This window comes from Acomys minous, assembly GCF_964271855.1.
Source record: "Acomys minous genome assembly, chromosome: 15".
Lineage (NCBI taxonomy): Eukaryota > Metazoa > Chordata > Mammalia > Rodentia > Muridae > Acomys > Acomys minous.
Genome location: NC_140497.1, coordinates 33,828,706 through 33,972,884, shown reverse-complemented (window position 1 = coordinate 33,972,884; position 144,179 = coordinate 33,828,706). Strand labels below are relative to the sequence as shown.

Here is a 144,179-nt window from a genome sequence, read left to right as displayed (position 1 = left end):
CCAATTTTTAAGTTGTTGAGCCTCATTTTTAACTCAGTTGAGAGAGAGATTTTTTTTTGCACAAAGATATTTTGATAGGCAAGTCAGAATTCTCTAGATCTCAGGTGTAAATAACAAGATGTCAAAGAATGGATTTGACATGTTGTTCCTTCTGTGTCTTTCCCAGGCACTTGCTTTAGAAGCAAGGCTTCAATCTGTAAGTGGCATAAAGAAAGCCTACTGTTCCAGAAAAGCACAAGCAAGTGTGAACACCTATTTGAGATAAAAGATAAAATGATTTCTTAGATATATAACTGAACAGAAAAGAAAATTATAGAAGGTTCCAAAATAAAGGGAAATAAAAACTCAGTATTCAAACAATAAAAAAATTGCTAGATTTTGATGCTAATACATAAGGAAATAATATTCCCCAGGCAATATATAAAATGTAAAAGTAAATTTCTGTGTAAAAACAACTGTGAAGACTTGTGATGTCTTCCAAAATAGAGTAAAAGGTGTTATCAAGTTCTGCTGCCTGCTGGGGCTACACCTTGTCCCTATATAATTGCACAAGCTCTGATGTGTTGGTGGTTTCCTTTGTTGTATAAACTTTGCTTTTCACAAGTTGGAAGCTCAGTTGGGTGGGGTCCTGCTCTGTGGGAACCACTCCCTTTATTCCACTTAGCATCAGATCTTTTTTTAAACAGTCTCATATCCTTGAGCTTAGGATGTGGCTCCAACTGTTAGTTCACAAGGCGATGCAATAGCCTGCTTCTAGGTTGCCTAGCAACCTCTGATGTCATCACCTGCTTCTACCAGGTGTGTACCAGATACACTTAGCTGTGCACTAGCTATAAAGGAGTGGCCTGCCACTGTACTCTCTCTCCACTCCATGGTTTCTCTCCCTCTCTGTGTGTCTATGGCGGCCCCTTCTGCCTTCTCTCTCCCCGACTTTCCTGCTCTCTCCTGGTTGCTCTCCTAGTGTCTCTGTCTCTGTCTCTGTCTCTCTGTCTGTCTCTCTGTCTCTCTCTGCGTCTCTGTCTCTCTCTCTGTCTCTGTCTCTCTCTCTCTCTCTCTCTCTCTCTCTCCCTCTCTCCCTTTCCCTCTCTCTCTCTCCCACCCTCTTCCTCTCCCCCCCCCCCCCCCGTCTCTCTCCACACTTTGTGTCTCCTTCCTCCCTCTATCTCTCCGCTCTTTTCATCTTTCTTTCATAACTAGGTCCAGTGTGCTGGCCATGTTCTGTCTACGACTTTCTCTACTGTGGACTCTTCCAGATATCTCTGGTTGTTCTCTCTCATGTCTACACTATAAACCTACCCCTTAACCATATCAGGGAGGGTCGTGTCATCAGTTTATACACCTGCCACAGCAAAGAGTTTTTAGTATTTAACTGAAAATTTAGTTGACATCAACGTTAACCACAATAGGTTAGGCACAGGTACGGTTTGTGAATTGACGTAACACTTACACTTGAGATGTGAGCAATTAACATAGAAGCCAGGCTGCTGAGAACTTGAGGGTCTCAGTAAAGTAACCCAGATATCACTGTGCAAGAAGATGCATTGTGAGACATATTATATTCACAGAGAGAAAAATGAACACCAATAAAAATGACTTCACTGTGGTGGTTTGAATAGAAATGGCCCCTATAGGCTCATATATCTGAATGCTTAGTTATCAGGGTGGCACTACTTGAGAAGGATTAAGAGATGTGGCTTTGTTGGAGGTAGTGTGTCACTGGAGGTGGGTTCTGAGGTTTAAAAAGTCCAAGCGAGGCCCAGCTTCTCTCTGTCTCTCCCTTTGCCTATGCATCAGGGTGTAATTCACAGCTACTGCTCCAGCACCGCCTGCTTGCATGCCGCCATGTTCTCCACCATAACGGACTAAACCTCTGAAACCATAAGCCAGATCCCATCTAAATGCTTTCTTTCATAAGAGTTGCCTTGGTCATGATATCTTGGTCATGGTCTTTACAGCAATAGAACCCTAACTAAGACAGCTGCTAAAACACACAAACAACAACAGTAAAACTCCATGGAATTTAAGGGAAGAAATTTATCAGGAAAACAAGAAATGACAACAACAACAAAAAGATAGTTCATACCAAGAACTGAATTTTTTTTAAATCTGAAATAAGCTATAAATGTTTATAATTACTAGAGGCATAACAGAGAAATATATTGAAGGTATGTTATAGTATGAAAAAATTCACATACATTTTTAACAAGAAACAATAGAATTTTGGGAAAAAAGAAATCCATCTTTATTCAGAGGAAACAAAAATAAAATGATGTTTAATAGTTGATTAGACACACGGGAAGTAACATTAGAAAAAGCCACAGCAGGTGGCTCCAGCAGCAATTTCACCAGGTAAGGAGGCTGTAACCGAGTGTAAAACCACACGAAACTTGAGAGAAACCAGGATGCCAATTAAGTTGAGCCTCAGTCCCATCTTCAAGAGGCCTTGTCATTTTGAATGCCATCACAGAATTGTCCTACCTTCAAGCAAACAAGCTAAGGGATTTTATCACCTCATTAACCAGTCATCTCTGGCTAAGTCGTGCAAGAGGGCTGGCATAACCTTTGTTTGCTGGCCAAGTGTTTCCTGTCATTCAAGAGCAATTCACCAGAGAGAAGTCCAGCTGGCAGGGAGCTGTCTGGGGACAGCAGAGGATAGGTGACACTCAGGGGTCCAAAGTGAAAGTCCTTTAAGGATTATTCAAATAACATTTATGACGTTGTATAGTCATAGATATGAGGGATTAGAGATAATTGTGACCTATGGTAATTCTGTTAAAGATATATTATTGATATATGAAGTTCTACTTTCCAAAATGTTATACATCGGCTGTTCTGGAAAATGCATCTAAAATATGAAATCCTTTAAAATATAGGGGAAGAAAACTTTTCATATTTAACTAAGGAACCACCTAATGGGATGTTGAATAGTGTTTTAGTTAGTTTTTTGTTGTTGTTGTTGTTGCTGTACAGAGACACCATGACCATGGCAACTCTTATTAAACAAACAAACAGTGAATTGGGGATGGCTTATAGTTTCAGAGGTTCAGTCCGTCACCATCCTGGTGGGAAGCATGGCAGCAGGCAGGCAGACACGGTGCTGGAGAAGGAGCTGAGAGTTCTACATGCAGATCCAAAGGCAGCAGAGAGGGGATTGTGTGGCACACTGGGCCTACCTTGAGCATCTGAGACCTCAAAGCCCCACGCCCACAATGACACACTTCCTCCAACAAAGTCACGCCTACTCTAACTAGGCAGCTCCTAATAGTGCCACTCCTTATGGGCCTATGGGGGGCCCCTCTTCTTCAAACTACCACAAGCAGAAAATGAAGCAGAGAAGTTTCTGGATTTCTAGATGTCAACAGAGAGTTCTAGAATACGGACACTCACTATGTTTGAAACCAGCCTATCTCTAAAAACTAAGGACATTCTGTAACAGGCAAGGTCAGTACATAATAGGGAATTAGTAAGGTTTTAAAAGTGTTTCAATTTTTGACTTTTAAGTGTCAGAGAAGACACTTTCTTTTTTTTTAGTATCGATACTGAAAAAAGGCTAATATAATTCTTTTTATCACAGCTTGTATTTTCCTAATATCTATGACATCCCAGTGTGAGACAGTAACATTTTTAAATATTAATGAAATTTTAAATATGAGATAAGAAATATGAAATATGCACCACACAACAGATATGATATGGAGAGGTTTATGAGCATGTGGGGAGAAAGGAGGGGGTGCCCCAGAGAGAGAGACAGAGAAACAGAGACAGAGGAAGAGAGGAAGAGAGAAGGTGAGTTTGTCTTTTTATATACTCCTGGGCAGGGTAACACCCAGTGACAAATAGCCAATGATGTCACAGGTTACTAGGCAGACTGGGGCAGTATCCTAACAAACATAACAGCCTGAGACAGATAGTACTCTGGTGTGTCAGAGTCCAGTCCTTTTTAAGTAACAGTTTTCTAATGAAGGCCCTGCTGGATGACTCACCAGACTTAAGCTAATGAAGTAACACTTAAAAGGCAAAGCATTCTTCATTCCCCAACAAGTTAAGATGAAATTAGGCTAACAAGCATGTTTTCAAGTCACTTTGAACTAGGCTGTCTGCTCCGTGTGGTTGTTTCTCCAATAGGGAACATTGGCAAACTAGTATCACAGTATTCTCAAGCACAAGCAAATGCTAGCGGCCAGCTAAGCGATGTTTGATGCATCAGAATTCCTGTGATGGGAACACAAAAGTGATTTAGTGCCTTAATTTCAAACAAAATAAGCAGCTCCTGCCTGCAGCAACCAAAATCTCATCCTGCCTGGAAGATGAGCAAGCCTCAAACTAAAGAATTAGTACCAAGTAATCGCAGATTTCACTGGAATGTTTTCTAAAAGCCATCTGGTCCTCAATCCTGCAGAAAACGAAAAGTGTACTTCAGACATGAGATTGAATTAAAGGGTATGATGTTTCTAGCTATTATTTATCAATATGTTTCCAGATGTGGGAACCAATCTGGTTAAAGTAGCCTGAGATGTAGGTGATAATGGGTTTTCTGTTTGTTTGTTTTGTTTTGTTTTGTTTTTTGCTTTTTTTTTTTTGCTTCAATCTAACTAGTTTTTTAAAATTTTTATTTAATTAATTTACTCAGATTACATCTTAATTGTTATCCCCTCGCTTGTATCCTCCTGTTCCTCCCCCCTCCCTCTTTCACCCTATTCCCCTCCCCTAGGTCTATGAGAGAAGGGGACCTCCTCCTCTACCATATGGTCATAGGCTATCAAGTCTCATCTTGGTAGCCTGCTTATCCTTTCTCTGAGTGCCACCAGGCCTCCCCACCAAGGTGAAGTGGTCAAATATGGGGCACAGAGTCAGTCCCCACTCTCCACACAACTCCACACAACTATGTCCTGTCCATTGGCTAGATCAGAGTATGGATTCAATGTTTACTGCATGTATTGTCCTTGGTTGGTGCAGTAGTTTGAGCAGACCCCCCTGGGTCCAGATCCACCCATCATGATGTTCTTCTTGTGGGTTTCTAGGACCCTCTGGATCCTTCTATTTCCCCATTCTCCCATATTTCTCTCACCTAGAGTCTCAATAGGAAGTCCCTGCATCTCAACCGTGTTCATAGCAGCCTTATTCGTAATAGCCAGAACCTGGAAACAACCTAAATATCCCTCAGTTGAAGAATGGATAAAGAAACTGTGGTAAATTTACACTATGGAACACTACTCAGCTATTAAAAAACAAGGAAACCCTGAAATTTGCGGACGAATGGCTGGAACTAGAAAGGATCATACTGAGTGAGTTAACCCAGACTCAGAAAGACTCACATGGTACATACTCACTCATAATTGGACACTAGCCCAAAAGGGATATCCCACGAAAGTCTTTAATCTAACTAGTTTTATCAGTGGGAACCAATCATGCCTTTCTGAAGCACCAGCAGAAATGGAAAAGACCAGACCAGCACATAAGTCATCATGAAGCGCTTTCAGCTGGACAAGTGAATCACTCTCTTGTTTCTTTTTATTTGTGTATTTTTCTTTTTTTTTTCCAAGCCACAACTCAGCACTCCTGGAGAACGAAATCAGGTCTTTTCCAGCTAGGACATTCATGAAGGGTTCATTAGGCGGTAGGATGAAGCCAAGTCTAACACCACTTCCTCCCACAGTAATGTGATGTCCAATGACAAATTGAGCAAAGTTGAGTTAAACTCAAACTAAATGAATTGGCTGCAAGCTACACTGCTGACTTTTAAAGTAAAACCTCTCCTTTTTTTTTTTCCTGACGCTGTTTGAAACCAGCCGCTCAAAGCTAGCAACACCGTTCTATAATTTCTCCCTGAAGACTACCAATAGTTTTGAAGATCTAATTTGAGATAGGATGCTTCACATTTTTTATGACATGGGATTAGGTAGCTTTCACACCAATCAGCTGAAACCATAAAGAAAAAAAAATACCTCCTTGCACTTTTGGTTAATGCCTGATTTCTCAAGTAGGTTTTTATTATCTGAGAGGGCAAATATCGCATCTGTTTGTTTATCTCTGTCTAAGTTTGATTTAGATAGTTGGATGCAATACAGTTTTAGCAACTACTTGATAAATGGATCAACTCAATAGCAGTAAGTAAAAAAAAAGTAATGTAATCATAATTATGGAATTGCCATTGCACTTGGAAAAAACTTAAAGAAAAATGTTGTTTTTATGTAGAATGTGCATGTGCGTGCGTGCGCGCGTGTGTGCGTGCGTGCGTGTGTGTGTGTGTGTGTGTGTGTGTGTGTATGTGTTTAGGTCAGAGGTTGATGTCAGAGATCTTTCACCATTTTGCTCCATCTTAGATTTTGAGACAAAAATCTCTCTAAACCCGGAGCTCACTGAATTGGCAAGACTTAGCAGGCGCCAAGTCCAGGGATGTCCACCTCCTGGAACTAGCATTCCAGCCACGTGCCATCGCCACGGCCTTTTACATGGGTCCCAGGGGTTGAACTCATATCCACACAGTTGCATAGCAAGCACTCTTCAAACTAAAACATCGCCCTGGCCCGCGTTAGCTCTTAATGCACATGTTGTGAGTTATTTTACAATGAAGAAGCAGAAGCCCAGAGGGCTTATAGATTTTTTTTCTGAATTTACCTGTCAGAGCTGATGTACAGGCAGACATTTTTGCTTCCCTGATGACCAGCAGCCATTTTTTTTTGTTCAGACAGAGAAGGCCATTGCTGGTTATTAAATTCTGATATTGGGGGTGGGGGACGGTGGAGAGACAGCTCTGTGACTAGGATCACATATTGTCCTCGCAGAAGGCCTGAATCAGGTTCCCAGCACCATGTCAGACAGCTCACAACTGTGTGTAACTCTAGCTCCAAGAATCCTACACCATTTTCTTGCCTCTGGAGGCATTTGCACATGTGTCATACACACGTATAGGCACACACATACACACAAAGGAATATATACAAATTAAAACTTTAAAGGTCTGATGCTATCCTGGAAAACAGTAGGATATAAATAGAAACAAAATGTTAAACACATGTTCTTCCCAATAGCCTTTATTGTCTCCTACTATTTTAATTTAGGAGTCTTTAATATAATTTGAGATGTTCTTCATATTAACTATGTGATAGTCCTTAAGGTATTTATTTACTCTGAGCGTGTGTGTGTGTGTGTGTGTGTGTGTGTGTGTGTGTGTATGTGTGTGTGTGTGTGTGTGTGTGTGTGTGTGATACTTTTTAATACGATTGCAATAGATAAATAAAAAGAATCTCTATGCAACTTTGATGCTGGCGTGGTGGCTCACACCTATAATCCCAGTACTTGAGAGGTTGAGGCAAGAAGACTTAAAGTTCAAGGCTAGACTTGTATACATGAGGAAATTGTGTCTTCAGAAGAAAGAAAGAAAGAAAGGAAGGAGGAGGAGGGAGGGAGGCAAGAAGGAAAAGATAGAAGGAGGAAGGAAAGAAAAGATGGGGGAAGGGACAGAGTCTGTTTAGAACAGCCTTAGCTAAGAAGGTAGCACTTGGGTTTATATCCAAAAACCGAGCAAGAGTGGGAACTATGAGTGGCAATCACTACGCGATTCTGAAGAGAAAGAATCCTGAGCGAACAGTTTGGTGCTTATTTTCCAGGACTAGAATACGATATCCATACAGAAAGAAAGGAAAGTGTTTGTTGCTGAAACTGTGCCTTCAAAGGAGATTTCCATACATCTGCGACAAAGGGCTTGCCTCTTCCACACGTCCTTGTTTGCTCCAGCCTAAGGTCAGCACAAATGACAGGCACTAGGCTATGTGTCTGACATTGGGTTGGTGGTCCCTACACATCACTTTACCAGACAGACAGGTGAAGTGGGTTCATCAAGTACTGCGATTGGTTAGGATCAAGACTTAGTGAGTCCCCTGGAACTGGGATGTAAGAACTTGAAATTCCCTCTCATACAGCATTCTTACCTAGCATGTTCCTGCAAGCTTGCAAAGAGCAAGGATGCTTCCATCCTGCCAGGAAATTCACATCTCCGTGGTTAGTCATGAGTCCATGGCACCTGGATGCACCAACATGGGGGAGGCAGAATTCAAGGGATATTAGATCATGTTTGAAATCCTTGATCTGACAAATCTCACTTCCACTCAATTTTCTGCCAGTAGATCTTAGTCAGTGACTGCTGTCAGCTATAAAGGCAGCTCAGAATTGTCCCCAGAAGACCAGTTAAGAGTTGGGTACAATACAATGGCATTTAAAGAAAAAATGGGAATGAATTTGATATAGAACCCCCACGGTTAGCCAGGTCCTTCTATTGTCACCCAAACATAACTACCCCCACCGGCACACACTTCCTCATTCTATCCTGGAAATACCCTAAGAGCCATCTGTACTGGACCCATCTCATAATCTAGGTGCTCTGAATAATGAATTCTTTTGGAAAAACTCACCTTCCAATGTATGAGAAAGAACCAACAAAGGCAGAAGATACCAAGTGGCCAAAGAGAGGGAGATGGTCCCATGATGGCATGAAGTGTTTTGGGCTTGCAGACAGAGCATATGGAGGAAACTCAGGAGGATGACTCTATTCCACAGCAGGAGGGAAGGGTCTATATCCTAATCCAGGCAAAGGTAAACTTGCCACCTACAAACTGAACCATAACTGGCCTTTATAAAAATCCTATTCACTTGTTAAATATCAGTTAAAAACCATTCTGGCACAACATAATCTGACCTACCATTTTAACAACTTTATTTAAGTAGAGCACTTGGTTTATTGGTGAACAAAATGGCAGTTAGGACTAAAATGGCTACCGCCAGGTCAGGCCAAATCTATATCTGGATGCTGTGGTTGATCTGGTCCATTTGTCTATGTGTTTCCCAGCTCATAAGAACACAGTGGTGGAGTGTGAACAGCAGATCTTCAATATAGATCTCAACTGAGAAGATGGAAAGAAAAATAAAATCCCGGAGTGGGACTCATCCAGGCAGGAACTGTGAATGTTCACTGCTTTGACAGAAGTGTTTCTGGACAGGTCACTGCAGCATGACCAGTTCTGCTCTGCAAGGACCTGTCTTGATACCATCCCCCAGGCGCCTGGCTTTGCCTTTTGCAGGAAGCCCATTTTTACTCTGTATTCTAGTTTCATTTCTGTTACTGTGATAAAACATCCCAATCAAAAGCAGCACAAGGTAGGAAAGGGTTTGCTTGGCTTATGATTACAAGTTATTGTCTATCATTTCAGGGAAGAAAGTCAAGGCAGAAACCTAAGCAGACAATCTCTTCACGTTCACAGTCAAGAGCAGGGGAAAGCCAACGCTTTCATGTAGCTCTCTCCTGTCCTATAGAATCCTGGACCTCCTGCCTAGGGAATAGTGTTGCCCACAGTGGCCTAGATCTTCCTGTGTCAGTTTACAATCAAGATATAGACATGCTCTCAGACCAGTCTGATTAAAGAAAAAAATTATTTTATTTTCCTGGACGATGTTAAGTTGTGGCAAGGTGACATTTAACAATAACCATAACACTGAATGCTTCTGTGCTAATATCTGGACTGGATAGAATACATACCACACACACACACACACACACACACACACACACACACACACACACACACCCCTCCACTTCCACTTAAGGTCAGATCATCATGAGCCTTAATGTGATGGATTTGTGATTTCAAGAATGTAGACAGTACTATAATATATTACTTTTCTCTATAAATATTTCCTTTGCCCGCCTTCTTGACTGGCTTCCAGGATATGCCTGCTCTTTTATTTCAAATATTTCTGTTTGGAGGGGATCTGAATCTGCATGCAGAAGTGACACTCTTAACCTAAGCTGGCCTGCTTTAGCTTGCTGCAGGTCTTTGGGAGAGGTTCTTAGAAACAATGACTGTTCACTCACTGATGTTTGCAATATGAAAGCAGAAGATATTCCTAACACCACTGGTTTGATTTCATCTGTGTTGCTGCCCTAAGGAATTCAAGTAACACTTCCCAAAATATAAGAATGCACAAATTCACATTCTTGGCACAGTGGCATTTGCCTTGGTAGGTACATGTGGCTTTTCGAGATTATAAGTGATAATTATTTTATCAAAGCAAAGCTCAGTCTATGTTTAACCTGGCAGATTTCGCACCTCATTTTCCAAAAGCTTGGTTTCCAGGTCCTGCTGCTGGCTTAGTACACAGGCACCAGGCCCTGCTGGGTTACTACACTGGCTCCTGAGACATATTTGATGCTTGCATTGGTTGTAAAGGAACTAAAGCTGCTGATATAAAGCGGTGCCATGGTGCCCTGACTTAGACCATAGTGAACATGCAATTTATTTTGAATGTGACAGAAAATGCCAATTGTAGTTACTCTAAGACAATAGGCATAAGGCAGGACTTTACAAGGATAATCAGAAGCATGTTGAAGCTATTTTTTAAAAATGTAAATTATTCTTACTGCTGTAGAACAGCGCAGGGGTGACTTCTCTGAATTAGTAGCATGGCTCTTTTCTCCATGTGCTACTTTTACCTTTCTTTTCTTCCACTTCTTGAGACTTATTCCTCATGACTCACAGAACATCCATATTCAAGAGAGAGATAGAGATAGAAAGAGATCAACTCTTGCATGTATAGTGTTTAAAGCTGTGATGTCACTGCATCTTCTTTCATTAGGGGAAAACGTGCCGATCAGACTCCGTGCCATCGTGACAAATAACTACAGAGACAACTTGAGGGAAGAAAGGTTGCTTGGGCTCACGTGTTTGGAAGTTTGAGCCCATGGTCAATGGCTTCTATGCTTTTCAGCCTACGGCAAAGAACTAGATCATGGAAGAAGGTGATGGTGTGGGAAATCGTCATTCACGAGTCAGAGACAAGTAATGAGAATCCAGCACCGTGATACAACTTCCACAGACATGTCTCCAGTGGCCATCTTCTTCCAACTCACCCCAGCTGTGGTGGTTTGAATGAAAATAGCCCCCATAGAGAGTGGAAGCTTTAGGAGGTGTGGCTTTGTTGGAGTAGGTGTGGCCTTGATGGAGGAAGTGTGTCACTGGAGGAGAGCTTGGAGGGTTCAGCCACTCAAGCCACACCCCGTGTGTTTCTTTCTTCCTTGCTGCCTACTGAGATATAGAACACCCCCTACCTCTCCCAGTACCATGTCTGCCTGGGTGTCGCCATGCTTCTGCTGTGCAAATAATGGGCTAAATCTCCGAACGTCAAGCTGTCCCCAGTTAAATGCTTTTCTTTATAAGAATTTCTGGGGTCATGGTGTCTCATCATAGCAATAGAAACCCTGACTGAGACACCACCGGTTCACAGTTCTCCCAGCTCTGAAGGATCTACTCAATTTTTGAATCTATCACTAAGTCGAAGTGTTGATTAGGTCAGAACCTCATGATCAAAATCTCTCTGTAAGTCTCCTCATAGACAAGCCCAGAATCTCCTAGGCAACCTTCTACCAGTCAAGATGCCAATCAAGAATAAGCACAAGGAGAACACTGAGAATGTCCTTCATGAGAGACTAGAAGACGTCAGCCTGAATGATCAACAGGAACGTCAGCCTCTTCAGTGCTACAGAATACAGGAAGAGGAATCTGAACCTAGAAGCTTCCACTCTGATAGCAATCTTCCTTACAAGCAGATATTTCTTCCTTTGCCATTTAAGGGTAAAATACTATTGGCAATATTTTGTTGTTGACAATCTTCAGAAGTTCCTCTATGATGGTATCTGTAGTTACTAACTGTAGTTTGGTTCTTAAAGATCCTAGTCTCAGTAGCTTAATTCTAATAAGACTTTGGCGAATATGATCTTTTGTTATTCTTTTTCATGCTTGTGCTTAGTTTTGTAATATTTCAATAATGTGCTGTCTTTGATATAGATGAGCTCTCTTTCGCTGTGCACAAATATTACCCTTCATTATTTACTACAGCAGGCATAACTTCCTCATGTTGAAAACAAAAGGTGAGTTCTTTGTCTTTCTTATTTTTTCTCCTTAAATACTTCCCTTTTTGTGCATAAGGGTTTAAGGACTATTTCAAGAGTAATAAATATCTATGTATCTTCGAAAACCTTTCATTTCTTTTTAAAAATCCCTCAACATTATTTACCAGCAATAAGCATACATGAACACTTCATATGGTGGCTCTCAATCCTTAGCACCCAGGGCGGCTAATGCCTGGTTGGTTCTTCCTTCGCTGGGAATGAGTGTTTCCACCATTTCAAGACTCACATAATTAACTTTTGGGTATAAGGATTTGCTAATTGGAGCCTTGACAGTCTCCTACTGTGAGAGACACTTCATTTGACAAGACTACTCCGGCACTTTATATGGAAGCAGGTGGCTTATTATATCACCATATTAGACAGTACCAAGCCTCAGTCTTTAGTACATTTTTCCCTCAACCTCCCAAACCTGGTTTCTATTTATTACAAAGGAAAGAGCCACCACTGTCCCCTAAAATCTTGACATGAGGAGCCTGGCCAGCACAAAACAATCTTGTACTTCAAGATGCTTTTTCTGCCTTCATTGGTGGCTCTTTCATTCTTTAATTCCAGCACTCGGGAGGCTGAAGCAGGCGGATCTCTATGAGTTTGGGACCAGCCTGGTCTACATAATGAGTTTCAGGTAAGGCTAGCCAAGGCTACATTGTGAATCCCTTTCTTAAAAGAAAAAACAAAAACAAAACAAAAGCTGCTTGGATTTTATTCACAAAGCATACATTATATAGCCTTGCTAGGAACCAGCTCTTACAGAAAGCTAACATTCAGAACCAGAGTGGGCTAGTGCTGCAGCAGTTTCAAAGAGCCATTAGGTTTTATAAGACTCATTGGTTCTGCAAGTAGACAGTTACAGTGAATGTGGCTCAAGGAGATACATTGCCTCATGAGATAAATTTCTTCACATAAAACCTGCCTGCAGGTATAAGTGTCAATTTATTAATGTATTGCCCAAACATGAGCTTATGAAATTACTAAGCGTGAGGTGAACGTTTAATGAACAAGGGTTGAAAGATTTATTTATATTCTGAGATCACAATGATGGTAAAGGTGACATCTAGGAGGACACCTGTTATGCACAGAACATTATCAGAGGCATGATGGTCCTCATTTTTTTTTTCTTCATGGATTTCTCTAATACAGTATCTAAAACTAAAGCTTTTCATGGGAATTGAAATGAAAGAGCCCTTTCAGAGCTCCGAAAATACTACTCAGGCTTTGCCAAGACTAATACTCTCAAAGTTTCCATGAAAGGCATAATTTCTTGAGAGTTATGTCTGTTCAGATGTGCAAAAAAATCACCCGGATGCACTGTTTACGGATTTGCACACCACAGGGAGCTTATTTGGCTTATTCTATTATTGTTACTGCTGTTGGTTTCATTGCTGTAGTTTTTGTCCATATTGAAGGTTTAATCTGGTTTACCATTAAATAACAATAATGTGTTCTGTAAGTCTGTAGCCTTTCCATATTCCTGCAGTGCTTCCACACATCTGAAGGTTGCTAGAGATGATTGTTAGTGTTTTTTCAATTTGTGGCAACCAAGGAGGGAAAGCAACGAGGGGTAAAGCGAAGCTGGACTCACATGCCGGATCAGCTCTCTCCAAGTTCAAGGGGTTCTGTTTGTTTAAATCCACCTCTAAAACACAGCACACTGTAATAAATCTGGATGGCATGGGACGACAGGTTGCATTTAATATAGTCATACTGAGAGACGACGTTGCCCCTCATGTCCTTCTGCCTTAGCGTCCAGGACTGGCACTGGCCGCTTTGCATGGCAGAGAAAAGACAGTTCTTGAAAATGAGGTCAGATCTAGACTTGGAATCTCTGCGTCTGCGCAGAGACCTTGACGAGGAATGGGCGGAGCCGGGGCAGTGAAGGTAACTGTGCTTCCTTTGAGAGATAGCATCGAGGTAACCAACACTTGTACCTCATTAGCACAAGTTCTGCTCCGGCTTTGTGTGAGATTTTTCCATGAGGTCCTTGGTTATTGTCCTTTGCTGGGAAGATCTGCCAAGTGATATTTTGTGACCTCATTCCTTTGAAACCTTGGGCTTGAGCCAGACTTGGAGTTTGCAAAATAGAAATGGCTTGAGGTTAGGGGGAAGGAAAGTGCGGAGTCTGTGCTCATGAGGGAGGCTGTTGGGTTACAAATTAAAAACGCTCTCCCTGGGATTATGCCTGGCTTTCCTTTCTAGGATCAGTTAAAGAGCGGTGTAGTTGCAAGTAGACTAGTCAGAAAAAGAATTTACCAGGCATGGAAGCATTAGATTTGGTGGGCCATAAGCTAAATTAACTTGCAATGAAAACCAATTTTCTTGGAAAGTGGTCATTTATATGTGGCACTAACTAATGCAGAATACATACAGCTTGCATAATATTCTACTTGAGTGTACCAGCAAAAAAAAAAAAAAAATTATTCCCCATGCTTATTTCAAAAGCAGCTCTAGACTACTGACTTAATTAAAAGGTGAGAATCCTGGAAGCCCCAGAGTAAGAGTGTCCTAATTATAAAAAGGATTTTCTGTATATCGTCTCCTATAGAATCAGATCAGAACTGTCAGGTGTAAAGGATTAACCTTTTTGAATAATTGACCTGTGAAAGCCAGACACACAGACATTCACACAAAATGATAAATGAGTATAAGGCATATATGGTTTAAATGGGGAAAGTAGCATAATATCTGTGGCAAGTATTTACTGTAATGTATATCTGCATGCAAAAACTAAGAGCTTGCTCTGCATTAAAGTAACAAGAAGTAGTGCTTTGATACCTTGGTGCGACAAGGTGTGTACATTCAGTAAAAATCCAGCTGCACCTAGGTTCTTAGCTCAGGCATCTGTATCTCTAATATTGCAGGCCAATGTCTTTACCTTCCAGCACCCTGAATGCCCACGTGTGAGCAATGGCGTTGGTAGTGAGGCAAGAAGAGATGTACGTGGCATTTAGTTGCTGACCAACAGTGGCATGTTCTCCTTCCTCCCACATGTGTAATTGGTGTATGCAATGGAGAAAGTTTTGGCATCTGGTGAGAGCCAATTTACTAACCAGGAGTTCCAACCCCTTTCTTCAAATATTAGACTAGGTTTGTGTTTTCTTCTAGTCGATCTATGATTTGGCATTAGGACCATTTCTAGCCTTTCTTTTTCCCAAGATAATTTCTGATTATCTTATACTTATGATAGTGGCATTTTGAATAGCACAACTTTATGGCACAAAATTAAGGAGACAATAGTAACTGCTCATGAAATCTATGTTCCTTATAGGTAACAATGGTTTCTATTAAAATGTTGGTTTGGGCACAGCAAATGAGAGCAGAGCCAGGTATCCTAAATGTTCTTCCAACTGCTTGGAAGACAGAGGCAAAGTGTTGCTGGAACCCAGGAGTTCAAGGTCATCCAGAGAAGTATAACAAATAACCTTCACCTCCAGAAGAAAAGTTACAAGTCAGCCTTGAGCACTTCAATAAATGGTGATGTGCCCTGAGCTAATACACATTACAAGAAGTTTTCAAGATGGCTTTTTACAATTTTCTCCCTTGTGGGGAATAGTGTTTGTTTCTTTGTTTGTTTGCAATGAAGTGACCCTTGGTAAGTCAACCACATACCGGGGCAGGCCCTACTCCCAAGACTGCTTGGGCAACACAAACTTTAGACTGGATGGGGAGAAAAGAAGAACTCTTCGAGTTGTATGGGTAGGAAGTTGAGGAATTGGGGGACAAGTGAGTATGCTCAAAATGCAATGTATGAGATTCTCAAACAGTTACCAAAAGTCCTATTTGAAAAAATAAATCTCAGCTGGGCAGTGATGGTGCACACCTTTAATTTTAGTATTCAGGAGGCAGTGGCAGGAAGACCTCTGTGAGTTCAAGGGCAGCCTGATCTACAGAGTGAGTTCTAGGACAGCCAAGGCTACACAAAGAAACTCTGTCTCAAAAAAAACCAACCAAACAAACAAGCAAACAAAAAGTAAGACAAAACAAAATATTCTCCCTTGTTAGATATGATTTTTTTCCTCATCTTAGATTATTCCCCTACTTCTAGAAAAAATATCTGGTATAGTGTGACTAAGAATGACAGGTGAGAGTTGACACACCACTACATTGATCTTGTTTCCATTCTTTAAAAACTTACCTTTTTAGCTGGTGCATAAAAATTATACATTTTATGAGATGTGGTATATTACATCAATTATGATACTTGTGAAAACAGAAACATCACAGTCTAAGGTAATTTACCTTGCGTGTCAGTGCTATAATCTATGCAATTCACCTCTGAGTGTTGTTAGCACTTTAAGATACATACATACAGCATTCCCCTTTTTACTGTGGTTTCATATTCCATTATTTGTTACTTGTGGTAAGAGATGCCTGAAACTGTTAAATGAAAATTTTCAGAAATAATCAACATGTAAGTTTCAAACTCCATGCCATTCTGAGTCATGTAATGGAACCTCGTACTGTCCTTCTCTGCCCTGCCTACAGCATGACCCCTTGTCCAGTGCGTCCATGTGGTATGTGCTACCTGACTGTTAGTCACTTAGGAACCTTCTCAGGTATCAGATACAGCAGTGTATGTATTCAAATAAGCCTTAGATTACAAAAAATCCCCCCCAAAGCTTGCATAGTTTCCTTGTATGAAAGGGCAAAAGTTCTTGACTTTACAAGAAATGGAGGGGGAAACGTCTATAGGGAGGTTTCTGAGGGAGACCTGAAGGAAGAACAAAACAGAAAGCCACAGCATATGGGGGGCACCCAGCAATGGCCCTGGTTTCACACATCACTGGGACATTCAGATTCTGTCCTCCCAGAGCTAAAGGAGATACTTCTCTAAGTGGGTAGTTTGTTCCCCATTTTTAAAAAATGTATGACAAAAAGTTAATCAGAGTAAAATAAGCATGGGAAGGAACTTAGAGGAGGAGAGGTTGGTTTTGTGGATTTTGTAGTAAAGTCTACCAGAATTGTATTGGTAGCTCTGAGAGGGTACATAGACCTGAGGTTAAAGCATTCTCAACAGTGGGGAGAAGCCTTAATTTGTTGTTTATGAGAATGGTCGGAGCTATACTTTGGAATAGGAAGTATATTTAAATTATTATATGATTTACCTCAATATGAGTTATAAATGGCAAGAAAGCTAATACTGTGAAGTTTTATTTAAACACTGAATTTCTCCATTTCCTTGAATTCGGTGAAGAAAGTGTTCTCTGCTCCGTCTTGCTCAGGATTCCACATTGTTGACTATATCTAAGTTCTGCTTATTTTTTTTTAACTCATGTTCTCTATTTTACATCATATTAGAACACAGAAGAATTTCTTTTAATGACATCATTTTTAAAGACTGTCATTCAAAATTTATGCCTTGGGGCTGGAGAGACGGCTCAGTGGTTAAAAGCGCTGCCTACTCTTCCAGAGGTCCTGAGTGTAATTTCAGCAACCACATGGTGGCTCAAAACCATCTATAATGTGATCTGATGCCCTCTTTGGCAGATAAAACACTCATATACAATAAATAAATAAATCTTTTAAAAAAAGAAAAAAAGAAAACAAAACTTATGCCTTTTTGTTGATTTTTAAATTATGGTGTGTGTGTGTGTGTGTGTGTGTGTGTGTGTGTGTGTGTGTGTGTGTGTGTGTTGAGGGAATAGGGTGGGGGTATATATCTTAGTACACCTGTGGAAGTCACTGGCTAACTTTGATGAGTTGGTTATCTCTTTCCACCATGTTAAATCCTGGAGCTATATCTCTGGTCACTAGGCTTGGTGGCAAATGCCTTTCTTCACCCGTGGAGCTACCATCTCTCCATCTCACAATTTACATCTCAAAACTACTTTAAGTACATAGTCAGGCAGGGAATACAATGCTCAGTGTTTGCAGAGATGTTTAATTTATTCTCTGGGAGCAACATTCTACCCTTCCCCTTCCTCTTCTTGCTCAATATCGAATGCACCTCTGATAATTTCTATCCCTTGAGACCATGTATCACATGCTATTTTTCTGTCCCAATTATTACACTTTTCACTTTTCACAGCATTCTCTGTATTTTAGCTTTTATGTCCTTCTCCCCACTACTTCCGACCTTCAACACGTCCTCTGTGACCTGTGGAAGGTAATGTTTGTACCCACAATCTACAAGGACCTTCTCCTTCATCAGCTAACTGGCACAGTTGATCTAAAGCATAAATATGGGACTTACACATAAGACTAAGGCAGAATTAAATAAAATTAAAGAGAAATAGAGATTTCCCCCAATGCGTCTACAGTGTGGAACTCTGGAAACTTCATAGGTACTGACAAAGCCAGAGGTGAGAATCAACAAAAGAAGAATTGCCAAGGAGAGATTTTTTTTTTTAATCTACTAAGGTGAGATTCGTGACTGTAGAACTGACTAGATTCAGCTGTGTGCTATGGCTCAAAAAGTACTCAGGTCTGTGGGTCCAACAGGCTGTAAACTGAACTACCTGGGAGTTCCCACAAGTGTGCACGTGTGCAATGGGAACACATGTATTTATGTGGATTTTTCTGGAGCTGCAGCTGAGAGTCAAAGACGAAGTGAATGCCTGGTCCTGTTGATCTCCCCAGATGTCTGTTTATTTGATGGGGCCCATGGTAAGAAAAGAAGCATCCAGGTAACGTGAGCTAACAGTGGGCACAGCTTGAAGTTAATTGTGAGAGAAGTGTGAGCCTGTCTGCACCTTGGTTCCTCAGACCTTGTCTCGGGGAAGGGAGAGAAAGCAGGGGAGGTAGAGCGGTGGAGGCTTTACTTCCCAGGAGTGTAAACTTGCCCTCACCTTCCAGAAAAGGCTAACGTGCCTGTGCATCTGTGTCGCTGGCTTCCTCCAGATTGTTTGACTAATTACCTAGGCGATAAGACTATACAGTGTGTGATAACGGCACCTCACCAAACCTTCAACCTGCCTGGCCACATAGGACATAAGCGTCATGCCAAATTCTTTCACAAGCCACTACAAAAGTGTGTGCCGCCATAAGAGTCAGTAGGAATATGTGTGGTGACAGGTGGTATATAGAAAGGAAATGATGGGATGGTTGTCCAGGCAGACACCTGGAGACCAGGTACCTTTTGCTAATACTACAGCATTTCCCTGCAATCCAGGTTCTGCCGCAATGCCGGCCAGCCTTGGTACGCAACAGCTATGTAAAAGTGGGGGAGCACCAAGAGCATACCCTCTCTCTCCCCCTGCCCACCTCTCTCCCTTTCTTGTTCTTTTGGTCTCTGCCTCTGCCTCTGCCTCTGCCTCTGCCTCTGCCTCTGCCTCTGCCTCTGCCTCTGCCTCTGCCTGCCTGCCTGTCTGTCTCTCTGTCTCTGTCTCTGTCTCTGTCTCTGTCTCTGTCTCTGTCTCTGTCTCTGTCTCTGTCTCTGTCTCTGTCTCTGTCTCTCTCTATCTCTCAGTCTCTCTCTCCCTCTGTCTCTCTCTGTCTCTGTCTCTCTCTCTTCTTCCTCCTCGTTCTCCTCCTCCATCTAACTCTATTGAAAACTGAATTTAGGGCTATATTTATGATCTAGCCAAGGAAAATCATTTTTAAAAGATACTTCGCCTTTTAATTAGCCTGTAATGAACTTTCTTGATAGACGATCATCACACGTCCAGGGAAATCTGATGTCGGTTTTCAGATTCCAAGTCTAGCTGCTGCCTTGTAAGTTTGCTCCTAACCACTTTTACATAATTCTGAGACCAAAGAAGATCTACCACCTCCCACAACAAACAAAAATACATGATACCGTCCACAACTCCCATCCAATTAGCTGGGAACATCTCCTCTCCGTGTGCACCGTGTCTGGGTGCCATTATAACTACAGGGGCTTCAGAAATGGGGCCTCATTTTGTAAAGTTCTCATGAGCCAAGAGAGTAGTGGCAACGAGCGTCACTGTTTCACTAGTCACCCAGGGCACCACGGTCAACAGCTCAAGAGGAATACTCCATCTGTCCCTGGGGTTTCCGTTCTGGAAAGAAGCTTACAAAGCAGTGGCTGCCATAAGGCTTTCCCAAATATTCTTTGTGTTAATTATCCCTCCTCTCCCTCCCTCCTCTGCCCTACCCTTCCGTCCTATCTTCACCCCAACCTCCCTCCCCACTATCCCCCCTTCCTCTTCATATCACCTGTGTCTCCTTCCTTTACATCTTTCTTCGCCTTCTCCTCCAGTGGTCCCCTTCCAGTTTCCTGGATTCTGCGGGTACTACAAGTTAAGCACATGGACCTGATGCCTTGATGCTCAGATCCCCACCACGTCGCTCTCCCGGGATCTGGGTTGGCTCACACAGTTTGTTTCCCAGCTTCATTCTTTGCTGAAGTCACACTCTTCACTGGTCACAGGATATGGAGACTTCTACTTTGTACTGACTGGAAGCTTCTTCATTGATGCCGACTGGCAGGAATTTGGGAAGGAACACAGGGCTTGCCAGGTGCCTCAGCAGTTAAACGCACTTGCTTCTCTTGCAGAGCCTGGGTCAGTATCGAGAATCCTCACGGTAGCTCACAACTATCTGAAACATGCCAGTTCTAGGGGATTTGATGTGATCTTCTGACCTCTGTTTAAAACTAAAAATAATTCTTGAAAAGGTCTAAGGAACAGACCAAATGATACTTAGAATCCCTTCAACACTGGTCCATAATTTTGTGTAATGTGCCGTAATCCCTGGCCATAGCAGATGTGCAATCCCAGACCACAATTAAAAATATTAGACAGAATACCCATTTTTTAATCTATGTATCTATAAAACAGATTTTTACAGATTTGTTTTTATTTTGTGTGTACTGTTTTGCCTACATGTATGCTTGTGCGTCACATGTGTGCACTAAAAGAGGACAGAAGAGGGCATCAGATGCCCTGGAGCTGGAGTTAGCAACAGCTGTGAGCTGTCATGTGGGTGCTGGGAATTGAACCCAGGTCCTCTGGAAGAGCAGCTAGAGCTCTTAACCACTGAGCCATCCCTCCAGCTCCCATGGTGAGAATGAAGGACTCAGACAAAATGATTCTCAGTATCGGAAGAGCTCTAAGACTAGTTTGTTCCACACTGGGCCCTTTGGCCACAGATCACCTCCAGGCTGATGCTAGTGAGACTCCAGGGCTGTAACCTAAGTGTCAATCAGTCACACTCAACCCTTCACCATTAAGGAAAGCAGTCTGTTTATGGCATTAAAGTCTGTATGTGTGCTCATGTGTGTGTGTGTGTGTGTGTGTGTGTGTGTGTGTGTGTGTGTGTGTTTGCACATGTGGGCACATGTGCAAGTGTAAGCAGCTATGTGCATGCCACAGTGCACCTGTCAGGGGTCCTCACTTTTTGCATCATTTGAAGTTGGGTCCCTGTTATTTCTGCCAGACTAGCTGGCCTTCCAGATTGCATAGGCATTCTTGTCTCCACCTCCCATCTCTCCTTAGGAGTGCTGGACCTGCAGATGCCCTACCACACGTCCAGTTTCTGTGTGGTATCTGAAGACTCTGACTCCATGCTTGGGATTGTATTGGTGAACCTGTTTTCCCCATGTAGCTATGTCTCTCAGCCCTTAGGTCATTCTTCTTTTATTATGGGATGATTTAAAGGACTCTCTAGTGACTCTACCTTGTATTAATCCAAATATTTGCCTCCAAACTATTTCCCGTTATTTGAAACTTAATTCATCTTATTGATGAGGCCATTGCTAAGCATTTAGTTCTTGGAGGGATCACGGGGGCAAATGGCTAGATGGCTTTCTTCTTCTTCTTCTTCTTCTTCTTCTTCTTCTTCTTCTTCTTCTTCTTCTTCTTCTTCTTCTTTGTTCCTCTTCCTCATCTTCCTCCTCCTCCTGTGTCCCAGTGTGCATTATCACTTGCATACCTAGCATCACACTTGTATCCAACAGAGGTCACCATTGCTACTCCTGAGATTAGCCTTCATTACCTAGGGCTAATGGAGCCACAGACAGGCAGTGTAGGAAACGGAACTATTTGTCTTCTTGGCCCCATCTCATTCTCTCTGCACGCCCTCCCCCCAAGATCAGGTATTTCTATTTTTCTCAATTCTTAATTTGAAGTAGTTCTACTAGTTGGACATTAGAATTCTTTTTTTCTCATAGACATTCATTCTATGTCTATGAAACTCTAATAGCACTTGGTGTGTGTATGCATGTGTGTGTATATATATATATATGTATAAATAGATATTTAAATGTATATATATGTGTATATGCATATATGTATATGGGTGAATCATTTGTGTATATGTGTGTGCATATATGAGTACATGTGTGTGTATGTGCTTCTGTGTGGTGTGTGTGTGTATGAGCATGAGGAGGGCTTTCTATTTTGAGGTATCATCTAATGTGTCACTGGTGTCACTCCAGAGGAGCAGTGATGGAAAGTGGGGAATAGGCTAGGGGGTCACAATTTTCACATTATATGTCCTTAGAGATATTATATTCTAATGCTTGCACTTAACTTAATGAGATAACAACTTTAAAAGGCAAATTGTAAATAATTAGTAATGCAAGATGTACTAATGAAACGATGGCAGGCACTTCCATTATTTACACTATTGGTTTATTGTTTAATAATTAGTTAATAATAATTAGTTAATAATTAATAATATTAATCTCTTTGAATGTCATTTATAACATCTTTAATGACAAACCTTTTTTCTTGTATTAGAGAAATGTGTACGATTGGCAATTTGGAATTCCAGAGAAGAAGGGTAAAGTTTTTCTTGTAGTCATAGGTACCCAGAGCTATCTCTCAGCCCTATTAAGCCAGATTAACAACAGGTAAGACGGAAATGCCGCTTCTGGGACCCTCCCACAGGCCCCCAGTTTGTTACCATATACTTTCCTCTTCATCTTTCCAGTACAGGATACTCACTCATCAATTTTGTCCCAATTCTCCACATTCATATCCCAGACCACAGTATAAAATATTCTGAAAACCAAATGCTAACTTCTTTTCTTCCTCAAAATCTGCAATCATGTATTTTGTCATTGTTTAGGTAGGGTAAGAAGAGGAAAAAAAAAATACACAACTCCCTTTTAAAAGATAATCTTCTCATAGACAGCGAAAGGAGGGAACATGTCCCACATGGGCATCCGTAGGGAGATACTTCGGAAGGCCAGGAGGCGAAGGGACCAAGAGGAACCTGCGGATAAGAGCCCCTGCTGCAGTGCTCATGGGCAGGATATGGTGCGGCAAGGCAAGCAGGCTTGGGTGGGCTAGTTTAGGCCGCTTCACTAGGATCTGCATTGTTCTTTTTTGGTAGTCGATCTTGAAGCCATTAGAGTAGGCAAATAGGGGCTGAATCTGGCAGCCCACACGCAGAATTGAGATTGGCTCATTTGCACTGGGTGTGCCCCTCTTCCATGGGAAGCTCCGTGCTATCTCCAGGACCTTGCTGCTATAGGGTGAGCAGTCCCCGGAAGTCAGCAAAGGCCCCGGGTCTCAAAGCACAAAGACAGAAAATAAAAACACACAGTATCATGCAAACGTTCTTCATTGTCAAACATGTACCAAAATGTTCCTATCAAGTATCCCCCTCTGTAAAATGAAAGGGAAATGTTGGGAATAATTAATATTACAAAGCACCATCCCACTAAGGAACCTGGGCTTCGCGAGTCGCACATTAGTGTAGCTTCTGTGTGGTTCTTACTGAAGCTCTCTGAGCATACTCCTGCATTTATAGACAATGCCCTCAGTTAGATGCTTGGCACCACGGAAGACAATGGCGCAGGACAGATGGATTTGAAATCTTCAACTGACCATCCTTAAGCTAAGCATTCAGGGTCTTCTATGATTCGGTGTCTAAGGGTCTCCATATCAAATAATTCTTAGCTTATTTTGCAGCCCAAGAAAAATCTCATTTTTCTAATTTCTGTAGATTTTTACCAGCTGTTATGTTACTGCAGGGTCATGTGTGACCTTTGCCTTCCATTTTCCTGAACAGCTATGGTTGCTCAAATTAACAAGTATTTCCTTACTGCCCAGGCTTGGGAAAATGCTCTGTTAAATACTTTATGTATTTATTCAACACACATTTATTGGGTGTTGATCACATGTCAGGCACTTCTGTAAGCACTGAGGATGCGGGAGGGTGCAAAATAGACGAAAGCTCCCCCGTGGATCTTATTTCGTAGCAAGGAGCTGGCAATAGGCAAAGTAAAAATACATTGCGTGTCAGACGGTGTGAATGTGGCGGAGTTAAGTGCTACAGAGGCAGCGGCTCCAGCCTTCAGACTGAAATAAACCGTAAGGAAAGGTCTTTGCGGGAGAGACATGTTCGCCAAGACTGGAGGATGTGCTAGAGAAAGGAGGCTTAGAGAACGGGGAAGCTAGCGGAGGCTGCAAGAAAAAAAAAAGTGACAGCTTAGATTTGGGGTACTGGAAATGGAGACCAACCATGGGGTTGGTGCATCATGGTGATGAGAGGGGGGAAAAAAAAAAGCAAAATGAAAGATCGACACCCTGCCTTAAGGGACTTGGTGGTCTCATCTTGGAGAGATCATCCTCACAAGTTTCGTCACATCAGTGAGCAAATTCCTGCATCCGGCCCCTACGAGAGCTCAAGGCCTAGGAAGAGACCTTACTGAGTAGAACAGAGTGCAGAATGAAGAGATATTCTCCCTTCCCCCCCCCCCCGCCCCCCGCCCTCTTTTCCTCCAAACACACCCCACGACTCAGTATGGTAGTGCCTTGATGCCACTTAGATCCTGCATGGGCACGTCCCTAACATTCCAGGTCTACTACTTGTACCCTGCAACGTGGTGGGACATATTCACATCAGGCTTCCTAAGGTTTCCTACTAGGCCGCTTGGCAATACATACAGAGAACAATAGCGCCCTCTTGTGGTCAGCACGCAGAACTGCAGAACTGGAACATTTATTTTAATGTTCCCTCCTGACTGATACCCAGGACTTTATCCAGAGCAACCTGCTGCTTGCCAAAGTGAAGGAAATGATTGACGGAATTCACTGGATAAAATCCAGACCCAAATCGTCCTGGTTTTGTCTAACTTGTCTGGGTGGTTACAGCCCCATAGTCCCACTCACCCTTCAGGGCAGTAAATTACACATTTATTCCATTCATAATTCAGCTTTCTTCTGGTCGAATTCAAGAGGCTTCGATCCCTACTAAACCTTCCAGTGATCTTTCATCTCAGTTAACTCTGCAATCGATTTCTCCTGTCTACCTCACAAAGGAGAGGCCAGTCCCGTTGTGCAAAGTGGAAAAGTGGAAAATTCCAAATAAATGTGTTACTAGTAAAGAAAAAGAGTGCTTTTCTGTTGTCATTTAGAACACTTCCTTGAATTTCTGTCTTAGGATTTGCCCTAGATATTCAATTTTCTGTCTCTTACCCGATATTCATATGTGTGAGTGTCTATTATATTATGTAACATTATACTAAAATTATGTTGCAAAATATGTTATATTGAAATTATATTCTAGGTGAATTAGATTCAAACTATATTGTATGTTATGATAGGTAATTTACATTAACAATATTATATGATACAGGTAAATTATATTAAAATGTATACAATAACTATATAAATTTCTAAAAGCTACATTATATTATATGTAATTGCCTTCATTATAGGCCTACTACTAAACATCTCATTGTAAAGAAAAATATAGATCTTGTGACCTTCAGGGGAAATGCATGCTTTTATTTTCACAACTCTTCAACAACGGTGCAACCCACATTTTCAGAACAAACATGCGGTATAGCTAGCTGCCTTTGCACAATCATTATCACAAAGATGGGTGTGTTCAGCAGGGACAACACTACACAGTGGGGATATTTCAGACCATACACAACAAAGGGGAAACTTCCCTGGAAATCCAACAACCAGTTTGCTTTAAATCACTTCCAAGGCCTCCAAGCTCAGAGGAGGAGACGGGCACAAATGACTACTGAGGTGGTCACTTTTTCACCACAGGAGAATGAGAATTGGGTGATGCCGCTTGGATTTAAACTGTATAATGTGGTGACTGTGTTTTTGCCAGAAAACTATCATCAGTAAAATATCAGAACTGAGAGACCAAACAACAGAAAATACTTTCTATGTGCTGGAAGTACAAGGTATGAAGGAATAGGTCTACCAACTCAGGCATCGTTGTTTTTATAGCCATTTAACCTATAAGGAGATATTGGATATATAACTATACCAAGATATTGAACACCTTGTTTGACAAATATTGACAACTCTTTTAACTTCTTAGTTTTGTGAAAATTCAGAATTAATAGAAAAGTTGATGCTGGAACAACGCAGAAAGAGCTGGCTCTTTAACTAGCATGTGTGATTGACATGCCTCAGGGCTCAGGACAGCCACCTTCGCTCAGGCTGGCCCTTAAATCTTGGGAAATATGGGCTGGAGAGATGGCTCAGAGATTAAGGGCACTGACTGCTCTTCCAGAGGTCATGAGTTCAATTCCCAGCAACCACATGGTGGCTCACAACCATCTCTAATGTGATCTGGTGCCCTCTTCTGGCCTGCAGGTGTACGTGCAAGCAGAGTGCTGTATACATAATAAATAAATTTTAAAAAATATTGGGAAATACATTGGCATATGCACACCAAAGTGTGAGTTTTCTTTCATTCTTCCCATCCCTCCTCCCTCTGCTTCCTCTTTTCTTCCTCCTCCCACTCTCTCTTATTCTTTTCCTCCCATGTTTTTTTTTTCATGTTCTCTTTGCTTTTTTTTTTTTTTTGAGACAGAAAGTGTGCATTTCTGTGTGTACAAGTGTGTGTGTAAAATAATGTATGCTTACACGCATATATACATGCAGTTGCATGGGGGGGGCAGAGGTTGTCCTCAGGCATGTATGTCTCCAACCTGACGCTCATAGTGTGGCTGGCTCGTGAGCCACAGGGAGATGACTGCCCCTCCCCCCCTCCCCTCCCCTCCCCTCCCCTCCCCTCCTCTCCCCTCCCCTCCCCTCCCCTCCCCTCCCTTTGCCAAGCCCAATGACATGACTACATCTGTGCACTGCTGTACCTTGCATTTGACATATATTCTGGGAATCCAGCCTCAGGTCATCACACTTAACACAACCAGCACTTTATTCCTGAGCCAAGCCCCATTTCTTTCTTGGTTGGTTGGTTGACTGTGTGTGGTACTCTGTCACAGCCGTGCTAAGTTGACTAATACACACATGCCCACTGATGCCATCGTCACCACAGCTCTCTGTATGTGGGGTAGCATTTCCTGAGATTCTTTACCTGTGGGCACTGAAGCCTACCATTTAAATAGCTAGGGTGTCCAAGACATTACAACTTGAAGGGAATTGCCATATACCTGAAAAGAAATGCATTCAACGAATATGTCTATTATGAGCCACTCCAAACACAGAGAGGTGGTTATAAAGACAAGTTCTCAATCTTCCCCTTCTTCACTCCTTCAGGAAGATCCCCCTCCTCCTTTTCATAGGGGAAAATGAGCCTAAGGTACGTCAAGTTGGCAAGATTTCTGAGTTGTACAAAAGAGAATGTCAGAAGACAGCATTCTCCAAGGAGATGAGACCAGAAAGAGGAGAAAATGTGGAACGATTTTATTCACTTGCTGTCTACTGCTGGTTTGCCTTTGAAATATGGAGACAGTCGAACACATTAATCACCAGTAGGAGCTTTTCTTCATGCCAGACTGAAGTCTCTTAGCATCCACAGAAGATTTACTGTTCTCAGGGGGTAGGCAGAAGGGAGCCAAGCAAGCGAGTCTGAGTCTCCTTTTTCCCTTCAGCCAGTCTGTCTTGTGATGCCCTACTCTGTTTCCAGGGTCCTGGGGGAGTGTACTTTTCAGACAAGCCCTGCCACCTCAATCCCTGTATGGAGAAGGAAAGAGGCCTGGGGACCTCCCGAGCTCTGTGGTGGGTCACCCTCCAAACTAGGCAGTTGAAAGCACAGAGCACAGAGCACAGAATTCTTCAGCTTCGACCGAGACCAGAGTCCTAACTCTGGGAAGGATTCTTGCTAACCTCCTTTCCTGGCTAAACTCCCTTGCTGGCCTTTATTCAACAACTGCAAATCTCTGGCATCTTTTTAACTGTAGAAAGAAAATATTTTTTAAAATACACCCTAAGACCTTGAGGTTGGTTTTTTTTTTTTCCAGTTGCTAATGATTCAGCTTGAAAGTCGAGCTGGCACAGGTTCTAGGAATTTGTGCAATGCTGACTGGAGACACACCAAGCAGTCTCTGCAGGCTGCCAGGCACTCCCAAACATGGTTCTAGGTGGTATCGTGTACTTTTAGGGTAGTGCATTTCCAGTAACACATAGTCTGCACATACAGAGGCTTCGAGCTTGGGATGTTTAAAATCAGTCTCCCTGTGTTTGTCTCTCTAGGTTTCTCTGTCTCTCTGTGTCTCTTTCTGTCTCTCCCCTCTCTTCCTCTCCTCTCCTTTCTCTCTCTCTCTCTCTCTCTCTCTCTCTCTCTCTCTCTCTCTCCCCCATCCCCCCCCATAAAAAGGTCACCCACATATAACAGCTCTATATACAAAAGCAGCATCACTTACATCCCTCCCCTGCACTTTCCTCCTATGAGTTTCAGAAAGGTGAACATAAACATATCTATTCTGCTGAACTCCTAGAATCAGATCATTTGCTCAACAGCAGTTAGCAAATATGAACTATGTTCTAAACAAGCTTGCAGCAACGATACCCCCAACAAACAAAGTGAGCACAGAGCAAGGACAGGCACACTGAACAAACAAACAAAAAAAATTAACAAGAGAGCACATGAATTTTATTTTGGTAAAATAAACAAAATATGAAATAAACAAAAAAAAACACCACGGACCCAATGTTATGTTTCTAGCTGGAGAGTAGACTGATGGTATTATCAACTGGATTTTCAACTCCAATTTTTAACTCAATTATAGAATCATTTTCTGAACAATAGCTAGAGTTCCTGTTGAACTAGAGCCAACAACAACAATGACAACCACAATCCTATACTTCCTAGACTCCCTTGCAGCTAAGGTCTGATTGCACCCTCCCAGTGGGACTTGGAGACCATGAGCAGCACCAGGTAGAGGCTGGAGGAGCAGAGATAACCTGGCAAACCTAGTGGCAGAGGTGGTCCTCACTCCTCCAGGGTTGTCGGTGCCCAAGAACAGATGGTGGGGATGAGAGTTTGATACATCTATATTGTGTCATTTTCAAAAACCTAGCCAAAGACAAAGCCTGTGGCAGGAATAAGTTTTCATATCTGGATAGTTAAGCATCTTCTCTAAGACAAGCATCGGTCTTTTCTTCTAGAAGCAATCCTTTGCCTGGCATCCATCAGGATGGAAGGTTTCCTGTCTTACCTCAAATATTGCTCCTGAACATATGACAAAAAAAAAACAAAACAAAAACAAACTTGAAAATAATAAGTGGACAAATCCCTCCTCATGCCCCTCCACGTCTCCTTGAGGGTTCTCAGTGTTATAAACGACCTAATGCACTAGCCTGTGCACTGACCCTGAACAGTTGGTTGTTTCCTCCACCCTGTTCTGAAGGCAATTCCATCCCCTCCCCCACATCTTGCATAGGCCCTGCCGCAGGAGACATGGTGTGTGTCAGCCGTTTCTCAGGGATATTACCCCTCTTCAGAGTTGAGGGCACTGGGATGCTTTCTAATGCACTGGAGGGGATGCTGTGATTACAATGTTGCAGATGCCTGGGCTCTTCTTCTTCTTGCTAAGAAGGGAATGATACTTTCTTCAAGCTGTCTTCATCCTAGGCTCAAGTCTGTCTGTTAGATATTCACCATGGGTTGTTGGGAATTTGGTTCACTTCCCCAAAGCCCCAGAAGTGAAATATTTGTTCATTCACCAAACACTGCATAGAATCTGCAATTAGATCCTTACCGATATCCATCATCTAAAGTGATTAGAAATTCAGGTGTTTTTTAAGATTTATGAAATATTTACAGTAACAATGAGTTGTCTTGGGAATGAGACACAGACCCAAACACAAAATCTATTTATGTTTTGTATACACTTTCTCGAATAGCCTGTGATTTCATACAGTGTTTTCAGAATGTCTGTTTTTTTGCTGTGGTTTGTCAGGTGTGGAATTTTTTTTTTCACTCTGGTGTCCTGTCAAAATTCAAAATGCTTTGGACATTGTATATTAGACTCTGACTTTTCAGATTAGGTTGGCCTGCCTGTATTTCCATGTCACTATGTAAAGACCTGAAGAGACAGAGATGAGTGAGGCACAGCCGCTGTTTTGTAGATACTGCTAATCTGAAGGGAATAAAGGCACATAAACAATGTACAAAGTGGTGTGGTAAATGCCACAATAAGATAGAGTGAAGGACACCATGGAAACATGGATCCAAATAAATGGGGCCCAGAAGCAACAATGAGGTATAGTTTTCTGCTGTGTGTCCTAGTTGGCTTTCTGTTGCTGTGATAGCATCATGACTAAAAGTAACTTGGAGAGGAGAGAGTTTATTTCATATTACACTCTACAGCAGTGTTTTGTGTGTTTTGTGACCATTGGAAAACACATATTTCTGATGGTCTTAGGAACCCCCAAGCACAAATTTATTTTTTGCTGCTACTTCACAACTGTAATTTTGCAGCTGAGAGGTATCTGTCTCCGTTCCTAAGACCATCAGAAATATCTGTTTTCTAATGGCCAAGGCCCACAGGTTGAGAGCTGCTGCCCTACAGTCTAGCCTGAAGGGAACTCAGGGCAGGTCCTCAAGCAGGAACCTGGAGACAGGAACTGAAGCAGAGGCCATGGGAGACTGCTAGGTTCTGGCTTGCTCAGACGGCTTTCTTATACAACCTCAGGATCGCCTACCCAGGAGTGGTTCCACCTAAAATGGCCTGAATCTTCTCACATCGTGATTAGTCAAGAAAGCGCCCCAAAAACTTATCTACATGCGGGTATAATGTAGGCAGCTGCTCAATGGAGGGTCTCGTTTCCACAGTATACCAGCTTCCTTCAAGTTGACAAAAAACAGAAACAAAAACAACAACAACAACTATAACAACAACAACAACAACAAACCCAACCAGCACACTCCTGGAATTGTAATAACAATCTTCCTGACTTAATAGATGGTATGTTATTTTCCATCTAGTTCTAGGAAGTCAGGCTGGTCTCAGCCATAGTCTCCTATGAGCCTGGGTTCCCCAGCTGACATTAGCTCCTCCCTAGGACAGCAGCTTCTGGGTCTACAGCAATAACAAGAGACTCTAACCATCTCAGATGCTATGTGTTGCAATTTCCCTGTCTATATTTAGCTTAGCATTGGATGTCCTGTGTTGCACCCCAAGTGTATAGGTATCTTACTTTTAGTTCCTGGGAGTGTGTGTCAGCTTCAGTCTGAAAAGAGCAATGACTATGTGGTCCCAAAGCTCTATTCCGTCTCCTATTTCAGTCTCTTAGGTAGAGTCCAGACAGTACAATATGTCAGTGCCAGCCCGAGAATAGCACAGCCCGAACAGAGGCTTGCTAAAGCCAGATACCCAGAGGATCATGGGACATGGGTCAAAATTTGGTCCTGATGGTCAGAGGTAAATGCACAGCAAACTGAATGTAGACAGCATCTTATCAGAAGATCAGTAGAATAATACAATTTCAAATATTAAACACAAAAAGAGAAATTTTCCTTTTCTTCAACTGCTTACTTTAAAACTGGGTCGATGAAGACAAAAAGATTGGACTATAAGAAGAGAAATGAGAAAAATGCAGAAAGTTTCACAATTGAATCAGGTATGGCAACACACTTAAAATCTCAGCACTTGGGAGGTGCCCTCTGCTTGCTGGTTAGTCATTGGCATGTGGAATAGAGCAGCTATCCCTGTATGTTGTTCCTTTGCCATTGTGGTGCTGAACATCCAAACAAGGGCTCTGTCCACACAGATAAGTACACTGCCACTGAACCACACCCCAGTGCATCAACGTTCCAGCCCTGTAAATATGCTATATGTGTTTCAGGTCACTGATGCACGAGACAATGCTTCAAAGAAATCAACAACAGCAATTTGTTTGCCAGTACTTTCTAACTATACATACATACATACATACATACTACTGATCCTGTTTTGTTTATAATCTTATTTATAACCCTGGGAACTACTCTACCTCATGTTTTATTTGAGGGATGAAGTGAACCTTCATCTGCCACTTCAAAGACAAATATCTCATCTGATCTATATTGATGAGCAGGAGAGGTAATACAAGAAACAAAGTAAAGAACAGTAAGCCATTAAAATGACCCAGAGGGACAAAACCACAGGACAGAACAGACTGCTTGAGAAAATTTGTTATAATGGAACGATTTGAACAAAACCCTTACGTTCAATTAGCAACAAATGACAACTAAATGATAAAAATGACAATTAAATGACAAAAGCAATTAAATACTAAGAGAGAAATATGGAAAAGAAAAAAATTGAAGATTGATGAAGTCAAGGAAACTAATCATTTATTTACCTACTAATTCGTTCCTTGACTGAAAAAGTGAACTTAGAACAGTAGTGTTGAACATCTTGGGGTTGAACGACCCTTTCACAGGGGTCATCTAAGACCATTGGAAAATATAGATATTTATGTTATGACTCATAACAGTACTAAAAATAAGGTTATGAAGTAGCGACAAAACAATTTTATGGTCGGAGGTCATCACAACATGAGAAACTGTATTAAAGGGTCGCAGTATTAGAAGGTTGGGAGTCCCTGGTTTAGAACAAACTTAGAGAGGGTTGTATGAAACGTCAGAGAACAGAAAAAGGAAACTAGGGAATAAGAAATTCTGATTGGAAACTAGAAAGTGTTTTATATTAGGAAAATGATTTTCCAGGTAGAAGTCGATGTGTTTATTATACAAATGAGAGAGATGATTAAAAGTTGGCCTGGGGGGGGGGGCGATGTTATAAGCAAGACTGGAGATTAATGGATGGCAACAGGGCCTAGGATAAACAGATGTGGTCACATTCTTTAATTTGACAGAGTAAGGCGATGAGAAAGAATTCTGAAGGCGGATTGGCCAGAGCCTAAGGCACTAGCCTTCTAGAGACCTCCAAGACAGCAGTTGTACCTCCGATAGCAGACACTGCTGGGTCTCTATAGACAAAGGCAAGTCAGTCCTATTTAACCCTTTATTCTTGGGGGTCGAACCTCCCACACTGTGTGTGACTTACCCCACCCAACGCACCTACCCTTTATAACCCTGCACAGGAGCCGGCTACAGGACCAAGCAAGGAAAATAAGACAACAAAGAAAACAATGAAGAGGATGGGAAGGGGGAAAGCTTAGTTGTCTGTTTTTTTTTATAATTTCTACATGACTTATTTAGGCATTTAACTTAATTTCTTCGCCAGTACAGTACATAACCTTAGGGGACTAAATGAAGGGGGAAAGTGATCTCTCTACGCCATCTAGTGTCGCAACTTTGGAATGACATCCGTCTTGCCAATTCTCACTTCCTGAAAGAGGAACAGGAACAAATCCAAGCTCTCTCTGTGAAACTGTGAGCAGCACTGCAAAGCAAAAGATGGCCACTCCCTGGCTTCCAACGCATCTTCTCCGAGGCCGTTGAGGCAATCCTTAAACGGAAGACAAGGCAGCGACTATGACTACTCGATCATACCTTGGAAGCATGACTGACAGGAGAGGGCTGAGAATACACATGGCTTAGCGCGTGTCCTCCACAAGCCAGGCTCAGCATCAGATGGCTTCACAGTCGCACGTAGTTATACACATCTGCGTGTGACTCTACAAGGTAGGAGCGAAGGACAGATGGAAAAAAGGACGGAAGGAAGAGGAAAGGCGGCACTCACAGAGGAACCCGAGGATAAAGGCATAGAGCATCTGTTAGATCACAGACCCCTAGCTGCCTCGTTCTCCTGCAACTACGGTTTCTACCTTTCCTAAAGAGCTGGTCTCTATCACTTACGGAGGTAACAGGAACTTGTAAGCAAATGTTCTTCCTTAGCTCAGACAACTCTGATATCCACTTAGAAACTGGCTTTGAACTATGCCAGGCTACCCTCGCCCCAGGGAGAGGAAATGTAGAAATAAGGGCTTTCTGCATCTCACTCTGTCTCATACTCTTAAGTTCTCTCTTCCCCAGGATGCCCCGTGCTCTCCATGGCAACCAACTTTGACTCCTTCATTTTAAGCTGTCTCCCCTAATGTTCTCATGACTCCTGCAATTCTCTTACCCCCATCGAGGTCCCATCATTTTGCCTCTGGTTTCGTGTCCTGTCTTCATAATGCTCCCTTACCCGTGGGCCCAGTCATGACCTTTGTGATTTTAAGGCTGTCTCTCCCAAAACACCCATTTTTGAAGGGTAATTGCATCTGTTCCCTTCTGCGTTCTGCCACTCCCGTTTCTAACAAGCCAAATATGAAATATGGATAGGCTAAATAAAACGCGTTGCCGTGAGTCCATTTTATTACAGCAAATGTGATGACACTCCACCAAGCAGGGTAGTGACAATGGCAGCGCCCACTGTTGAATATTTGTTGTATGTCAAAAGTGCCCCCATGCTGTCTTATTTAATCCATACAATTGTCCTCTAGGGAAGATAGTGGCAGAATTGTTTTTCACATGTGAAAAAAAGAAATGAGGCTTCAAGAGCTTAGTGACCTTGCCTCAGGTCACATGGTCATTAAACGGCAAGATTATAATGGGATTTCTCCTTCTCCCCCATCTCTTTATAAAACCCTGCTTTCCTTTAATGGACTCTGTGCCTCTTTCTATCCAAAATGCTTTGAAATCAGGACCAGTCATGATTACATATTTGGGACACAACCTCTTTCCTGTCCTTCTGACTAGAGTGGTGTTATACTAATGCAACAATGGGGCAAAACCCACAGAGTGATTAAAATGGTCATCTAACTATGAATCTCAAGTCATAAAGAAAAACAAAAGTTAACTTTATGTAGCATTTCTAAACCTTCGGATGCAGTGAACATTTGTGGCAGCAGGTTTATCACACAGGGGCAGATAGTGCCTAAGTGTTGACTATGTAAGAAGCTCCCAAGTGGGCTTTTCTGCAGAACTTTACAACAGCATTAATTACATTGTTTAATGAATATATACAGAAGACTGTTGGCCAACATAGTTTTTTTGGTTGGTTGGTTGGGTTTTTCCTTTGTTTGCTTGTTTTGTTGTGTTTCTTTAGGTCTGCAAAAACATCCTAGAATAGTTTGATTTTAGACAAAGAGTATCTTTTATTGCTAAAGTTGTTGAGCTTGACACACTAGATCTGTTACATAGCACAATATTGAAATATTTCATTTACTTCTCAAATGTTATAGTTGATTTTTTTTGTTATAAATTAAGGAGAAAGTCAATAGTAAGAAAAAAGAAAGGTTTATTTAAAGCCCAGTCTGTTATATGAGATATCATTTTAAGAATGTAACTAGATACTGAGTTTGTACATCTAGTAGACAGCACTAGGGATGGGCCTTTGAATGTTAAACTCATCCTTCACCCCTTTCTTTCTGCTTCCTGTTTGCCACCGTGTTAATAAACCATTGTCCACATGTGCCTGTCACCATAGACTGGTGCTTTCTGTCATTCCTTCTCAGCCATGGTGAACTGAAATCCTTTGGAAGCCATGTAAAAAAAAAAATCTCCCTTACTTATGGCAAGTCTTGTGGTCAGTGGGACGCAAGCAGAAGACTATAATACCGTCACTATATCCACCCTACCAGCGTCATGGGGCCATCAGACTTAAGTTTCCTTATCCAATGGTCATGTCACACCCTGAACAGTCTCCCTTCCCCGTCTCGCCTTATTCTCCCCATCACTGCTCATCACTGTCCTGCTCTCAACCTCTAGGAAATCAACGTCTAAAATTTGCTTCTGAAGTGGTCCACGGTTTTTGAGCTAACTACCCAGTTGCTCAGTTTCGTTTCTCGTACAGCAACTGCTGCTGTTGCATCACCCCTACCGTCATTGCACTCACTTCTTTATTAGGAAACTGCACCCAGGCATGACAGGCATGACAGGCATCAGAGCGCACAAGTGGACCCGGGGAAACAGAACCTTCCTTCCACCCGGAGTTTCCTAAGCTGCTTAGAAGTAATTACTGTTCACGGAGTCTTACATGGCTCTCTAGGCTTTTTCTAAGAGTGCTAGAGAATACAGTTCTTCAAACATACATCTTTTTCTTCCTTCCTTTAAAAACACATATCAAGTTATACTGCACATCATTCCGTGACTTGATTAGGTTATTTAATTGCATCAGTTAAAATCATTTTGAAAATAAAAGTATGAATTAATTTCACTTTATAGTATTCTTTTATTAATATTTATATTAATATACTTATTATTTATAATTTATTAATTAATAGGCAGTCACCTATTAATGTAATCAAGGCATTTTAGCATGATTTTCCTCAGTTTCCAGGGTTGCATCTATGAGACAAATTTTCTGAAATGGATTTACCAAATTAAAGGGTTTATTATGGGGTATCCCTCATAAGCGAAAAACAAAACTCACTCTGAACAGATGGATAAAACATGGTTATTTAGCTAGGAGCAGTGGCACATGCCTGTAATCCCAGTACTTGGGGAGGCAGAGGCAGGTGGATCTCTGAGTTTAAGGCCAGCCTTCTCTACAAAGCAAGTATGTATATATGTGTATATATGTGTATATACATACATATATATATATATGTGATTATATGAAATATTTCAGTTTTGTTTGGTTAAACCCAGCACTCAAAATCAACAGGACAATAAACCAGGGAAAATGATGTCTTGTGGTACAAGGATAACTTCCTACTGAGTTGTCATTATAATTCTATCCTCTCCTAGCATTTGTAAGGCCCAGGGTTCAGTTCCTGCTACTGTTAAGGGGAAAATAAAACTTCTATTTCCTATAAGGAGGAAGTACTGAAACAGTAGAAAAGTGGACGGATGATATAAGCAGGCACTCAAGTGAGAAGGAAATGCAAATAACCAAGTATGAAAAAAAAGTGTTCAGTTCATTTGTATAAAACAGGCAAACAGCACTATGCTGCTTCCCAGTTGTTCAGCTATCAAAATGTAATTCTGTTTGATAATATATTGATAATATAAGAATTCCTCTCAAGACATTTCTGAATACATAGCATAGCTTTGAAAGGCAACAGTGTAGGGTGTGAAACAGGTTGGATGGAAATTGAACAATAATAAGAACGTATGAGAGGCAGAAACTTGCTCTGAAATCTCAATTCTTCAAGTGTCTTAAAATCTTGAGTGACATCTCTTCCCACTAATATCTCTGAAAAAAAAACTCCTTTTACACATGCTGAATTTATGTCATGACATGGGCATCCATCTGTAGCGGTACTGGAATGCCAAGCTAAAGCTATGTATTTCCCTAGGTAGTATCTATTGTTACTTTTTGAGAAACACTAAATTGCTAAGGTGGTGGAAAAGGCTTTGTTGTTGTTGTTGGTGGTGTTGGTGGTGGTATGTGTGTGTGTGTGTATGTGTATGTGCACACACATGTGTATGTATGTGATGACGCACATACATATGGAGGTCAGAGGACACTCCTGAATGAGTCCTGGGCATTAAACTCCTGTCATCAAGATTGACCACAAGCATCTTAAGTTTAATAATTTGAATCCCGCAAAATGTGAAGACATTTTTACCAATCACACATCCAGTAGAGGGCTACTCTGCAAAAATACATAAAGAACTAAAGATATATGAAGAACTGGACATCAAGAAAACAAACAACCCAGTTTTAAAAATGGTATACAGATTTAAACAGAGAATTCTTCAAAGAGGAAGTTCAAACGGCTGAGGAATAGTTGCAGAAATGTTCAGTGTTAACCATCAGGGAAGTGCAAATCAAAACGACATTCAGATTTCATCTTATACCAATCAGAATAGCCAAGATCAATAAAACAAATGGCACATATCCAAAAGATGCTTAATTCTACTACAAATCACTCCCTCAAACATGCTCATTGTTGCTCTATTCATAACACCTGACACTGGAAAACCATAATTAACCCAGGCTACTGGAAAGGCTATATGTGGCTTTTGACAAGCTGACCGTAAGACCCTATTACTAAAGACAGCACCTACACAACTCACTAAACATGAAGAAGTCAAGGTGATGTCTATCTGTAATCTTCACCCCTACGGATGAATGTATTCATGGTATTGAAAGATACATTGCATGATAACAAAAGAGAAAGGTGCATCAACCCAGCTACAAAACCTTCAATCTACAAAGGTGACTTGCCTTCAGGGTATGCTGGTGCAATTGTGGCACAGAACCTGTGAGAGTAACCAACCAATGTATGATTCCAGTTAAAACCCACTCCATGAGACAGAACTCAGACCCAGTGCCATGGCTTCTAATGACATTCTGCTATACTCGTAGATCCTTGTCTTGCTCAGTCATCACCAGAGAAGATTCCTCCTGCAGCAGATGGGAACAAATACAGAGACCCACAGACAGACAATATGTAGAAAGTGAGAGACACTGGAACACTCAGCCTTCAAAGGGATGGCTCCATCAAATTCCTTCCCTTGGGGATCAGGGAACTCAGCAAAAGAGGAAGCAGAAAGAGGGTAAGAGCCAGAGGGGATAGAGGCGATCCCCAAGGAAACAAAGCCTTCTGGGTACATCAGAGCTGTTCCCGCATATAAACTCAAAAGGACTCTGGTGGCACAGAAAGGGTCTGCACCAGATGAGGTCTTAGAGCTGAAAGGAGAAGTAGACACAGGCCCCCATCCTGAATCCCAGATGCTGTCTCCAGCTGATAGTCACTAGCAAAAGAAAATCAAAGGAAAATTTAGTTTCCTTCAAGGGAGTCTAACTGGCAAAACAAACACTCTTAAAGGTAGGTGCCATACCCAGCAGTAGACGACCAACACAGAAGGAATTCAACAGCATCTCTGCAGGCTCTTCCTCTCATAATGTTGTCAGCCTTTCCTCTCTTCTCCTCCCCTCTTCTCTCTTCCCCTCCTCTCTCCTTTCTTTCCTCCCCTCTCCTTTCCTCTCCTTCCCTCCCCTCTCCTCTCCTCCCCTCCCCTTCCCTTCCCTTCTTTTTTTCTTTTAACCTTATAAGTCCTTTGCATATATATTATGGCTTCTGGTTTTAGATTTTTATGAGATTCCTGTGTGGGACTGTGAATCCCTGCATCCATATGTATTTCTTATGCTTTTTCTATCTCTTTTTCTTCTTTGGTTATTTTGTCATATCGTGGTTTGTTTTATATTTTATTTCATTTTATTTTAATAATATTCCTTAGATGTCTGTTTGTTTTCTCATGAGAGACAGGGAGGATGTGGATCTGGACAGGAGGGAGGTAGGGAGGAGCTGGAAGGAGGAGGAGGAGAGGAAATCTGCAATCAGAATATATTGCATGGAAAAAAACTATTTTAAATAAAAAATAAAGTTTCTTTTACATATAAATAAAAAGTTTGATCCACTTTGAATTAGATGTTATGTATGAGTATTCAGGGGTTTTTTGTTTGTTTGTTTGGTTGGTTGGTTTTTTTGTAGGTGGATATTCAGTGTTTTGGGAGGGGGTGTTGTCTGTTATGTTTTGTTTTTAGCACAATCTGCAGACAAGCTGCCCTTTCTCCCCAGGCAAATCTTATTATCCTTGTTTACAAGCCATCTGAGCACATACAACAGTGCTTGGTTCTGAGTCTCTATTGCATTATGGGTCTGTGTATGGGTTTTCGTGCCGGTAATTGCCACTGTTTAGTTACTGCCATTTTTTTTGTCATATCCATAAATATGATTCTTCAAGTTGTGGTCCTTCTGAGGATTGATTTAGTTGTTGGAATCCTTGAAAGATCCACAAGAGTTCTTCAATATCGATTTGATTTTTTTCTAAGATGTCACCAGGATTTTGATAGAGATTGCATTAAGTCTGTATATCCTGTAGAATGATATTGCCTCCTTGATAGCTGGGTCTTCCAATCCATGAATATCAAGTGCCTTTCTAATTAGTTTAATTGCTGTAGGCAACATTTTTCTCACTCGGGGGATATAAGTCTTTTACCATGTTGGCTAGTTTTGGTTTTTGTTTTGTTTGTTTGTTTGTTTGTTTGTTTTCAGAGCACTTTATTCTAAACAGAAGTCTGTTTCCTCTTCCCCTTGCTCCCTGGATGTGGTCACACACATAGCTGCTGTGTGTCTACTGACCTTTCTGTCTTGTGGCTTTGCCAAATCTGTTGGTCTACCAGGATTTTGTGGCATTTACACGGTTTCTACATATAAGATCATTTCATGGGCAGCCAGAAATCATTTTAACTTCCGCTTTCCCTATTTGGATTACTTTTATTTCCTTTTTTTTTTTTTTTTTTTTTTTTTCTTGCCGAATCATACTTGCTGTAGCTATGTAAGACAGTTCGGGCTTAACCACAAATTCTGAGTGGCAGACGATGGTTTCTTTTGAGAAAGGAAGTTCCGAGTGCGACCCTGCTCAGCAGCAGGAGTGAGAGCGAGAAGAGGGAACGTGCCATTTCCACTCTCCTTGAAAGCCTCCCTGGGTTGGTGGCTTTGGCTGAGCTGGCTGATGGGTGATGGGTACAAGGGAAGTGACCTTGGTGAGAGGAACTGCTTAGGGAAAGGGCTCAGTTTCAGATAAGGTGAGCAGAAGTTCTTTCTGAAATGTGACTACGGAAGGGGGCCAGTGAGCCACTAGCAAGGACGGTCCAGCTGTGTACCTTCCTGATTAATGACTAAGAAATCATATTAATGGCCATGGCAGTTTTAATGCTGCAAAGATACAGCTCCAATCATGGCGGGGAGGGTGGGGGGGGGGCACATTCTGCTTACTAATCGTAGTCTCTCTTGATTTGACTACTTGTGACAGGCTTAGGAAAGTATAATTATGTGTTTGATGACTGACCTAGAGGTCTGATGCTCCCGTTGCTAATTATCCAGCAATGCCAGCTCCAACCAGTAGTGGACCGAGGGTGGGTGTGGAATGCTTTTCCTGTTGCAGCCTGGGATCTGTGTTAAAGTGTGCCCTTCCTTCTTCCCTGTTATATATAAGCATACTTGTGGCGGGATGTGCACAAGAGCACATAAGGAAGGCTCGTTGTTAGAAAATGCCTCCCAGGAGGCACAGTTAGTTCATCTATCTGCGCATGCCCGCCAGGTGGCTTGTGGGGGGAGGGGGCGGCATAAAGTGTTGCTGCTCACAAGAAGAACTGATCTGGAGAGTGGAATAAAGAGAGGCATCCATCTAAGTCAAAAGTCCCGGATGCTAGCTAGGTATGGCCCAGCTCCCTGTAGGTCCCCGCTTAAGTCTGTTACAGTTGTTTTTAACTTGCCGGCAGATCAATGGTTTGGTTGGTACCAGTCCTGTGTAGTAAGACTGAGGGTCCAAGGTACAGGCAGATATCCTGACCAATTCCTGGCTGGGAGGGATTAAGCAAATTGTGAACCTTATCAAGGGTAGAGAATATAGAAGGGGGATTTCCAGTGCCAGGGCTGCCGGTGGGGACTAGGGCAGGAATCATTTTGGTACCAGATGGGGCCAAACTTTGTGGAAAGAAGCATTGTTGGGCTTGGGTCTTTCTTTTTCTGCGGTATGGGCAGGAGGTCTCTTTTAGGTCTGAGGACCCAGGAAAGTGGCCTCCTCTGGATAATAAATGTATCCCCCCCACCAGGTCTCTTTTGGTAGCATTATAGTCTTATTTCCCAGGTTCGCCCAGTGTCCCATGGAACAAAAGCATCCCTAACTTGTCTCTAATATCTCAGTCTTATGACTATGGAATTGTGGCTCCCGAGTGTGAAGTTTCGGGGAGTGACCTCTCTTTCCATGTATATGTAGTTTTCAGCATGCTTCCAAGAGGCCTCAGTTTCCCAACCCCATTTGGTACAATAGAAACCCCCTCCCATTACCCGGCTCCTGGCAGTGTGGGGGTCTGTTTGCTGGGCATGCTTAGTACTGGATTTCCTGTATTTCTCTCTCAAAAGACAGGTCCCCATAACCATCCTTCTGCAGTTTAACCAACTTCCAAAAGTGGGCATAAAGTATTGCTGCCCAGGGCTACATGGCACTGGGGTTGCAATTCCATAACTGGATTGACTGTCCCTTTCCCTGTGCCTGTGATTCCTAATTCTCAAGTCCAGATATGGGGGCGGGGAGGGTTGTAGGTCTCAAATCCCCCATCAAAAGAAAGGAAAAAATGGTCATAGTGTCTGTCATGGGTTAATGATCTTGAGTCAGTCTTATTTTTAAGGGCTCTGAAGTCCGAGTGAGGGTCCACGTAACATCTTCCTCAGCCACTTTTTTTTTTTTTTTAAATTGGGAGAGATGGATCAAGGGATGAGACCAGCTGCTTTCCCAGCAGTTGGGATGGTGAGGATAACTGGGCAGGGTCTCTTCCAGGCAGTTTCCAGAGTCCAGGTGGGGAATCCTCTTTACCCAAATCAAGGGTAAAGGCTGGGACTGGAAATGGGTTTGGAGGTGGTAGATGGCGGGATTTCCTGTGTGGTTTAGTCAACGGCCTGGCAGGCTTCCTAAAAAGGCTGAAGAACTTGAGAGGGGAGAGATTGCACACCTGCCTGAAGGATAGCTCTGGGTTTTGGAAGGATGGGAAAATGTCTCCCAAATATAACTGCAAAAGGAACACACTAGACCCTGAGCTTTGCAAATGGGAGGAGATACACCCAGTTTTTGCCAGTTTCCAGGACCAGTTTGGTCAGAGTCCCCTTATGACTTCTTTCTCCTTTCTACCTGACTTGAACTCTGTGGCCTATATACACTATGTAATTTTTAATTAATATTGAATAACTTTGTCATATTTTTTGAGACACCGGGAAGGTAGGCCAGTAGCTAAAATGCTGTAACACAAGCATGCTTAAGGACCACAGTTGGGATTCCCAGAACCCAGGTAAATGCTAGGTGGATGTTTTATAATTCTAGGGGGTAGAATACTCAGAGCAGGCTATCCAGCATGGCTAGCAGTAGTAACTAAGTTCTGGCTTCAGCTGTGAGACCATGCCTCGATGAAGAAAGTATAGAAAAATAAGGAAAATACCCCAAATTAATTTCAGGCCCTGATATACATATGTGCACATGTGCATATCCCCCCTCCAATACACAGACACATACACATGCCAAAACATGTAGACTTGAAAAAGAAAAAAAAAATTATTTAAAGCCATTTACTAGTCAACTAATGTTATGGCTAACCCAATATCTGTAAAGAAGTATAAAGCATGAGAGTATAAATTTTAGAGAAGTATATTTTACTTATCCAGTGATATAGGCGCTCAGTGAACGTGTGTGCTCCCCTCACGCAGCTATTGCACAGCCAATCTGGGCTTATTATTGCATAGCAACTCAGCTGCAAAGGAGCCTGAGAGAGACTGGTGTGCAGAAGACCGAGTCTCAAGTACGGAAACACTTCTCAGGCCTTAATAATGCACTCAGAATCAAACTGCTTCCTGCTGACTTCTGCTTGGCCAAAGCTAGTCAGAGAGCCAAGCCCAGAGTCCGTGTAGGAGAGGACCATGCAATGATTCTCTGTAAGGAGACTAGCCCTTCAGAGGCTGGCAAGAGCAATGCTCTACCATGGCAACGGTCACCAGTGAAGTAGAATACAAAGAACTCACAGAGATGAACTCTTGCTAGAACTATTAAAGTGTGGCTGGCGTCCTGTTGGATAAATGCAGAGGGCAGTCATTTACTAAGGACAAGCACTTGTCTACGATGCGGGACTAAAAGGCCGGTAACCACAGGTAGCAACCAACTGGGTCCCGGCAGTGGCAATTTTGCACCACAATGCAAGCTTACTTCTTGCTTTCGAGTTTTATGTCCTTATAAAGGTTCACTTTATGCACTTTCACCTCAGTCCGGGGCTGTGTTATTACTAGTTGACAAAAGGAACCATTTTAGTAACTTGTAGTGAGTACTCGGGCACCAAGGACTAGGTGCTGAAGGTTTCGAAACAAGGAAATCCAGCTGGGCGCTCTTGTATACTTTGTTGTATACTTACTACATAACAGCCTGGCTGTATATTACGGCATTGTGCGTCTGCAACGTAAAGGATGGGTACCGAGTTCCTTCCCACCCCAACTCCCAGTCACATGTTTTAACTAACTGGAATCCTCAAAGCTAATTAAGGAGGAATGAGTTCATCTGAGCTCTTCCCGGAGCAAACTTGTTTGATGCTCACTGATGCCTAATGTGTAATTTGTGGGTTCTGGCAAAAAACTGGGCCTGCTAGAGCAAAAGAGAGCTCTTTGTGACAGCCAGTGCTGGAATGGACTTCCCTCCTCTCCCCTCCCCTCCCCCCCCCACCCCGCTCTCGCGCCGCCGCCCCTCACCCACTCCGGCCTTTTTGTTTTGTTTTGTTTTTTCCCCTCACTGTGTTTGGGAGTCTCCTTATTGCTTTTGAGATGGGACCTCCTCTTGTGCCTGAGTGTGTGTGTGTGTGTGTGTAGGGAAGTAGGGAATGGCTCTCCCGGTTTCCCCCACCCTTTGTCCCTGTTGTACTCTCATCCAACTCCCAGCCCAGACCTGCACTCTCACCCGGAAGTCCCAAGCCTTTGACCACACACTATTCAAATCTGATAAGTTTGTAAGCACCTGCAGCTCACCACAGAGGGCTTGGCTCTGAAGCCAGGAACTTAGCGACTTCCAGAGTTCCGCCCACAGGCCACAGCCGGTTCCCTGTCCACCTTTCTCTCTAAAGTTCACTTTGTGAGCATTTCAGTGAATTCCAGGAGGTCCCTGAAAAGAACCTCCCACCACCAGAGATAACAGTTTAAAAACAGTTTAACTATTTTGCTGAAAATATGCTGTTTCACTAAATACTCTAGCTTTCTCCTTTTTTTTTTTTTTTTTTTTTTAACTTCAGTTTCACTTTCAGGCTTGAAGGAAATGTCTGATTTTTAAAAAGTCTGAAGGAAAACTACGGGGATGAATGAAATCAGAATGCATTTGACCTCTGGCATCAATCCAGCTGTCCACCATCTGGGGCGTAAAACTGAATCATGCAACAAAAGAAGGTAGAAGATGAGACAGGTATGAGGGGGAGAAACGCATCATGTTTCTAAATGCAAAGTTAGCAATCTGACCACTTGAAAAAAACATCGATTTTATGCAGCAATCAACTCCTCTCCCCGCCAAAAAAAAAAAAGACTTCCTCTGTAGAGTTCTTGAAAAAACAGATTAAGAAAGCTTCCAAAGTGATTTTACAAAAGGTTTTAAGAAGGAGTGAGGGTGGCTCTGGCAGGGGTAAACAGGATCAAAATACATGTGTATAGGTAGTATATAGTATAAAATTATGAAATAATAAGTTAAAAGATTATATTAAATATTAATTAAAATGTTTTTAAAATTGCACCTTTGCCTTAAAGAAACAAAATGTCAGGTTAAAAAGTCCTTTATATTTAGTTGGCTGGAGAGGAGGAGCTGACATTCTATAATGTTTTTTAGAAAGACTGTCTTCTCAGATGTTTCTAGGAACCGATGGTTTAGCTTTCTGTTACAAAATAAAAAAGGACGGTGGGAGAGGAAGGTGAGCCAAAAGCAAGGCTGAAAAACTGTGGACTAGTCGGGGGAAAAAAAAATAGTTAACCTTCAACATGTGGAATTTGTAATAAGTTGTTTTCCTGACTTTATAATGTGATTATATGTTGACATGTATCTGCATGTAGGCGCCTGTGTAGTAACTTAGAAAAAGATATTGCAATGTTTAATAAACCAAATTATAAATCGTGGCTAACTCTAGGTATTCTCTCTCTCTCTCTCTCTCTCTCTCTCTCTCTCTCTCTCTCTCTCTCTCTCCATACTTCTTGCCTTAGTCATAAAACAATGCAGTTTCTCCCTCGAATGAAGGAAGAAATATAATTCTATGTATGTTCAAAATGCTTCTTCAAATGCAAGATCTCCTCCCTGCCTCTCATTATGAAGCAGTCAGCAGAAACATTGTTTTCTTCATTCTCATTTTACACTTTAAGGGGAGTTTTGTTTGTTTGATTGAATGTGTCTCTGCATATGTCAAACTGTTTCTTCCTCTTTTCTCAGTTGTTCAGCTGACTGTGGTGTTTGGAGTTTACCATACTTCAGCCTAAATGTTCTGAAAGCTCTCCTTTACTATATCCATGAGCTACCTATTAACTCATGTTTCTGACAAAAAAGTTTTTTTTTTTATTAAGAAATGGAAATAATTGATGATATAGTCTCCTTACAAAATGTTTAGGGTTTTTTTGACCTTCCCCTCCCTCTCACTTTGTGTGTGTGAGTGTGTGTGTGTATGTGTGTGTGTTTACCATTCTGAATTCTGCAATATTCTATCCATGATATATGTGTATATATACACACACACATATACATATAGATGTGTGTGTATATGTGTGTATACACACACACACACACACACACACACACACACACACACACACACACATTGCTCTGTTAGCACTTAGTGGATTTTTTACCCTCTCTCTCAATGAAGTAAATTTTCAGATAGGGAATGTCGTTCGCTTATTCAGGGATACAACTTATGATTGCATTGGTGCTCAGTAATTCTAATTTTTATTTACAGCCTTTCCAGAGGGGTAGATGTTACCTAAAGAAGGAGTAGAATACCTTACAGGGATCGTCCCATACTCTGGTAAGTAGATGTGAGAAAACCAGTACTGGGAGCAAAACTTGCTGGTCGTCTGTCTCTTCCTCTGCAAAGTGACTTGTACTGCAAACTTTATGATAGGTTCATATATACTAAAAGAAACAGTAAATATCATATGATCACATGAACCATATCCTCTGAGGCAATGGGAGGCCATTGTATTGAAACAAATATTACAGGTAAATCTCAAAATTAACACACTGAATAAAGGCAGCTATTTATATCAATGAGAGTGAACAAGACCCCAACCTCTGTGGTTACAAGAACAATCTGTAAAGACAGCAGCAGTTGCTTCTTGGACTAAGGATGGCAATTAATGGGGAAGGGGAAACTTTGGAGTTGGATTAAACAGCTTCAGGCATTTGCCAAAAATCAGAGAATATATACTTAAAGTGCATTTTAATATGTGGAATTGTATGTTGGATGACAAATTCTGTATAAGAAATGCTGAAACTAGAGATGAGAAAGAAATGTATTCATGGAGGAAACTGAAGCTTGGAGCACATGTTTGTGAACTGATGGTGGAGATTTTTGGATAAATTGCTATATGTGTCTGAACACAAGCGTAGTCATTGTGAAACGCTTTGAATATGCTAGATATAGAATATTTAATAGTAACTTTTTTGCTCCCTTTTCCCCCTTGTTTTATTTTGAGACCAGGTCTCACTGTGTGGCCTTAGGTGGCCTGGAAATTGCCATGTAGACTAGTCTGGCCTCGAACTCACAAAGATCCATCTGCCTCTGCCTCCCCAGTGCTGCTGGGATTAAAGATGTGAGCTACCATGTCTGGCCCATCTTAAAAATTTTTCTTCAAATGTGAATAAAAGGTGAATGTGTCCACTATAGGATATCCATACACTGAAGCATTTTACATCAAGAAAAACAGCGAATGAGAAGTAGGTAAATCTTACAAACTTCATATGGAACAGAAAAAATTATGACGGATCACAAAACGATACACACGTTATCCCTCTTAGCCGTGGCGATGTGTTCTAAGACCACAGAGAGTGCTTGAGAGCATCAGGAGTATCCAACCCTACAAACACAGATTTACCTGTACAGACATGCCTGTGATGACATTTAATTAATAAATTAGGCATAGGAAGAGGCTAACGATAATTAATGATAAACTCAATTTTGATGTTATAATCTGGTAAGGATTATATGACTTCTCTCTCTCTCTCTTCTCTCTCTCTCTCTCTCTCTCTCTCTCTCTCTCTCTCTCTCTCTCTCTCTCTCTCTCCCTTTCTCTCTCAAAATGCTCCGATTCCTCATTGCACTGTAGACTGTAGTAACATTTTGTGTCATGGCTGCCACAAGTCACCGAAACCGTAGAATGTGAACTGTGCCAATGAGGGGGCTGCCGTAATGCAAGGTGTCATGAATGCTTACTAAAAACTTAGGTAGATTGCATAGGAATTAGCGGTGTTTGTGTTCAGGAAGAATGAAGACTGGACGGGGTGGTATGAGCGGGGAATTTCTTAAAGCACAGGATTCCTTTACTTCTTGATTTGAGTAGTGAGTCCACTGATACACCCATTTATAAAAATTCAATAAAAACCAATCAGGGTAGGCCTGGTGTGCAAGGCTAAGCTTATATCTAAGAACAGGAAACATAATGATAGAAGAAGGAAAATGCAAAACTTGAGATGGGGACCAGATTATACAGATGGACCAGCGTCCGTCTGCTTGCAAGGGATTCCAGGGGGAGAGTCTAGAAAGGGTAAGGAAGGAGATTATCATAGAAAAGGAGACGTGAAAGTTGAGGAGAGCATGCACGTTCAGACTGAAACAAGTAGGGGAACAAGCAAGAGAGATTTCGAAGGAAAGACATAACTTGAAATATGCTGGCGAAATTTTTGCATTATCACATTTAAAGAAAAGATATTTTAAAAGTATAAAGAGAAACTGTTAAGAAAAAAAAAGGAAGGGAAATGAGATGAGCATCAGACGCATTAGCGACTCTGTAGAGGAGACAAGAGGGTGATGCTTTCATGATTTTGTGTGAAATGTGATTTTTTTTTAATTTGTTTTTATTTTTATGAGTGTTTTCCCTGCACGTGTGTACGTGCACAATGTACACGCCTTAGTGCACATGGAGGCAAGAATAGAATGCAGATTGCCTAGAACTGCAATTATAAGTGATATGAGTCACCACGTGGGTGCTGGGAATCGAACCCTGGTCCTACGAAAGAGGAGAAACTGCTTTTAGTTGCTAACCCTTGCCTCTCGCCCCATGAGGTGAATTTAAAGTTACTATTTCTGTATGATAAAATCATAATGAAGCCCATTCCTTTGTTTAATACACATATGCTAATAGAAATTAATTAAAAAGAAATATGTGTAGTCTGCATTTCAAAAAACCCATGTATCAAAATTATCGAGGACCTAAGCTGAGCAGGGCAACAAGAAGAAACCATGTCTGGAAAAAAACCAAACCAAAAAAAAAAAAAAAAAAAAAGAAAAGAAAAAAAGAATTGAAGAAAATAAGACAAAAGATCAAACTTTGAAAGGCCTCCGGGTTTTGTCAGTAACATTTTATTCTTAAACCAGATACTACTGAAAAATGATCCGAGGGCATTTATGAACCTGGCACTTTTGTTTTTTAAAGTAAAATCAAAAGCAGTTTGAAAGGACACTGGCCTCTGCAGATAATCCTGTCATTGTTCAGCAGCAATGCAGGTTGTCACAATCTGTGAGAGGAACCACCTGCAACTCATGCTCGACCAGTGTGAATGAATGAGCTTCCGACTCTTCCTGGGTACCCATGAAATCCCCTACATTTTAAGTGCTCTACCCTCCTTAGTGTTTTTAAGGCTGCCCTCCTGTCTACTAGTTCACTGTGGGTATCTCATGGTAAAATTGGATTTTTCATTATAAAGTGAAATACTACAAGACAGAACATAGTTGTAACCATGCACTCTTAACTCCTGGTGTTCTCACTCTGGTTGAATAATGGTTTTAACATTGTTTTATGATGAGTGCCATAAGATCAATTCAGTTTACCTACTTTGGTTCTTACAGTTACCTTTGGAGGATTTCGTTTACATCTGAGAAATGAAAATTTGCCCAAAGCTATCACACAGAAGGGCCCTACTCAGAGGCAAGACCCGTTAGTCCAGGGTCTATTCCCTTTACTGTGCTCCACTGATTCTTCCATGAATATTGACTGATACAAACATAAAACAGTGAATGAGATTTCTTAACATTAGGCTTCTCTAATTAACCTAGACATAATGTTTCATGCTTAATCATAGTTACAAGCCCCAAACCCTAACGTTTTTATCAATGTCAACTGATGCTACATTAACAGTTAAGGAAAGTAAGGATGAAAAGACATGGTAAAAAAAAAAAAAACATAGCCAACAAATCTGGGCCCAGAGGGACCCGCAGAGACTGATGCACCAGCCAAGGACCATGCATGGAAAGGATCTAGACCTCCGGCTCAGATGTAGTCAATAGGCAACACAATATCCTCGTGAGTCCCAAAATATGGAAAGCAGGGCTGCCTCTGACATGGGCTCTGTTATCTACTCGTTGGTGACTTCCCTTTGATGGGGCAGCCTTGCCAGGCCACAGAGGAGGATGCAGGCAGTCCAGGTGAGACTTGATAGGCTGGGGTCAGATGATAGATGAGGAGGGCTCCCCCTTTCTGGGGACTAAGGGAGAAGGGAAGGCGAAGAGGGAAGGCAGGTAGGACTGGAAGGAGATGAGGGAGAGAGCCACAATCAGTATGTAAAGTGAATAAATTAAAAGTACATAATTTTTAAAAAAGCGGAAAGAGCACGCATGTATCTACTGTGCTACGTGGTGAGGCATTGAGAAATTCTGTGTAGTTGGTTAATCAAACGATATAGTTTTAGGTACAGCCTTTTAAGTTACAAATGCAACACTACATTAGATGAAGCTAAACATAATTGTAGAAAACTAGTAAGGAAAATGAGAGAACAGCATAGTTAAACTCCCAGCATTTACAGTAGGATGAACTTGCTTTAGATCAGTAAAACGTGGGTGAGCCTGAAGGAGATCGTGATCCGTGAAATACATCAGATAACGAAGCACACAACCCACATGTTCTTGCGTGGAGGATGAACTGCTAGAATTTACAGAGCAGTGGTTACCAAAGGGTCAGGAGAATGCAGAGAGGCAGAGGAGAGAGAAGGCGGCTATCAAATACAAGGGTGCAGCTGAACGCGAGGGATGACTTGGATTACTATGGTTAAAAAAAAAAAGATTAATTGTATATTTCAAAATAGCTAATGAAAAGGATTTTAAAATGTTCTCAACATAAGAAGTTGATAAATCTCTGAAGTGGCAAACATGGACATCGCTCTGGTGCTCTCAATATGTGTTGTATACATATTGAAATTGTCACTGTATTCCAGAAGTCTGTGTAATTATTATGTGTCAGCAAAAAAAAATTTTTTTTTCAAGAGGAGATTTTTACCTGAAGTAGACTGACTTGTAGATAGTTTTTTAAAAAAAGAATAGTAAATATAACAATAGATAAAATAAAATAACCACAGTTGTAAGGAAATGGCTGGACTGGGTTCCTTATGTTTATGGTGTGGTGAAGAGTGAAGGCGTAGTATCTGTAGCGCACTTTGCTTATTGGTGCTACTTGAATTATTTCGGCTTGGTGCATTACCTGGCATGACATAAACTTGTATGATGAAAAACTATTAACAGATCTTGTACAGGTTTGGGTGATACATTTTAAGAAAACACACCAAAGGATATGGAAGCAAAGTGATTACCCATTACTTTTTATATTTCTTTTATAGGGCAGAATCATGAAAGGGGGCTCATCTCATCTAGTGTCCTACTTCGGGGGACTTTTGTCCCTGTGGATCCTTGGTGCATCTTCCAGGAACCAATGCACTATGAGACACGAAGTAGCTGACTGCAGCCATTTGAAGCTAACCCACATACCGGATGACCTTCCCGCTAACATAACAGTGTTGAACCTTACCCACAACCAACTCAGAGCCTTGCCACCCACCAATTTCACAAGATATAGCCAACTTGCTATCTTGGATGCAGGGTTTAACTCCATTTCAAAACTGGAGGCAGAACTGTGCCGAGCACTCCCTTCGTTGAAAGTCTTGAACCTGCAACACAATGAGCTGTCTCAGATTTCCGATAAGACCTTTGTCTTCTGCACAAACCTGGAGGAACTCCACCTCATGTCTAACTCGATACACAAAATTAAAGGCAATCCTTTCAAAAGCCAGAAGGTAAGAGGAGCGTGTTCATTTTGTTCTAAGAAAGGCAAATGTTATCTGAACTTATCTGAAGTTAAGTTTTCAGATTGTTCACTCAACTTATCGAAGTTTTCATTGCTCTCAAGGTAAAAGTTGAAAGTCAGACTTACCTACTTTGTGACTGCTGGGGTACACCTATGTACGCATGGGCACTGTAATGTGAATCTGTTTGAAATTACAGTCTTATGCGAACATTAAGAAGCCTTCCTCATGGCGCATGCCTTTAATCCCAGCACTCGGGAGGCAGACACAGGTGGATCACTGTGAATTCCAGGCCAGCCTGGTCTACAAAGTAAGTCTAGGGCAGCCAGAGCTGTTACACATAGAAACCTTGTCTCGAAAAACAAAAACAAAAAGAAACAAAACAAAGCAAAATATAACAAAAAGATGGCTTCCTCCCTTGCCTTCTCTCATTTGAGACAGGATTAAAAGGGAGACATTGTAATGAGCAGACATGCATCTGACTGACCCATAGGGAACATGGGAGTCATAAGAAATGCAACGAGCCCCATCTCTGACTTCAATAAAAGTAGCGAGTTGATACAATGGTAGAGCAGACTGTGTGAGACTAAAATATTACCTACCCTTTGGCATCTAAGAAATCTTGGAACGTTACCTTTCCAACAGTGTCTGCCTTTTCCCTTTTAACATTTGCTCAAACTTTAAATCTATGAGAAGCATGTGTTATTGGCTAATAATCTCAGCAACTCTTACATGCTTTGCTCAAACCAAAGCCGCTGGAAAATCAACTTATTTTCTTTATTTTGTGGCCTCAAACAACATATGGAGGCTTATTCCTTCTCAGATGCTGAGGGCATAATGTAGAAATTTAAATATGCTTAGAAGCGCTGGTAAAGTTTGTCAGCCTTCCTAATCATAGTGCATAGGAAATACCTTTCAATGCGAAGATCTCAACATCTAACCAGAGAAATTACTAAAGGATCATAATTTTTCTTTTTCAATGCATAAACAAAAGTCTTATTTCTTGACAAGAAATTCCATTTGACTTTTTCTGAACAGGCATCAAGGGGTTTCTTACTTTTCGCCTGACTTTGAAGCTTACAGGCAGACAGCCTGGTACTCAGGCTTTTATAATAATAATCCTGCTCCTCTTCCAAGATGTTCCTGAGACTTAGCTGTAGGGATGTGCTTTCTTAAAAGAATGTTTTCTTTTCTCTGTAACGAGTTTCTGAGGTTGATGCACTACAATTATGTTTACTAAGCCATGGTGCCATCCCTTATAACATAAATGCATGCTTATTATAAATAAGTAAACGATCATTTTTCCTTTTAAGTAATATGCTTAAACTTGGTGAAGTAAGGTGAGTCATAAAGAAACTAAAGGCTTTCAACAATGGTGAAGGTTTTGTTGTTGTTGTTGCTGTTATGTTGTTAATTGAAATAGAATTATATCACTCCCCACACTTTCTGCCCTCAAGCCCTTCCCAGCTACCCTCCTTCAAAGTCCTGCCATGCCTCCCTCATGGATACCCTCTTTTTTTTTTTTTAATTGCAACAGAAAAAATCAGTCATTTTACCTTTTCAATATTGCAAAGATTCACACACTTGAGGGGCTTGCTTCTGGTCTCAAGACCCTAATTTGCATGTATCGTATCTATTTTTCACTCTTAGAATTTAATCAAGTTAGATCTGTCCCATAACGGCTTATCATCCACAAGGTTGGGAACTGAGGTTCAACTGGAAAACCTCCAAGAGCTCCTCTTAGCAAATAATAACATCTTTGCACTAAGAAGTGAAGAACTTGATTTTCTTGGCAATTCCTCTTTACAAAAATTGGACTTGTCATCAAATTCTCTTAAAGAGGTAAGAAGTAAAGGTAAAGGCATTTCCTATTCTATTGCCATGTGTGTGTAATCCCTAACTGTGTTGCACAGATGAAAACTTAAGGTTTCTAGTGAAATAAAACCATAAGCCTCACCATGTCTTTAAGAAATCCTTCAACACTTGCTGTTTGAGGCCACTGACAACTTAATCAAAAGCCAGTTGAGAAACTGTCAGTTTGATGGGGCTAATTCTAATCCTTGTGCCACTGCAGGGCTGTTCTTTTTTTTTTTTTTTAAACACACTGGTTTTAGTTTTCCTAATTATGTAGTGGGAGTCAAACTCTTATCTCTCAGGTCTCTCTAAGGATTAAAGCACTATGGTGGCTAAGAGCTCAGGTTGAGTCCAGCATGGTGGTACCCACCTGTAATCCCAGCACGTGGGAGGCAGAGGCAGGCAGATGGCTGTGAGTTCAAGGCCAGGCTGGTCTACAAATTGAGTCCAGGACAACCAAGGCTACACAGAGTATCAAAAAAATGAAAAAAAAAACAAACAAACAAACAAAAAAAACCAAATGAACAAATGAGCTCAGGCTGGAGCCTTGGGTGGTAGGTTATTCAGGTGACCTGCGCTTTAGCTTTCCCAGTCTGCACTGTTATAACACTACCTCACAGGACTACGAGGCAGAAGAGCCTAGTCATGCATCTGGCATACAGCAGTTCTTAGTACAAAACATTTCCTGTGATGGAATATTCCTCAGTATCTTGCTTTTCTGTGGCCTGTGGTCTTCAGCTGAACTCTTTCTATACATGGCTATCTATGTTTTAGGTATATTTTTATACTCTTTATGAAATATAACACAGCAAAGGGTACCATGGTGGGCCCATGCCAAGGTGTGCCCCTGGGACGTTACACCATACAACAGATCCGGTATAAAGGGGGTTTCCTGGGGGAAGGGAGAGGAGGGAGGACCAGGGAAAGGGTAGAGACAGCGAGTGAGCCATGAGGACGAAGAGAGGGGAGAAAGGGGCGGTCCTAGGACAGAAAGGGGGAGAGAGAATGATGCTAGGACCAGAGAGAGTGCTAGATTGGCAGGTGGTCCTTTCATCAGGCCACACACACTCGTGGCACCTGACACGTGGTGGCGTGGCAGGTCATGATGTAAGCAGTTGCTAGGTCCTTGATGACAGGCCAGCAGAATTGCCTAGATGCTAGTAATACCTATGAGTATTGACAAGTTTAGGGCTGACCACATGGTATTAGATAGCTAATCCATGGGGGAGACTGACTGCCTTCCTTCACTCTTCATCAAGGTGTCCGTGACTCTCAACCTTCCTAATGCTGTGACCTTTTAATATAGTTCCTCATGTTGTGGTGACCCCAACCATAAAATTGTTTTCATTGCTACTTCAGAACTGTAATTTTGCTCCTGTTATAAATCGTAATGTAAATGCTTTTTTTTTTTTTTTTGAGATAGAGGTTTGCCAAAGGAGTCATGACCCACAGGATGAGAACCACTGATCTAGGGTATTATAAGCTGGGAAAATATGGGGTGTTCTTAACTATGATTTTATAAAGCTATTTTGCAGATATAAGAGGCTATAAAGAGAACTGTTCTGAATAATTAAATAATTTATGTATGTTACTTGCTTTATTTTTAAAATACGCTTTCTTTGATTATAACATTTTTGCCATCATTGCATAAAATACATAAACAGTGAGGGTAAATAAAAATAATCACTGAAAAGCCCACCATCACAAACAAACACTGCTAGTATTTGTGCATATGTATTTACAACTCTTCTCCAAAGAATTGTAAGAAAGCCAACAACAGCTGAAGTCAGAACACTTAACCCCTCCCAATACTGTGAAAATTCCACCAGTATATTTTGTCATATCCTCCTCTTAATCAGCTTATTATTTTTACACAGCAGTAAATTAAGACAAAGAAGGACATGTGACGGAGAGCCATTTCTGATATGTCACGTAAGACTATGCTTTCCATAGTAGCACAATACCACCTCTTGAGGGTGACATTCTTAGTATCTGTGCTGCCAAAGAGAGCACATGAGGGTAAAATTAATGTCATATCATTGTACATCCCCACACAATTAATAATTTTAAAAAAACCTTAACTTTTGATGGTACAAACAATGTTACCAGGCAAATGTACCATAGTTTCATAATTGCCTGCTTTGCATTTTTACCCTCTTTATTCCTGGCTCTCCACCCCCACCCCTCCATTAGCCTAAACTTATTACAAGCTACATATGAGAAATCCAAGCCCCTTTGCTCTCACACTGAGTTTGCAAGTGCGCATGTCTGGGTATCACCCTTCCTGGAGACTCAGGGCAGCGGAGGCTTCTGATAATGGAGTGCAAGTCAGTGGGAGGGAGCTGAAAGCACTGTCGTGAAGTAAAGTAAGAAGAAAACCCTTGTAGAAAGAAAGACAAATTGATAGTTCACTTCAGAGTTCTATAAGAGAAAATGCCTGCCACCGTTTCATTACTCCTGGCCACCGAAAGCAGTCACCAACCCACATTCAAGCTTTGCTCCCTTACAGTTTTTACACAGAGTTTATTAAATGCAACTGGATTTAGTATGGTTTAGGCATAACGTTTAGACATTACGTTTCCTGGATGGCCAGGGAAGATTGTGACTGTGGATGTTAACAGCCTCAGGGTGAAGAAGAAAGGAACTAAGGGGAGAGTGTGGGCCACCTTGCCCAAGTCACGTGGTCAAAGTGGAGGGCGACTGAGCAAAGTAGCTTTTAAGAATGTCCTACAGAGCCTGTTACATCCGCAGTTTCCGTTGTTGATGTTGTTTGTTTTGAACTGTCAGTTTTCTCCAGGGTGTTTCCACGCAATTGGCAAGGTCTTTGCCCTTCTTTTGAACAAGGCCCAACTAAACCCCCACCTCACAGAGAAGCTTTGCTGGGAACTTTCAGACACAAGCATCCGGAATCTCTCTCTTGCTAACAATCAGCTGCTGGCGACCAGCAACAGCACTTTCTCTGCACTGAGGCGGACAAACCTCACCTGGCTGGATCTTTCCTACAACAGCCTACGCGACGTCGGTAACGATTCCTTCTCTTGGCTCCCACACCTGAAATACCTGTCCCTAGAGTACAATACTATTCAGGGTTTGTCTCCTCGCTCTTTGTATGGACTTTCCAACCTGAGGCACCTGAGTTTAAAGCGAGCGTTTACTAAGCAAAGTATTTCACTTGCTTCCCACCCCAAGGTTGATGATTTTTCCTTTCAGTGGCTTAAATGTTTGGAGTATCTCAACATGGATGACAATAATATTCCAGGTACAAAAAGCAATATGTTCACGGGATTGGTGAGTCTCAAGTACCTAAGTCTTTCCAAAACGTTCACAGGTTTGCAAACGTTGACAAACGAAACATTTTTGTCACTTGCTCATTCTCCTTTGCTCATGCTCAACTTAACGAAAAATCACATCTCAAAAATAGCAAGCGGTACTTTCTCTTGGTTGGGCCAACTCAGGGTACTTGATCTTGGCCTTAATGAAATTGAGCAAGAACTCAAGGGCCAGGAGTGGAGAGGTCTGGGAAACATATTTGAGATCTACCTATCCTATAACAAATATCTGCAGCTGACCAGCAATTCCTTTGCTTTGGTTCCGAGCCTTCAAAGACTGATGCTCAGGAGGGTGGCCCTTAAAAATGTGGCCATCTCCCCTTCTCCTTTCCGCCCTCTTCGTAACTTGACTATTCTGGACTTAAGCAACAACAACATAGCCAACATCAATGAAGACTTGTTGGAAGGTCTTGAGAATCTAGAAATCCTGGATTTTCAGCATAACAACTTAGCAAGGCTCTGGAAACACGCCAACCCTGGCGGTCCCGTTAATTTCCTGAAGGGTCTGCCTCACCTCCACATCCTGAATTTAGAGTCCAACGGCTTAGATGAAATCCCGCCTGAGGCGTTCAAGGGCTTATTTGAACTAAAGAGCATCAATCTAGGACTAAATAATTTAAATGTCCTTCTGCCATCTATTTTTGATGACCAGACGTCTCTAAGGTCATTGAACCTTCAGAAGAACCTCATCACATCAGTTCAGAAGGATGTTTTTGGGCCAGCTTTTCAGAACCTGAGTAGTTTAGATATGCGCTTTAATCCGTTTGACTGTACTTGTGAAAGCATTGCCTGGTTTGTTAACTGGATCAACCAGACCCATGCTAATATCTCTGAGCTGTCAACTCATTATATATGCAACACTCCACGTCAATATCATGGCTTCCCAGTGAGGCTTTTTGACACCTCCTCCTGTAAAGACAGTGCCCCCTTTGAGCTCCTTTTCATCATTAATACCGCCATTCTTATGATTTTTATATTTATGACGTTGCTCATTCACTTGGAGGGTTGGAGGATATCTTTTTACTGGAATGTGTCTGTGCATCGAATTCTTGGCTTCAAGGAAATAGATGCCCAGTCCGAGCAGTTTGAATACACAGCATATATAATCCACGCCCATAAAGACAGAGACTGGGTCTGGGAACACTTCTCCCCAATGGAGGAACAAGATCAATCTCTCAGATTTTGCCTAGAAGAAAGGGACTTTGAAGCAGGTGTTCTTGGACTTGAAGCAATTGTCAATAGCATCAAAAGAAGCAGAAAAATAATTTTTGTTATAACGCATCACCTGTTAAAAGACCCTCTATGCAAAAGGTAGGTGGATTTTGCAGATGTTTATATCTGTCTGTACTTGTTTTTTTTTTCCAAACGAGCTTTCAAACTTACTGCAATCACAATTCACAAAATTTAAACAAAATTAAGAGGAAATTTTCTAATTTTTAGTGAAAGTACAAATAAATTTCACAAATAATTTTAGATTGTTAAGCTATTATCTTTTTAACAACTGTATATTAATGATCTAACTATTCATTTTAATGTTTTACTTAGATTCAAGGTACACCATGCAGTTCAGCAAGCTATTGAGCAAAATCTGGATTCAATTATATTGATTTTTCTTCAAGATATTCCAGATTATAAACTAAACCATGCACTCTGTTTGCGAAGAGGAATGTTTAAATCTCATTGCATCTTGAACTGGCCAGTTCAGAAAGAACGAATAAATGCCTTTAATCACAAATTGCAAGTTGCACTTGGGTCACGGAATTCAGCACATTAAATTTATTTGGAGATTGATTTGGTAAAGGAATAGATCCCATTTATAAAGGTCCATCATAAATCTGAGTTTTACTTGAAAGTTTTGTATCTGTTTATTTATATGTATAGATGATGATATTGTATTCACAATCGAATCTCAGTTTTGAAATAATTTTGCTCATTTCAGGCTTCTTATCTATAACTGGTTTATCTACATCCAAATCAACATATAGGCAGTTAAAAGCATTCACTATTAATGAATTCCCAATTGATCTCTGAGATGTATCACAGCTCAAAAGGGTTTAAAGATATTCTTTATATAAATAAACTGAAAGTTTTATAGATGCAGTTAAAAGATGGGGTCTTATTGTATAGCTCAGGCTGGCCTGTAAATTAATATGTTAATATGTCTGGTCTTGAGCTTACAAAGATCTACTTGCCTCTGGCTCCAGAACAATGTTTTTAAAGGCATGTAGAATTACACCCAGCTACATGAGACTTTATAATGCTCATTTTCAAGATATTTATAGAATAAAAGATAATTGCTTTTGTTTGCTATACGGCTACTTGAATAGTAACCAGAATAAAATACTTAGAAAGAGGGGTTTTGTTTTTTTCAGTTGAAAAGCTTTGTATTTTATTTTGATGTTGGTTTTGATAGATGTTGAGTAGCTTTTAAATCTGCATATCCAAGGGCAGAATAGCTTCATAATCTTCATAGTGTCACAGGACCCAGACCTAAAAGAAACTCACTCCATAATGGAAGTACCATTTAGCTCATGAAACTCAGCACATAGACAGTACCACTAGCCAAGAGGCAAACAAAGACCTAATTCATTGAAGTCCATAGTTCTGGGAAAGTCTCCAAATGTACTGATCATGCCTTTTGGCTTCTGTAGTTAGTTCCGCTTCTGGCTGTTTTTGTTAATTAAAGTATGTCGATACAAAATATGGGTTTCCTGCAGGTTTATATTTTACATGATGTCACGTGAATAAAATCATTTAACATATAGCTAAAAATGCTGAGCTAATTGATGTATTGAAGCATTGTCCTTTGATGAACTTAAGGAGCAATGTGCTGACACATTCAGGCACTTGGCTGTAAATATTTCAGCACACTCATGGCTGGGTTTACATGACTGCAATAAGCAGTGTAAACGGTACCAGGGCAGGGCAGGCTAGAAACCAGCAACTCCATGGCAACCAAAGGCTAGTGCAACAGAGCTGTATGTACCATGACCCCTGGAAACCACTAAAACCAACATGGTCAACGGAGATGATGGTTGTCCTTTGCTTCTTTATAATCTGGTCTCCAATCATTGGCTAATAATGTAGAACCAGCTGTTCTCATTGTTCACTGGGTTCCATGACACCTCTGAAAACCCTACGTGAGGACAGGAAAGAAGTGTAAATCCTATCCCAGGATTTCTTGCCTTTCTTCAACCTTAGTTCATCTATAATCCTCTCCTGTATTAACCTTGACCATACAGTGTACTGTCCACAAAGCCATCAGGTGTGTGGCTCACTCACTTGTACATTAAGAACGCACTTGTACAATAAGCACATACTTTTGTTCTATAATAAAGCTTCCAACCCCTTCCTTTTGTCTGTCTCTGTAGTCTTTCTCAGACTAGGGGATACTGAGTCACGGTCTCCCTCTTATCCATGACTCCCCAGGTTTCTCTAAGGACACCTTACCTCCTTTAATGTCTTGTCAAGTCCCAGTTCTGAAGGAGTCTATACAGTCCAAGTCTACAGTCATCCAGAGTGCGACTCTTTGGGAAAACAATTTTTATTTTCCTAATATGCACCACCATTGCTTGTTACCACATTATTTCTTCAGCGTTGTAGGCAAAATTTGTTTTTAACTGCAATGTCCTCCTCTATCTGGGCATCATAAAAGGAATCTAATACTTATTAAACCTAGTAAGTCTAACCACTGTCAGTGTGCAGGCCATTCTGCTAGCCTGCCCTCAGGGACCTAGTAACTCTTCTGTTATCACCTGCCACCACCAGGTATATGCTGGATAAAAGGACTCCTGCCCCCCAACACACTTCCTTATACCACATCTGTTGCATGGCATAATTTCTCAGGGGTACACCTTGTCATCAGCCCACTGTGGAACCCCCTCACTGCATCATCATTATAGATCGTAACAACTACTCTTCTTGATACTATTGTGTGTCTATCAATTGCTTTACTCTTCACTTATATATTTTCAAATTGTTTTTTTTTTAATAAATTGATCATTGATTTATGGAAAGCAGGAAACCATATCTGCTTTTTATTTTCTTGCTTATCTGCTTTTAATATGGTTGGCCAAATGGCCAAATTTCAATTGAATTCAAATATAACTTTTTAACTTTTGCTTAATGTTTAATAGATTAAGAAATACAGAGTCAGTTGCTTAAAGAAATACAAGTGGAAATTAAATTTGGAAAGTTTACATGGAAATTCTGACTTGTGTTTGACCCACACAGGAGGCAACATCCTAAACTTCTGTAGACTTCCTTTATAATTGTCCTCAGGAGGAGTCTTTATCCCCTGGGTTTAAGACAAAGGGATTGAAGGAAACCATGTTTGTCTGACTTCCTATTCAATCTCCATAGAGGACTTGTCTTATTTAATGCTCTCAGGTTCTACCATGCAGTCTGTTCATTCCAGCTTCTTTCTGTATGGCACCTTAAAAAACAAACAAACACAGAAAGGAAGAAAGAAAGAAAGAAAGAAAGAAAGAAAGAAAGAAAGAAAGAAAGAAAAAGAAAAAAGAGAGAAGAAATCTTATTGTATTTTAAGAGTGTCACAGTGACCTTTTTGTCTGGACTAAGAATCTATGACGTGATCACGCTGTATTTAATTTTATAATGTAGAGTGAGCTTGCTTAAAGTTGATCTGGACATCTGTTTATGTCCAATAACAGAATAAATAGCCTACCTATGACTCTATGACTATCAAGTTAGCTTCTGATTATCCAGGGCCTTCTTGTAAGACTATCATGTTTATCCTAGCTAATACTTGTTTGCATATGTATCAGAAACTCAAAAGTCATTTAGACCAAAGTAGATGGTGTGTGGTGCATCCCACCTGGAAAAAGGATGGGGCTTAGTGCTCAGAGACGGGTAGACTGCAGAGGAGGTGGTATACAAATTGAACCCCAGTACTTGGGAGGCAGAAGCAGGGAAACTGCTCTTTCTCTCAACAAATAAATTCAGTGAAAAAATTTAGGAAATCTCTTCCTCACATTTTGCCCCATCTTACACTTGCCCATGCATCAGTCTTCATTGCCTTTTCTCCCACCTCTGCATTTGTTTCTTAAAACTACAACAAAACGCGAGCCTGTTGGTAAGTTACTCACGTTACCTACCAGGTCAGTCATGCTTTATCCCTTCACCTCAGACAGTAGGCGAAGATGGCCTTGTCTTTAGGTGAACCAAGGCATGAGGTTATAAAATCCATATATCAGACAAAAAAAAAATCAGTTGGAAATGACAAGCCATGTAGAAAGATAAAGTCAGAGCTTGGGTTTAGGAGGGGTGGGATAACTGAGCTCTCTGACAGAACGCTGGAGTTGGCCCTGTTGACGCAGAACAAAGTCATGTATATTTTGAGCATCTTATGTAAGAGCCATATTTACATAATTTTCATCCCCCTCCTCCCTTCTAACTCTTCTCATGCTGTACTCCTGACTCCTCCATCCATGACCATTTCTTTAATTACCACTGCTGTATGTTTAGCTTAATTTTTCTTAATACGGGCATGCTTTCACCCCAGCTCCAGCCACTCTAGCTTTGGGGTGGAAGTGGGAGGTTTGCAGCCCTCTGCTCTTGCCTTCAGTGCCTTTTCTTTCCTTTACACACAGAGAGAGTCTTTCTCTCGTGAGCATCGCGCCTGCCTTACAGCCACCCTAGGCTGTGTTCACACCAGCAGCCCTACAGAATGATGTGTTTGGGACACTGTACATGCACGGGTTTGTGCTGGTTCCTTGAAATCTGACCACCCAGAACATGGGAGTCCTGCTACAGTACTGTTGGTATTCCTAGAAACTATTGGTAAAATAAATAGTAAATTGAACATTTGACAATTGGCTTATAAAGAAAAAAAAATGTTAGATTTTGTAAAACTGTATTTTTAACTATCATCAAATTTCAGTTTATGGTAGAGAAAACAAACAAAAGAGAACCGTGATGTTCCAGAGATTTCTATGACATCCTCCAGGCTTATAATGGCTACCCAGAGACATTAGGTCTATCTGCAGCAACTGTACAAGTTTCCAGGCTCTAAAATCTTCAGCTTAAATCTCAAGTTTTGCATGATTTCAATTCTCTTTCCTCTCATCGGGCCAGTCTCTCACATGTACATGGCACTGATCCAATGAGTAAAGGACAAACTGAGTGGACTGCCACCACAGAACTACGGATGTCCCCACCCCACAGCCTTGCCCTTTCAAACTCTATCCATTCAGTGTGACCCTGCTTTCACTCCTGCCTTTTCTCCTTCTTGTCTTTGCTTGGTTAGATGTGCATTTCTTTCTTTTTTTTTAGTTAATTTATTCAGATTACAACTCAATTGTTATCCCATCCCTTGTATCCTCCAGTTCCTCCCTCCCTCCCACTTTCACCCTATTCCCCTCCTCTTGGTGGCACTTTCTCAGAAAACTGGGAACAGGACTTCCTCAAGCTATTCTGCTCCTTGGAATATACCTAGAAAATTCACTACCACATAGCAAGGACATTTGCTCAACCATGTTCATAGCAGCCTTATTCATAATAGCCAGAACCTGGAAACAGCCTAAATGTCTCTCAGTTGAAGAATACATAAAGAAACTGTGGTACATTTACACTATGGAATACTACTCAGCTATTAAAAACAAGGAATTCCCGAATTTTGTGGACAAATGGATGGAACTAGAAAGGATCATATTGAGTGAGTTAAGGCAGAAGCAGATAGATGTGCATTTCTAACAGTGAGTTCCAGTGTCCAGGTGCCATTTTCTCCTCCGATCTTTCTGAATCACCCTTGTTCTTTTTGTGTGTGGGAGGGGATCCCTTAGTTACACTTTAACACTGGGAAAGAATGAGAGACACTCTCTTGTGGGGCCATGCCCTACCCTGCCCCTTCTCCCCACCATCCCTCCCCCAAAATAACCATTCTATGCAAGGGGTTTAAAGAGCTGTGCTGCTCTGCCTGTTTTGGTGGAAAATGATCTCAAGAGGGATAAACACTAAGCCAAGTGAGACTGGCCTTCCTTAGAGTAACTGTTTCCTAAGCACTTAACAGTCCCTATAGACTTCACTGATAACAGCTCAACTTGGCCGCTCAGTGACTCTGCAGTTTCTTCTGACATCATCGGTCTCCAGTGGCGTTTATGACATGTAGCCTTGAAGTTTGAGCTCCTCTCTTCTATGCCAGCCTAGGGGCAGAAGTGGAGCCAGCAGGGTGGCCCTGCCCATATTTTCACTTATTAGACATACTGGTGACTTCTCAGCACAGTAGTGGAGTGTATGTAAGACAGCAAATACTCTGCTATGCTTATAGACAGGAGCCTAGCATAACTGCCTTTTGTGAGGCTTCATCCAGCAAGAAACAGATGCAGAGACCCATAGGCAAACAATAGGCCAGACTCAGGGAGTTCTGTGGAAGAGTGGGAGGAAAGATTGAGGAAGTCAGGGGTCAAGGATACCAAGAGAAGAGCTACAGAGTAAACTAACCTGGGACTACTGCGGGCTCACAGAGACTGAGCCATCAACCAAAGAGCATGCAAGGGCTGGACCTAGACCCACTACCCATATGTAACAGATGTGCAGCTTGGTCATCATGTGGGTCCCCTAACAATGGGAGTAGGAGTTGTGTCTGACTCTGTTGCCTGACTCTGGATCTCTTTCCCCTAGCTGGGCTGCCATGTCTGGCCTCAGTGGGAGAGGATGTGCCTAGTCCTGCTGTGATTTGAGGTGCCAGGGTGTGTTGGTACCTCTTGGGTAGCCTCTCCTTTTCTGAGACAGAGAGGAGAGGGTAGGGGAGTGGGAGTCGGGGTGGGACTGGGAAGAGAGGAGGGAGAAGGCTGGGATCAGGCTATAAAGTTATTAGATTAAAAAAGGAAAGAAACGGGGCGTATATAAATGATGGTATTTAAGGGATACTCCAGGACATCAGGTTTCCTGTTGGTCTTGGCACAGTGGATTTGAACATTGTACCTTTGAGTATATCACAGAATGTGTCACAGCACGCACTCCAAACTTCAAGGACAGCATCAGCAGTTCTATATTATGTTGTTCATCATCCTTTTATCCATCTTCCTGCATTTTATTTACCTTCAATCTCTTTTCTCCCCTTTTCTGTTTTCCTGGATTTATTTATGCCCATTTGGAGTCATGCTGCTATGTATTGGGCATAGTTTGTGTGTTGCCAAACAGTCTAAGTATTCAGAAATTTGGGGATAGTGTTAAGAGATGCAGTGACACCTTTAAGAGGTCCTGGCAGAAGGTCCTTGGGTCAGCTTTTCAACAGGTACTAACATGGTTTTTATATGACCCTTTTCTATATGACCAGCTCCTTGTGCTTTCTTTTTTGTGGCCTGAGAAGGGAGCCTTCCTCTGCAGATGTTGCTCCATCCACCGTCTGTAATAGAACCAGCACCTCTACCATAAATATTTTTCTTATAAACTAATACAATCTCAATTAACTAACAGTTGTGAAAATTCTAGAAGGTTAAAAACAAAAACAAAAAACCCTGATCAGCTACACACAGAACTGTTGTTCTTTCATTTAAAGACCCCAATGGATATCCTGTGTATCCTTCAGAAAGGGGATAGTTGACTTTTAGTAGATGTAATGACAGCATTTGAAAGGACTAGGAAATGCTCTGTGTGTAAGTGACACGTGCAGAGAATAACAGAAGCTCTGAATTAGTACTTTTCCTTTTTGTCTGATAATAAGAGATGATCAGCTGCTCACTGTTTAAGAAACAGTTCCTCAAGAGAAGGAGCATCTCACTTGGCTCTGTGTTTATGTTGGAAGAGTTTTCTCTGGTGTGACAGACTGAACGCACCTTGAAGGTGCTTTTGTCTATTGCAGATCTACTTACTTCTTACATAACAAACCTCTCTCTCTCTCTCTCTCTCTCTCTCTCTCTCTCTCTCTCTCTCTCTCTCTCTCGTTCTTAGGCTGTTCAAGTAGCAATGGGAGCAGTAGAATCCTCCACTGATGCTAGGAGATGCATCTGGTCATGTTAATTCTCATCACTGATCTTTAGTTCAGGAAGAGCTTCAAACTATTTTTTGACAGCGACAGTGAGGCCTAAATGTTTAAGAAACTCCTGGAAAGGATTTAGTTCCCCAATAGATAGAGTGAACTAAATGTTCCCCTCACCTTAAACGTAGCTATTTAGGAAATGATGGATGGTGCCATAACTCCCTGACAGTGTGCCAACAAAAAAGGAGAGAAAGGTCTTGGGTCTCTGATGATGTTGATTACTTCAATGATCTCAGAGCCAATAAAGGATGACTTCCTGTTCTGTGAGTAACTTAGGCAGCATGCTGCTCAAGGCTGTGTTGGTTAAGACTCTGGACTCAGACACGGGACTCAATGCACCTGGATTGCTTACTATTAGGTCTTTTCTACTGCATTGTATCTGTTGTGGCACCCACAACACATTGTTAGGATCCACAACTAAGATCTACCCAAATGCAGCTTCTTGATGACCCCAAACTTGTTCTTTTCTTGTTATTTTAATAATTCTCCCTTTAGTAGAACACACTGCCTTTATTCAAATAGTAAGCAAATTATCCCATGGCCTTGTCAAAGTTTACATTTGTTGTGTTCATCATGAAAAACAGATAGACATGGCTATTGAAAACATTCAGGTGTACAACATTGAATGAACTTAGAACTGAAAGGTGCTGTAATTTCCCTACAGTTCTTTTTCTCTGATTAACCAATGTAAGTAACCTGGTGTCACTAAAGAAAAATTAGCTAAATAAAAGTTAGGAGCTTTTTATCATGCTAAGCTATGTTTAATCATTTCTATAAAAAAAAAGCAACTCCCACAAGACACCCCTATTTGAGACAGGCATTTCATAAACAAATTAGTTACTCTTCTTTTTTGTTCTGATGAAACACCAAGTTTCCCAAACATAAAACTTAAGTTTCCTAATACTTTCTCAATGTCATAGCTAAACATCAGAAGAAAAATAAACCAAGCTTTTAACTAACCAAAATAAGATTTTAAAAATAAAACACTTTGACATTCCTAATAGCCTGTCTACAATGAGTACAGTCCCAGTACATAAATGATTTATTTACATTGCATTATTCTTGAAATAATGGCTTCAGCCAGAGCATCGTGATCCATCACCTAAGGCTCACATCATGAAAACTGCATGCTGCTGGTAATTAAGGATTAGCCTGGTAGCATCTCCCATCTACCTGAAAAGCTGTTGATAGATGAACAATGGCAGTAAAAGACTCAGCGTCTTGCTTAGAAGGGTTTACTATGCTTACAATTACAGGCCATTTTCGAAAGTAGTACCTACAAACAAAAGGATCAATCATTCACCGATTGTCCTCTGTTATGAGGCTAGCTTTTCCAAAAGCCACAGCCACTGGTTATCTGTGGTCCTTCCTCCATTATGATCTCTCTTTCAGTTCCTTTCTCTACGGATTAAAAACAATTGTTATCATCACTTGAATTTATAGCCAGCTGTTTAGAGCCCATATATCCACTGAATAGTTTTCTAGGATCACAAGTAAAATATTGTGATGGTGAGAGGCTCCTCTCCAATTAATTAATACCCAACAGTTTCCTAGGATTATCCTTAACAAATTACCACAACTGGTTGGCTAAGCATAGCACGCTTCTGCAGGCTACAAATTCTACACTGGGTGTCTGCAGAGCTGTGATCCCTTGAAGGCCTGCAAGTTAGGATTTTTCTCCCTATTTTCCATCCTGGACATTAGTTTTCAGACTGTGGTATTCCAAACATCTGTCACCACAAGGGTTGGGATATTCTCCTTCTGTGACTCTTCTTAAAACCTTTTCTTCTTCAAGGTACACTACTCTGTTTGATTAAAGTCCATGGAAAGACCTCATCTGAACTTGATTATACTATAGACCCATTACTCAGATTTTTTGTGTGTGTCTTATAGTTTCAGTTGAGGTCAACTGTGATGCAAAAATATTAGTGTAGTATAAATGGGAATTATATGTTTGTGTATATGTCTGTCTGTATTATACATAAAAAAAGAGGAGAAGTAAGAACAAAGGACCAACCATTCACGGAGCATCTACTGCAAACCTGAGGAGTTATGTGAAATAGTTTAACTCTCTGATGTACCTTCCACGCTTTGGGGACCACATGGCAAGTGGCAGCAGCATAGAGGAAGTGACAAGAACACAGGGAGTGGTGGTTGGCCAATGCCAACCTGTCTCTGGTAGCCTTGCATTATTCTACAGTTGGCATAGCTTTTCTAGTCTGGCCCTGGCCCCTCTGTCTCTAGGGTCTACTCCTGCTGCTCTCGCTTTGTCTGCCACTCACTCTTTTTTCCCCTCACCCCCATCCTTACTTACAAGCTCTACATGCTGACAACTGTATACTCTTCCTATTCCCAGAACTGCCCTCTCCCTCTTCTTTCTCTATGCAGATCTTCTGCTTCCTCCCAGCTGAGGATGACTGAAATCACAGTCACATGCTACACTTGCTTCTCAGGGCTTAGACCCCATCACAACACACAGTAGATAAGAAACTGGTTTTTTTTTTTTTTTGCCTTGTTTGTTTGTTTTTCTGTACTTCAAGAAGAATGTACCTCCTTGCCTCTCTTGAAATTCTACAAAGGTGCCTCTGGCATATTTATTAGCATGGCTGGATGCAGTAAAACGATCATAGCCAGTTTCCGATATGATAAGCAGAAAATGAGCTGCCTATAGGAAAATGTAAGGCTTGGCGCTATTGTTGTGTTATAGTTTGACAAGAAATACCCTCACAGGTTCATGGGCTGAAGGTTTGGTCCTCAGCTGATAGTATAAAGGTTGCTTCCTTTAAAGTATTTTTAAAATATTGTCATAGTTAGAACGAATAAAGGAAGTAAAGTTGACTAACAGGCTTAAAGTGACCATGGCTCAGAACCCTGTCACTACAGTACAGAGAGGCCAAAGTTGAACATTTTTCATATCAATGAATAAACTCCACCCATGTCTTCTGCAAAACCGGCACTGAATGTGGACCTCACCCTACTGCAGGAGTTCACAGGCGTATACTCTACCCTTCATGTATATTCTATCAAACTAAGTGAAACATCCCTTGTTCCAGGTCAGAGCTCTTGACATCTTCAGTGATGAGCAGAAAATAATCTCTGGTAAGGGAAGTGAATTCTGTTTCAAGTATATCCCCTCAATGGTTGCTCAGCCTTCCCACATTGGAAAAAACAAAACAAAACAAAACAATTGTGAGCGTAGTACACTTGCCCCTGTCAGACTGGATGAGTTTCAGAACGTTCTGGAACTCATGTCTGTGCTTCCAGGGATTATGTTCACTGTCCTAGCTTCTGGGGAGTCTGCAGCTGTAAGCATGGTGGAGAAATTTGAAACTGTTTCTTTAAGGCAGGAGCCAAGGATGGGGAGCTGGTGTTTCTATTGTGGACACAGCCCAGCTACAGTCTGGAGTCCAATTAGCAGAGAGCTTAGCAGGGGTTTTGTTTAGCTTAGCAACCGCCTATCCTGCCCCAGGGGCCAGCCAAAGAATCTCCAGCGAGCTCAGCCCGTAATCTGTGCACAAAACATTAGCGCTGTTCTTGAGCTCTGTGTCCCTGGTCCCTTGAAGGTCTTTCTACACTGTGGGACAGGAGAGACTACCTTCAGCAATCTGTGGGTCCGCAGGAGAGGGTCTGTTGGACCCCTGAGGAGCTAAACACTGAAACAGCAGGTTCCTGGGCTTGAGAGAGACCTAGAAGCTTCGAGGGCGTGGTGTGCCAGAAACCCAGGACCTCCTGCTCACCCCCAGGGCCATCTGGTCCAGATCACTGCAGGGGGCGGTGGATGGAGCCCTGCAGCCCAGTCCCTGGCATCCTTGACCTCCCGGTGGCGACAGTGACAGTAGCCTCTCCAGGACCAAGACATGAAGGTCGCTGTGTTGGACCTGGGGTCTCTCTTTGCCAAGATCTTCAAGACCTCCACAGCGTCCTCTGCAGTCCCCAGCCACGCTGGAGGCACAGCGACTGCAGGATCAGTGGGCTCCATCGCCAACAAGTCCCCTAGTGAGGCGGCGACCCTGACTCTGTTCCCATTGCTGCCTCCAGACACTACAGCCTCACGGGAGCCTGCTACCCCTCTGCACACCCCACTCCCTGCCTCGCACCCCAGGAGCACGGCAGCCACCGGTAGAGGGGAAGCTGCAGGGTGCCCGGGATCTCTGCCTCGCAGCCCAGGACCATCCAGAGCACTGCCTTTAGTCCCCCACAGCAACTCTGCTGGCTCCGTGGCATCAGTCGCTTTGCCCAGCCCAGGCGCTGTCTGGACGACCCTGCCCTCTGTCACCATCCCTGTGGGCAGCAACAGCAGCACAACCTTGAGTCCACGGAACACTCGCCAGCTGCCAGGTCCGGGAGAGCGAGAGCCCACTCCGTGGATGGCCCCAGGGCCTGCCCCCAAAACTCTGTTTTTCACCCTGCCGGACATTGGCGAGGAATGGGCTTCAGACAGTGACTCCCAGGATGACCCAGAAGGGTGAGTAGCAGTCTGTCAAATTTGACGCCCACCGTCCACCTGTCGCATATCTCTTCCCACCTCCAACCTTCCTCCACTCTCAGACTTTCTGTACTTTCCTAACACAGACTATAAGAAACTTTTCCTTAACATTCTCCGAGTAAACTTGCTAACCAGGGGAGAAGAGGAGGGGAGGGACAAGACTAAAGTGCAGAACGCCACCCTTAGGCCTGCTATAGAGGCTCTGCTGGCTCTGAGGCATCCAGGGGCGACCATTTGAGACAGCTTCTGCCTTGAAACCTGGTTTCACAAGTCCTGAGTCTGGTTTTCACAAGGCTTTTTCAAGTACCTTTCACTGCGACAGACTACACCAGGTGTGCAGATAACCCACTTTACACTATAGCACCAGTGGTTAAGAAATAGTTGAACTCCCTTCCGCGGTTTCTGAGAATCAGCCCGTCTTTCGGATCCCAAGTGGAAAGGCTTTCCTTTCCGTGACATCTAGTTAATTTACGTACTCATCACCTCATCTGCTACAAAGGAGACCTGTGATGTTTAGGATTATGTCCACCCCCGAGGTCTTCAGCTCTGTCTTGGGGCCCTGTGTTACTACAGAAACGTGGACTGACTTTGCCGGAACGGGAATTGGAGGCCACTTTCCTCCACGGGTGTGCGCGCACGCGCATGCGCATACACACACACACACACACACACACACACACACACACACACACACACACACACACACACCTTTTGAAACCAAAAGGTACGATGAACACATTATCCTTACCCCAACATTTTTAAGACTCTAGAACGACAGTAAATTCTATTTTTTTTTAAAGCGAGAGCGTATTGCTAGTTGTTTTTAAGTGTGCAAACTTTTTGAATGCTTTTGTAAGAAAGGTAAAAAAATGATCAAAGGCAGATCCCAGCTGTCCATTTGCAGACAGGTTTCAGCGTGAAGAGTTGGGTTTGAAATAGCTCAGACATTTGCCACCTTCACTGAAGGAGGCTGGCTGGATGACTAATTGTCATTCATTCACAGTATAATAGGTACAGTTTCACAAAAGTGCCTGGCATCCTCATCAATGCTTAAGTGGAGAGTTATGTAATAGCAAGTCAAATTAAGCCGTTTGTCTGAAATGCTACGTTATGAAATTTGTGTGTCGACCAATTACCCCCTCTTAAGGAAAATGAATTGTACTTGGAAAGCTGCTCTAATTACCTAAGGAATTAGGCCTTTGTTATTAGCAACTGGACCTTAACATTTACACAATTAATGTTTGATGAGCAAACAGATCTTCCAAGTGACCTTAAACTCCAGGCTCCTGGGGCTTTTAACATGTAGACACCAGAACAGGCAGAATAGCTAGGAAAGGAAGTGGCATTAACCTCAATTCTTACAATATTAGTTTGTTTTTGTATTTTCCAAAGTCTTTACAATAATTACTTTAAGTAACTGTGCAGCTGGTGTTATTTGCAGAAGCTAGTCTGCATAAGTATATGCACCCAACTTAATTGAAAATGAAGAAATGGAATTTCAGTTGCTTTCAAAAATAAGATGTGTGTTTTTTCACAAATCTTCCTGATGATGCATGCACCTACACTTTATAGCTGAAGACAACGGTATTGACAGAGGCATGAAGCAGGCAATCCTAAGTGTATATATTTTTGCTTCTTTTAGGTGCAAAATTACTTCTATCTTTTCAGCACACTCAATTTTCTTCTTGGTAAAAGATAAAGACAAAGAGGAATGGGCTGAAGTATTATGTATTGTTCCCTTATGCTATTTGTAACATGGACTAGGTAAACGTTATTAGAACACAAATTTAAATTATCTCCTTGCCAGCTCACCTGTCAGTCTGTAGATAGTTGCCACTGTTGGCCTGCCTGATTAATATTAAAACTGAACACTTAAATTTCAAGAACCAATGGATGTAGGAAGAGAGATGTGGTTAGTATGAACATAGAAAGGGGGAGGGGGGAAGAGTGGCTAGAGAGGATGTGAAAACATACAAAGGGAATGGAAACACATCCTTGAGAGACACAGATCCTATTTTTAAAGCATAGCCCTAAGTTACAGGAGAAAATCTGAAGCCACGGTTTTAGATAGAAGAACTGGAGAGAAGCACACACAGAGAAAGAAAGTGAGAGAGACAGAGCAGAGAGAGAAAGAAATACACAGAGAGAAAACGTGAGAGAGGCAGAGAGAGATAAATGGGCAGGTAGCTAATAGATAAATAACAGACAGGTAGCTAGGTAGGCAGATACATACATAGATAGATAGATAGATAGATAGATAGATAGATAAATAAATAATAGATAAGTAAGAAAGTAGATAGGTCAATAGGGCTACATTTGGGTCAAGGTGGGGAAAAATGAGTTTCCTTTGTCCTGTTGTCTGGTACCCCCAGATATGTATTCCAACATTTTGGGTGTCGCTTCCACCTCCCTACGCATTTTCTGTCTACACTGAACTTCATTCATCTATTTTCCACTAGCCCTTCACTGGCTCACTCTGTGCTTCCGGGTCCCTGTAAGGGGTTTATTGATTTGTTCAGCAAGTAAATGAATTCATAGCAATTGATACAACATCAAGAAGAAAGTATATGTTTTATCCTGGGATCAGTCTTTAAATTTTCAGGGAAAAAACAGAATGCTAGTCATTGCCTACCATTTGTATAGCAATTGTCCATTCTTACCCTACAATATCGTGGCTCAGTTACAGTTATGTTCTTTATTAGATTGTATCACAGTGCTTATAGCAACACACACCCACAGAGGCATTTAGTAAAAACACATTCAGTAAGTGAAAAAAAGTCTTTTTCCTCATTTGGTCCATTTTTATGAGTTCTTAATTTAATTGTCCCTTCTTGAGGAATAGTTGTCCTTGGGCCTGTTGTGTTTTGTTGTCTTGGTGCTTTCTCAGAGTAAATAATGCTTTCTCCTGGGACTTGCTGCTCCTTCAGGGATGACTCAACAGCCTACAAGTGTTAAGTGGCTATTACATTATGCTAGAGTCATATGACCATGCCTTTCATTAAAACAAGTCATAACGCTGGGCTAGAGAAGTAGATAAGCTGAGGAAGGCTTGCCACACAAGCTCAAGGAGTCCATCTCAGTATCCATGTAAAATAAGTTAGGTGGAGGCATGTGCTTGTAATCCCAGCACTGGGGAGATGGACCCAGGCAAATGCTTGGGCCTTGCTTATCAGCCAGGCTAATTCTACCAGTGAGCCCCAGGTCAATGAGACACCCTGTCCCAAAAAGCAATATAACTTCATTTCACATCACTCAATTCACTTTCTCTTCCATTAAACTGGAAATAATAATCCTCAGGCAAAGATATTGTAGGGCTTAAAAGAGGCCACATATGCTATAAAGATTCTTTCTGCCTCCACATGCATACACACGTATATACATATACATATGTGCACACACATACATACACACATGCACGCATATATATACATGTCTGTATGTGCACACACACATGCATACACACACATACACATATGCCCACCAATACATGAACATGCAAACTTACATGAACTTTCAACATATAACATTTTCTTAAACACAAAATAATTTTCTCCTTACTACTTAGGCAGTAGCTGGCTTTAACTTTAAATTTTCGCCCTGCTATTTTATTTAAAATCTTAACATTGTGACTGAGCCAGTGGTTAGTCTCCTACTATGTCTTTAAAAAGCAAGGTTAGGTATTTTTCTATGTAACAGTCTATGTACACAGCACCTGGCTGTACTAACTATGTAACAATAGCCACAAGATGTGGCACTGGGGTCCCTGAGTTGCATCGTGGTAACAATTCACCCAAGTTAGTATAAGTTTTTAGCATATATAGAGAAGTCATATTGATTTTGATACAAATCCAGTATTGTAGTGTTTTTTTAAAGGAGTCCTAGCAATATTAATAGTTATTCACATCAGTCAATTCACTTTTCCTTCCATTAAGCTGGAAATAATAATCCCCAGTCAAAGATATCATAGGGGGTTAAAAAGGCAACATATAATATAACATGTCCTTACTATATTATATACATATGTAATATATATAATCATATCCTTAGTTCAGTGTCAGCCTTCACAGGTGAAGGCTTCCCTATGCCCCTGGAGCCTGGGCCCTTTGAGCGTGCTCATGGATACTGCTGTCCCTTCCGGGAATTATTCTCATCTTCCTACTGCTTTCTCTCCCCAGCCTCTGAGCTCTGTTGGCTTTGTCTTGGATCTACCTTTTACTTCTTGATATCCCTGGCATAGGAGCACTCCATAAACAGGCATTACTATCATTTTAGAGTGTCCGAATATGAAATATAGTATTTATTACTCACAATTAGCATCCTTCGTACAGAGTAGAGTTTTGCTGTGATCTTCAGTGAAAGTGAATGTGTCACTTTCCAGTCATGAACTGTCAACCTATATGTTACGGTTATCTGTTCTATATAAGATCTGCAGTGAGTTAGACTTTTGCAGTAGAGCAACATCTGGAAATTGTCAGAATAAGAGAAAGATGAATAATCATTCAGGATGGATTCAAATGAATCTCCAAGAGCACAGAGCCAAGGCAGGAGGGGTGCTCATTAGTCAACCTGCAGGACAAAGGCAAAGTAGGTGTCAGGGATCTGAAGTATATGTGAATGAAATTGGGGCATATATTTACTCAGTATTCGAAAGAACATTATAGAAAACTGAAACTGTGAGACACAACATGGGAGTAAAAATGGCATGCCATGGGAGGAGACGCTGTTATTAGGAGCCAGCTTTGGCAAAGAGTTTAGAGAAAGTCAAGGAGATCCTTGGCTACCAAGCTATGTTCAGTTAGCATGAGAAAAATCTTCTGAACGTGTTCATGCAGAGAAGTGGTCCAAGAAAGGCCATTGTGTCAATGTCTAGAGATATGGGAGGGAAGAGCTTGTAAAAGACCACAAAGGAGGTCAGAGAGATAGCTCAGTGGGTCAGCGCACCCACTGCACCAGCCTGAGGAGCTGAGTTCACACCCTAGGACCCACGTAGAAAAGTCAGGAGCAGGGCAGAGACAGAAGGATGGCTGGACTTACTGGTCAGCAGCTTTGCTCCTGGCTCAGTGAGCCTCTCTGCCTTAAGGAAATGAGACAGAATGATAGAGAAAAAAAAAAGGTCACACTTGTGCATGTACCCCATCCACAATACACAGACACATGCAAAAAGAGGAGATGGTAGAGGAGGAAGAGGAGGAAGAGAGGAAACCACTGCCACCACAGGAAAGGAATGGGAGTCTGGACACAGATACAATTAAAGACTTTAGTATGACAATTATTACATGACCTGGCAACATGAGGAAACCTGAAGGAAGCCAGAGGAAAAAGCTGGTGATACAAGAGTGTACCTGGGAGGACACGGTCATTAACAATATAAGGTGATGAACCCAGAGGTAGTGGGTCTGTCCAGAACACAGAATTCACTTTGTGATATACCTTGAAGTCTTAGATAAATATCCAGACAAGCTGCGAATGAGTATATGAGACAAATTTGGGAGAAAGTTACGGGCTAGATATACAGACTGCCGTCCAAGTAGGTGATGATGAATATACACAGATTGTATAGTATCCAACAATTGCATTATATTATACATAACACTTAAGGCTCTTTATGCTTATCTTTGAATATTTTAAGATCTTTTAACATGAGAAATGTCTGTGTCTCCTCTATCTTGCTTGACCAATTTTGTTCTAGTTATCTCTGTCCATAAAAGAAACACAAACTAAGAAAGGCTTTTCTAAACCTTAGAGCAACTGACAAAGTAAATTTTATTTATTGATTGATATTCCGTTGATACCAACATTAAAATATTTTAAATCATGTTTTGTATCTTTTTATCATGCCATTTTCCTGTTAATTCATTTTTATATTCTTAAAGTATTTGCAATCATTTGAAAACTTTCTTAAATGGCCAAATACTACAGACAATTTGAGAAGCATTGACTTGGCCCTTTCTAGGTATATTTAACTACCCCAATAAAAAATTCAAGATTCTAAGAAAAAGGCAGCTAAGGGATTAGATTTTTGCTCTCTTTATAATGTGGGCTAAAGAGTAGTCAAAGTGCATTCTATATTTAAAGGTGAGGTTTCCTAAATTGTTACAATAACCCAGAGTTCAGGATGCTCAGCCATGGCATACAGGTACCAGCCAAGAATACAAAGAAAGGAATTACTGGTACTTCATGCTTCGCTCAGAGCTGACACTGTAAATTAATAGCCACTTCGTATCGGTTTCTATTACTCACTCTCAGCCCTCAATGCAGTTTCTCTCATAAGTTACAGCCTACTGAAAATATTTCCAACCAAAGAAAGCCTTTGATAAAAAAAAGTAGGTGGTTTCTTGTGTTGTTACAAATGTGCAAGTCTTTCTCTGGGGAGAGTCTCTTTCTTAAAGCTGGCAGATAATTCTAATTGTCATCTCCTTGAGTCTCCTAGGAAGCAACCATGTCACAATGAGGTCATTGGCTTTGTGCCCCATGAGGGCCTTTCCCCATGGCTTGAATTTAATTTGTATTTGGCAGATGCTACCAAAGGATAGAAAGAAAAGCTCTATCGTCTAAGATCTTCCTTGCCTTTGTTCTAACCTTGAGCCATATTCTGACATGGGACATGGGACTAGGAATTCAGTGGAGAAGAGGAAGCCCACTTGTTATTTCATGCTCTCAGGCATCACTAGGGTACTGACACATCATCTGCACCCATGTCTTGTACTCGTGTGTCCTCACAGAGGTCTTTCATGTGAGCAGTGTCTCCCCCCTTGCCTTTGTGGCACTCCTGGGAACCGCTGGATATAGTACTGTGCTTTATCAATTTTATGAGTCAGTGCAGAACAGCAGCAGCAACAATGACAGCAAAATAACACACACAAAATACATATGCGCACACATACACACACACACACACACACACACACACACACACACACACACACCCCACCTCTTTTAGATTTCTCAAAATGGGAAAGAACAAAGGGAAATGGAACGACTAGAGAAAAGTCATCGGTTAAATATAAGAATGCTCTCCCATGTAACCATCACATAGAGAACACTCTCATTTCCTGTCTACAGTGTAAACAAAGGTTTCATTTCATTTGACAGTAGCGAGATGCCAAATACACATACATGCATTTGTGTATGTAGGACTTTATAATGTATGTATGACAATTTCTCAAAATTCCCTGAAGATTTTTATGGACCAGTAGCATCACATAGACCCTTAGTAGGATACAACTCATTAAATACCGTGAGTACTTTATTAAATAAGCAAATGAGAACTATTGATTAATACCATTGAAACAATCAGACTCTGTCCATTGACTCTGGAGAGGTAAAAGAAGTTAATAAGGACATCATATTTTGCTTTAAAAAAAAAAGAAGCTAAATAAAGCCCTTGCTATAATTATACATATTGAACTTAGAAAGGAAGAGGAGGCTCCCAAGGTGTGCCAACTCAGCCTGGCACCTCAAGTCGCAGCAGGACTAAGCACAGAGGATATTTATTTAAGCTAACATTTAATTTGGTGACTCATTTTTGACCATTGATTTCTAAAATAAGTAGAACCATTTTGAGGATCTAAGAAAACCAATTTTTTAAATTTCAAAGATTTATTAACTAGTGATTTTTAAAAGTATAGCTATTAAGTTCACTTCTTTTTAATGATTTTTAACAGAACATACCAAACTTACATAGAAATTAATGAAGATGTAAAAGAAATACTGGTGACAATGACTAAATTCTGGTATATGTGTATATGTATATATATATGTATATGTATATATATATATATATATATATATATATATACCATGATATATATATCACGGACACTGTAGCAGTCGCTTCTTATGTGAAGACTTGGAGTTAAAATAAAGCATGTGTGGTTGCTGTCCTAGACCAGCAGTTGTTTTTCTGAGTTCTCTCTTCTGCCTGTATCTAATTTCTATTTTGGTCCTTTTGCCTTTGTCTTGACCTAGTGATGGAATTTAGCCTTAGCCTTGATGACTGTGTTTGCCTCCTGATATAATCCTTTATAGGTCTGAGGGCTTAACTCATGCACCCCCACACTTACTCTTGAGGAATCTTCTGTTAACTGTGCCAACCAATCCAGATCCAGCTCACTGACCTTCCCAAGACCCTGACCTCCTGGATGACCCTGTGTCTAGACCTGCCCTGCCTACTTAGGTGACATAAGGAGTTAATACTTGTTTTCCTTTTTTTTTTTTTCCTTTCACTAAATGCTTATTTAATGTCTGTGTGTTACACATGAAGTTTTCTGATAAGATGTCCATAACAGAAAGAAAGACACCATGAAGGAGTTTAAAACATAAAACCTATTGGTAAAGAAACTATAAAGTGAATTCAGAACGTGAGCTGCTTCACAAGACAACTGTCTACTCTCAGACTGTTCTTTCTTAGGATGCTTTGGTGCCTGCCACATATGAATGCATGCATGCATGCCCTCCTGGGCCTTTTGCGCTTGCAGTCCTTGCAGAGGAGAGCTGCTCAGCCATGCCTTCAACACAGAGCAATGATGTTACTTTTCTGCAGCTGGTGGAGGAAGCCTTGGAAACACGAGGAAGTCTGTCTGTCTGTCTGTCTGTCTGTCTGTCTGTCTGTCTGTCTGTATCTGTCAGCTGGCCAGTGAGTGGGAAGCTCTTCCTTGGTGGGATGTAAATATAGTGAGGTGTTTCTCATTGCAGGAAGACAAGTTACAAAGGCACACTCTTAGGGAGCTGTTGTCAGGTGGAAGTGAGATAACCACACGATACACTTAGCACAGTACCGTTACAACATAAGGGTTTAATACACATTGGGTAATAACCATTAATTTTGTTGCTCATGATTAAAGGAAACTTCAAGAGAAGGCACAGTAGCTGCTTTTCTCACTGCTGTGACAGAGGCTCGGACATAATCAACTTCCCAGAGGAAGACTCTGCTTTGGTTTGCAGAGGCAAGCCCAGACCACGATCAGACTCTAGCCCTCAGTGACCCATAGGGTAGGCTACATCTGCTGGCTGTGCCCAAAGTTCCAAACACTCCCAGAACTCCCAGAATAGCACCATGAAGCTGGGGACCAGGAGTTTAAGCATGGGAGCCTGTGGGGACAGATCATAGCAGTCAAACCCTGGCAGACTTGTGGGCTGTGAATAACCAGATGCCTGGAAGCAAAGACCAAGAAATAATATGGATGGAGAAAGAGATAAAAGAAGCAACAGAATAGACTTGTTATATTATTATATATACAAGGGGTCCTTGGGCCAATAAGATGGCTCTGCCCATATGGATGTTTACTTACTGCTAAACCTGATGACTTGAGATCAATCTCCAGAACTGCAAGTTGTCCTCTGGCTTCCATACCCCTACCCCCAACAAACAAACAAACAAACAAACAAACAAACATGAATGATATTTTTAAGGTTAAAGGATTCATTTACTATGTTCTATAAACACTATATTTTTAATAGGAAAAGATGACAGCCTGCATCTCTGTTCCTCCTATGTACTTTGGGTGTCATTGCCCTTTGGGTTCTGGACTTTTGTTTTCAATAATCCTATTCTAACAGTTCCCATAAATCAAAGGTCATTCCCTGTTGTCGCCTTACTTTTATAGTTCATATTAAACATTATTGAGGTGACTTGAGGCTTACTCCTTATAACCAATCAGGGTACCTTGACCCACCTCCAGCCCTCACATCTTCTCAGCTTCCTCTTACTTATTAGGTGGACAGTTAAAGTTAGCCCAGTGCATCAGCTCCTCCATGACCAAGGGGTGGGATGGTTGCTTTTATATGTCTTGACTGTGCCCACATGTTACATTCCAAAACCATCCTAGATACCACAGTATCATCAAAACAAGGGACTGTTTTTCCAAGCCCACTGAGATTACTAAAGATATCTGCAACTCAAAAAGCTACCAAACACTCAAAAGCAATGGCCGAAATGTAACATGGGATGGAGATGAAATCAGCCACTCAGAAGTGACTCAGCTGGAGGATAAGGGCCAAGTTCCTAGCAGCTTTCAAGATATTCTGTCTCTCTTTATATACCCATCGGAAGATTCGTGAGCAATTGTCAGTATAATCATTGCACTTAAATCCTTTGTCTCCAGAAGGACCTGTAAATAAAAAGGGGACTAGAAATATAGTTTATCCCCTTACATAAGTCATGGATAAAGTTAGCTCTATTTTTTCTTGGCAGGGTGTTCCCACTTTACAACTGATACTGACATTAAGAACTGTGATTTGAGATGATTCATGGGTGAGAAGAAAATTACACTCTGTAGCAATCATTTTTAGAAAATTCTGTCTTTTGGAAAGAATCCACTAAATGTTACAAAACCGAAACAAATCCAGAATCTTCTGTAGAAAACCTTAGCACCCACTGTTATTTTATTCTTATGGGAAACAAACAAACAAATCCACACTTTCATATTTATCAGGGTTAAGAGCTAATCTTTGTTTAATGGAAATGCAGCTACTGTGTTCCAGAGCTCATGGTGATCGTAATTTTCAAAGTCAATATTAAATTCAATTCCAGCTTTATTATTTAGCATATCTCAGCTGGTAGTTAACAGACTTTGAGTCTAGCACTGTATGTGTTGTGTATGTGCTACAAACACATGTTGAATCCCTCTATATGCTGCCCTTGATGAAAATGCTTGAGTTTGCTCCACAGTGACTATGAAGCAGGAGGCAACTTGATTTTCCCTATAAGTAATTAATGAGTTATTCTTGCACTAAATCACTAAGAAAAGATTGTATAATCTGGCCAGGATTCCCTTGGAAGATGGATGGGTATTGGCATCACACACTGTACAACATTTCTTACAAAACCTCACCCTGTTCTACATTCTGCCACCATAGACTAGGTTGTTTTGGACCAACTACTAGCTGTGGAGCAACTGCTAAAGTTCAGAAACTTTAAAGCATGCTCAGTAGTTAGGGTAAATTGGGAATAAGCCAGCTCAACTGGCTCTGGAACCCATTTCAGATCTTTTCAGTTCCTGGTTAGACTAGGAGACCTGAGTAGCCCCGACTCACATCTCAGTCTGCTTTGAGAAATAAATAGAATAATCCTCCGTGAGTGTAAGCGGCAAGCAACAATTCAGTGCTGTTCACCAAGGACATCCTTACTTACAAGAAAGTAGAAGTGCTTGTGTGTGGGTGTGTGAAATGTTGGTACATAAAACCATTCTAAATACAAAAGACCCAATGTAGGTTTTAGACTATCAGAGAAGGTTAGACTTTCAAACAGGAAGCACTAGTGAAAGCCACTATTCACTATTTCATGAAGCTAAAAGGACCAGTCTATGAGAAGATGTAAAAACTCTTAATTTATAAGCACCAATAACATATACCAAAAATATCTGAAGATGTAATACTTAACAAACTCTCTGCTACAGTTTCCTCTATAGATGCAAGACATAAAAAAAAAAGTATATTTGTGCTTTCTGCCCACAAGATTGTGGCAATATAAACCAAGTGGAAGGAGACAGGGATTCTAAAACACAAGCTGAGATCATTTTTATACTGATGAAGTGAATTTGTCCAATGATCAAAACTGTGTTTCAGTTCAAAATGCAAATCTAAAATTTGAGTATAGAAAAGACTAATGTGGACCATCAACAGAACTGATTTCATATGTTACACTCATCCATACTCAAAATGATTTCATTTGAATCATACTTATAAAAAGGAAAGATTATATTATGAATTTTATAGAACAGTGTTTTTCAACCTGTGGGTCTCTCTCCACCCCTTTGGGGTCAAACAGCCCATTCACAAGGGTCACATATTAGATATCCTGCGTATCAGATATTTACAGTACAATTTATACCAGTAGCAAAATTACAGTTATGAAGTAGCAACGAAAATAAATTTATGGTTTGGGATCACCACAATATGAGAACTGAACTAAAGGGCCACAGCATTAGGAAGGTTGAGAACCACTGCTCTAGAAGAAAACAATAATGCCTTGGGATAAAGATTGCTTTACTAACAGTACAAAATAAATGCTAGCTAAAAACACGAAAGATTTATAAATTACACTATATTAAAATGAAGAAAGTCTTTTAACGAAAGAGACCTCTTATGGGAAGGTTTTCAACTATCCCATACAAACTTTGTATAGGCAGCTAGTCCTGCATGTAACTATTTTCCAGAAATAAAGTAGGCCATACTTTCTTCTTGAGTTGAATTCTGTTTGTTCTGGCTTTACCTAGTGTCTCAGGGAAGATGGGATGACAGAAACCCAGCTTGTTACTGGGTGAGTGTTAGAAGCAAAGATCAAGGCACCATTCGGCAGGATCTTATTATTGATACTTTCATTGGAGTTGTTATTTCAGTACAACATTACATTCCAGTTTCAATTTCAATTAGTTATAAATATATATATATATATATATATTTTTTTTTAATGTGTATGGGTGCTTTGTCCATTGTCTTTGTTAGCATTACTATTGCTGTGATGAAAAAAACAAACAAACTAACTAAAACAAACCATGACCAAAGCAACTTGGGAAGGAAAGGGTTTGTTTCATTCACAGTTCCATACAGTAGTTCACCATCAAAAGCAGTTAGGGCACGAACTCATGCAGGACAGAAACCTGGAGATAGGAGCTGATGCAAAGGCCATGGAGGAGTACTACTTGCTGGCTTGCTCTCCATGACTTGCTCAGCCTGCTTTCTTATAGAACCTAGGACCACCAGCCCAGGGATAGCACCACCTTCAATGGGCTTCCCTTCCCCCATCCATCACTAACAGAATGCTGATGCAGAGGCCGTGGAGGGGTGCTGCTTACTGGCTTGCCCAGCCTGCTTTCTTATACAATCCATGACCATTAGCCCAAGGATGGCACCACCCACAATGGGCTGGGCCCTCCCCCATCATTGCAAATTAAGAAAATGTTCTACAGCTGCATTGATCATACGGAGATTTTTTTTTCTATTGAGGTTCCCTCCTTTTAGATAACTATATTTTGTGTCAAGTTGACATAAAACTATCCAGCACAATTGACCCTTCCTCAGCTTGACACACAAACACACCACTATTAACCTTTCCTTTCTTATTCTCCTCCAGGATCACATGCTAACACCAACACTACGAAATAATAGTTCCAAGTTTTTAAAAGTCCCACAATCTTTAAACATGCTAACACTGATAAATTCGATGTCTTTAGAATAGCCTATCTCTTTTAAAAACCTAAGTCATTTAAAATTCAAAGTTTCTCAGTATAGGCTCCTGTCAAATAGAAGAAAAATTAAGACTTTCTTACTTCAAGAGGAGAGAACCAGGGCATGGTCACAACAAATTCATAGCAAAACCAAATTCCAAATGTGTGAATAACTCAATGTCCAATTATGTGGGATTTACTTACGATCATATGGGCCACACCAAGGAGCTTGGGTCACTTCTCCAGCTTCATTCTCTGTAGCACACCCAGGGTCACTTCTCCAGTCCCAGTCTCTGTAGCACACACAGATTTTCTTCCAGGCTAGGACTGGCTCCATGCCACCAAATGCCATTGTCCTTGATCATCCCATGGCACTAGTATCTCAAAAACTGCTGGGGTCCCCTGCTGAAACTGGGCAGCACGGTCACCAATAGCTTCTCCTGGGCTTTCTTCAGGGATTCCAGTCCTGCCATATGGTGCCAAACCTCAGCTATTATTTCTCCATGATCTTTTCATACCTTCAAAAGCAGTGCTGCATGGGTGACTGTTACACTGTCAAGTACCACGGCCAGCATAAGGCACACCTTGGTCACTTCTGGGACACAGCTTCTCTCTGCTGACCATGAGGTAACAGTTCCCTAAAGACTCCACCTCAGTGATGCTGTTCTCTTCTTAACCACAGCTGATTCTTCGCCCCCAGCTGACCAGCATCCGCTAGCCCAGCAAAGCAAAGGTTTGATGACTTTAGTGGTTCTGGTCTCTTGATAATCACAGCTGATCATTTAGCTCCAGTTGATCAGGTGCCATGGATTCTTCCCATAAAAGGCTGGGTAAAGATTTGCTTTCCTCTGAAACTTCACAATCTGTACTGCTCTCAACATTTTAACCTTCCGAGCTCCTACAGAACAGCTCATCAAACTGTCAACACTCAGTGGCTTTTCCAGCCCAAAGCTCTAAAGTCATTCCACAATCTTCCCCAAAACACTGGTCAGCTCTATCACAGCAGCATCCCACAAAGCTGGTGCCAACTTGCCTTCATTAGGGTTATTATGGCTGAGATGAAAAACAAACCATGACCATGAGCAACTTGTGGAGGAAAGAGTTTCTTTCACTCACAATTCCATACTCACTATCTGTCATCAAAAGCAGTGAGGGCAGGAACCCAAGCAGGGCAGGAACCTGGAGGCAGGAGCTGATGCAGAGGCCATGGAGGGGTGCTGCTTACTAGCTTGGTCCTTATGGCTGGCTCAGCCTGCTTTCTTATAGAACCCAGGACCACCAGCTCAAGGATGGCACTACCCACAATGGGCTGGGCCCTCACACATTATCACAAATTAAGAAAATGATCTACAGCTGGATCTTATGGAGGCATTTTTGTCAGTCGAGGGTCCCTCGTTACAGATAAATCCAGTTTGAACCAAGTTAACATAAAATTAGCTAGCATCACTTACCTTTTTTTTTTTTTTAACCCTCAGGAATTTGGATGTGTGGTAGCACATGCCTCTCGTACTAGCATTTGGAAGACTGAGGCTAAGATATGGTTTTAGGCCAATCTAGGAAACATAAGTGACTGATGTTTAGTAATGTTTGATTTATTTTGGGTGCACCCATGGTAGGGGCGGTTAATTGTGAGTCTGGGTCCCATTGTATTTCCCAGATTGGCCTCAAGCCAGTGTCCACTAGTCCCAGCCCCACAAAGTTGTAGCAAGTATTAGAGGCATGCATGCAAGATGCTGCTGTTAGCAAAACATGCCTTTATTTTGCATTCTATTATGAAGAAAACACCAGCAATTTTTCTTACAATACTTGGTCACCTGGAATTTGAATTTTTCCTTTTTTTGTAGTAGATCTTGTAGATTTGCTTAAACTTTTTTTTAAAAAGAAGTCATTAATATCCTAGTGCTTATATAAAAGGAAAAGCACAACCCAAGTGAATTCCTCAAAGTTATTAATAAAGGATTCCATGAATTCTTTCCCTATTTGGCATTTGAGGCCAGTGTGTTTCTTACCCATTGTGTTCTGTGCTGGCAAAGCACAGGGAAGGTGGTATCCAAATGTGTTGAGAATCAAAGCCATAGCTGTGTGAGGTCAGGTTACAGGTGCTGTTGCTGAGGGGGTTGAGTGGTCCTACCTGCCCTGCCACTTGGTTTCTAGCGTGCATATTTGTAAAGATTAAACAGATGTCTCAGTTACTTCGTGTTGTATTGCTGTGATGAAACACGGTGACCGAGGCCATTTTTAAAAGAAAGCATTTAATTTGATGCTTCCAGGTTAGAGTTCATGGTGGTGGCATGAGCCACTGGAAGCCCAGTCTTGATCTACAAGTAGGAGGCAGAGAAGGGGGAGGGAGGGAGGGAAGGGCACAAACTTTTTGAAACCTTAAAGTCTGCCTCCAGTAACACAGCTCCTCCTGCAAGACCACATCCCTGCCATTCCCAAACTACCACCAACAGGACCAGATGTTCAAACTTAGGACCCTATGGGGGCCATTCTCTCTCTCTCTCTCTCTCTCTCTCTCTCTCTCTCTCTCTCTCTCTCTCTCTCTCCTCTCTGTTTTGTTTGTTTTTCAAGACAGGTTTTCTCTGTGTTATCTTGGCTGTCCTGGACTCACTTTGTAGACCAGGCTGGCCTCAAACTCACAGCGATCTGCCTGCCTCTGCCTCCCAAGTGCCGGGATTACAGGTGTGCACCACCAAACCACCACACCATGTGTCCTGCACTCTTCCTAGACCTCTTTCGAGTGGAGGACACTCTTGAAAGCTGGGAGCTGCACTTTTAAACTGTAATAAATACACATATCAAAACATCATTGTAACCGTTTTTACATGTAATTAGGGCGTTGGGTAGATTTTGATGTTGGGCCATCACATCACTACCACCCATCTCCTCAACCTTTTCACCCAAATCATATCATCCTCCTGAACAGAAACTATTTTCACCATCTCTGCATCCACGCCCTACCTCCAGTCCCAGCCCCAGCCCTAGCACTGGAAAAGCACCATTCAGTTTTCTTCCTCTGAAAGTGGCTCCTGGAGGTGCCATATACAGATAGAGCCATGTGTCATTTTTTTTTTCTTTTCTGTCTTAGTTTACTTAGCATTACACTCTTATAAACTTTATTTTACATCTTTAAATTTTATTCTGTGTGCTATACTAAAACATAATAGTTTAATGAATGTGAAGCAGGGGCCGGGCCTCTCTTAAGTCTCATGACAAGCACTTCAAGAGTCTCACTCGGGTGGTTGCTGTCCTGAGATGGATGGATGGTGGAGACACCCCAACCTCTGAGTTAAGTAAAGCGTAGATGGTGGAGACACCCCAACCTCTGAGTTAAGTAAAGCATAGAAAACTCTGATCTTTATTTTCGATTTCCAAGCTTTTAACTGTTTTCTGGTCGTCGATGTTAGAATATGGTTTTGAAGTTAAAATCTGTGAAGCTTGCTCTGGCCTGATTGTGCCAAGTTGCTGTCTGTGCACTGTGAGGAAGTCTAGACTCTCGCTTCTCATGAGGCAGGAAGCAAACACCAAGAGCACAGTCACCTCTAGACTCTTGTAAACTAAGTTCTCCTTTCAGCTTTGCTCAGCTAAAGGCGCTGCAGCAAGAAGAGGAACTTCTGCGTTCTCTTAAGGGCACATTTCCTCAGCCCTGAGTATTCATTCCCTAGCTGTCTTGACCTGGGGCAGAACCTGGTGGCTCTGTTCTGTGCCTGGAAAGGACCTTCTTCAGCTTCTGTTCCCACTGAAAGGTTTTACTTAGGGCAATGGTAGGAAATTACCAGAGAAAGACTGCCTGAGCATGTCCTGTGCCAGCGCTAGGGTTCCTGTGTCTGTTTGGAGTGATTGTTTTTAGTTCTCACTTTCTTCTTCTGCAATAGGAAAGCTTCAGTCATATCCTCATCCCCCAATCCAAGGATGAGGGACAGCAAGATGGCTCAGTAGGTAAGGGTGCTTGCTGCCATACCTGCTGACCTGAGTTAGGTTCACATGGGAGAAGAAGAGAACCAAAGCCTGCAAGTTGCCTTCTGACTTCCTTAAGTGTGCCCTGTATTTAGATATGAGAGCACACACACACACACACACACACACACACACACACTCACACACAAATCAATAAATGTGCAGGTAAACAAAATATAACACTTAAATAACTAATATGTATTGAGGTTTGAGTACAAAGCCAACTATGATGTGGTCCCCGGGTTTGAGTGATTTCAGGGGTAGTGTGTGGTTGTGAATGGGACAAAGGACAAAATCATGAAATGCATGAAGGGGAGCCACGGTTCTCATGGTCTCAGCTTGGGTCCACAGAGAGCAAAACCCCTGAGATTTGTGAGAAACCCAAACTCTCACCCCATAACTACTGAAATGGAACGAGTAAGGCAAAGTCCGGTGACTCATATTTTGAGAAATACTCAGGGGATACAGGAGCAGGTTGAAAATTGAGACCTGCAGAACTCAGTTGTGATCGGTGAGAACAGGAGACAGTGGGACATGAGGCCTATTTCCTTCTGTACTTAGATTCTCTAGACTAATCATAAACCTTGTTATGCCCACTTCCAGGTTTTTGGAAGGTTTTTTTTTGTATGCTTGTCATATTTCAACAAAATTTTGAAGATAAACAATAGATTCTTAAAGAGATTATATAACAGAGGCTTATAACTATGAATAAAAGTATGGAGTGAGTCTCCTTATGCCCTGTAGTGATGATGCTCCACCGTGTTGTAGCAAAATAGTGAATTTGGGAACTGGGCTTCTCAGTACATCCCTGCCATGCCAGAACTTGGAAGCTTGCTCCCAGGAAAAACACAGTCTGGCTCCTGTGAGACCCTCGACTCAACATTTTCATGATTTGATCAATATGTAATCTTACCTATGTGTGTTTGTATCTATGAACACAAAAGCTATTCACACACATACACACACACACACACACACACACACACACACACAAAATTATATAATTGATCTACTAACATAAACCTTATAACATACCTCATGCCTGAATGAAACTTACCTAACACTGTAGTTTCTACACACACACACACACACACACACACACACACACACACACAGAGCACATCCTTCTTGTGCATGGTACTGCAGTTAAGCCTATACCTGGAGAATCCATGCTAAGCCAAGGATTCACAAGACGGAAGCAGAAACAAGAATGCGGTCACCGTGTGTGATGTCGGCTAGGAGCCCGTGCTCCATTCACATGAGCATTTCTTGAGTGTGTTCCTGATGCCAGGCTCAGCTGTAAGCTCTTGATGTAAATGTGTGCATTAAATCTAATGAATGTTATGTGTGAATGAGCACCAAATACTTGAGGCTTGATTTTGATGTCATAATTTTTTTTTTTTGCGGGTAGCTGAATTTACAAGCAATGAAAACCATGAGCATCTACTATGTTTAAAACTTCATTTGCATAAAAAGATGTAGTTTTGAGCAGTAATAGCCCAGGAATTACTACAAAGCTAACATGTTCAGATGTGCCATTTACTTGATAAAATAAACTTTAACAATAAAAAAGTTAGAAAAACTAGATTGTATTTGTGTTATAACTTGTGAAAGTGATCTGTTTATTTGTTTCATAAATTCATTTTATGTTGTTTCTTCTTTCATAGTCTCTTGATAAAATAAGTCTAAAAACAAAAAAAAATTGGCTCTTATAGAATGCCATTGATCCCATTTTTCCAATGTATAACTTGAAGTGTGGAATTTCCATTTCTCTGATTAAAGCAGTATAATAACGACAGTGTCCTGTTCCTATCCAATAACTATGTCCTTGGTAGTTTTCAGCATCTCTTTTCAGAGTTTGGCTCGGCGGTTTATTGTGAGTAATATACTATTCCAGCCTCTTTCTGTGATCTTGGGTAAGATAGTGAGCATCATAGGACTTTTATATTTTCTCACTTTCTTCATAAAAAATCTGTCTTCACTTCTACCAGTCATCAGCTTCTTTGCTTTAGCCTTTTGACCTGCAGAGTGGTACTAACCGCAGTGACCCTCGCTGTGTTAAGTTTCACACCTGGACAAACAGTTGAGGTGCCTATTTGACATATCAAAGCAGACCTGGCTACCAGGTTCTCCTAGTATCCCTCAGTCCCTACCTGTTACAGGGAACCATTGGTACACCGGCCTAGAGGCTGGGCTGCCTTTTGCCCAGAGGTTCTTCCCTGTATAATCCATCCATTTTGGCTACCTGCCCTGCCCTTTTTGTACCTTTGACCTCCTGGCTTCTGCACTTGGTTCCCCTCCCTCTCCTATCCCTTCCCCTCCCCTCTCTCCTCACTTGGCTCAGGGTCTTGAACACTCTGGACTTTTTCAGATGTGTCTGTCTGTCTATGCTCTCCCTCATGTCTGTAATAAACCATCTCCTCTACTATACCAAGGAGCAGTGATGTCCTTTCCTTTTTATTCATTTATTTCTCCCCCCCCCCCCCGCCGGTTTTTCAAGACAGGGTTTCTCTGTGTAGCCTCGGCTGTCCTGGACTCACTTTGTAGATCAGGCTGGCCTCGAACTCACAGTGATCCACTTGTCTCTGCCTCCCAAGCGCTAGGATTAAAGGTGCGTGCCACTGTCCACAATGAAAGATTGTGAAACGGAGTATACCCACTTATACCAAGCACTTAGAGCAGGGCTTGGCATATGAAACATGTTTTAGAAATGTTACTAAGTGTGTGGAACATATTTTTTACATGTAAATAAAAGAAAGATACAATGAAAAGAATTCTAATAGAATTCAGTGAATTGAGTCTGAAAGAATCTTTATCACCTAAATATATGAGGTCAGACTGGGCCAGTTTGAATAAAACTGCTTGCCCTTGGCAATTTAGAAAATGTTGCTGACCTCGCTTTTCCCTTCTGCATAGGGTAGGAGCGTCACTCAGGATGGGTTTGAGGCTAAGACGTAGGATATGAAGCTTGTGATCCTATTCACCTGACAGATTGAACACTCTCCATCTACCCACGGTAGATTCTAATACTATGGCACTTACTGTGTGCTATGTTTGCCAGAGAATTGCCACAGAAAGAGTGATTTCTTATCTAAACGTGACTCTCCATCTATTCTTAAGTAAAAATCTAGTAAAGCCTAAGTATTGAAAAATTTAGAAGATAAAACAATAGCAAAACCGAGGTATTATGCTCAGTGAGCGTGTGCAAGGATTATAATGACAAAAGACGAGGCATGGCGCCACCTATTGGCTTCCTTCCGGTGTTGGGCGGCAATGTTTTTATACCAGATTCTTATAGTGGGGGCAAGAATGAGGAAGGTTAATACAAGTATTGTTAAGTATATCTTAAATTTTTACAATAGTGAAATTTCATATTTAAGAAGGCTCTGTTTTTAACATCTATTACTAAGGTATGTTTGCCACAATGGGCCAATTACTATTAATTAATTGAACTCATTTTTTTTCTGTTTTTGCTAGAGTATTAGGTATTAGTCAGTGTTCTTCAGAAAAATAGAAGCGTGTGTTTGTGTGTGTGTGTGTGTGTGTGTGTGTGTGTGTGTGCGCGTGTGCACGTGTGTACCTATGCTTATAAATGAGTATTCATTTATAAATGTGTTCATTCATAAGTGAATTCATGTGTAAGTGTATATTCACTTGTTCTCTTCTGGGCAATTATGGGTGGTTTAGTTCCATTGATTGAGATTTTTAATCACTTTATTTCTAAGCAAGAAGCATTGTGCTAGATTTTGAATTTGGGGCAAAGGCAGATATGAATTAAATGTCATAGGAATACATTAAAATGGAACTAGGCGAGTGTTGAACAGAATCCTCAGGAAATAGGAGTCAGGGCAGGAGCTATGCATAGTTACGCAGTCCTGGTCTAGATGTTGACTAAATGATCATTGTTTCAGGCCAGAACCTGCCCTTTGGTTCTCCCAGGTAGTCCTTAGAAGTCCTTCTTTCTGGAAGGGACAAGATGGTTTTCAAATTATGGTTATTTTTCCTCCAGGGTGTGGCACTGCCCTCGTGAATAACTGACTTACCTTGGGGTGGCTCGTCCTGTGGCACGTCATTCTAGGCATTAAAAATTCGCCAAGAATGTCGTGAGTGCCGGATCGGTGTGATAACGTGTGACGAGGAGGAGGAGGAGGAGGACTGCCGTGGACTCATGGTAGCTGCAGATTCTTTGACACCCTTCCCAATGAGAAGTGGGGTTTAATTCCCATGCCTTGTGCGCCATGACTGCTGTGGTTATAGTATGTAGCAGAAGTGTCGCTATATGATTTCAGGCCAGGCTTTGATAGAGTGGACACTATCTACTCTAGATTCTTAATCCCATGCTGTTGTGTTGGTTGGTGGCCATCCTGCTGGAGGTGCTATTGGGAGAAGTCTTGAGACTACACAAAACAGAGTTACAACTAACATCAGGTTTTTAGCCACTTAATTAGGCACTTCTCTACCCATTGGCTGGACACCTGTGTGAGGCCAGTGTGGATCCTCCAGACCCCATCAGCCACCAGGCAAACATCTGAGTGATATCATGTGGAGCAGAAACCAAGTCTTGACAGCATGTCTGAATTATGTGGACATGGGAAAATGAGCTTTCAGTGCTTTTTAAAAAATATTTTAAAAATCAAAATATAATTACTCTGTTTACCGCCATCACTTTCCCCAACGCATCTCATGTTTCTCCTCCTCACTCACCCTCAAATTCAGGGCCTCTATTTTTTTCAAATTATTGTTATATGTACGTATATGTGTATGTGTGGATATATAAATATTCCTAATTATATAATATAAATAAAACCTGTTCAGTTCATATAACATTAGTTATATGTATATGAATCCAGGGCTGACCATCTGGTATTGGATAACTATTTTGTGGCTCTTCCCTGGGGAGGGCTATTTCTCCTACTTTCAGCATTTTTTAGTTGCCTGTAGCTCTTTGAGGATGACCACAATGGACATGCTAACATGAAAGGGAGGATTCTTGGGGGTGGAAATCAGGTGTGGGGAGAACAGGGGTGGGGAGGAGAGGGCTGGGAGAGAGAATGGAAATCAGTGGCCGGGGGGGGGGGCATCTCTGGCAAAGGGGAGGCTCCTGAGAATCTGTGGGGGTGACCTTAGCTGAGACTCCTAGCAACTGGGGATATGGAGCCTGAAGTGGCCACCCCCTGTAGCCAGGCAGGGCTTCCAGTGGAGTTAAGGGGGACACCAACTGACCCACAAAACCTTCGATCCAAAATTTGTCCAGCCTACAAGAAATGAAGGGATAAAGATGGAGCAGAGATTGAGGGAATGGCCAACCAATAACTGGCCAAACTTGAGACCCACCCTATGGGAGAGAGCCAACCACTGATACTCCACTGTGCTTCCAGACAAGAGCCTAGCATAACTGTCTTCTGAGAGGTTTCACCCAACAGCTAATGGAAACAGATGTAGAGACCCACAGCCAAACAATAGGCAGAGCTTGGGGAGTCTGTGGAAGAGTGGGAGGAAGGATTGATGGCTCCATACAGGTCAAGGACACCATGAGAAGACCTACAGAGGAAAGTGACCTAGGCTCATGGAGACTGAACCAGCAACCAAAGAGCATGCATGGGCTGGACCTAAGTGTCCTATGTATATATAACAGGTGTGCAGCTTGGTCTTTATGTAGGTTCCCTAACAATTGGTGCCTGGTGGGGAGCTAGGAGTGGGGGTGGGAGGCTGTCTCTGACTCTCTTGCTTTTCTCTGGATCCCTTTCCCCTAGCTGGGCTGCCTTGTCTGGCCTCAGTGGGAAAGAATGAGCTTAGTCCTCCTGAGGCTTGATGTGTTAGGCTTGGTTGGTACCCTTCTCCCTGGGGGGGGGGGGGGTGGGAAAGTGGGAGGGTGATGTGAGGGTGGGACTGGAGGAGAGAAGGGAAGAGTCTGCAATTAGGTTGTAAAGTGATTAAATAGGAAAATTAATGAAGAAGGAGGAGGAGGAGGAGAAGGAGGAAGAAGAAGAAGAGAAAGAAGAAGAAGAAGAAGAAAATGAAGAAGAAGAAGAAGAAGAAGAAGAAGAAGAAGAAGAAGAAGAAGAAGAAGAAAGTGGTCTCCTGTGGCCTCAACCTTAGGGTTTTTAGTTTGTTTGTTTGTTTGTTTCAGTTGGACATTGTACTCAAGGCCTTATACATTGTAGATAAGCAGTTTACCACTGCTTACACATAACATATAAAACTATTGTTTTATTCCTGTAAGTTTGTGATATTCAAAAGTAGATATCTTGGGGACACATACACATACACACACACACACACACACACACACACACACACACACACACACACACACACACACACACACACCACGAACATAGTAGTTCCCATTTGTAATCCCCAGTGGTCACTCAAGAGATGGAGGCAACAGAATTGCTAAAGCATTGGCTGTACAGTGAGTTTCTGACCAACTTTGGCTACAAAGAGAGACCACACAACATGCAGGCAAACAAACACATGCGTTAATAAACCAATAAGTCAAACATAAAGTGGTGCTTTCCGCTTTACAGTAAAACGACATGTTTATAATGACTTTGAGCTTCTGTTTGCAGAAGGAGAGACAGCACTGGAAAGGACGTTAATCTTGTGTGTCATCAAACCTAAAGTTCCAATTAATTGAATAATTGATCTTGCATTTACTAGATCTAGATCTGGAGCCGGGTTATTTTAAACCTCTCTTGCCTTCTCACCTGAAACCTTGCGTCTCATTGATGCGGGGAGGAGGGATGTGAAATCTTGTACAGTTCTTTGCCTTTCTCTCAGGAATCTAAACGCTATTTTAAGAAGCGAGGCTGGAAGGACCAGAGCTTAGAAAATCCAGATTTTAGAGAGGATTGTGAGGTTATCCCAGGGAGGACACCGAAACTCTGGTCTCTGGGTAAAGAAATCTGTAATCTGCAGGAGCAGTGTCCAGCTTTTCTGGAGGTTCTGGCCGGAGAGGGCGGGAAGGGGCGGGGAGTGCTGGCCAGGATCCTGCGGACTCCAGTCCCAGCCTTAGGCGGGAAGGATCGGAGGGTCGGGAGACCTCGGGGTGGCATCCAGCGTCTGCCGGACCTGAGGGTCTGGAGCGGTAAGCCGTGCCTGGAGCCCCGCGACCCGCTGCGTCCATGGGCCACGCCAGAGCCTCTGGCTGTGTCTCTGAGGATTCGCGGGTCCCGGGCGCCCCGCGGGTACAGGCGCGGCGGGGCTAGAGTGGCTCGGGCCGCAGGCCTGGGCGAGCGGGGAGCTGAGGCCCCGAGGACTCGGGGGCATGCAGCAGCCCTCGCCCCGCGTGGAAGCGGCGCGGGGAACCACCGCACGGTGCTGCCCAGGCCTCCAGGCTCGGAGCCGGGCCTGTGGGACAAGAGCCAGGACCTGGGGCTGATTGTGATTGGGTAAGTTCACCGTGGAGGTGCAGTGAGTTCTAGATCATGGCTGAGAAGTGTGTGAACTACCCCCTCCCCCGCCCCCCACCCTCCCACCGGGCACGCAGAGGCGAAATCCATCTGGTCTGTGCGTTTCTGCATTCATTCATGAAACTGTGGCGTGCTGACATCAGTGGGCCTTCCTAAGTGACGTTGCTTCATTGCTCAGAGGAGCTTTTGCTGCGTACCAGAAGGCTTCTCCAATAGTCCTGAGTACTAGGGTTGCTACTTAGATTTCGAAAGACTCCCCATCGCCTTGGGTGTGTTAGTTACACAGTCTAAAAACAGATCCTTGCTGGGTTTAATTCAGCGGTAGAGTGTTTGCCTGGTGTGCAGAAGGGGGCCCTTGCTCCCCACAAGCAGCCCTGCAGAAAGAAAACACCGAAAACTTGCCTGTCCTCCATTTTAATCTAGAGACTGTACCCATTTCAAATACTCTTTTTGAATAGAGGAATGATGTTTTGAAGGCTGTGCGGACTGTTTAACATTTGAACTTCCAAGGGCTGTTTGACCCAAGGTTTGCAAGTTGTCAAAAATCTACCTTAAAAATAAATAAATAAAAACAGAATGAGTGAAGTCTGCAGGAGGCACTCCTATCTTCAATGTGCCAGCAAGTTAGGGCACTAGGGTTAGTTCCATTCAGCCCGCCCCTAGGGAACCTATATCTTGGTTTCAAATGTGCACACAAGAAAACTGTTACTATTTCTAAAATTTAGGCATAAGGAAAGAACTAACAAAATTATCAAATGTCTACATACTAGGTATCATAATTTTAGCAGACATCCCACCGCATGTAAGTTTTAAAATACTTGCAGCATAGGATCTGTCCTGTAAGTTCGTATACTTTTTCAGGTTGAGTAAAATATATAGAGGATTCGACCGTTCACAAAGGATTAAGATATTCAAAGTTATGCATGGAATAATAGATTGGTGTTTGTCTAGAGAACTGAGAAATTTAAGGATCGAAACATAATAACATAATGTAAGAAACAAAAGACTCTCTAGAGACTGTGTTTTGAACTCACCTTGTTAGTGCCTTATGCTTTGTGGAAAGTGCGTTAGCAGCCTGGATCCTAAGGTGAGCTCACTCCTCTATGGAATCAATGCTGTGTTGTCAGCTTACAGATGTGGGTGTTGAACCCCAGGGAAGACAAGTAATTTATGTGTCAGTGGTGAGATCACTATGAAGAAGGTGTCAGAGAGAAAGATGTTAAAGCCTTCATTCATAGCATTACGCATCCGAATGGCATGTTAGCTCACAGATAATTATAGTCCTTCTTGTTCAAAATGCATCTGTTTGGTGCAATATTTAGTTGATCCTTGAAAAGCTGGTTTATAAGAATTGTTATTGAACACAGATCTAGCCAATGGACAGGACATTCTCCACAGTTGAGGTGGGGTCTGACTTTCACATGAGCTCTGGTGCCCCATATTTGACCATGTCCCCTGGATGGGGAGGCCTGGTGGCACTCAAAGGAAGGATAGCAGGCTACCAAGAAGAGACTTGATACCCTATGAACATATACAGGGGGAGGAGGTCCCCCTCAGTCACAGTCATAGGGGAGGGGAGTAAGGGGAAAATGGGAGGGAGGAATGGGAGGATACAAGGGATGGGATAACAATTGAGATGTAATATGAATAAATTAATAAATCATATTTTTAAAAAAAGAATAGTTATGATTACCTAAAAGTTGAATCACAATGTGAGGAATTTTAAAGATGGCTTAGAAATAGCTGAACATTGCTAATAGAAAGTAGCTTATTAGTATGAGAGCTGGGCAGAGGATGTGGCTCAGTGGCAGAGCATTTGCCTCATATAAAGAGTCCTGGAGTTCAGGGCCAAGCAAAAGCAGAAAAAAAGAAAGAAAAATGTAAAAGCTTGCTCTATACAATGTTTTTTCCCTTTCTCCTCTTTAACATCTTTGCCTCAGAATTATTTAACTGTACTTTTAGGAGATACAGGTAGTAAAAATGGAAAATAACGCAATTCTGTTAGTCATTGTTTCACACACACACACACACACACACACACACACACACACACACACACATCAGCGGAAGGCAGATGTTCTTGGCTACTGTCCCCAGACAGTGTTAATTTCTAAAAGAATCCCTTTTATTACAGCAGACCATAAGTAGGTATATAAAAGTTGGGTTTTTTCCATTTATATTAAAAATACAAATGTTAAAAGCAAAGCCAGCTTTTATTTTCAAAGGACACTGGGTGGTGTTTTATTTGAAATATTGAATGTTAAAGTCTTCTTCTCCCATCTTAAGTTAATGTATTTAATTTGTAGGGAAATGTTATGATTTCTAATAACAAACAGAAATACTTTCCTGCTAAACACTCAGAAGATATTTTATCAGAGGGAAGTAAATGTTTTAGCAGGTTCATTGATGGGGCATTTTAATGATTAACATGAACTGTGCCACAATGGTTTAATAGCTTACTTAGATTTTAGATATCTTAATTTTCCATTAAATTTTAACATTCAGAATGCACAGTAGTAAAATGATGTGTTTGAATAATTTCTAAGTCACTCAGAATAGTTTGATGTGCTGCAGAATTGATCATGGAACTGGTGATCACTGGCTGCCATGCTTGCTGGGTTTTATACAAAGTGGCCTGGTTAAAGGAAAGCATGAGCCCAGCTTAAGCTCCAATTGCCTTAGGCCTTGGAAAAGAACCATGTCCAAAGTATGGTCAACTATTCTGGGTAACTTTGTGGTTTTGACCTTGTCACCACAACTGTTATTCTATTTTCATGTTACATAAATATTCCTGTAGGTTACTGGCAACCTTGGTTCTAAGAAAAAGTAAAGTGAGGAGATCCTAAGTCTCCCTGTCAAGGAAAGAGGGATGACCCTAAACTGCAGGGGCTTATAAACTATTAAAGACGTGTGTGATCACATTAGAGCCTTGTCTGACTTCCCCCATTTTCCATTCTTTTCAGAAGGGGCCTTTCGGAAGGACTCAGGAAGGGCAATTCTGCAAAGAGCAAAGAGCCTCTGCCTACAAACTTTACAAGAAACGTACAGAAAGCCATTGATAAATATGCCAGGTGAGAAGTAAGCATTTTTAAGTGCTGCCGGTGACCCAAGCAAAGATGTGCATAATAGATATGGGGCGGGCGGGCAGGAATCCGGAATGCTGCTTTGTTTTTTGATGGAGTAAATATGATGCATTTCAAAATGGTTGTTAAGCTAGTTTGCTGTGAGCTTCGAAAACACAGTTCAGGAGGCAGGTTCAGAGAATTCAAGCTGGGTCAGAACGCCAACTCTTCTCAGCTCATACGATGTCCGTCGCCTGTGTTCCTTCCTGCAGTGCGTCGCCTTCATCCTTCTCATCCAGTGGGAGCCGCACGCCCACGGAGGCCCACAGTTCATGGTCTTGCTCTTCCACGCAGAGTTCCGCCACTGGATTGTCTACGGAGAGGAGCTCAGTTTCCTCTTGGAGAGATGATGTATGTCTTTTGATAGTTTCAACAACCTCGTGGTTATGGTTTATGGGAAATGGCCTCCTGGTAATTTATTTATTTGTGTGTTTGTGTGGGAGGGCGGGAGTGCACTTATCTGTGATGCCATTCAGAGGTCAGAGGCCACCTTTGAGTCAATCCCTCCCTCCTCCCTCCCTCCCTCCCTCTTCTCTCTCTCTCTCTCTCTCTCTCTCTCTCTCTCTCTCTCTCTCTCTCTCTCTCTCTCTCTCTCTCCTTCCCCCCCCTCTCCTCTCACTAAATATGGAGTTAATGCAGGGATCAGCCGGTCTCTGAACCCCAGGTCTCAAATTCAGCTGTCATGTAAACGCTAGGAACCCAAACCGGGTCCTCCCTTTATACAATGGTCTACCTCCCCAGCCCTAAGAATTGCTTTCATATGTTTTTTCCACCCTCCAAGCCTGCCTGAACTTAATACTGTACACAACTTGTAAATAGTATCCTACGGCTAGAAACTCCATATAAAACCTCAACAGTTAAGCACTGAAGTAAGAGAGAGTTCTCTGGAAAAGCAAAAATCGGTGAGGCATCTCCCTAATTAGAGGACCTTGGCGCCCCAATCTGTACCCTGAACCCCCAGTACTCTAAGCCAGATATTTCACTTTTGCCTTCTTCCCTGAGACAAACCATCAACTTTCACCCCACTTAGGGTATTTAGTGACTGTGGAATTCTCAGATGGGCGAGGTGTTTAGCTACAGTTCTGGTTTCGCTAAGATTTGCAGAATTCTTAGTCTCCTTTGTCCTTCCCCCATCCCCAGGCCCTGGGATGATGGCTATGTGAATGTGTATCTGTATCTATGAAGAGGCTTAAAGGAGTCTCCTACTCGCGAATGAATGTGAGACTTAATATAGGATGTCATTGGCCAGGAAAGTAACAATTAGTACACTAGTACACTGGTCTATCTGGCTACAGAGCACACGATTTTACCTTGGCTTACTCCTTATTCAGTGCACTGCAATTTGTAAATACTGATTATGAGGCCTGTGTTCTATAACTTTTAGAGAGGCGTCTATGTATCAGGTGATGCATGCATAGACTAATGGGGTGTCTGGACATATATGTATTGGGGTATTTGAAACTTCTGCTTCAGGAATTTGACAAAGTCAACGCACAGAAAGTCCAGCAGCTGTTCTGGGAGGTTGAGGAAATGCTGTTTGAAGGGAAAGCGAGTCCCCAGACCCAGAATCTCCTGGCTGAATGCAGTGAGTGGACAAGAAGGTTCCTCCATCTTAGGTACGGAAAACGCCATAACCATCTTCTGGGAGTGGGGTTCTTCTCTACACAAAATTGATTTCCATTTATTCAGCCAACAAAGTTGACGGCATTTACCCAGTCAGAGTATTTACCCAGAGCTCAGTCCTTTCTTGACAAGCCACAGCCTCTATAATAGGTCCCGAGGAAAACTTGACGCACGGCAGTGTACTGTGCTTTTTTAACTTGCCAGAGGCAAATCTGGGTCATTCTCTGAAGGGCATCATATACATGGCAGATGCAAGAATTGGAGGAGCGGTCCTTTGTGTGCACATGCTCTCTGTGTGAGTGGCAGGCATCTGTCATTGCTGGGAGTATGGACATGGGGGTAAGAGAGAGTGGGGTGGGGGTGTTGAGGGAATGAGGCCTGAAAGGTGAGGGTGGGGGTGGTAATGGCAGAGGTCCAGCAAATGGTGATTGTTTGCATAAAAAAAAACTTGCTAGATGACCCTAGTCTATATCTCTCTACTTTTCTTCACATCAAAAGAGACATTTATTCTTTTTTGTATTCAAGATACACAATGTAGATTTGGCGGGAAGGAAGCATTACTTTCTTCGCTCAGCCTTGCTACTAAGAGAAAAATCCATCTCAGTGTTCTTGAGTTCTGAGTTGAGGAGAATGAATTAGAATACTAACAATAATATACATGGATTTTCTGATTAGCTTGGCAAGGACATTATATATATATATATATATATATATATATATATATATATATATATATATATATATATATATATATCTTATCTAGCTATGCTAATGCACACCTGTAATCCTAGTATTTGAGAGGCTGAGGCAGGAGGGGGGTTGTTAGTTGAAAGTCAGCCTAGAACACATAGTGAGGCCATACTTCAAAAACAAGCAACAGCAACAAAACAACAACATCAAACAAACAAATAACCAACAACAGAAACAGCAAAGGCATATCGCTTAGGCAGCTTTATACAGGTCTTCCTAAGACCATTAAAGAACATAGTAGGTGCAGTGGATAAGAGATTGTGGGTGTGCACTGCTCTGGGTATGGAGCTCAGGCTCAGGCTCAGGCTCAGGCTCAGGCTTGCTTCTCTCGCCATCATCTTACATTTTAATATGAAAACCAAGAAGGGAAGGTGGAAAAACAAAAAGGCCCTAAACCAACTGTGTGCGTTTATATGTTTTTATTCACTGGGCCTTTGCAAATTATCATCTATACAGAGTTTCTCTGAGCTTCTTTGTCCTAGGCCAGTGGTTCTCAACCTTCCTAATGCCGAGACCCATTAATACAGTTCCTCCTGTTGTGGTGAGCCCCCCCCCAACCATAAAATTATTTTGTTGTTGCATCATAGCTGTACTTTAACTACTGTAATGAATCATAATGTAACTATCTGATATGCACTCCAACAAAGGGGTCGCGACCCACAGATTGAGAAAGGCTACCCTAAACACTCAGGCTGGACATAAATTCTCTCTAAGACTTTCATCACGCCTGCAAGGTAACTATGATTCTGATCTGTACCTGCCCAATAAATGAAATAAATGGTGAAGGGGCTCGGCAACTCTCCTCACACTTCTAGTCCAGATAGAACGGAGCCATTCTTCCCCCTCTGACACCACGATGCCTCTCTCCACCCCGTGTAAACTACACCACATCCTGTGTGTCCTTCAGAATCAGTATTTTGCATCCGATATTTAAAAATCATGAAACACTGTTTTTCCTCATCTGATAAAGGAAATCCTCAGCTTCCTGGCCTTTCCTCCCTTGCAGGGTGTTAGGAAGACAGCTCCTCCCACCAGCTGATGAAGGTTTCCAACACTTCCAGGGGAGCGTGCCTAGTGCTGAAAGCCACAAACCTTCACCTCATGTCCCTGACCACGGCAGCAGCATCAGAGAGTAAGTCTGTCTATGTAGCTTGCACGAAACACATTAATAGCCAGCATGGGGAGGCACACATCTTAATCTGAGCATTTGAGAGGTTTAAGTACAAGAATCAGGTAAATCCTCAGCTACTTCCAAGCTTGAGGCAAACCTGGGCTACATGTGATGCTACCTCAAAAGAACTTAACCCGGAAATATTTGTTAACATTTTTGTAGTTCTCCTTCTCATGTTTAAGTCTTCAGTGAGCCTTGGTGTCAACTAATCTAAGTGACAATCTGGATTTCAGTGTGTGTGTGTGTGAGGGGGGGACAGGCACATTGTTTTTCATGAAAGTCTCATCCTAGATTGATGCTTTGTGTTGTAGATTTGTGGCGTGCATACACGCCAAACATACATGCGATAAACACATAAGCATGGGAGAATTAATGTCAGCACATGTCTCAGAGAGTCTGCAAGGTAACCTCCTGCAGAATCAAACACCTGCTGTGCTGGCTTCTAAGCCCTGAGGCATGAGCTGAAGAAATAAAATTATATCCAGTTGTCTTTCAGTCACTAAGATATTTTGATGAGTCCCTTTAATGCCAGTTATGCATAGGGGAGGCTGTGCCATCACACGCTTTCGTACGTGCAAGGAGGATGTAGTTACGTATATTGCTTTATGATCTTAAGAAGCCTTTAGTTTTTTACAAATAATTTATTTTTGTTTTATGTGCATTGGTGTTTTGCCTGCATGTGTGTCTGTGTGAGCGTATTGGATTCCTGGGAACTGGAGTTGCTAGGCAGTGTCATGTGGTGCTGGAAATTGAACACAGGTCCTTTGGAAGAGCAGCCAGTGATCTTAACTGCTGAGCTATCTCTTCTCCCCCCAGTCTTTAAATTCTTTAATGATATCTGGGGTTAAGCCTTTCAGAAGCTGCGTGGGGTGTCGGGTACCTGTGATTCTAGTGCTGGGCAGGTGGAGTTAGGCAACCCATGGAGCTCACTTGCCAGGCAGCCCACCCTCCTTGGCAAACTTCGGAATAATGAGAGAACCTGTCTCAAAATACAAGCTGGATACCTCTTGAACCAAAGCCCCAAAGTCGTCCACTGGCCTCCACATTCATACACACATTTAGAAAATATGAGCTCTATCAACTGTAACATTTAGTGATGTTTCTGAGATTGTGTGCCTCGTAGATGACTTAGGAGTCTATTGCTGCCGTGAAAGCATCACATTTTTGTTCTACAGACTCCCATGTAGGCTGTTTTCCCTCCTAGGTTGTGCATCTCTGGCTCTCAGATAGTCCCAGAGGTACTCTCAGACTCTGACCCAACGGACCCTGATGGCCTAGCGTTGACTGGTCCCACATCACATTCATCCCTGAAAGAAGAGGTGTACCATGTGGATGGAAACATTGAGGAGTATTTTGCTTTCGACAGAAAACAAGAGTAAATTGAATTTTATTTGGCATATTATCAAGTCATCATTTGCTTTTAATACTTTGTGTCTTTATTGCTTATGAAAGGTTCCTATTGTATTGAGAGAAATGTGCCATATAAGTTTCAGATCCTGGCAGGAAGTGTAAATGCTACATCAGGGCATGTCTTTCTTCCTGAGAATGTGGTAGGTAGAAAGCAAGGCTTTCATCTAGCATGCTTGTGACAGTGGACAAGGACTTTGGTGCCTCATACCTTGGGGCTCCAGGTTGCCTACACTTAGCTTTCTGGGGATAAAAAGGAAGTTCCAATCCTGGTGCTAAATGCCTGTTTTGTTTTAAACAACAATGTCATATCATTAAAAAAAAAAGTTGCCTCGTGATTGGAAAGCAATACATTAAAAAATAACCAGGTACTGAATCAAGTCCTAGAAAATATAAGCCACATGGAGCCTCTCTTCTTATCACTATGGCATTAAAATAGAAATTGATAGTAAATCGAGAAAATTCATCAAGAGAGAAATTAGACAAATACTCCTGAACAGTCCATTTGAAGTCAAGTGGAGATGGGAACACTGCACAGTAAAGTTGATGGCTGCCAGCAACAGTGGCTGAAAGAGTAGGCACAGCAGCACTAAATGCTTATGTTCCAAAATAAAGGACGTGGGCTGCTGAGAGGGCTCAGTGGGTAAGAAGTGTTTGCTGTGCAAGTCTAATGGCCTGAGATTGATCCCTGGCCCCTGTGGTGGAAAGACAGAGCCTACTCCTGATAAGCTGTCTGCCTTCTCCCATGCACACGCTGTGGCACACATGTCCACACATCACACATCATAGAAACAGACAGTGAGAATACACAGAAATGAAGAGACACTTTCAGTAAGCTAATTTTACACATGAAAAACAGAAAAACCTAGGCCCCAAGGTAGTTAAAGCAATAACAGAGCTCAGAGCAGAAATAAAGAAATAGAGACTGAGAGAAAAAGGATAAAAGAGATCAGTGAAATTAAGAGTCTTTTTGTTCGTTTCTTTGTTTTGCTTTTCCTACTTCTGTTGACATATAGTTGACAAATTACACTTGTATATTTTAAAAATAACTACGAGATGTTTAACAAGAGAATGTTATATTTATTATTATATATGTATCTGTACATGTTTATAAGATAGATAATGGGCAGAGATAGATAGATAGATAGATAGATAGATAGATAGATAGATAGATAGATATAGGAGATTTTTTAAAAGCCACATAGATAATTATTTCAACATAAACCCTGGATATTCTAGTAATTAGAATGAGTTTCATCCTCAGTGGAGATGAGCATCTTGAACAAAACCCAGCACTCCGTGGCAGGAAGTGGCATCGGCATGGGCTTCCTCCCGTTTCCCCTCACGACTGTGTCAGAGATGCTGTGGCGGCAGAAGTGTTTGATCACGTTTGGACCAATGTGGTAGAAATACTGGAAGGCCTCATTAGAAAAACCTGGGAATCTTCACTCGCAGGTACTTGTTTACAGGGGTTGGCCTCCTGGGAAGAGTAGAAAAGACCACACCACCACAGTTCCCAGTTGCCACCCAAAGCATGGCAGAGATAAGAAGTAGCCTTTGTGCCTTATACACAGGCGATTTTTCATGACATAAAAGGGTCGTCATGGTTCTGGGGAAGCTTCATTGCCCTACAATATAATCTGTTCTTCCACCACTAATAAGATCATCACAGTAGCCAGTTGTCCACGAGAGTCTCTGCCTTCTGCTTCAGGGTTATTTAATCACCGTCTATAGCATATACTCATGGTAACGCAGGACATGTATTTTTTGTTGTTGTTGTTGTTGTTTTTTCTGTTGACGCAGATGGAAAAAAACATAAAGAAAAACTGAAAGTAGCCAAAAATCGATCTCCACACGTGCTCATGCCTCGTGTCAGCACGGATGTTTCTAGCATTCCCCCATCCCGGAGCTCGGAAACTCTCCACGCGTCCCTGGCCTCCCACTTTAATCCACCCCAGGTCTGTGCACTGACACCCTGTCACTCTGTCCCTTTGTTTCTATGCCTTTTGCATTGGTTGTGGAGAGTGTCATTGTGTTCCCTTCTCCCCCTCAGGTACCTCACACTCCCCTGTGCTTGAGGACACTAGATAACTCTCATTACTATGTTTGGAGGTGTCTCAAACAGAAAAAAAATTTTACTTATGATAGCAAATGTTGCCTCAAAAGGGTAGTAAATAGCTTACAAAAAAGCACTTAGGTGTCTGTTAAGAAGATTAAAATGTAATATAGTCATTGCATGACATCTAAGAAAATCATAACATTTTTTAGTTTACACCCGAGCGTTGCTTCGATATACAAAACTATTTTCTACAGTTCAGGAGAGAAAAAAAAAACACTTTTCCTAAATGTCTGGCCACATTGGACATTATAAATGATCCCCACCTCTTACACTAAAGTGAGTGTTCAGGGTTCACGGGACATTCATTGATCATTTTGCATATGCCCTATTAGATGCTTTGAGGAAGATGCAAGGGTGAGTGAAACTAGTCACTAACCTAGTAAAACGAAACTGTAACACAGGGTCACGTGCCATCCATTATGTGAGGGCTTGGGAAGGAGGCATGGAGGGAGGGACAAAGCTGGGGGGGGGCAGGGGGGGAGGGAAAGGGAAGTATCTTGCTTAGAGACTGAGGGTTGAGCATTTTGGAGGTGAAAGCCTGAGAAGGAATGCGAAGAAATGAATACCATTGTGAGGTTTTGGGTTAGGCCGTTTCAAACCAGGTATAGTTGTGTGTCAGTAAGAGTGGATGTATCCGAGACCGCTATTTGGATAGAGATCTTACATGGCAGACTACCGGAAGTCACAGGGCACAGGAACAAAATCAGGGGGTCTGGAGTTAAGAGATGCCTGGAATATTGTTTCAGATGTGTTAACTCTTCTATGTGTTGGTCTCCGTATGTGTTGAGGCTAAGGATATATGGTCTAAGAGTTGGTCTCAGGTCCATACTCTAGAAGAGAGAGCTCATCGCACAGAATCTAGATATAAGCCCTCAGTGCAGTCTTCCATAATTAAGGCCTTATTTAAAGATGGAGTAGCAATCAAGGTTAGAGAGGATTGGTTTGTTCGTGGGAGATCTTCATGGTACCAGGGAGTCTAACCCTATGGTTAACTCAGTCCATCATGTGTTGGGGAGCAGAGTAAAAGGATCATTTGTGATTTTTGTTCTTGAACTACATGCCATTACACACACATACACACACACACACACACACACACACACACACACACACACACACACACACGAAGGAACAATACAGTTACTAGTAGAGTGATGCAAGTTTGGAGCCTGACATAAAGTGCGTTCCTTTCTTGCGAAACCTCTTGTCATTCTCGGTGTCATTCCTGCAGTTGGAAGCTCTAAGAATCAGTCGATTTAAGCCACTTGCTTGTGTGCAACATCAAGTAGACACTCAGTTTTGGTTTCTGTTGTAATCACAAGTTCTTTATAGAGTCCATTCAATTAAATTGCTTTAGATCCATCAGAGAAATAAAAAATACCATATCTTTTACATAGCTGGGTAAGCATAAATTAGGCCTGAATGATGAGTAAGCTTTGTTCAACTGGGAAAAAATAGAAAAGAACAAACAAACAAACCACAAGAGACAAAACCACGCATCTAGCCAGGCATACGTGAGCAGAAAACCGAAAACAGGCCTGACTAGGGTTTGTAGTTCGGGGTAAAGTGGGATTTAAGCTGTTTACTGCTGTTTAGCACCAAGTAGACACTCAGTGTCGGCTCCTGTTACAATCACACACTATTTATATATTCCATTTAAATACATTGCAGGATTGTAAGTTTTGTGGGGTCTGCCTGGCTGGCTTTGCTGTTTAGCATAAGACCTTTATGATAACTCTTTTTTCATTTTTCTTCTGTGGAAGTATATTTTGAAGTTGTTATTTACTTGCTATTGCCTTTTAGAAGCTGATGCACTCAGTATAATAGCCCTTGGTTTGTTTCATATTAGTCAGAATTCTATAAACATAGCGTCTACAGTTTTATTTATGAAATGCTACTCTGTTACATTTCCCTCTCACTAGCTAAGTTGGTGCCATTTGCTGCCCGCTGTTTCCCAACAGGCGTCCATCAGTGAAATGACCCTGGGTAGTGCTTAATGCCACAATTCTGTTTTTAGTTTTCTCAGCTCCATCGCTTTTCCAGCAACTTCTATAGTGATTTGAGTGGTGTAATGACGATTCAAGCCAAACCGCTTCAGCAGAGACCCACTTATTTTGCTGATAAAACACAGTAAGTATTAAGAGTTACGTGGCATGAAGGACAGAAGTGGATTCTTAAATAGCATCAGCCACAAAACAGTCGTTGCCGTGTATTAGGCTAGAAGAGGTGAGGAAAGGGAGCATCACCGTGAATTCTTCCTCTCTCAGCGTCTACTATTTGATTACCGGTCTTTTCCCTCCTGCTCCTCACTGAGATAACACTAGAAATAATACATTCCTTCCACACAATCTCCAGAGAGACAGAGAGAAAGCATGATCTGTGTGCCTCCTAGCCAGAAAACTTAGTTATGAGTAACTAATCGGATTTTTCCTTCCCCAGGAATGAGCAAGATGACAAACTGTCTGGGGGAGGGGTCGGAGGAGCATCTTCCAGGCACAGGCTGGGCCGCATCCCAGACCCCCGGGGACCACAGACTTCTGCCAAGAAGACACCCTTGCATAGGAGATTGCCTTCAATTGCTTCAGACCCACAGAGACTGAGGACCCCCACCGTCTACAGTGATGAAGTTTTGAGGGGAACCAAACTGTGAGTCTTGTTTCTTTCACAGCAGACCAAAGGCCACAAAGGTCAGGGATGCTTGTCAGCCAGAGTTGATAGTCCCAGAGACAGAATTTTACAGCAGGTTTTTAAAATGAATTCATTTGTTTGATTTTTGTTCCAACAGTGTGGGTACCTGTCTACTAGACTGAATAAACACCCATGCAAATGCCTGAAGCTCAGGCAACTAGGGAAATTAAGCAGAAGGTGGGGTGACCTTGGATTAATTTAGCTTGTATTATTAATCAATATAGTAAATTAAACTAATTTACTGTAAAACTGATAAATAATGCTTCTAAGTCACAAAGCACTTTTTATGGAATTGTTTAAGGAAAACAATGCACAGTCAAAGATTGGATAATAATGTTCCAGTCGACTGCAGAGCAAATATATAACAGTGATCACTTAAGGTTGCAGTGACTCCTGGCATCATAGCTGTTTGTACAGGTTCATCCTGTGACATTTACACAAAGACAGGCTGCTCAAAGTATCTCCATCGTTAAACTACACCTGGGTTATAGTAAATGCTTTTTAAAAAAATAATAAAGGGACAGGGCCTGAAGAGATAGCTCAGTGGTTCAGAGTACTGGCTGCTTGCTCTTCCAGAGGACACAGATTCAATTCCCAACACCCACAGGGTGGTTTACAGCTTACCACTATGGCTTCAGGCCCAAGTGATCTGGCTCCCTCTTCTGGTGGTCATGGGTACTACATGCATGTGACAGACATGCAGGCAAAACATCCCTACACATGAAACAAAGTAAATCTTTTTTCTTTTCTTTTTTTTTTTTTTTTTTTTAAGTTTAGAGAAGTAGTTTCCATTTTCTTTAGAAAAGAAAGCCTTTGCTTAGAAAATAACATTGGGGGCTAATGAAACATGAGAAAGCTATTTGTTTCTTTCTGTAGCACAGAACTCCAAGGAGCTTTCTGCAGATTTGCATACTTGTCAGGAAATAATACCTTAATAATCACAGCTTTTTGTTTTTTTTTTAACCAACATCCAATTAAACTAATTATTCTGTACTACAAACCTCCATACTATCCCCAAGTCTATGATGATGAAACAGCCCGAAAGAAGTTGAAACCTTCTTTCTTAGCAAAGATCAAGGTACTAGGTTACATGGAGTGAGACTCCCAGGTGGTGGCCTGTCTTGGAGTCCACTTCATTGACCCAGGCCATAGGCTCCACTGATAAGGCAGAGACTGTAAAGAGGGAGCACTCAGGTCCCAGCAGAAGCTGGGGGGACAAGGGCATCTGCCAGCAGTTGATCAGTAGCTGACCCTTTTAGAAAACATCCACAGAACCTGTCTTAGTTGCTTTTCTGTTGCTGTCAAGAGACATCATAACCAAGGCAACTTATAACAGAAAACATTTAGTATGTCTTAGGGATCCAGAAGGTTGGGGGGTCTATGATCGTCACGGCAGAAAGGATGGCAAGAGGCAGGCATGGTGCCGGCGCAGTAACAGAGAGCTTGCATCTGATCTGTAAATACAATATGAGACTGACAGATTGATGGAGCCAACTCAAGAATGCCATGAGCTTTTGAAAACTCAAAGCCAACCCCCCCAGGGACACGCCTCCTCCGACAAAGCCACACCTCTTAATCCTTCCCAAACAGTTCCACTGACTGGGGCTCAAGCATTCAAATATATGAGCCTATGGCCATTTTCACTGAAACCACCAAAGCACCACGTTTAGCTTTTTGTACGCCAGCTTTGGGAAGTTTGAGTCTGCTGGTAGCGCTAGTTCATTTGAGCCATCTCCCCCTCCTCCTGCCTCAGGATGGTCACCTCCTATGTTCTCTTTACCTGATGCCATGTTCATATCTTACCATCGGCTCCACTCTTCCTCCAATCTGACTTTTACCCAGCCTCATTTTTGTTTCCTACTGAAATAACTCTAGACCCTTATGGTGTATGTTCTCTCTCTCTCTCTCTCTCTCTCTCTCTCTCTCTCTCTCTCTCTCTCTCTCTCTCTCTCTTTGCTTTGACCTCTGATTCTGAATGTGAAGTGTTTGCAGGGTTACTTGTTCTGTTGTTGCTAATGAGTTCTTTTAGACAATCTCCTTTTGCTCCTCCCCTATGGAGCCTTGATGCCATAGAGAAGTAGCACATCTACATGTACAGCAGTGTTCTGTATGTAGGAGTCTCGCTTTGGTTCCCTTTGACTGAATGCAATGATTTATCACTCTCTTCCCTTATCTTGATTATGAACTGCTTTATCCTGACCCATAAGCATCCAGTGCTGCATCCTCTTGCTCCCAACACTTCAAATCTATTTCTATGTTCTTTCTTCTTTCTTTACTATTGTCATTTTGGTGCTGGGAATTGAGGGGATCTGACATTCTTGTCTGATCCCTCTCTCACATACACATGGCAGATGCACAAATGCAACATAACTAAAAATAAAAATAAATTCTTTTTTTAAAAAAGGATACAAGAATCACTTAAGTCATAACTATTGGTGAATTTCCTATCAATTTATGTAGGCTTATACTGTTTATTTTCTATTCTTTTCCCTCTATGCTAGAGTCATGTGTCTGATAATGCATCATTTTGTCATATAATTTTTCTTATCTGACATGACTACATTTGTACTCCCCTCACTACAAAATTTTAAAAGAATGACTTTAATCACCACAAAATAATCATATGGCTATATGGTTATTGAGTATGTATTTCCTATTAGTGAATTTTCCCATCTGTTATCAATATTATCTATAGCATCATTTTGTGTCACTCCTAGTAAGACCATCTTTAAATTGTTTCCTATGGGAACTGTCTAGAAGCAAAACTGTCAAAGGTTATGACTATTTATAATATTCATATTTTCGTAGAATTCTTTTTAGAATGGTTTATGCCTGCTCCATTGGCAGTATAAGCTCCTCTCTCTTTCTCTGTAACCTCTACTGGTCAAAAATAGACTATGCTACAAGGATCATAATTTTATTACTAAATGAATAAATTAATTTAAGCTGTTTCTAAAATACCCATTTTTATGCAGAAAAAAATCTGGCAGAGTTTTGAATACTGATGTCTGAGAGGGATAGTCTTCTGTCATTACTGGTTTTTAAAATATATATTTATTTATTATAATTTATTCATATTGTATCCTGATTGTAAGTTATCCCTTTGATCATATCTTCCTGCCTCCACCCTCCCTCCCTCTTCTGCCCTATTCCCCGCCCCTAGACCTCTGATAGGGGCCCCTCCTTGCCCACTGTCTGACCACAGCCTATCAGATCTTATCAGGATAGACTGCATCCACTTCCTCTGCATGCCTGCAAAGCCACCAGGCCAAGGGGAAGTGATCAAATCTCAGGCACCAGAGTTCATGTCGGAGGCAGTTCCTGCCCCCAACCCTGAAAGAAATAAACTTTGCAGCCCATGGTGTGTGAGATTCAAAGCAAAAGTATCACTTTGACAGGTCAGCATCAAGTCTATTAAAAATGTAGAAAACAGGATTCTGTTCTTCCCGGAGGCTAGCATTCTCCCAACAAACAGCATTTCTTTCAGTAATCCCACATTGCCTTTTAGTATCTTAAATAAAGCTTTGCAGTTGTCCTCACTTAGGCTCTATGCTTTTATAAGTAACTGTATTGTTCATTGATTGTCCCACTCCCCAAATCTCTGTCTTACTAATATTCAAAATCTATAGGACAGTACCTTATTATATGATGCATCGCACTGTGGCATTGTATCATTCTCACTTGCACTGTCATTAACTTGTCAGGGAGGAACTAACTGTCCTGAGCGCCTACACTCTGTACACTTCCTCGCATAGCTGTGCACTTGGTAGACGTAGGTTGATATTCACTACTAAACACTTAGGTCAGCGTGACTGGCGCTGGTTGACCTGGCTTGGTATATGTCTTTGTAAAATGGAGCTGGCTGTCCTGTGTGCTGTTTTCAGAAGCAGTTGCAATTGTTAGCTCAGATCATCCCTTTCTCTTCTGTGTACCCCAGCATTCAGTGTTCAGTTGTATGCTGTTGTGTTTACAGGCAAACTGGCATTGAGCACCTGCCTTCCTCAGCAGTTCCACCCTCCAGGAGCCGGTTACCCCCAATAGGCTCTGAGGCTGGCGAGCAGAACGGAGCGGCTTCCGGATCCCGCCCGGTTTCTGTAAGGCGAATTTCATGATATGATTGTAATTCATGTATAATTGCATTATAATTTGGATAGTCTGTGGGAAAACAATCTTGGCACTTCTGGAGAAGTCAGTCACACTGACGGGTGAGCTAGTTAGCTGTGCTCAGCATGTCGCCATAATCTACCTCTAGAAATGTCGTGAGAACACTGATCCTTTGTTTCGTTAAATAAAACCTCAACTTAAACTAAATCAGAAAGTCCAGGCATCAAGGAGACCTGACACTGTAGTTGGTGTCACGAAGAGAAGAGAGCAAAGGGCAAGAGGCAGGCAGTGTTGCGCTTCGGTGTGGCCACATGGAGCCCGTGGTTTGATAAAAGTCACTTCAGGAACTTTAGTTCTCTCTTCTGCTGCATCAGTGAGTCCTTATAAGCTAAGCATTAGAGGCATTCATAAGCTTTAACTGGCTCACAGAAATCGAGAGTTCAGTCAATTATAATCAATGGCCTTTCTATCCGCTGCCGCTTCTGTAGCTATCTTCTTCCATATTTGTACAGTGCGGAGAGGCCAATAGCCCAGCTCAGCCCTGCGCTTGTAAGCTTGGAGAAGGAGTGCTGCTTGCAGTGTGTGAAACCAGGCCTCTCCCAGGCTGGGAGAGAAAACAAACTATCTTTGTCTCTCACAGCAATAGGGCCCATTTTAGATAGCAAGAGCTATGGAGCTATGCTGTTTCATCCTAGGATAAAGTCATCAGTGATGGAGGATGTCACACAAGCAAGTCTGATGCTTCAAAAGGGAACCGTCACACGTCTCTAGACCCCATTTATCCCCTCTTACGCCACAGTGTCATTGAATTTGGTTATTGCAAGTACATATTCCACACACAGGCTCGAGTTTGGATGTTTGCATAGCAAACCAGACACTTAGTAGTGTGTCAGTGAAAATGTTTGAATAAATGTGGGATTGGATAAACCAGTGAAGAACCGAAGCATTTCCTTCTGTTGTTGTAAGTGTTGTGTTTATCCTTAAGAAGAACATAGTGTCTTCCCTTTAGTACAGGGGACGGCACCCGCAAAGCCGCGTGCTCAGTGCAGCGCCTGACAGCATCGAGCGGTCACCCCTTCGTGAAAGAACCATCGTGCTGGAGCACTTTTCAAGGCCCAGCACCACACACACCTTCCGGGTAGGCTCTGCATTGTCTCTAAGTTTCGATTTTAAATAAAAGTTGAACACAGTGCCGCTCAGCCCTCTTTCTTCTTCTTCTCCTAACAGTCGGATACGCCGCGGAAAGGTTCCCTGACGCCCATAGACCTCTTTGCTCACACTTGGACAGGTCAAAGTATTTTGACAGGTGAGCTTCTTACACATGGAAAGACGACAGTAGAGGCTGTGGGTGGTGACACACTTCTGCCGTCTCGGTACTCAAGAGGCCGAGGCAGGAGGAGGGGAAGATGGAGGCCACTCTGGGCTACACAGTGAGGGTGTCAAAGAAAAAGAGGGGAGAGAGGACTAGAAGGGGAACACACAATACACAAACACACACACACACACACACACACACACAGAGAGAGAGAGAGAGAGAGAGAGAGAGAGAGAGAGAGAGAGAGAGAGAGAGAGAATATGCATGATGGTTTTGGTTTCTGTTTTACTATTTATTTATTTCAAATTTTTCAGAAAATTAAATTGAAGACTATATACATTGATATATCTGCTTTAACCCTGTAGCAGGAAAGAGCAAGTGCTTGTGGTCCATGGTTAAGCCTGGCCTCAGACACCAGCCTCCTTTAGAGGTTGGATTTTAATTGCCCAGCGCAAATGCCTGTGTGTCTCCTGTTTCAGGTTCACAGTATCTGCCCAGATCCTATCAGAGGGCAACTCTGACAGCGAGAAAGAGGTTCCAAGTGGCGTCGTGACACTACTGCTGCAAAAAACGATGCACTTGCTAGAACATCAGAAGCCTTGGCCACACCATCTGTCACCTGAAAGGCGGAGGAACCAGTATTAGCTGGTGTATACGCTCAGCTCTCTGACAGCAGGGGATGATAGTATACCCGAGAGAAACGCGAAAGAATAAGTAGCTTAGTTCTCAACACTTATAAAGCATTGTAAAGAGAACAGAAGCTGAACTCCCTCACCCCTATGGGAAGCATGCCGGAAGCTCCGTGGGCTCCTGTGTTTTCCTAAAAGACCCTAATATGTCCTTAAATTCCCTCTTTGCTGTCGCTTATCAGCGCTCACACACTGATAACATGAGTGCATTCCCCCTAAACAGGCCATTTTGTAACTCCATGCCATCACATATATTTTCCTCTCACTCTCTTAACAATTCCATCAAAACTAAACAGCCATCGTGTTTGAGACAATTTGTCCGTTTGGAAAAGATTCTGGATCTTCTACTCACTGTGCTGACTTTAGAAATATTACGGCACACTTGATGTGTAAAGTGATGGGTTTCATAACGACAGGATTTCTCATGCCATTGTTACCGAGTGCTTAGTTGTGAATGTCTGGGTAATGTCTTTTAAGCCAATTGTATTAAGACACAATGTAAACTGGCTTTCATTGTCAGATTTAGACTGTGAATACAAGCATAATTAAAATTTATTACATATGATTCCAAGATTAACATTTCAGTTGACCAGTTTGATGACGGGGCAGAGGGAATTGTAGCACCAGCATCCTTACCTACGTCCTCCCAAACTAGCCTTTGCTCTGACACCACTTCTTCAATAGAGCCTCTCTGAAGGCAGCAGTTCCATGTAACCCGTGCCCTTCCTCACCCCGCCCCCCTCCCCCCGGGATGGGGATGTCCAACCTCTTTACTACAGTTAGGAGAGTGGAAAACTTGAAGAAATGTCATAGGCAAGAGCCCTTTCTGGTACTTATTCTTGATTCATATGCACACCTCTCAAATCAGCATAGTTTCCCCTTTTAATCATCTAATTACACCACGTTAATCCAAAACCCAGCTTTACATACCTACACCTGTATGTATAGACCATTTAGACCTAGGATGAATTGTTTCTAGCACATTTCTTGCTATAAGAAGCTGGTTTGGAAATTGACCCATCTGTGGAGAGTAGCGCTGGACCTGCTCTTTCATATAGAATGACAAACCTGAAGTAAACGTCAGACCTTTGTTTTACATGATAGCTTCTCCTTCACTCTCCCCACCCCATTTTCCGCAGCAGTGGGACATGCTAGGGGATGGATACTGGTCAAGTTGCTATAGTATCAACACACTATTTCTTTTCAGTTGGTCACTTACGGAGTGTAACTCTTCTATGCCTAGGGAGTGCAATGTGCTTAGTGATGCTTTTCTCACCCCAAGGCATTTGGAGCTTTATCTGAACTGTATCCATCCTAAGCTAAAAGCAGCCAGAGAGAACATCCGTCTTAGTGCAGCTGCTGTCCACATAGGGGAATTCCCAGATAGATCAGGCTAGAACCCTGCTCCCCAGTGCCTGGCTGGCTGCTCTGGGGTCCTCTATCACTGCTAGGAGAGCCGTTGGCTGCGCTCTCTCACACTCGCTTCATATCAATTCCTAGGGGCCATCCAACTATTTCTCCCTCAACCCAAAGTCTGAAAAGGGAGGTGGCGAATAGGACGCCTAGCAAGTAGGTGGTGACGCGAAGATAAGCTATGATTCCTTTTAGAGAGCCATGGAAGCGATTTAATGGCAGCTTTTCTATGTTTGCCCTCAGAGGGTTGCAGTCTGAGCAAAGTAATACATTTTTAAAAATAGAAATAGGTACAGTTTTAATCCCCCAGGCATTTTGATTGGAAAACAAACCTAGAGGATATCTAAAACTCAGAGGCCTTGGGAATTCCAAAAGTGACCTTCTCCTAAAACTTACGCCTATGTTAAAGATATTTTATTGAAAGGTGAAATAAGATTTATAAGTTAGGAAATGATGCTTGCGTGAGGACAACGCTGTTTAGACTATAAGGGGGAAATCACGGAGCTATGCTTTTATAATATCCTACTGTCATAAACGAGTCTTAGGCTCTCTGGTAAAAATTGAAAATGGGAAATCACTTCTGAGACAGAACTTCAAATGCAGATTAGTGGCTCCATGAACTAAAATACCTTTAATTTATCCCAAGCCAAAGAAAGAATGAAAGAATTTTAAAATAATTCAAGAAAATATAAAATGTAATGGAAATACTAGATTTCTTTTAAAATATATAAAAAGAATGCATCTTCATATTTGTGTTACTCTGAACTAGGATGGGGTTTCTTTGCTCACTGAGAGGTTCATTTTTAATGCCATAAATCATTTCAGTATATTTTAACTATCATTGTTTTCTTATAATGATGGGTGATTGTTCAGGAGTTTTAATCACTTAATTTTTAATAAAATATAAAATGTTAAAAGAGTTTTCAGAATTTTGTTGAATTTATAAAAAGCATCCTTACATTTCAATTTTATATGAGTTCTGCAACTATCTCTCACTTTTCAGTTTCTAACATACTGACATTTGTTCCTTCTTTTTCTTTTTTTTTTTCTTTCTTTCTTTTGTTTTCTTTTAAGACAGAGTTTCTCCGTGTAGCCCTGGCTGTCCTAGAACTCACTTTGTAGACCAGGCTGGCTTTGAACTTAGATTCACTGGCTTCTGTCTCCTGAGTGCTAGGATGTAAAGCAAGCACCACCATACTCTTTAGATGCCTTTTAGCTGGGTGTCCAGCTCTTTTCTTTTCTTTTCTTTTCTTTTTTGTTTGTTTTGGTTTTTTGGTTTTGTTCTGTTTTGTTTTGTTTTTGAGTCCAGCCTCATGCAATCCCAGGATGGCTTCAAATTGTCCATGCAGATGATGATGGCTTTGAACCCCTGATCCTCTTACCTCCATGGCCCAGGTGCTGGAATAATAGATGTACACTCCTACACCAGATTATTTCATTGTTTCTAAGTAGACAGTATACTTTTCCCAGCTAATTCATAATAGACAGATAGGTAAGCAGATAGGGAAAACGGGAGGGAAGGGAGACAGAGACAGACACATAGATAGTTGACTTGTGGAAGGGCTATTTTGTTTTTGTTTTTATAACTACCCCCCAAAGAAACATTTGTTTTATAAGGAGACATTTTAAGTTGCACTTAAATCACAGATATATTATTTCTTCAAATAGTAAACGCTTTGTGCTAAATGTTTTTTCTTATTGGGCTGAGCAAGATCAAGGTTTGGCTCTTAGAGAATCTAGATTCAGGGGGAAAGATAAACAATAGATAATCTAAATAGAAACATAAGGCCAGCCAGTCATCGTTGGTACAAAGAAACAAAGCGAGGTAAGCTGACAGAGCGCACAACTTCAGCCAAGGGTCAGCCAAGGCTGTGCTGCAGGGGTTGTATAACCAAAGGCCCAAAGATGTTAAAGTCAGACTTGGAAATACCTAAGAGAAGAGAAGCCCAGAGCGAGAACAACACTGGGAGTACTTGAGAACCAGAGGAGGGGGTGGGGGTGGGGCAGGGGGTGTCAATAGCAAAGATTGGAGCTCAAAATGACATCAGTCATGTTGCACAAAGAAAACACCATTATGCTTCCCAGTGAGGATTCGAAGGAGTGCCATTGCATGCTTTGTTGTCGCGTGGTTGTCCTGTGACAGGGTATTGCCGCATACTCCTTACACTTTCAGCCATCTGACTTAGTCTGAAACTCCAGTACTGTAAGACAGCGTGAGAAGAACCCTCACCTCAGAGGAAGGAAAACCTGGAGAGCCAATGAAGGGGACAAAGCTTGTATTATAGTACCACCCTCCTCCAAACCTTCACTATCTATCTTGTCCATCTACACATTGGCTCAACCCCCTCCCTGCCCCCACACTTAGACCAGACCTTCAGTACCTGTCCTCCTCAACTACGAAACACTGACCAAGCTCCTAAGCTTGGTGTCCAGTCTCTGTCTGTTCCATTCTAAATGTACAGCGTATCTTGAACCACCGCCCTGAAATCAGACAGTGCTCTAAAGATGGACTCTGAAAGTCTAGTAGAACTCAGGCCTTTCCTCGTTTGGAAACGTGTCTTTACCTGTATCCTTATTTGTCACTTACTGAGACACACTCCCACCTATTTTTAAAGAGATGGGTTTATGTTACAATTCTCGTTTGTCCACAGAGATTAGCAGCAAATCACATAGAGGCTTATCTTCTCCTTTTATAGCTGTAATTGACCCGACAGCTCAGCCTCAGTCCTTTCAGGATTCCCTTTAGGGGAGGAAACTAAAGCCCATGAGACACACTTAACAGCACTAAGTAAACATGTTCTTTCTCTTCTTCTTCTTCTTCTTCTTCTTCTTCTTCTTCTTCTTCTTCTTCTTCTTCTTCTTCTTCTTCTCTTCTTCCCCTTCTCCTCCTCCTCCTCCTTCTTCTACTTTCTTCTTCTGGTTTTTCAAGACAGGATTTCTCTGTATTACCTTGGCTATCCTAGACTCTTTTTGTAGGCCAGGCTGGCCCCAAACTCACAAAGATCCACCTGCCTCTGCCTCCCAGAATGCTGGGATTACAGATGGCACTTGGGTAACATGTTGTTTCTTAAGGAAGTCTGAAAGTGATTCAATAATGCAGAAGAAAGAAAGGAGTTTAAGTTTTCCTCTTCCATACCACTTTCTGTCCAGTGTAGTTGAAAAGAAAAAGTTTTCTCCCATTATATTTATATGTTAATGATGTATTGGTGTATGTGCCTTATATACCATGAGATACAATAAATTGATTGTATCAGTAAATTGATACAATTCTTGAAAACAAGCAATTGATATTAAAGATATACATGTCATCTAGCACTTCTACTCCCAGGCATATATCTTCAAGGGCAAGATATGTACATAGTTGAGTCAAAAGATATCTTAGAGACAGAACATTCATAATTATTCACAGCATAGGAAATGAGAACATCAGGATCATCTATATTTATATTTTTGTTTTTATGAAATATGCTAATGTTCTACACTAATACATGAACACATACACTATGCAACATACCGCACAATGGTATGAATGCATATGCTATGTTATAAACTACACTAATGTAAGAACACATACACTGTAATATACCACACTAATATGTGAATACATACACTATGTAATATACTACTTTAAATACTAATGTAATGATAGTGTAATAATGAATACTTCGCTCTGTCATGTGTTTTCTTTTGCTCTTTCACTTTTTATGAACTTCTTTTCAAATCAGTGCAAACTGATGGCTCTTTTTAAAAAGTAACCGAAGGGGTGGGCAATATGGCTCAGCTGGTCAAAGAGCTTGCCACCAGGCTTGGCCACCTGAGTTTGATTCCCCGAAGCCCACGTGGTGGAAAGAGAAAACTGCTGTTGTCTTCTGACTTCCATGCTCACATACATATAAAAAGCATAATTGTTTGTTTTTCGAGACAGGGTTTCTCAATGTGTAGCCTTGGCTGTCCTGGATTCGCTTTGTAGACCAAGTGAGCCTCGAACTCAGAGTGATCCTCCTGTCTCTACCTCCCTGAATGCTGGGGTTACAACTGTGTGCCACCATGCCCCGCTAATAAAAAAATTTTAATTAAACTGAGGGAAAGCCCTAGGTGTATTTTCTCCATACCACAAAGGCCAAGCGGGCTCTGTGGGCAGCCCATGCAGTCTCCGTCAGAAAATAACCGAAGAAAACGGTAACCCAAGACATTCTTTGGATTTCTATTTTCTTGGTACTCTACCTGGTGTGCAGCGACGCTATTAGGGCACGATTAGTCCTGCCCATTGGTAAGGAGAATCCGGTGTAAAACAAGGACTCACAGTGTTAGGGCTGGGCGCCTCCGTGGGTGGTTAGAAAGCAGCGGCTGAGGGATGAGGGGGTGGGGTCTTCTTGCTGGTCTTTCCCTTCTGCAGTCTTAGCCATTTTGTTTATTTTGACTATGCGCCTTAGTTATTGTTTCCAGCCCTCCTCATCTTCTTCCACCCTCTTCCGAAATGCCACCCGCCCCGCCCTTCCCTCCGCCCCCCACCCCCTTGCCGCAGCTCCCCGCTCCTTGCCCCGCCCTCCCGCTTGTTCTCCCAAGTTCTAGTTTTCCTTAATCAGAGGATATTTGGGGGAAGGACCTAGATCGCAATCTCCTTTAGGTCCAGTATCTCAGTTGACACTCATTGGCCATGTGCGCCCCCGCCCCCAAATTCTAGGTCACTGCAAGATGGTTGCAGTGCCTTGATCCTAAAGCAGAAGCCAGGGTACATCCCATCTCCCGGGGCAGCCAGCCATGCCCTAGGGCGGCAACTGATGCAGCTTTTGCAAGAGCTAGCGAATTTAGAATTTCCAAAGAGTCCGTTTCGACACCTCATTTGAATTTTCAAACAGACTGCTTATGAGACCCACAACACTTGCACACTTGCACACACTGCAAGGGTGTTTAACAAAAGTCTAAACAATCCACATTAGCAGGTCTCAGTGTGTCCGGAACTGGTGGTGTGAATTTCTAGTTTCTTCTCCATGCACAAGCCGTCCCGTCGTCATCTTTCCACACGGAGAGCCTTCTAGTGCTTTCGGAACTTCAGAGCTCAGTTGTTCCGGTCTTTTGCTTTCGTCTTGCCCTCTGGTGGTTGGCGCGTGTTACGCAGACTCCCTGCTGGCGCAGCATAACAAGTCCGCGGCGCTTTTCCTGCTAGCCTGGGAAAGGTGTCCTCAGGGCCTGGATGCAGGGGCGGCTGCAGAGCTTTCCTCCTCCAGAGCAAGGAGATCGGAGAGGACCTGGCACGTCCTGGAATCCTCTAGCTGAAGCTGGAAAATCCATCATCCCTGAGTTCTCAAACTCCTCTCCCGACCCGGGCGCTTGAACTCGAAGCAAGACTTCCCTCCGCAGATCCCCGCAGCGGCTGATCCTCACACGCCCACTACTTGCAAGGAGGGCAGAGGGGCGTCAGAGAGATGATCTGGCTGTGGTTAGGGCTGGTCGGGCGGAAGCTGTTGCTCTGGGGCGCAGCGAGCGCGGTCTCCGTGGCCGGCGCCACAATCCTACTCAACATCCTGCAGATGGTGGCGAGCTACGCGCGGAAATGGCTGCAGATGCGGCCTATCCCGTCGGTGACCCGCGCCTACCCCTTGGTGGGACACGCGCTGTTGATGAAGCCCAACAGCGCAGGTAAGGGTTTGTACAAGGAAATCCGAGCTCTAACTCGAAGGCTGCTGGGCTTCTTGTCAGTCTGGGAAGCCTATAAAGGGACTCTTTCCCACCTTGCTACATCGGGGGTCCTCACATCCCTCAGACCCGCTTTCTAATTGGCTGCTAGGAGAAAGGAAATCTTTCACTCTCCCCTAGAGAATAGATTCCCAGTTCTCCCAATTCCAGTTTCCACTCTGGTGCCTGCCAAATTACTTTGCGTCTCTCCCATCCTATAATGAACATAGAAAACATGCATGCATGTATATAACAGATTACAATATTTCTGTGTTGTTCTGTGGTTCCCCAATCTCAAAGTCTAGCTGCAAATATCCTCAAACTTAATACCGTTCCTCTTTGTCTCTTAGTTAGAAAACAAAAAAAGGAGGCCGGAGGTTCTTTGGCCTCAGACGTTGTAGAACTTGATCAATACGAAGTTAAAATCCTCTTGGCCTTTGTATTTTGACCCTACCCTTCTGAGGAAGTTTCACAAGGCCACTTCAGCAGACTCTATTGCAGGGTCCTTGAGGTAAATTTATAGGGCCAGTTTCAAAAACCTTATTAATTAAAGAGTGATTTAAAAAAAAAAAACTTGAAATAGTCTTTTAAAACGATGTTTTACACAAAAAAATTTTTTTGTTCTATTGATGTAAAAGATAATTTAAGTCAGAAAGTTCTTAAAAGTAGTGGTATCAATTTACCTATTAGGACAGTGCATTCACTCTTAAGGCTCAATGCCCACGGCTGTGTAAGACGGGACACCTAGAACCGAGGAGCTAGATTCAGAATGACGATTTTTACAAAGCCCTGTGTCAGAAGCTTAATCTTGCCTCAGATTTTTAAATTATTAATAGTTGTTTTACAGGCTGGCCACCAACTTTAAATCTTCAGATCTTTCATTGTCACTTATGTGATCCCAGGTGGAAACCTGCCCCGGCACAACCTGACACGAATAAAAATGGGACATCACGGGGAACTGCACACCAAAATATTTTCTAGCTGACATCCAAGCAAAGTTGTTGTCACTTCACCATCAGTAGGACTCATTGGAAACCCGGTCAGCACACTCGGGTGTGTTGGAACCATACTGATAAAACTCTTTTCTGTTCTGTTAGCTCAGAGAAAGCTCCCCTCCCTTCCACTCTGAGGCTTGCGAGTATAGCTTAACAATTCCACTGTGAAAAATCATAGAAGACAAAAATCCAGACCTCAGGATGCCCACTGGAGAATGAAGGGTTATTTGTGTGGAAAGCTGGGTTCTCAGGACACCAACTGGTATTTCTGGTCCCATCACGTTATGTAGAGTGAGCATCTGAAGACCTTGTAAGGCATTATTGTGTGTGTGTCTGTAGTTATTTAAATGTATCTTTTCAAAGGAGGATAGTGTATGAATCTAATAAAAAAAAAAAACCTCATATTTATCATGGGCAGAATCACACCATGCTGAGTACAGAAGAAACAATACAGAAAGCAAGTTGGTGTCTCTCTGAGATTTTCTTCGGTTACCTTGGTCCAGGCTTGCCAGCCTTCAGACTTTACTGCTTAGGGAAGCCCCTGGCTTTCCCCACTTCCTTGTCCCCAGCTTTTTGTTAGGCACACATGCATTTCATTTTCTGTCCCTGCTGCCACCTTAAACTGTTCAAAGACTCCGAGAGTTCTAATTCATCTTACATAGTTTTTGCACATTTGTCTAACATAAGTGCATTATCATAATTTTTTATTTTTTGAAGAAGCATCGTGTGTGTGTGTGTGTGTGTGTGTGTGTGTGTGTGTGAACACTGAAACATCCTTGAGGAACGAAGAGATCTGCAACCATGAAAGAAAAATCTCCTTGAGGCCTCAGTTCTTCTGGCACCTGCCTTCCCCCATTGTGGGTTTTCGTCCATTTCGTCCACTTCTGCTAGCTCTTGTCATGACATTTCAGATGCCAGCAATTATACAACAAGGTGCACACAATTACCATGATGGTCCTATGTGTTTATATATTTTAGTTTTTGAGCCATTTGTTTATGAGCATAGTTCATCTGCTCATGGTCTTCATAATATGCCTGGGTGCTTTGTGTGTAAAAACATGCGTTTATCATTGTTTGTTTTATTGCACAAATTGGCTTCTGAAGCATTCTAAATGTTTTTATTTTGTTTTATTTTATTTTACTTCTACCAGTTTTCCAGTAAACCACTTTCAAATTTTAAAGGAAATGTCTTTTATATCATTTTCACAAATTATTTTTTCTGTAATTTTATTTTCAGGCTGTTAGTCATTTACGGCATTAAATTTTAGAGATTTTGATCTTTTCTCAATTTCCTCATTTGAAGTATAAATGTTTGAGATCAAAATTCTATTTGGGAGGGTCATGGCCTTAGAACCCCTCCAACTTTACCTTTAGAAAGTCTCATATTTTGGAGAAGTCTTTAGTGACTAAGACCAGTTGAAAAGGAACTTTGAGCAGATAGACTTCCTTAAAGTCGTTCTCCTTGGCATGACCCTGAGTGAGGAAAATGGCCACTTATAAAAGGCCAGCAAGTACTGGGCTTGAGGATGAGAAAACGGTTGCTCAATTTTCAGTTATGAAACTGACTTATTTGGATAGTTGTTAAGAACTCTTTCTTGCCGTTCTTACTTATTTTGTTTATAGAACTAACTATTGCAATTATTTTAGGATTACAATGTAATTTAAGCCAAATTTCTAGATCTGTAAGAAGTATTTGTTTACAGTAAGTTCTTTAATTATCAATCAAGTATTTATTGAGGCCCTCTCTACTCGGCATTGAGCTCAGCAAAACTGGACCTATCAGAGCACACTATGGTGCAACCTCTGACCTGAGTGGCACTGGGTTTTATGAGTCTGTGCCTTTATCCTGTGGCTAACGTGCAGATTCAGGCCTTGGTGACCTTGCTGTCGGCACTGCCTGTGGATTCCAGCTGGCATCTAACTCTTACGGTTTCCCGTCGTTTATGCTAAATAACCAACTTTGCCAGGAAGGCCCAACTTCTGCATCTGACTCCTTCCAACCAAAGTTCCCTTCTTCCCCTCACACCAGAATGCTTTGAAACTACACCGCAAAATTTAAAAATATTTTAACACATACATACACACACACACACATACATACATACATACTTACTTACATATGCATTTAAATGTCTGTATCTATGTGTATGTATGACACATATGTGCAGTTGCCTGTGGAGGCCAGAAAAGACTGTTAGATCCCCTGGGGCTGGATTTAAGGTGGTCTGCTATCAGTGGTAGGAACTGACCCTGGGCCTTCTAGAAAAACAGTAAGTACTTTTACCTACTGAACCACCCCCCCAGCTACAATTTTTAAAAGTTTAAAACAATGTCTTAATTGAAATGTACTTATTTGTTTATCTTATATTTATTTATTGGGTCTATGTATGTGTGCTCATGGGCATACGTGCACACGATGCCACAGTGCATGTGCTGAGATCAAACAGCGTCTACCTAGAGTCACCTCTTTTCTTCCACCATGTGGAGTCCAGGGATCAAGCTCAGGTTGTTATGCATGACAGCTGACAGTTTTACTGGCTGAACCATCTTTACAGTTCTTTCCCTGAAATTTCGACCATACTATATCTACATACACACATGCCCATGTGTGCGCGCATGGCACATATTTTGAATCTAAGAGATGTTTGGAGTCTCTATTTTTTTTTCAATTGTGATACAATGGTTCAGATGTCAAATTCTGGAGTCTTGGGACTAAGCCAGGTTCAACCATTTTCTAGGCCCATGGCATATGGCCTTGGTTTATTAAGAATGTACATTTGCCACAGCAAATCCTAATATTTATCTTATAACAATATATCACTGTTACATTCATTACATTTACAGACTTAAGAAAAAAAACAAAACAACCTAATAGCTCTAGGGATGTTGCAGAGCTCACAGGAGCTCACACCCCCCTCTCTAACTTCCTTTAATGGCGATATATCACACGCCTTGTGTATCTGCTGAAAGGACATAGTGGATATTTGTACAATTCAGTGAACAAATTCTTGTCTTGGTTTGAGTTTGAAATGAAATATTTTTCTTCCAGAATTCTTTCAGCAGTTAATTCAGTACACGGAAGAATTCCGACACCTGCCCGTCATTAAACTTTGGATTGGGCCGGTGCCCATGGTGGCCCTTTACAAGGCGGAGACTGTGGAGGTGAGTGTATAGCATCAGAGTGGTTTGTTCGCTCTACAGGCTATGATGTAAAGAATTCCATCAGGATACATCCTCAATACATCCTCAGATACATCCTCAAACCTCATTACATTCACTCCAAAGAGCATTTCATTCGCAAAGCGTTGTGCAGGCTGTGCAGTGATTTCTTGCTGCACTGTAGCTGCAATCCCCATGCCTCTGTGAATATCCTTATTAGGTCTCCATAGACTTGCTCTCCTTTGGAAAGAACTCTTCTCAGCGAGATTGTTGTTGTTTTGGGTTTTCAGTGTTTTGTTTCGTACTGGAGATGAAATCCAAGGCCACTGGGGGGGGGACATGCAAATGCTCTTCTATAAGGTCTGTTTTTCCTGTTTTCTAATTTTGAGACACTGGCTTGCCCAGGGTGACCGTGACCTCATCTGATAGGTCTAGGCTACACTTGAACTTGGCTAGAGCTCTCCTGCCTCAGCCTCCTGAATAGCTAGTGCAGTGGCTCTGTGCCAAGCCTGGTGTATCAGGCAGCTTTAAGAGGTCTACATTCATGACTAATACAATAAAGGTGCTTTTGTTATGCTTTGCAGGGTCTCATATTTTGTTACATATTATGGTACATTGACTAGTGTACTAAGCCTATGGAGCATAAAGGGAGGAAATTAAAACTTGATGTTGTTTGCTCAAGAGTGAGCCTGGAAGTGGTGCACGCCTTTAATCCCAGCACTCGGGAGGCAGAGACAAGCAGACTGCTGTGAGTTCAGGGCCAGCCTGGTCTATAAAGTGAGTCCAGGACAGCCAGGGCTACACTGAGAAACCCTGTCTCAGAACAAAGGAAAAAGAGCGAGCCTAGAGGCTTCTGAAGTTTTCTGACCTGATGTCTGAACAGAGGTTTTCTTGGACACTTAGTTCCATTGCTTGTGATGAAACACCATGCCCAAGGTCACTTATAAGAGAAAGCATTTAGTTTGAGTCACAGTATTAAGTCGTTATTGGATGAGAACATAGTCACAAATGAACTGCAGTCACAGTATTAAGTCGTTATACATGGGATGAAAGTTTGATCTCTGAAGGCAAGCTACAGGCAGAATTCTCGGAAAAATTGTTCTTCCAGTTCTACGCCCTTTGTTTTACTAATTAAGGGGCGTGTCTATCACAATGGCCATTGATGGGGGGTTGGTAATGGCGGACTATGCTGAAGGAGTGGCATGTCTGAGTGCTACTATGGTTTTAGTGATTCTTGGGGAAGGCAGGGTGCCCTTTACATTCAGGAGACCATCCCTCTTCTGTTGTCAGGTTGTGGTCTTCTGGTGCCAGCCCATGGGGTGGCTTTTCCAAGTCGTGCTGAGGTCCAGAGAGAGTCTGTAGCAAAAAGCAAAGGTGTGGATCTGCAGGCCCAAGTAAAGAACCCAATAGGAGATAGGTACTTGTTGAACTGTTGAGGGAGGTTATGTAAAACTGTGTAGCTTTTTTTATTGTTGTTTTGTTTTGTTTTGTTTTTTAACTTTTTGCTTCTTACTGATACTTTGCCACAGTTAGGGACCTTAGGGAGGGAAGTTGAGGGATAAAGAAATCCTTTATTCCCTAGCTTCCATTAATGTATTTGAGTTTTGAATAATAAATGGGCCCATCAAATTATGGCTTGTCCTTGACAGTCCTATGGAGTGCCACGACAGCATAAACATCCGAAGTTGGCAAAATGAGATAAAAGTTTTAGGTATATCAGTAGGATGTCAACAGTTTTATTTTGTTTGGGGACCTCCATTTCCGAGAAAGCAGATGATCAGTTATCTAGAAATAGTTCCAGAAGATGCATGAGTTTCTGTAGTAACAAAGATAAAGTCTTTGCCCCAGTTACCCTGAAATCTAATTTTAATTCTTCTGGTATCTCAGAGTCATAAGAATTAAATGAACCACAGAATAGTAAATGCTGATTTAAAAAAAAAAAACCATTGATCTGAAAAGCAGACAATGTCCTAGTCTACTCCTTTTATAATTGTAGTTGTTTTGATATCTAAATCTATCTTTTTTTTTTAATGTCTTCTTAAGGTAATTTTGACCAGTTCGAAGCAAATTGATAAATCATTTATGTACAAGTTCCTACAACCATGGCTGGGACTAGGACTTCTCACAAGGTAAGAGAATGAAAAGAAAAAAGAAAGAAAGAAAGAAAGATGAAAAGGAAAGGATATGGCTGCTCCAAGCTATGGTGGAGGAGAAAGCTTATTGCAGACAAAAGGGTGGGCTTAGGGGGAGACAGGTACATCGGGGAGAGTCCAGAGCCCTGAGCCTTGTGAAAGAGAGGAGGGAGGAGAAAGAAGCAGGAAGAGGAGCCAGGTGCTGCAGCCAAGAGAGCAAAGGTACAAAAAGACACAGGTAACCAAAATGGTTGGATTGATTATATAGGGAAGAGCCTCTGGCCTGAAGGCTTGAGGAGTGCTGGGGGAACCTGGTGACCAGATCCACTTAGGCACCTCAGCCATTTGTTCCAGGGCTTGAGACATAACAGTAAGGCAGTGTCTGATATTTTTTGGGAGGAAGACAGCCATGCAGGTGTCTGGTAACTTCCAGCTACGTTGACAGGCAGCCCCTAGGCAGGTATGCCTATAACCAGAAGTTGCAAGTTAACGAGTGTGAAGAGCACTCTAGGAATTAGGAGGTCTGCCACAGTGAAAACGTGTGGCAGAGGGAAGCTTTGAAAAGCTGGTGGGAAAGCTGGGCAGGCCAACATAAGTCCATAAAGCAGTCTTGCTCTGGCACTCAAAGTAAGCCTGTCCCAAGGGGGAGAGCTCAGCCAGGAAATGGCGTATTTAGTATACTATTTTTCAGGACTCCCACAGTAGAAACTAAGGCCAAGGTATGGAGCATGCGGGTGTCTGAAGAATAAACTTAGGGGAGGAACGGATTTTCAGACATTCCTCTTAGAAATGAACACGATATGCTCAACGTGTTCTTTTTTTTTTAACGAAAGTAATTTTAACTATTAATATCACAGAACAAGGTCCAAATATCTACACTGGCGGCGGCGGAGGGGAGAGGGGAGCGTGGGGGCCGGGGGAATGGCGGGAGAGTGAGAATATCATACACATACGCCTTCTCTTTCTCATTCTAGTGAGATCCCTGAGATGCTGTGGGTGAGGCTGTTTCAGAATTGCATTGACTGGGCTGGGTTTAGGGCCGCCATGCCCTGGTGGCTTGACTCCTAACGATGCCTTGTGCTTGCAGTACTGGGAACAAGTGGCGCTCCAGGAGGAAGATGCTAACGCCCACTTTCCATTTTACAATCCTGGAGGATTTCTTGGATGTCATGAACGAGCAAGCAAATATACTGGTTAAAAAGCTTGAAAGCCACGTCGGTCAAGAAGCATTTAACTGCTTTTTTCACATCACTCTTTGCGCTTTGGACATCATCTGCGGTAGGTCTGACTGATGGCGCGCTGCCGAAAGTCAACGGCCTAAGTAGAAAATAAGATTCCACGGGTAGGACGAATGAGGGGGATTGATTGGAGGGGACTCGGGTCCTTCAGGGTGGTGTTATTGATAAGCGCTTCCCTGCCCCCCCTCACCAAGAACTCCAAGCCATTCCTAGGGGCATGGCCAGAGCAGCCACGTTGTCACCTTGTGTGGAAGGTCTAAGGGGAAGGATGACAGGAACCGGAAGTAGGCGATGCAGAAGGGGACAGAAGAGCAAACGAAAGAGAGCAGAACAGGATTCGGTGTCTCTCAGTGTCCCCTGTCACCCATGTTGCTTCTTACCTGTATTTTGCAGAAACAGCTATGGGAAAGAACATTGGAGCTCAAGGTAACGATGACTCTGAGTATGTCCGGTCAGTGTATAGGTAAGTGGTGGTGTGTGGGGGGGGGGGGCTGTGGGCAGAGGAATCTTTTAATTTTTTTTTAAAAATTGTTATTGATTTGGGCTTTAAAACCATTGCTAATCACATCAATCTATGTAGTGCTTTCACTGTGTTTGAAGTGAAATGTCAAATTAAAAATTTCGCCTCGTAACAGGCAATTTGTTGTAAATGTAAATTATGGTCTATCTGAGTACTATGTTAATTGAAAATCTCCCAACTGCATCTTGATACCAAATGACAAAAGCAAGACATATGAAAAGAAATCATAATAGCATAGCAACTATTATAAGAAGAATGGTTCTCAAGCTGTGGGTTTTGACCCCTTTGGGAGGGGTTAAAGGATCCTTTTACAGGGGTTGCCTAGTGTGGGGATCAGGAATGGGCAGAGGTGAGATGTGGAGGAGAGGGGAGTGGTGACTGAGCCTGCGCAGAATCCCAGGAATCAGACTCTAGAGACCAGACCCAAGCGGCAGGTCTAGCTTCATTGTTCTGTTCAGTGTAAAAACAAAGCAAAACAAAACAAACAAACAAACAAAAGCCTTTAAAGGACTGCAGGGCCAATCAGACCATCCCGTACACCTCAAGCACCAATAGCCATCAGTCAGGTTGGTGTAGCTATTTAAAAAGTGTGTGTGTGTGTGTGTGTGTGTGTGTGTGTGTGTGTGTGTGTGTGTGTGTAGCAGGGGGTGACAGGGTGGGGATAGGATGGGAGGTGGGGACAGGACAGGAAGACGACGAGGTTACCTCGGAAGCCGTCACCATCCTAGCCTGGGATCCGTTTGGAAGCTTCATCAGTTCCTAGTGGATCAACATTGTGTGCGGTGGGTCAGGGTCTTTTGAGAAGTCTTAGGAGCTGCTGATGCCCTCACTCACCATTCTCCGTGGGCCTCCAAAAGGGCTTATCTCGACACTCACCACAGCCTAAGACCGTCAGAGAATGCAGAAATTTACTTCATGATTCATAACAATAGGAAAAATTTACAGTTATGAAGTAGCAACAAAATAATTTTATAGTGGGGTCGCCACAACATGAGGAACAATTCCAACTGGTCGCAGTGTTAGGAAGGTTGAGGAGCCCTGCTCTGGGGTAGCAGTGGTTACCACTGTTTAGTGTGTGCTTTTCTTTTCTACTGGGAAATTTTTGATACCATTTATTTTCTTATCTTCTGCATTGAGTGACTGCTGACTTTGCAGTTGAGGCAATCTTTCTTTTCTTTTTTTGACTTTGAAAGGGCTTAGAGTTATTCACCTAATAAGAGGTGGAGCTGGAATTTGATTTATACAATGTTAATTCATTCCTAAATTAATTTCATCTTAACAAATACTTACTGAACAGCTATCATCAGGTAGGCATCACCCCAGGTAGCTTTAACTGTCACAAAGGAATAGCATAGGAGATGGGCAATTGAATCAAGAAATAAAAATTTAGGGATTGTAACAGTTGTTGACAGAGAAAAGATTGAGTTGTTATCAGTCTGCTAAACATGGATGTGTTCTAGAATATAGTCTCCAGGAAAGGCCCCTTCAAAGAGCTGTCACTGGGGCTGTCCTAAAGAAGACAGAGCAGAACTCTGTCTGCTCTGTCACTCAGAATGAGAAGCAAGTGCTGGGAACAGCTTCATGGTGGCTGGTTGCTGTTGAGTATGCAATGTCTTATAAAAGACCACTTCTTTTTGTAAATCCTTTTTAATTACTTTGTGTTCGTACACATGTGTGTGAGGGTGCGTGTACCACAGCGCACATGCAGAAGTCAGAGAACAGCATGTAGGAGTTGGTTCGTCCCTTCTGACATGTGTGTTCCAAGGTCAGAGCTCGGGTGGTCAGACTGGCTAGCAGGTGCCTTTACCTGCTGAGCCATCTCACCGGCCCCAGAGTTTTTAACATCTTTAGAATAGTGACTGCCTGAAGTGTATAGAGCTTAAAGAGAGGCAGATTCTATCTAAACCTTTGGTACAATCGTGCTAATGTTCCTGGGAAATTATGAGCTCACACTGTAGAAATAAAAGCACTGACCAGAGCAGGGCCATCTGCGTGTTTCACAGTGGGGTTTTTTTTTTCTTTGTTTTGTTTTGGTTGTTTTGCTTTTTAGTTTTTCAAGACAGTGTTTCTCTGTGTAGATCAGACTGGCCTACCTCTACCTCCCTGAGTGCTAGGATTGCAGGCATCATGCCCAGATCACAGAGGGTTTTTAATTTCTTTAATACATCCATTATTTGTTTCAGCTTCACGGTATGAATACTCGTCTATTATTTTTTACCATTTAGCATTAAACATGGATCTCTATTAGCTTGGAAGACTAATAGTCAATGTCATTAATCAAGGCCAGGAGCCAAAGGGCAGGAGATAACATCCTATCTCATTTACAGGATGAGTGATATGATACACAGAAGAATGAAGATGCCCTGGTTTTGGTTTGACCTTTGGTACCTTATGTTTAAAGAAGGACGGGAGCACAGAAGGAGCCTCAAGAGACTACATACCTTTACCAACAATGTAAGTAGTGTGTGTGTGTGTGTGTGTGTGTGTGTGTGTGTGTGTGTGTGTTAAACCAGACAAAGCATAGAACCAAGTGGAATTAAATGAACGCACAGTGTTGTGCAGCTATTACCAAATTTACACCCAGCTATGGGGCCACAGAGTAGACTATGTTTTCCACGAAAGTTAATTGACTAGTAATGCAAAAATGATCAGTAGTACACATAAATTATATATTCAACTAGCATCAATGAACTATTCACTGAGTGTCAAGTGCTGTACCCAGCACTGGAGATAGAGAAGGGAATTAAACAAACATGTTCCTTATCATATCAGAGAGTCGTCTAGGAGACCCAGTCATCCATAACAATAATTACAGAACGTTCTGTGGACTTTGAGCACTTACTGGCAAACAGGGCTCTGGATGAAATGGGGAAGGGTTAGAGACCCATGCAGGAGTGTTTTAGGAAGCCAGTTGTTCTCATGTGAAAGGACAACTAACCCAGCACATGCTATAATTTGGTGAAAACGAATTTGATAGTACTATTTTCTTTCCAAATTAAAAAATAAACAGGAGATAGGGTTTTTGTTTTAAACATAGTATATTCATCTTTGGGTTGAAGACATGTTCATCAAAAAGGAAGGTTTAATTGAAAATACTCATCAAATTGCAATTTAAATGTGTCGAAACATTCCCATTTAAACATATCCTTTCTTTGCTGTGATATTGCTTGAAATATAATGGGACTGCTTCTTTGTGATAAGGCAAAGCCACCAATGAATCACGTGGTTAAGTCAGTGGATGCTAAATGAATGAGGTAATGCCTCGAGATGCCACAAATACAGTCACCAGGTGGCAGGAGGAGAATAAGCAGGTCACATTTTATAATGACATTTCCCCTTAAAGGTCATGCATCAACAGCAGTAAGAACAAGCAGTGAATTCCAGACTGCGTAGACAATGCCATTCACTTTGGAAATATCGAAAAATATATACCCAGATATAAACTCTTCTACAGTCCACAAAGAATAAAAGAAAACATGGTATTTTTGCCCCCAAATTTCTGTGAAGCTACTCATTTACGGAGGATGACTCAATTATGCAACAGGAAAAAGAAAATATACATGAGCAGGACAGCTGTATGGACTGCCTTTGTTGTTAATTCAGATGTATCTAATGAACATTCTAGAATGCTTGCCAGTGTTCTTGATCTGAGGAGAAAATCCCTACACAAAGGCAGACTCTGCTAAGTGGATGGTGGGGAAACATTGTGGTTGTAGGGAAACATACTCATACTAAAATGCAAATTACAAAAGGCAAATATAATGCATGCCATGTGATAAGTGAAAGGGGCACATGGGAAGGAAAGGCAGGCACATGCAGACTGCTAGGGACAAGAGTAGGCTTGAGTAGGGAACGTCATGTCTTGTGCAGCTATCACCTGAGACCTGGACATGTCTAGGGATGCAGTCACAGGAGCACTCAATGGCTGAGCATTCTGGGTGCATGGAGAGCAAACCTGAAGGGTGGACAGGAATCAGTTACTGGCTCATTAGCTTGCTGTTTCCTTTCTCCATAACCTGAGGTAATCATCAAGAGTGATCAAGAATTACTATACTCTGTATCCCATTTGCACTTTCCCTCGTTAGCTCCCTCACATCGCTGGGGGATGTCTTGTAGACACCAACTCTATTCCCATGCTAGAAAGATTGCAAAAATAGTACTTGAAAATTCTGTTTGTCCTGTCATTACATTCGTATTTCATAGTTTCACCACATGACACCCTCAGTGATGCTTCCTTATCACAAGGGCCTAAGTTGTCACGGAAAGACAAAGAACAGAAAAAGTCAGGAAAAAAAATAATAAGTTAAAGAAGCCAACATGTTTTCATGGGAGAATGTACCATTAAGCCTCACCAAATGTCCAAATTTTGGATTCAACTCCTACAGGTCATTGCTGAACGGGCCAATGAAATGAAGGCCGAGGAAGACTGCACGGTTGCTGGCAGGGGTCCTGGTCCCTCCAAAAGTAAACGCAAGGCTTTTCTTGACTTGCTTTTGAGTGTGACTGATGAGGAAGGAAACAAATTAAGCCATGAAGACATCCGAGAGGAAGTTGACACTTTCATGTTTGAGGTAATTTTTGTTGCCTGGTAACTTCTTAATGCATTTCACAGCTCGGGATGTGTTGTGGTAGAAACAGCTGCTTAACACACATAAGAACTAGCTTCCATTCCCAACACCACCGCAACAAACAAGGAAAAAGAGGAAGTGCTGGGGAGATGGCTCAGCAATTAAGAGCCCTGGCTGCTCTTCTAGGGGACCTGGGTTCAAGTCCCAGGACCTACATGGCAGCTCGCACCTGTCTATAACTCCACTTCCAGGGGATATGGTACCCTCATACAGACACACATGCAGGCAAAACACCAATGCAAATAAAAATATATCTTACAAAACCCCAGAATACCTCCACAGAAATGAGACCATGAAGACAGCTCAGCAAGTGACAGTGTTTGCTCCCAAGCTTGACCACCTGAGTTGGATCCGTGGAACCAACATGGTGGAAGGGAGAACTCTACTCCCACAGGTCATTCTTTGAACACCACACGTGTGCCATCACACACACACACACACACACACACACACACACACACACCGGGAGGGGGAGAGAGAGAGAGAGAGAGAGAGAGAGAGAGAGAGAGAGAGAGAGGTGAGGGTTCTGGGGGTATTTGCAATACTGGAAGTGTAGCCTCAAGCTCTTCATCATCTACCTTTTGTGGGCCATTTTCTTCTCAGTGAGAGTGATTGAACCAAGGGCCCTGTGCATAATAAATGAGTGGTCTCCACTGGGCTGTAGCCCCAGCTGTTCTGCTGCTCTGAAGAGACAACCGTGATCACAGCAGCTCTTAGAAAGGAAAGCATTTAGCTAGGGCTGGCTTACAGTCTCTAGGTTTACTCCATTGCCTCATGGCAGGGAACATTGAGGCACACAGGCAGACATGGTACCCGAGAAGTAGTTGAGAGTTCTGCATCCAGATCTGAGGTAACAGGAAGAGAGACACAACCTGGCTTCGGCTTTTGAAACCCCAAAGCCCACCTGCAGTGCCACACTACCTCCAACAGGGCCACACCTACTCCAACAAGATCACATCTCCTAATCTCTCTCAAGTAGTCCAGCCCTTCATGAACAAGCACTTAACTACATGAGCCTATGAGGGTCATTCTTATTCAAACCACCACAGTCTCTATTCTTATTTTATTAACACAGACTTTGTGGAATAGCTATGAAGAGTAGATCATTAAAAGTACATCAAGAATCAAAAAGCCATATAAGAGCAAGGCAACAAATACATATCATTAGCATTTCACACCAGGCACTGAGACCCTACATCCCTACTTTGCCCCAGTTCTCACACAGCAACATATATGTACATATGTACCTATATACACAATATATATGTGCATGTGTGTATTGCAGACCTACATATCTAGTTCCCACCAATAACCATTATTCACCTCTTATAGAAACAGACAGGCTAATCTCATTCCTGCAGCTCTAGCATGTTTTGAAGTCTTGATATTGTCCTTTGTGACACCTCATAGGAGGCCTGCCATGTTTGATCACACCGCTGCGACTCCTCCATGGGTCAGATGTGGGCTGTTAACTCCAGGATTTCATGCCCTAGGTTCCAGCTGTTAAGTGGTCCAGCCATTACAGTGCTTCTGGCAAGTAGTTTTACTTCAGCCATAGGAAGCTCAGGAGACCTCTTCTCCCATATACTCAAATGAGGCTTTAATCCATGTGTTCAAAAGAAGCCATTGAGTAATTAGGACTACAGCCTTACCTTGCATAGACCAGTGACTTGCAGATGGCTGAGCAACAGCATGTGGATCATGTCTGTAGCCAGAATCACTCTGTAAAGGACTGCAGGTGTATAGAAAGGCCCCAGACAGATGAGAGGTGGAGAGAGGCCTGAAGTATGGAGTGGGTGGAGCCCCAGGATGTCCCGGGGGTGACTTGACTCTTACCAGAGCTTCACAGCAGAATGGTGCGGGCCCTCCCGCTTCGTCATCAGGCCTAGTGCTCATGTCCAATATTCACTTCCTTGGGAAGTTATGTGATTTTTAAAGAAATCTCTAAAATATGAATGATAGTAATGAATATTTCCTTCAACTATAGAGATTAAGTTCTACAAAATACTTAGCATTTCTAGAGGCTAGCCAAGTATTATCTTCAGCGGGAGAAGGTGCTCAGAGCCTCACAGATAATCCTTCGTGTTCAGCACCAGCCGAGGAAGCCTATGAAAGCAAGAACTCGAGGCAGAGCCTTGAAGCAGAAACCGTAGCAGAATGCTGCTCGCTGGCTTGCTTCTCCTGATGCTGAGCTACCTTTCTTGTATAGTCCACGCCCACTTGGGTAGGGATGGTACAGCACAGAGCAGGCTGGGGCCCTCCTACATCAATCACTCATCAAGTAAAGGGCCCCACAGATGTGCTTGCAGGCCAATCTGCCAGAGACAATTTCTCAATTGAGTCTTTCTCTGCCAGGGTGTGTCCAGTTGGCAATGAAAACTAACCAGAACAGCAATCCTCCTGCCTCAGCCTCCTCCCAAGTGCTGGGATTACAGTAGTGTGCCATTCCTGTCCAGCTAAGAGACTTTTCAAGTCTGTCTCTGACTGAGGTGAACAGCTACAATGAGTGATTTGGGCACTGCAGTCATACCGCAGCTGTGACATTCAGAGGGCGTTCGGTTCCTTTCGCATGTGCGCCCCAACAGAATTGTGCTTTTAAACATCTCCCTCTTCTATTTACAGGGTCACGATACAACTGCAGCTGCCATAAACTGGTCCTTGTACCTGTTGGGTTGTTATCCTGAAGTCCAGCGAAAAGTGGACAAGGAGTTGGATGAAGTCTTTGGTACATTGGGTGCTTTTGTTTGCACTGTTGGGGCCTCTGAGTCCACAGAAACAATGGTCGTCCTTGGTCCCTAAGGATGCCGTTATCATAAACAGAAAGCTTCCGGTGTAGACTCTTGTCTGTCTGCCCCTGGCTCCTGGACAAGGCCTAGGGAATTTCCTAGCAGGCATTTGACAGATGTCCTGACACATGTCTATCCCGGAGTGGGAGCTCCGGAGTGGGAGCTAAGGATGCATAGACCAATGAGACCGTTCACAACGGTCCTAATGCTTAATAGGTGAAGCAGGCACATGTAACCTACAGCTTAGCGTCTTGGCCTGTGCCTTTGAGCAATGCCAAGAAGATGCCGTGTGGGAGCACAGGACGCAGGTGGAGCTGGTTATGAGGGGAAAGGGAGAGTCCTTCCATGTGACTGTGCCTACATAATGACAGTGGTGATGGGTGATGTGGCAGGAAGGTTTGTTTTTACTATACGATAGGTGCTACCATCTCTAAAGTATTTTCCACATCCCAAAGGAAACCTGTACTGCTACACAACCACTCATCTTTCTTCCCCTTACCACTGCCCCGCCCACTGCCCCGCCCACTGCCCCACCCACTGCCCCGCCCACTGCCCCACCCACTGCCCCGCCCTTGACCAGCACTCACCATCTTACTGTCTGTCTCTATAAATGGAATCATATAGGACCTTTGTCTTTGTAATGGGACTTTATTAGCATATTAAATATATTTATTAACACATTAAATAAGTTTAAGATCATTGGAGATGGTCTTAGCTTATCTGGTTTCTTTGACTTAGCACAGTGCCTCGTTTTCTTTGATTATCCATGATATTAGAAATTCTGCTTTGCTCGTGGACACTGGATATTCTATGTTGTGGTCCTGCATTGCCCTTTGATGTCTCAGCTCTCTAAGCCCAGGTATTGCTTTGTTTTCATTTTACATATTTACTTCAACCAGGAAGGTCCCATCGCCCCGTCACCCTGGAAGACCTGAAGAAGCTCAAATATCTGGATTGTGTCATTAAAGAGACTCTTCGCATTTTCCCATCTGTCCCTTTATTTGCCCGGAGTCTTACAGAAGACTGTGAAATGGGTGAGTGTGCTTTAATGAGAGCGTGGGGGAGCAAGGGTTCTATGTCTGACGTCTAACCGGCTCCTATGTCCTGACACATTGCTCTCTGTTGACAGCCGGCTACAGAATCGCCAAAGGCACCGAAGCAGTCATCATTCCTTATGCCTTGCACCGGGACCCCAGATACTTCCCAGATCCTGAGGAATTCCAGCCGGAGCGGTTCTTTCCCAAGAATTCCCAAGGACGCCACCCCTATGCCTACGTGCCCTTTTCTGCTGGACCTAGAAACTGTATTGGTTTGTATCCACTCAAGTGGGTTTCACCTCTCAAGCCCAGGTGATAGATTTCCCATAAGAATCTCTGATGTACCATGTGACCATTACTCACAGGCAACAAACCAGAAAGGGCTCTGTGTTCTTTCCCTTTACACTGTAGTTTTAAAGGGTCATGTTAGGGCCTAGGAAGGCAGCTCAGTTGGTACTGTGCAAGCGTGAGGACTCAAGCGTGTCCCTACACGGCATGTAAAGCTGGGTGTTGTGTGCACAAGTAATCCCACTGGTGGGGAAGCAGAAAGCTGATCTCTGTGGGACAGAATACAGAATAGATGGCTTAAACGGATAGCAGCTAAGACTCTCACAGACCAGAAGGCTAAGATGTCAGTGCGTCTTCCAAGGTTTCTCTCTTCTGGTTTATGTGTGGCAGCTTGCTTTTTGTGTCCGGGAGCTGGCAGACAAGACAAGTGTTTTCTCTGTGTGTCCTCATGTGTAAAACATCATTGTCTTGGCTTCTACAGAGACCCACCTTAATGACGACACTTAACTCATTTAAACTTAACCATGTTATGTTAATCTTAAGGTCCCAACTTATTTAAAGATCCTATCTCTAAATACAGTGAAAACGCTTTGGTTTTAGCCACCCTCTCAGGGTCTTAGCTCTCCTCTGGCCTAGCTGAAGTGACTCATGGTTGTGCTGCAGCTTCTGGGTCTTGCATTTCAGCTGTGTCTGTAATTCAAGTGACGATATTTACCCTTGCTTAAAGGTCAGAAGTTCGCTGTGATGGAGGAGAAGACCATCCTTGCCTGTCTCCTGAGGCACTTTTGGGTAGAATCCAACCAGAAGAGAGAAGACCTCGGCCTGTCTGGAGATTTGATTCTTAGGCCAAATAATGGCATCTGGATCAAGCTGAAGAGGAGACACGAAGTCGAACCCCAGCTCAGTCCTTGAGCTGTGACCTCACCATGGTGAAGGTCATTCCATAAGAAACATGGCATTTGCAACTTGTAGATTATGGGATGAAAACGCTGAATCCTCAGATTTGACTATCTTTTCTTGTCCTCACTGACCTTGGGACCCAGTCTATCACTGAGAGTTTCTGTATGTTTATTACCAACACAGTTGCCTTCTCTTTGTCTCAAAAAAGGTACCCTTAGCTAGCTGAGTTAGCACCCAAATAAACATGTAGCAACAATTAAAACAGAGGGGTCATCAACCTGTTCAACTTCATTTGTTTATTATAATTAAGTCACATTACATCCTGATTGTTATCCCCTCCCTCTCATCTTCCAGTTCCCACCCTCCCTCCCTCTTCCATCCTATTCCCCTCCCCTAGATCTCTGACTGGAGGGGGTGGCTGGCTCCTCCCCCCACTGCCTGATCACAGTCTATCAGGTCCCATCAGGGTAGCTTGCATCCCCTTCCTCATTTGGTAGACACAAAAGACACAATTTAAATGAAATCTCAGAATTAAGAAAATGTGTTTCCTTGGAAATACATATATCATTTGAAAATGGTGGGTAATTAGGCTCTTCGGCATAAAGGGCTTAAGTTTTCATGATGCCGTCGGTGCTACCAGTTATGACACAAGTAATTGTCATAACACTAAGATTTTACCATAAAAAGCCGGTCCCTTGCATGCCTGACTCGTGTTCCTTGTTGACTGTGTGCTAGAGTCTTCTTTCTCTTGGTGGACACAGTCACCTTATGCATCATGTTATTGGAAGAAATTCCTCCACAATGCCCAGCTTCTCACAGCTGCCTGATTAGTGGCTTTGGAGTTAAAGTGGCCATGGACATTCTCTGCTCACGCACCATTGTATTAAGATGAGGGGCATGTAATAGAGGAGACAGTAAATTCCTGCCTGAGTTCTGCCGAGGATAGAAGTAGATAACTGTCCACACTGATACCTCTCCACTCCCTTTCTGATATGCTTTCTCCTATAACATAGTTTGGCTTTATCATTATAGAACTCAGGGTGATGACTGGATAGATTAGAACTCAGGGTTCCTGCCGTCTTAACGTGGGTGTGTCCTTCCTGTAATTCCTCTACTTGTAAAGCAAGAAAGAATCTTTTCTTCTATACTTAGTTACACTGTACTTTCACACCTGGTTCAGGACTAGACCTCAAACTCAGCTCCATGGAACATCCCTGCCAAGCTGGCAATTGAATTACACTCCTTGCATTTTTAATTGGGTATATAATACTCATATCCCTCATGCAGTGACTTCTAGAAACTTCTTTTAATAAGGAATTGGTTGTATGGCTTGTTTTGTTCTCAATTTTCCATGGCCTAGGAAGCAGAAGCAAGAAACAGAAAAGTCAGAATAAGTATCCACGAGTCAGTATCAAAGGAGAACAGTATGAAAACCAGTTATTTGGCAAGCACCATAGCATGCACCATTCAGGGCAATATTGCCAAACAAATCTGTTAGACTCTCCAGAGAGCCCCAGTGTACAGGATAGAAGCCCTAAGCCGATGAGAAGAAAAGCTCACCAAGGAGGGAGCTAGAAACTGCGAAAGAGTCCCAGGAAAGTCCCATCTCAAATGATTTGGGGTAGTTTAATTGGTTTCACTTGAACAAATGAGGTTCCTCTCAATTTTTACCATATATTTAACCCCCACCTTATAAGCTTTTACATCTTAAATATTAATTTCTTTATTCTTGTATTTGGTGTGTGTGTGTGAGTGTGTGTGTGTGTGTGTGTGTGTGTGTGTATGTGTGTGTGTAGGCACACACATGCCATAGCATGACCTACTTTCTCTGTTGAACTTTATTGACCCAAGCAGGGTAAACCCGGAGTTCTTCCCTGGGATTTGTCCAGCTGGAGTTGAAGGAAAGAGACAGTTAATCTTCAGAAGAAACTTCTGGTCACTCTGGAACAGCTTCTAGGGGATGAATGAAAGGACTGAGAGGAGACCAGCAGAGGGAGAGTGACGCTGGGTGCCTACCACTCACCCACCAGACCCTGGAAGCCAAGGGCCCTGTACCGCCAACTTGCTTTAGTGGATGGTCTTTTTTTTTTCTCCATAGCGATTAATCGCTCACACATGTAGTTATTCAGCATTTCACTCTGACTCAATCCCTAGTACTATTCAGTGCTCTAAAAAAAAAAAAATAGCAAAGGAGTTGCAGTCTCAGGTCTTATCAGCCAGGTGTAAAAGATGCAGAAGAACACAGAGTGAGCAGAGGAGCTGATGCCTGGTAACCAGTGTTACAAAGCAGAGTAGACAGCAGGAAAGCAATACTGCTGCAGCCTGCTAACTGTAAGGACAGAGCATTTGAGCAGAGGTCTGGCTGATGTGAGGGCGTGGATACCCAGGACAATATGGTACTTAGAAAGTAAGAAAAAATGAGCGTGGAGGATGCTCGAGGCTCCGGAGGGGAATCCTCTTCCAGGCCCACTCAGTCACTGGAAATACTCATTTATTTGTGGATGTAGGCCTGAGACCCTACCGCTTCCAACTACTGAGCAGAGATGACACCCAAGTCCTTGTCTCAGAGCTCTTCTATATCCAAAGAAGCCCCAAAATTATCTCCCTGCTGCTCAACCCACTTAGACTTTGCATCTCCCTGAATTTTCCTTATTAGAGCAGCACAGGGTGGGTGACATGGCTGAACAGGCAAAGATGCTTGCTGCCCAGCCTGATGGTCCAAGTTTCATTGATCTTCAGAATCTGTAGAGTGGAAGAAGAGAATCAAATCCTGTATATTATCTTTTGATATCCAGTAGAATCTTATGGCTAATGCAGGACACAGAATACACACACACACACACACACACACACACACACACACACACACACAGACCACAGATACACACAAACACACACTCAATATACACTCACACACCACACACACACAAGCACAGACCACACAGATATACACAAACACACAGATACATACATTCATGCACACTCACACACACAACATACACACAGACACACACTCATGCATACACTCATGCCCACTCACACACACTACACAAACACCACACACACACACACACACACACACACACACTCGCAACTGTAAAAGCAAATAGATAAGACTCAAGCTGCAAATCCCTAAATAAAGGGATGATATGACCATTTTCAAAACTGGAAGCCTATGCCTGAATTATGTGTGTCTAATGTAAAACACTTCTTTTTCTTTGGGATAAACATTTAAATGCATTTCACATATGTTTTCACCATGTATAATTTACAAAAATGGGGTCCTTAGTATGCTTGTAATATAATGAGGTCTTCTACATGTACACTGTGATATTATTACCACAATCAAATTATTTAACACAGTCACCATCTCAGATTATTGTATATGTTAAGAGTGCATGAGTGCCAGGGCACTGAAGATCTAAATCAATGGTTCTCAACCTGGGGGGGGGGGGTCAATATCAGATACTTACAATTCAAAACACCAGCAAAATACAGTTAAGAAGTAGCAACAAAATAATTTTATGGTTAGGGGTGGGGTCACCACAACATGAGGTGCTGCATTAAAGGGGTCGAAGCATTAGGAAGGTTGAGAACCACTGGTCCAGAGGTTGGAAAGATGGCTCAGTGCTGTTCTTGAAGGAGCACCTGAGGTTGATTACCAGCAGCTATATCGCGTGGCTCACAACTACCTCTAGCTCCGGGACCAAGGGATCTGACATCTGCTGGTCTCCATGAGCACCCGCAAGCATTTGCACAGACGAGACACGTAATTAGAAATACAATAAATGATAATATTCATTCTCTCTCATAACTGAACATATTTATCTACGTTGCTATTGCTGGGTGTGAGATCTTGCAATCCATTAGTCCTAAAATCTGAAGCTTTGTATCCTTCGACAAACATCATGCATTCCACTAGTTTTCAGTCCCTGACAACCACCATCCTACTTGTCTCTTGGGATTGCCTTTTTCAGATACCACATGTAAGTGTAGCTCTTTCAATGGTCAAATGATTTTATAACTCCACCAGCTTTGTATCACTGCAATAAAATACTTGATACTGGGTAATGTATACAGAACGGAGGTGTATTTGGCTCACAATTCTGATGGCTGCAGAGTTCCAACAGCATAGTGGAAAAGTCTGCAGAGTATGGTGACAGTCTCCTGGCCTGGGACTTTCAGCTGCATCACATCATGATGACAAAAGCCGAAAAGAACCTGGGAAAAAAAAACTAATGCTAATTCTTTAAATATATGGTAGAAGACATTATGTTCTGAGCTTTTCTTCCAGAGAAGTTTTGGGAGCAGATAAAAGGAACTTGCCTTAAGTACTGCCATTTTGACTTCAGAGTCAACTTTACCTAAGCTCTCCAATTTCCTCTCTAAGCAACATTAGTTACCCAAAACATAGTGCCTGCTCCTAACAACAGAAAGAACAAATGAATTTGATTGGTTAAGCCATTCAATGCCAGTTGACAATGATGGAACACTTAGGAAAGGCCCTGGTCCCTGAGTTCTGATTGGTAAAAATTATAACTGTAACTTGGCCCAGGTACCTGGTTCAGCCCCTACTAAGGGCTTCTAGAAGAAACAAAGCTCCTGAGATCTTGTCTGGTGCCCCTGATGGTTCAGCGACTCTGCTTTTGTGGTGGGAATAATAAAATATTTTGCTGTTTCCCCTAGCCCACTGGTGTTTTTTTTCTCCCCTTCCTCATGATGAATGATGTAACAGAAATATTAATATTCTTCTTATTATTTTGCCAATAATCTTATAAATAATTGATCTCTTCAGACTTTAATGATTTATTTTTGTAGGTTATAGATTCCTAGAAATGTGTTCATTTATTCTAGGATATCTAGTTAATTGAGATAATTTTTCACAGTGGCCTCTTATTCTGTATTTGTGTTGTGTCAATTGTACTGTCTTCTCTTTCACTTATGCTTTTGTTTACTTGGCTCTTATTTCATAGGTCACCAAGCTAAAGTTTTTCAATTTTATCTTTTCAAAAAGCTGTTCAATACTAGTGGTCTGTTCTATTACTTTTCTGATATCTATATCAGATCTTTCTGTTCTGTAGATTCTGGGATTCATTTATTTGGTTTTTTCTTTCTTTCTTGTTCCCTTAAATATAAAGGTGGATTGTTTTAGGTTTTTTTTTTCTATTTTCTTAATGGAAAAATTATTGGTATAAACACCTTCTTTATTAGGTCTAGTTTTGCTGTTTTGCATACATTTTGGGTATGCTGTGTTCCCATTTTTATTTTCCTCAAATTTTCCTTTGGCTCACTTTTTTTTTTCAGACTCTGCTAATTTTCATATACTTGGGCCTTGTTTGCATTATTCCGATAGCTGATTTCTAGTTTCATATTGCTGTGTTTAGAAGGACACTTGGTATGGTTTTGTTTGTTTGTTTGTTTGTTTGTTTGTTTTTGCCTTCCTGAATTAGCTGAAAC

At 42.1% G+C, this 144,179-nt stretch overlaps 3 protein-coding genes across 4 annotated transcripts; all 3 read left to right on the top strand.

The window, feature by feature from the left end:
• Window positions 1-44,405: 44,405 nt before the first annotated feature.
• Window positions 44,406-60,289, top strand: TLR3 (toll like receptor 3). Its single transcript, XM_084758905.1, has 7 exons — window positions 44,406-44,453; window positions 44,745-44,899; window positions 46,425-46,493; window positions 51,293-51,745; window positions 53,405-53,596; window positions 56,396-58,248; window positions 58,483-60,289. The coding sequence occupies exons 4-7, from the start codon at window positions 51,302-51,304 to the stop codon at window positions 58,709-58,711; spliced, it is 2,718 nt and encodes a 905-aa protein (XP_084615031.1). The 5' UTR covers window positions 44,406-44,453; window positions 44,745-44,899; window positions 46,425-46,493; window positions 51,293-51,301; the 3' UTR covers window positions 58,712-60,289.
• A 9,233-nt stretch (window positions 60,290-69,522) lies between these two features.
• On the top strand, window positions 69,523-116,282 carry FAM149A (family with sequence similarity 149 member A). Of its 2 annotated transcripts, none has more exons than XM_084759338.1 (14): window positions 69,523-70,403; window positions 97,926-98,033; window positions 98,297-98,435; window positions 99,558-99,700; window positions 101,464-101,589; window positions 102,833-103,003; window positions 104,300-104,490; window positions 104,839-104,993; window positions 107,172-107,284; window positions 107,594-107,800; window positions 111,816-111,936; window positions 112,956-113,084; window positions 113,174-113,252; window positions 113,741-116,282. In XM_084759338.1, the coding sequence occupies exons 1-14, from the start codon at window positions 69,796-69,798 to the stop codon at window positions 113,812-113,814; spliced, it is 2,364 nt and encodes a 787-aa protein (XP_084615464.1). In that variant the 5' UTR covers window positions 69,523-69,795; the 3' UTR covers window positions 113,815-116,282. The 2 variants fall into 2 exon arrangements, with proteins under 2 accessions (XP_084615464.1, XP_084615465.1); XM_084759339.1 differs by lacking the exon at window positions 69,523-70,403 and adding an exon at window positions 94,530-94,941.
• A 4,014-nt stretch (window positions 116,283-120,296) lies between these two features.
• CYP4V2 (cytochrome P450 family 4 subfamily V member 2) lies at window positions 120,297-140,048 on the top strand. Its single transcript, XM_084759340.1, has 11 exons — window positions 120,297-121,003; window positions 125,084-125,196; window positions 127,237-127,322; window positions 128,413-128,603; window positions 128,957-129,026; window positions 131,411-131,537; window positions 133,469-133,654; window positions 136,334-136,436; window positions 137,397-137,531; window positions 137,627-137,806; window positions 138,550-140,048. The coding sequence occupies exons 1-11, from the start codon at window positions 120,790-120,792 to the stop codon at window positions 138,732-138,734; spliced, it is 1,590 nt and encodes a 529-aa protein (XP_084615466.1). The 5' UTR covers window positions 120,297-120,789; the 3' UTR covers window positions 138,735-140,048.
• The last annotated feature ends 4,131 nt before the right edge of the window (window positions 140,049-144,179 follow it).

Excerpts from the sequence above, each read along its gene's own strand:
- FAM149A (XM_084759338.1), top strand. The coding sequence starts at position 69,796 with ATGAAGGTCGCTGTGTTGGACCTGGGGTCTCTCTTTGCCAAGATCTTC. Across the intron at positions 70,404-97,925 it reads TCCCAGGATGACCCAGAAGG|AAGGGGCCTTTCGGAAGGAC; the intron begins GTGAGTAGCAGT and ends CATTCTTTTCAG. Across the intron at positions 101,590-102,832 it reads CACGGCAGCAGCATCAGAGA|GTTGTGCATCTCTGGCTCTC; the intron begins GTAAGTCTGTCT and ends TTTCCCTCCTAG.
- CYP4V2 (XM_084759340.1), top strand. The coding sequence starts at position 120,790 with ATGATCTGGCTGTGGTTAGGGCTGGTCGGGCGGAAGCTGTTGCTCTGG. Across the intron at positions 127,323-128,412 it reads GGACTAGGACTTCTCACAAG|TACTGGGAACAAGTGGCGCT; the intron begins GTAAGAGAATGA and ends TTGTGCTTGCAG. Across the intron at positions 133,655-136,333 it reads TTGACACTTTCATGTTTGAG|GGTCACGATACAACTGCAGC; the intron begins GTAATTTTTGTT and ends TTCTATTTACAG.
- TLR3 (XM_084758905.1), top strand. The coding sequence starts at position 51,302 with ATGAAAGGGGGCTCATCTCATCTAGTGTCCTACTTCGGGGGACTTTTG. Across the intron at positions 51,746-53,404 it reads ATCCTTTCAAAAGCCAGAAG|AATTTAATCAAGTTAGATCT; the intron begins GTAAGAGGAGCG and ends TTTCACTCTTAG. Across the intron at positions 53,597-56,395 it reads CATCAAATTCTCTTAAAGAG|TTTTCTCCAGGGTGTTTCCA; the intron begins GTAAGAAGTAAA and ends TTGAACTGTCAG.